Below are 122,586 nucleotides of genomic sequence, written 5' to 3'. Positions count from 1 at the left end.
AAGGTTAGCTTTGAACTGGTAAGCCCCATTTCCTCTCGGAAGAAGTGGCCTAGTTGTCCTTGACCAGTCTGTGTCTAGGAATGTCTTAGAATTTTTGCCAGGACTAACAGAACTCAGTCCTTGGTTTCCTCTCTCCGGATTAACCATTTCTCTGAACTCCAGCAAGAGGGAATGACACGGGAGGGGGAAAGTTTTAGGAGGGCCCAGGACTAGGACATCAGGTGTGAGTTCCTGCTTGATGAAGAAGCACAGGAACTAAAAGTACGAAATGATCTGTGCCGATCTGTTCTTCACTCTGTTGTGGCCATTGGGAGCTCTGTGGAGACAGCACGAGGCCAGATGGACGCATCTGGCTGTTGAGCAACCCATCGCATAGTATCTAGATCATCTTATGATTGCTCAGCCAGTGTAGTGTATGACAGAGGTTCTCAAAGCGTGGTCCTCAGACCAGACACATCAACCTTCGCTGGAAGCATGCTGGAACCACAAATTTTCTGGTGCTGCCCAGACAGGTGAAGCAGAAACCCCGGGGGTGGGGCCCAACTCTGTGTTTTAAGTAGCCCTGCAGGTGACCTAAATGCACACTCAAGTTTGAGAGCCATTGGTTTCCGAGAGTTTTGAGCTTTGAGGCCCGAGGAAGTTCCAGAGGCCCAAAGATGAGTAACACCTGTGGCCTGTCTGGCACAGAGGTCAACGTGCAGCTGCTGCCTTTGAAGCTGCTGACACCCATCTCCAGTGGTCTCCGAGTGACGGCACAGAAACAAGACACGTCGCCTTTTTCTGATACGAATCCCCTTCTTTGAAATCGTTTTCATTGATAGGAAGTGATGAAGGCATACATTTATTTTGAGACTCTGAGAGTCTAAGCGTTTTTGTGTGTCAGAAGAGAGACCCTGGACTTCTTTACAAGGGAAAAGTTGGCGGTGGTGTTTTTCCTGAGGATAAAAAGAATTCTTGCAGTGTGTTCTCTACCCCGCCACCTCTTTTTGGTGCAAGCATTGGAAAAATAATCGTCTGAGCAGCTATAAAGACAGTACAGCAGCAGGAAAGACCTTCTTCTTCGTGCTGGGAAAACGAAGGCCTGAAGGTACCAGATGGAACACCCGCCTAAGCGTCAGATGAAACCGAGAACTATCGGGATGAAATGCCTTCTGCATGTAGCCAAAGCAAAACACACCAGAATAAAAGCCAGAGACTGTATATATTTATAATTAGATTCTGTTCTAATCTATTACAAGATAACTTTTCTATGTTTAACTATGTAAAATAACCTCCATCTCAACATTGGGAGTGTGTTCTCCAATACATGTAATAATCCAAGAACATTCACTTACTACCAACCCCAAATCGGTAATAGTAATACAAATGTATTAATACAGTTATTATAAACATATTAATACATGTGAATGTATTATTTAGTAGACATGAACTACAAAATAAGCCCAATACGTATGTTTTTAAGTCTTCAGTGATTTGGAGTCATCTAAATTAATGTTATAGGATCTAAAAAGCATGTAGAAAGTGAATGATTAAAACACTGTCATTATGCATGTTTTGAGACTAGTCAATGTTTTTAATGTTCAGGAAAATTGGGGGTGGGGTACATTAACACAGAGCTTCTGAGATATTTAAAATAAATAATTATTTCCCCCAAACAGTTTCATAATGTATTTTATTACCGAGGTTACATCACAATGAGCTTTTTACAGAAAGATTGTCTAGCCCAGCGGTGTGGCTCAGTGGTTGAGCGTCGACCCATGCACCAAGAGGTCGCCAGTTCTATTCCGGTCAGGGCACATGCCCAGGTTGTGGGCCTGTTCGCCAGTGGGAGACGTGCAGGAGGCAGGCCAGTCGATGTTCACGCTCATTGATATTTCTGTCTCTCTCTCCCTTTCCCTTCCTCTCTCTCTTTAATCAATAAAGGAAACATTTTAAAAAAAAAAAAAAAGACTGTCCAACAACCTTGAAAACAGTGTCTTAATACTTGCTGTGTCTAAGACTGCCCCCTCTGAGCCTCGCTCTCCCTGCAAGGGGATTCCGGGGGAGCCTCCAGAGCTCCTGTCCGCTCCTCGCTCCCTCCCTCCCTCCTCCTCACCCACCCAGAGATTACTTGTCATTTGCACAAGGCTTTGCTTCAAGGGGTCCAGACCCAACTCTATTCCCGACATCACCACTCCTCAATCCAAATTTTCCTCTACAAAAATCTGTGCCTGCCACCTCTTCTCCTAGAATCTATAAGCTGAGGTGAACTCTCACTCCCATGGGTCTGTTTCTGCACTGGCTGGTCCCTCGCTCCTTCTCCTTGCCTCCTTCCACTCTCCCCTCTGCCTCCTTCCGCTCTCCCCTCTGCCTCCTTCCGCTCTCCCCTCTCCCTCCTTCCGCTCTCCCCTCCCCCTCCTTCCCCTCTCCCTCCTTCCGCTCCTCTCCTCCTTCCCCCTCTCCCTCCTTCCGCTCTCCCCTCTCCCTCCTTCCCCTCTCCCTCCTTCCGCTCTCCCCTCTCCCTCCTTCCCCTCTCCCCTCTCCCTCCTTCCCCTCTCCCTCCTTCCGCTCTCCCCTCTCCCTCCTTCCCCTCTCCCTCCTTCCGCTCTCCCCTCTCCCTCCTTCCCCTCTCCCTCCTTCCGCTCTCCCTCTCCCTCCTCCCCTCTCCCTCCTTCCGCTCTCCCCTCTGCCTCCTTCCCTCTCCCCTCCTTCCTCTCCCCCCTCCTCCCTTCCGCTCTCCCCCTCTCCCTCCTCCCCTCTCCCTCCTTCCGCTCTCCCCCCCTCCCTCCTTCCGCCTCTCCCTCTCCCTCCTTCCCCTCTCCCCCCTCTCCCTCCTCCCCCCTCCCTCCTTCCGCTCTTCCCTCTCCCTCCTTCCCCTCTCCCTCCTTCCGCTCTCCCCCTCCCTCCTTCCGCTCTCCCCTCTCCCTCCTTCCCCTCTCCCTCCTTCCGCTCTCCCCTCTGCCTCCTTCCGCTCTCCCCTCTCCCTCCTTCCGCTCTCCCCTCTGCCTCCTTCCGCTCTCCCCTCTGCCTCCTTCCGCTCTCCCCTCTCCCTCCTTCCGCTCTCCCCTCTGCCTCCTTCCCCTCTCCCTCCTTCCCGCCTCCCCCCTCTCCTCCTTCCGCTCTCCCCTCTGCCTCCTTCCGCTCTCCCCTCTGCCTCCTTCCGCTCTCCCCTCTCCCTCCTTCCGCTCTCCCCTCTGCCTCCTTCCGCTCTCCCCTCCCCCTCCTTCCCCTCTCCCCTCCCCCTCCTTCCCCTCTCCCTCCTTCCGCTCTCCCCTCTCCCTCCTTCCGCTCTCCCCTCTCCCTCCTTCCCCTCTCCCTCCTTCCGCTCTCCCCCCTCCCTCCTTCCGCTCTCCCCTCTCCCTCCTTCCCCTCTCCCTCCTTCCGCTCTCCCCCCTCCCTCCTTCCGCTCTTCCCTCTCCCTCCTTCCCCCCTCCCTCCTTCCACTCTCCCCTCTCCCTCCTTCCCCCCTCCCTCCTTCCGCTCTCCCCCCTCCCTCCTTCCGCTCTTCCCTCTCCCTCCTTCCCCCCTCCCTCCTTCCACTCTCCCCTCTCCCTCCTTCCGCTCTCCCCCCTCCCTCCTTCCCCTCTCCCCTCTCCCTCCTTCCCCTCTCCCCTCTCCCTCCTTCCGCTCTCCCCTCTGCCTCCTTCCGCTCTCCCCTCTCCCTCCTTCCCCTCTCCCCTCTCCCTCCTTCCGCTCTCCCCTCTCCCTCCTTCCGCTCTCCCCTCTGCCTCCTTCCGCTCTCCCCTCTGCCTCCTTCCGCTCTCCCCTCTCCTCCTTCCCCTCTCCCCTCTCCCTCCTTCCGCTCTCCCCTCTCCCTCCTTCCCCTCTCCCCTCTCCCTCCTTCCCTCCCCTCTCCTCCTTCCCCTCTCCTCCTTCCCCTCTCCCCTCTCCCCCTTCCCCTCTTCCTCCTTCCACTCTCCCCTCTCCCTCCTTCCCCTCTTCCTCCTTCCGCTCTCCCCTCTCCCTCCTTCCCCTCTTCCTCCTTCCGCTCTCCCCTCTCCCTCCTTCCGCTCTCCCCTCTTCCTCCTTGCCTCTCCACTCTCCCCTCTCCCTCCTTCCCCTTTCCCCTCTCCCCCTTCCCTCTCCCCCTCTCCCTCCTTCCCCTCTCCCTCCTCTTCCCTCCTTCCCCTCTCCCTCCGTCCTCTCCGCTCTCCGCTCCTTCCCTCCCGGCCTTCGCTCCTCACCCTCCTCCCTCCTTCCGCCTCATCCCCTCTCCCTCCTTCCCCTCTCCCCGCTCCCTCCTTCCCCTCTCCCCTCTCCCTCCTTCCCCTCTCCCCTCTCCCTCCTTCCCCTCTCCCTCACTTCGCCTCGCTTCCCTCTCCTCCTCCTTCCCCTCTCCTCACTTCCGCTCGCCTCCCTCTGCCACCTCCTTCCGCTCTCCCCCTCCCTCCTTCCCCTCTCCCCTCTCCCTCCTTCCCCTCTCCCCTCTCGCTCCTCCCCTTCCGCCCATCCCTCTCCTCATTCACGCTCTCCCTCTCCCTCCTATCCCTCTCCCCTCTCCTCTCCCTCCTTCCCCTCTCCCCTCTCCCCCCTTCACCTCTCCCTCCTTCCCCTCTCCCTCTCCCTCCTTCCCCTCTCCCCTCTCCCTCCTTCCACTCTCCCCTCTCCCTCCTTCCCCTCTCCCCTCTCCCTCCTTCCCCTCTCCCCTCTCCCTCCTTCCCCTCTCCCTCCTTCCGCTCTCCCCTCTTCCTCCTTCCGCTCTCCCCTCTTCCTCCTTGCTTGCCCTGAGTGCCATGCGTGGAACATGGTCGCTTGTTGGCAGCCAGGCCTGAAGATGTTTCGGGTCCTTGTTGGAGACAGTGAATATTGGGTCACTTCTCAGACCTTGGCAATGAGGGGCCGATTCATCAGATCCAGAGCAAGGCCTGGATTCGAAATGTTTTCCCTAATGGGATCCAGGCCGCTGAAGGAAAACCTTCCTCAGAATGAGCCTCTGTCTCCGAAAAGGCCCTCAGCCATCACCGCGTGGGACCCGACGTCCTCGGGTAAGGGTTCCGCTTTGCGGGGTCAGTGTCAGAAATCTCACAGACCTGGGAAAACAGAGCTCGTTAGAACGTGCATCTTAGAACGACGGGGCTTGGCTAAGACAGTCTCATCCAGCAGATAGAGAAAGAAAACAGTAAAGAATAAGCAAACTGAAACATTTAATGTGGTATTTTTTTAATCGTCGTTTTCAACCATTTAGGTTCTGATTTCCCCCAAGAGTGAGAATGTATAAACTGCCCTACCCCAAGGAGGGGTGGAAAAGACATCAGCAACCTTTACAGTCTGGCCGGCTGACCGCCACCCTGGACGATAAACCACTGGGATTGCCCTTGTACCTCTGGCCAAATTCCTTCATCTCTTCCTATTCTTTTCTTGTAAAATGAGGCACCAGTATCTTATCCTACCAGCTCCAAGGGATAGTGAGCCAGTTCATTTATTCAACCACCACCAGCCCTGGCCAGTTTGGCTCAGCGGTTGGAGCATCGGCCGGTGGACTGGAGAGACCCGGGTTCAGTTCCCACTAAGGGCACGTACCTCAGTTGCAGTTTGTCCCCGGCCCCAGTTGGGGTTGTGCAGGAGGCAACCAGTCAACGTGTCTCTCTCACATCGATGTTTCTCTCTCTTCCTCCCTCTCTGCCTCCCGCATTATCTGAAGATAAATGTAAAAATATCCTCGGGTGAGGATTAAAAAAAACAAAAACAAAAAACAACCACCAAAGCCAGATCTTTGTGGGGTGGGGGGAGCAATGTTAGGTACTGTGGCACAACCCCCTCCGCTCCTGACTCTTATTTCGGGGGTGGGAGAGGGTCAGTGAAGGCAAAGCTGGGCTGTCGTGCCTGCAGGGCACGGGGTGGGGAACAGCCCTGCCCCGCTGCAGGCCCAGGAAGTCCAATGCACAAAACCTTTGGCTGAGGCTTATTTAGGGTTCCTTTCCCTTTCCCCCCGCCTTGTATATCGTTTAAACTCTCCACACTAAGTCATTCAAGCCTGGAGTCACCAGCAAAAAGAAGTCGCTGTCTGGGGATGGCAGATGACCAAGAGCTCAGACAGCTGCGATGAAGGGTTAGTTGTGGGTTTTTCTCAACGCCTCGCTACAAACTGTGTTGTCGTTCCATGTGCAAACACTATTAAATGAGAATGTTTGCTCTGGCACCAATCCACCTTCTCCCCACAGTTTAAGTATTGAATTAAAAAAAAAAAAAAGCTGAAGGCGCTCAGGTTTACAGCTCACATTTAAAACTTAAAAACGTTATTTCCATAAATGTTGGCAGAAACCAGCCACTGTTTATCCCACCAGCAGTCATAATAAACCCTTCCCCACTGACAATGTAACAAATCATTTTCTGTTTGCCACCGAGTTTGGTTCAATACAATTTTTGTGCTCTCACAATTCCCTTGGTAAGAACTCCTAAAAGAACATTTCCCAAGGCAGCCTTTGTGGTCAGCGTACCCAGTGGGTCTCCGGGATCCCACAGGTGAAGACAATAGGTTTGTGGCAGTAAATAGTCTTCGGACTCAGGAAGATATTAGTATGTTGAATATGTTGGCAGGGGTGACATTTCAGACAATTAGTGCCTTTTAAACCTGAATGTACACACAAAACCTCAGTCATTTACTTCTAAAGGCTGAACATTAACAGCGGCCACAGTGGGGAGCTGTTAGACTCTACCCAGTGGGTGCCCCTGCCTGGCTCACCAGAGTGGCAAAGGGGCTGGACAGATTCCCCTGCCCCCTGGGGTGGGCAGCCTCCCTGGGTGGACCAGCCTGAGGACACCAAACGAAGCGACTGTTTGGTGGGTCAGAGGGCAAGGGAGGCACCTTAGGCGGGTCTGGAAACTCCCACAAAGCTTACAAATGTGTGTTTTTTCGAGACAGACCAGACTGATGCTGGGCCCCTGAGGTTCAATCCAGGAATCTTCTAGGCTCTTCCAAGAAACCCGTCCAGGGAGGCGCCGGATTGAGGTTGCACACTGGGGTTTCATGGTAGGTTTGGAGAAATCGGCTCACTTTTTTTTTTTTTTTTTTAAAGATTGGTTTGGTTTCCTTTGAAATAAAAAGTTTAATAACTCAGTTCTACAGCCTTCAATCAGCGGAAAAACATCCACAAAAAGCTCAGCCCAGGCTCAGCACCAAAGGCAAAGGACAGAGGAGGGCGCTGCAGGCGCAGAGGTGGAGTGTCAGACGGCACAGCCCAGCCTGGCCCTGGGCGGGCTCTGCATCTTCTCCTGGGCTGGGAAGGGCCCCTGCAGCCTGAGCTTTTGGGGAGTTACACAGCTGCGGGGTGCACCCCCCATGACTCAGGGATCCTGGGGAGGCGTCCACTCACTGGGTCCCCCTCTGCTTTGTAGTCCTGCCCCGTGACGCTCTTCCCCACTGGCTTCAAAAGGAAATTCCTCTGGGGGAGCAGAGGGCGGGACAAGGGAAGAAAGGAGAACCCAGCATTCCGTGGGCTGGGGTGCCGCCATCAACATGCCAACAACACCCGCTCCTTTGGCCACGCAGCCCCCGGGAGCAGACGGCCGACGAGGCCATCCAGCGAAGCCACGGCAGCAGGCCACCGAGCTGGGTAGCCTGGCAGACCTCAACGTGAGGACTTGGTGAAGGTAAAAGTGCTTTCAGGAGAAAGGGAGCGAGGAGCAGGAGTACCGGAGAACAGGGTACATCTGAGTTCCCAGCGGTCGGGATAGTGAGGGGGGGGGAAGGAACCCCGCAAAGCAAAAAGGTGAGTTTTCCATCGCCCGTTAGTCATCCTAACACTAAAGCCCCCAAACTGTATGTCCCTTCATTCCTCCCTGGGAGAGTCCTGCCTCTTCCTGCCTCCATCCCCGGAGGTCCCAACTGGACTGTGTGGCTTGCTGGAGGAGGGAATAAGGGTGAATCAAGGCAGTTCCCATCCCAGAACCCCCAGGCTCCAGTTTCTCTGACCTCAAAGGCGGCTCCTTCTCAGTCTCTCTGGTGGGTTTCTCATTGTCCAGAAGACCCCGGCTCTGTCCTTGGCCCTTTTCTCTTGCTTCTCAGTGTATACATACAATTTAGGCCACTGTCCAGCCTCAGGGCTTTAGTACCATTTACATGCAGATGACTCAGTAGAGGGCGCTATGATGCTCCTCCCAGATCCCCTTCAAGGGCGGGCACCCACATCCTGCCTCCTTCTCTCTGAGCCTCCTGCTGGCTGCCAGTGGTCCGCACCCCTTTTCAAGGGAGACGGGCAGACCTGCCCCCAGGGAAGTCAGTAAATGATGGAGTCTTTAACCACGTGTATTCAGACCCCTGTCTCAGGCTCTGCTGATGACCTGACCCGAGAAAACTCAAATTTTACTTGCAGCCTGAACCTCTCATCCCACCTTAGCCTGCTTGACAATACATTCCTTACCCATCCCCCATCCTCCCCAGCTCAGTGAATGGAAACTCCATCCCTCCCGTTAATCAGGCCCAAAACCTGGAGGCCGCCCTTAGCCCCTCTTTCTCTTACACTCCACAGCCAATCTGCCAGCAAACCCCTTGGCCCTGCTTCAAAATAAATGTAGTCTGGCCACGTGACATCATTTCTACCACTACCACCCAAACCCGGGCCTGTATTCCCTTTGCCTGGAATCTCACAGTAGCCTCCCAACTGATGTCCCTGTTTCCACCTGGCTCACTTTCTGGTTTTTCACACTATGATAGCTAGAATAACCCTTATAAAATATTAAGTCAAGGTACTCATCTGCTCAAACCTCCCAGGGGCTTCCATCTCATGCAGAGGACCAACAAGACCCGTAGCCAACTGTCCTCTCCCCGACCCCCTATAATTATACCTCTCGAGCCTCTTCTTCTGTTCTTCCCCTGGCCCGCCCTCTCCTTGGCCTGCTCGCTGTTCGCTGGCCACAGCAAGCATGTGCCCATGGTGAAGTGCTGCACACACACCGTCCCCTCTGCCTGCAATGCTTTGAGAGCCGCTTCCCGAAGGTCTGCTCTGCTGTCACCTTGGCGGAGCCTTCCCTGACCACCCTGCTTGACAGCCTCATCTCCAGGCTTCCGTACCCCCTTCCCTGCTTTATTTTTTGCCATAGCAATTATCACCCTCGATCTCTTGCATATATTCTTGTTTATTTGTGTCTCTCCTTGTAGAATGTACGCTCCACGAGGGCAGGGATTTCTTTTTCTCTCATTCGGTGCAGTATCTTCAGTGCCAGATCAATGCCTAGCACACAGCAGGTGCTCCATAAATATTTATTGAACGAACAAGTGAAACTAGACTCCCTCTGCTTTCTTCCATTTCCAACTCGGAGACTGATAATTGTCCTCAACTGGAATCGACTTTGGAGGTGCAAAAGTGTTGGGCCCAAGCCACATTTCAGTACTGTACACTGTTACCCAACTTCTTTTTCAATGGGCGCCAAGAATGCTGCAGGTCAGACCCTGTGCAGACCGTCATGGGATGTGGAGACGTTTAGCCTTTGTCCTCCACCAGCTTTCCTGGATCAGGGCAAGGGGATAAAAAAGACTAAAATCTGGAAGAGCAAGAAGGTCAAAGTAGGTTTTCACAATTATCATCTTTTAGCAGTATTTTTCTTATTTAAAAAATAATGTTGATTTGTCTGGGGGGAAACATTGGAAAACTGGCGACAAAGGTAGGTATGAACATGGAGAAGGCAGGTGTGAAGATGGAGAGGCAGGTGTGAACACAGAGAAAACAGGTGTGAAGATGGGGAGGCAGGTGTGAAGATGGAGAAGGTGTGAAGGTGGGGAGGCAGGTGTGAACACAGAGAAGTCAGGTGTGAAGATGGGGAGGCAGGTGTGAAGGTAGGGAGGCATGTATGAACATGGAGAAGGCAGGTGTGAAGATGGGGAGGCAGGTGTGAACACAGAGAAAGCAGGTGTGAAGATGGGGAGGCAGGTGTGAACACAGAGAAAGTAGGTGTGAATATGGGGAGGCAGGTGTGAACACAGAGAAAGTAGGTGTGAATATGGGGAGGCAGGTATGAACATGGAGAAGGCAGGTGTGAACACAGAGAAAGCAGATGTGAAGATGAGGCAGATGTGAAGGTGGGGAGGCAGGTATGAAGGTGGGGAGGTAGGTGTGAAGATGAGGAGGCAGATGTGAAGGTGGGGAGGCAGGTATGAAGGTGGGGAGGTAGGTGTGAAGATGAGGAGGCAGGTGTGAAGATAGGGAGGCAGGTGTAAGGATGGGGAGGCAGGTGTGAACACAGAAAAGGCAGGCTCACCCCTTGTTATATGTAGTGAGAGATGGGGCTTCCCTTTCACTTCATAGAGTAAAGAGAAGGCTTTGAGGTATCAACAACTTGAGCTTTGGGGGGGAAAAGACAAAGAATCTGTGTTTCCTGAACTTCGAAGGGAAATGTCTTTGGCTGCTGTGGACTAGCTGGTCTCCAGCTCCAAGAGGTCATCCACGTACTCCACAACCTCTCCCTGCAAGAGACGACAGGACGCCGCTGTTGAGTGGGCTGCGGACTGGAAAGTGCGGTGAGCAGACCGTTTCCAGGGGCGGTACCAGCCGCCCGCTTGGGACACAGCAGCCCTCCTCCCGTCCTTGGGCCCAGAGGACAAGGAGGGACCGGCTTCCACCACATGGGAACTTGGAGCCAAGTGCTCTGCAGCCCCCACAGGTGGCCTGTGTGACGTGGACAGTCCAGCCACACGACCCTGCTCAGTGCTCCTCTTTCGTCTCCCTCCCCACATTTCCACCCCTTCCCGTTATCCCACAGGAACACTCTGGACCTGTGGCTTTTTGAGAACCAGGACCCGACCTGGGTTACTTTTCTGAATTTGTTTCCTCATCAGTGACATGAGAGAGCCTTACAGAATCTTCATGACAAAGATACCCAACAAAGTAGGACTTGAAGGGGGACTTCCTCAACCTGACCAAGGACACTGCGAGATCACATTTCCTGTGAATATAGTGGCAGTTTTAGTTCCTTTTCCGTCTGGATGTCTTTTATTTATTTTTCTATACTAATTGCCCTGGCTAAAACCTCTAGCACAATGTCTGATAGAAACGGAGAGAGTGGACATCCTTGTCTTGTTCCCAATCTCAGAAGAAAACTATTCTGTTTCAGCATTTTTTTCTTTATTGATTTTAGAGAGAGAGAAAGGGAGAGGGAAAGAGAAACATCGATGAGAGAGAACATCAACTGGCCGCCTCCTGCATGCCCCCAACTGGGAATGGGGCCCACAACCTGGGCGTGTGCCATGGCCGGGAATCGAACCTGCAACCACCTGGTGCCTGGGTCGAGGCTCCACCACTGAGCCACGCCGGCCGGGCTGTCTCAGCATTCGTATGTCGTTAGCTGTGGGTTGTCTGGGGATTTTTGTGGTGCCCTTTGTCAGGATGAGCAAGTTCCCCTTCTATTCCTACTTTGTTGGGTATTTTTTATCAGGAAGACTCAGTAAAGCTCTCTCATGTCACAGATGAGGAAACAGAAAGCTAGAGTGACGTGCAGGAGTACAATATCAACACATAAAAATCTCGTGTCTCTATATACTAGCAACTAACAGTGGGAAAATAAGCATAAGAAAACAACTCCAGCCCTGGCCGGTTTGGCTCAGCGGTTAGTGTCAGCCCATGGACCGAAGTCTCAGGTTAGATTCCAATCAAGGGCATGTACCTTGGTTGTGGTTTGATCCCTGGCCCTGATCAAGGTCATGCGGGAGGCAACCAGTCGATGTGTCTCTTTCGCACTGATGTTTCTCTCTCCCCATCCCACTCTATCTGAAGATACATGGCAAAATATCCTCAGATGAGCATTAAAAAAATAATAATAAAATAAAATAAAGAAAACAACTCCAGCCCGGCCAGTGTGGCTCAGTAGTTGAGCATCAACCCATGTACCAAGAGGTCACCGATTCGATTCCTGGTCAGGGCACATGCCCAGGTTGTGGGCCTGATCCCCAATGGGGGCTTGCAGGAGGTGGCCAATCGATGTTCTCTCTCATCGATGTTTCCCTCTCTCTCTCCCTTCCTCTCTCTCTAGAATCAATAAAGAAAAATATTTTTAAAAAAGAAAACTCTATTTATTTATTTATTTAGTTATTTATTTAGTTATTTATTTTGGTTTTTGGTACGTGCCCCTAGCGGGAACCGAACCCGAGACTCTCTGGTCCGCAGCCCAAACTGGCCAGGGCACAACTCCATTTAAATAGCATCAGGAAGAACAAAATTTGCCCTGGCTGGGTAGCTCGGCTGGTCAGAGCATCATCCTGATACACCACAGTTGTGGGTTCGATCCCCAGTCAGAGTACAAACAAGAATCAACTCCTGAATGCATCAATATATAGAACCGAAAAAAAAATCAATGTTTCTCTCCCTCTCTCTCTCAAATCAATAAATTTTAAAAAAAAGAACTCACCAATTTCTCCTGAAAAACAACAACAACAGAAAAAGATGGTTGGCGGCTCCTGTGACGAATCCCCAGAGCGTCGCCCGCACGCCCCGCACTGCAGCCTGAGCTCCTAGGAAGCCGCTCGTACCCGGGCCAGTGCTGACTCCCCGCAAAACACCCATGAACTGCTTTCCTAAGGTCCCCTCTGTGTCTTCGTTCGGGGATGACTCGCCTCCCAGTGACTTCAGCACACGTGAGTGATGCTTAGACACACGTGTGCTACCCACGAAAACTTACCTCGTCATCATCCATTAGGTTTCCCTTCGCAAAGTCGTACAGCTCCTCCTGGAGGGTGGTCACGTTGAAGAACTGAACTGCTTCCTGTTCAGAGACAAACAGAACCGCGCACATGACAGGCCTTTCAACGTCAGAACCAGGGGAGGGAGGAGAGGACGGGGGTTCTGTTGGGGTGATGAAAATGTTGAAAATGAGTTGGTGGTCGTGGTTGCGTAAATTGGTGAATAGACTAAAACCCTAACTTGTGCCCTTTCGAAGTGTGAGTTTTACTGTATTTAAATTATATCTCACTTAAACAACAACAACATCAACAACAGTGGCCAACCCCCAGTGAAAGGGGGGGGGGGGATGAAGGAAGATGTGTGAATGGCAAAGCAGGACCGCCTACAGAAATCCTGATGAAAGTAAAGTTAAGAACAAAGATCACTTAGAAAAGACCTTTTGAATGGAATATATAATCCATGGAGTTTCCTAACACACATGAACCTGAGTTCGTCCATCGTGGGAATTAAATGATGGCCCATTCATAAACGAGCCTACCACGAAGCTGTTAAAAATAATAACAAACACCCTGGCCAGTTTGGCTCAGCGGTTAGAGCGTCGGCCAGCAGACCAGAGAGACCCTGCTAAGGGCACGTACCTCGGTTGCAGTTCGTCGCTGGCCCCGGCTGGGGTAGTGTGGGTGGCAACCAGTCGACGTGTCTCTCTCATATCGATGTTTCTCTCTTTCTCTTCTCCCCTCTCTCCCTCCCGCTCTATCTGAAGAAAAATGCAAAAATGTCCTTGGGTGAGGATAAAAAAAATTTAAATTTAAATAAGTAACAACAAAGCAGGAGCATGGGTGTGATGTGAAACATGTTCATAATAAATTGTTTGGAAGACAAAGCAAGATGCAAATCAGGATGCAAAGTATGAGCCTGTTTCTGTAAAAATAAATAAACACGGGCTGTGTGGATGAGTAAATGTACAGCTGAAGGCAGGGAGGGGTAAAGACAGAGTATGGAGTGAGGAGGGAATTTCATGTCTAAGTAAAATGTGTCTGTAATGTTTGAAATCTGTACGATTTTTACAGGTTTACAATCAGAATAAAGCAGTAAAACGTTAAACACAGAAATGAAGTGAGTTTCCTTTCATTTTCGAAATAACCCTCTTCCCGTGCGAAGCAGACGCTGGAAGGTGAGCGTGACGAGGTGGGAAGGAACTGTGATGCCCGGCGCACTGGCTCTTACTGGTCTGGGCTGGAAATGCTCGTCAGACAGGCCCCACTTGTCCCTGTGGAACTGGTAATACACCAGGTTCTGCTGCATGACCTTGTCGTTGGGGTCAAAGAGCAGGTAGCTGACCGCACAGGGGGCTGCGTTCTTCAGGTCGCTCACTGGGGTCGGGGAGAAAGAGGAACAGGAAATCAATGGCTCTCACCGCCACCCTTCCTTAAAGCACAGCTTCCGCCCAGCTGGTGTGGCTCAGTGGACTGAATGTCCGCCCGTGGACTGAGAGGTCCCAGTTCGATTCCCGGTCAGGGCACATGCCCAGGTTTGGGGCTCAATCCCCAGTGGGGGGGCGTGCAGGAGGCATCCAATCAATGTTCTCTCTCAAGTCAATGTTTCTCTCTCTCTCCCTTCCTCTCTAAAAAAATCAATAAAAACATATTTAAAAAAACAAAAAGTGCAGCTTCCTAAAGGAATAGGTGCGCATGAGCCCCTCTGGCAGGCAGTCCCTCCTTCCGAAAGCCTGCAGCCCACCGAGTCATCCCTGGGTGGGCAGGTCACAGACCGGTCTCTGAAACATGGAAGTTCCTTGTTAGGCAGATGCCTTTGCAGAAATGCCTCCTGTGTTCCACCTCAGCCTCTGGGGAACTGAGCTGGCCTCCCGTCTCTGGACCCGAAGTCTCGGTCCCAAGGCCAAGAAGGTCGCGGGGGTTAAGGAGGATGTGCTCAGCAAACGAGTCCCCGCACTGGGGTCCCCAAGTGCCTGGGTCCCCTTTGGATGATACCACAATCCCCAGATCCAGGTGGCCCCTCCTATAGCTACACCAAACCTAGAAAACCCGAAAGCATGGTGGACTCTCTGGGCTGGAAGAGATCTGAGAATTCACCTGGTCTTTTCACCTCTGGGAAGTGAGGTTCCCTCCAGCCTCCCTCCTTAGAGTTGCCCCACTTACGACAGCACTTTTACTAGCATAGTTTTGCAAAGGTTGGGATTTGTCTTAGGGGTAGAGGACAGGAAGAAGTGATTAGACACAAACCCCAGGGTATTTATTCTGACACATTCCACCTCAATTTACAACCCGGGAACACTACCTTTGCTAAAGGTCTGGGTATGAATAAATCATGCCGCCCAGTGGCTGTTTCTGGTAATGACAACTTTAAAACCAGGGTTTTATGGGCCACTTACTCATTCACAAGGCCTGCAGGGCTGGGAAACGGTTCGAGTGTAATTAACAACACTAACCCTCAAGAAATTAGTGCAGTAAGTAATCTAGAAGGAGCTCAAGATAGGGCAGACTTTAAGGAGGCCGACATCACGAAGTAAATTTTGCTCAAACTGTGTACCTATAACCCCAGAAAGCAGAGATTTCCTGGGGAGCAATAAGCAAAGCTAGAAGTTTTGGCTACCAGTGTTTATAAGTCTTGGCCACAGTTCCTGATAGACTGGGCAGTTCTCAGAGCATGAGAGGATTTCGAGGGACCAGGAAGAGGGAACCCAACCAAGAATAAATGTCTGCAGCGGGGAAGGAGAGTAATGGAAAGTGTCGGGTACACTTCTCGGCCCCCCGGGTTCTGGCTTCGTGCGCAGAACCAGGCCCCGCGCAGAGGCTAGCTCGGTGCAGTACCAGCACAGCTTTTCATGAAAATGAAATGAAAACACTAGCTTATGTTTTCATCCAACCGAAAATATTTAAACTGTGGACCCAATATTAGCAAAGTGTTGATAAAAGTGGAAGCTGGGTGATGGACAGACTACAGTTCGTGATACCATCCTAAGGTGCTTTAAATTTTTCATAATAAGTTGTTGCTGGGTTTGTTTTTTTTATCACGCACATGATTTTTTTTTTGTCATTCTCATTAAAACGGGCTCTTCCAAGTGTGGATGAGTGAAAGCAATTAGCTAGCACTGGGTTGGGGGAGGGGAGGGGATGGGGGATAGGTTATTTGCTTCAATGTTTCTCTGTACAGCTCCCAGATGTTTGGTTTGCTGCAACAAGCCTGGACTACAAGACTTTTTGAAAGAAAGCACTAGTCAATCACTTATATTAAAGAAAGAGGGCCCGGCTAGTGTGGCTCAGTGGTTGAATGTTGACCCATGCACCAAGAGGTCACCAGTTCGATTCCTGGTCAGGGCACACGCCCAGGTTGTGGGCCTGATCCCCAGTGGGGGGCATGCAGGAGGCGGCCAATCGATGTCCTCTCTCGTCATTTCTCTCTCTCTCTCCCTCTCCCTTCCTCTCTCTCTAAAATCAATAAAGAAAAATTATTTAAAAGGAAGAGGGCTCGTCACAAGCAAAAACACTGCCTGTCCCCTCAGTACTAGAGTGTAGTCAATACACATTTTCTTGGGACCTTCTGTGAGCTCAATGCTGCCTCATATGGAAGCAAGTTTGTAGATTATAGAGAATATGACTCTTGTCCTCTATGCTAAATAACCCTCATCCCTGCCACCCATGAATGGGGACTTCTGGGAAGGACACTGCTCTCTTGTTGATCTCGGAAATGTCCCAACTTAAAAAGCAAAACTTTTCATTGTGTCCTTAGAGGACATTCAGGCTGCTAGAAGACCAGGTTCACTATCGAGACACAAGTGACCTCACTCAGGAAGACCTGGTGTCAATGACTGTTTCAGAGGCACAACCTTGATTAGAAGCAAAAATTTTAAATTAAAAAAAAAGACATATGTATAGAATTTTTTTTTTCCTTTTAACCTTCCATAGGCAAGTCTTCCAGTGTGTCCTGAAGAGAACAGGAGACAGGATGAAAAGGTGGGGGGCCAGTGCAGGAAGAGGGAACCCAACCAAGAATGAAATGTCTGCAGCGGGGAAGGAGAGTAATGGAAGGCAAGGACCTGTCACCTTTCCCAGGACATCCTGAATGCCCAAGGCCAGCCGCTCCTGTTTGAAGGGTAGCCCAGGGGGATCTAGCCAGACACCTGCCACTGGACTGAGGCATTTCATCAGTAGAGCAAAGGAGTTCCTGCTGCAACTGTCCCTAATAATCCTCCTGTGCTTGTCACTGAACCGCCAAGGTGCCCGCTGCTCAAACCAGTGGCACTAGGCAAAGTCAGTCGCAGGGAGAGAAGGAAGAGCCAGAAAAGACAGGCTCCGAAGCCTGGGCTCTGAACTCCTTGCCCTCTGTCCACCTGGAATGTTCTGACTGGTAAATTTCAAGCTAAGGGAGGGCCAGCTGGAGTGAAACCCTAACAGTCAGGAAAGCAAGGCCCATGATGGGGACGAAGGGGAATAATGACGACAAGAACAAACACCTGTATAGAGTTAGCGACGTACCAGTGTGTGAATACCCGCAGCATTCCATGCCTATCAACTGATTTAAGCCTCACCTCAATCATATGAGGTTAGTGCTATTATGTCCACTTTACAGATGAGCAAACTGAGACACAGAGAAGTAAGTGACAAAGCTAGAATTTGAACCCAGGCAGTCTGGTTCCAGGGTCTGTGCCCTGAGTCACCACACCATGCTGCCTTTTTGTGCAAAGCATGGCACTAGGGTTAATGATGTGACCTTGATGAATTCTCTCCACACCATAGGTAAGGGTTAGTTAGTACCTCTTGTACAGCAGGGGAAGCTGAGGCTCAGAAGGATTAAGTCCCTTGCCCAAGATCTCACAGGAGAGGGTACTTACACTTATAATAAGCAAACTGCAAATAATGATACATGGTAGCCACAAATTTCTCCACTGGATAGCCTCCTATAACTGGGGTGAGGTTCTCTTCACACTGCATTTTGCATTCCAGAACTTCTATGTAATGATCTGAAAGAACACACACATGTTCAGAGCCATACACTCCTTATTTTCTTAATAGCACTTCTGCCCCACCTCCCAAAAGATAAAGGTAAAAATGATTAATGTGAAGGTGGAATGATAAATGAAAAATATCTGCAACACTTATGATAGAAGATTAAAATATTTAATATGCAAAGTTTCTCAAAAATTAACAAGAAAAAGACAAATACCCAATATAAAAATGGTCAAAAAGATGTTAAGAGAGAAGAAATGATAAAAAAGTCTAATAAACATTGTGAAAAGATGCTATATCTCATTTGTAATTAAGAAATATAATTCACTTAAAATCATTTAAACTGTTATAATAGTAATATATATATTTTTTATCCTCACCCGAGGACATTTTTCCATTCTTTGTTCAGGTAGAATGGGAGGGAGAGAGAACAGAGAGAGACAGAAACATCGACGTGAAAGGGACACATCAAGTGGCTGCCACCCGCACGACCAACCAGGGCCGGGGACAAACTGCAACCGAGGTACATGCCTCCTGCAGAACTCAGCACCTACTAGGAAGCAGTCTTGCTCCCCCAACACCACCAAAAAAAACCAAAACAAACCAAACCCAAGTCTGATTAAACCTCTACATCCACTACCAATTTATAAGAAATACAGAGGACATGCCCTGGCCAGTTTTCTCAGTGGTGAGAGCATTGGCCTGCGGACCAGAGTCCTGGGTTCGGTTCCCGGTAAGGGCACGTACCTCAGTTGCAGTTTGTCCCCGGCCCCAGTTGGGGTCGTGTGGGTGGCAACCAGTCAATGTGTCTCTCTCATATCAATGTTTCTTTCTCTCTCTTCCTCCCTCTCTCCGTCCTGCTCTATCTGAAGATAAATGCAAAAATGTCCTCAGGTGAAGATATATAAAAAAAAAAAGAAAGAAAGAAATACAGAGGACAGAGGATCATGGGGATACAATCAGCTAAATCCAGACTGTGGGAATTTCTATATGATAAATGACCCAGTTTCTTCAATAACAAGGGGAAAAGAGATACAGAGGAAGAACCAAGAGACTGAAAGCAATGTAAAAGAGAGCTAAGGTACTACAGTATAGGTGAACCTTGAGGACATTGCGCTGAGTGATATAAGCCATCACAAGAAGACCAATACCGTATGTATGATTCCGTTTATGTAAGGTATCTAGAGTAGCCAAACTCAGAGAAGCAGAAAGCAGAATGGTGGTTCCCCCGGGCTGGAGGGAGGAGGATGGGGAATTAGGGCTTGAGGGGTACAAAGTTTCCATTTGGGAAGATGAAAAGGTTCTGGAATGAATGGTGGTGATGGCTGCACAACAGTGTGAATGTGCTTATCGCCAATGGACTGTACACTTTAAAATGGTTACAATGGTAACATGTTATGTTATGTGTGTACTTAAGCACAATGAAACATTTAAAGGTAACCAAGTGCAATGCGTGGGCCTTATTTAAACCTGATTCAAACAAAGAAACTACATTAAAGGTACACACACATATTTATGACACTTCTGAGATGACTGGGACACAGGATATTGGATGATGAGATCAAGGAATTACTGTTAAAATCCTTTAGGTACTATAGTTTGGTGGTTATGTTGGAGAAAAAAAGAGCTCTTATCTTTTAGAGGTTTATACTGAAATATTATGAGTGGTGATATAGCATCTGGAATTTGCTTCCAAATAACATGAGAGAGGAGAAGTAGGTGGGAATTAGATGAAACTCAAGAGGAGATGAGTTGACAATTGTGAACCTGGGTCATGGGTACGTAGTGGTTTGTTATACTCTTCTCTCTATTTTTTGTATGTCTGAAATTTTCCACAACAAAAAGGTTTTGGTAAGACCAAAAAAAAAAGTACTCTGTGAAAAAAGAGATACCTGAGCAAAACTATGATTTCGAAAACCCTGAATTCAGTCATTGCCAAGCCCTGGCCAACGTGGCTCAGTGGACAGAGCATCACCCCATGCACCAAAGGGTCTTGGGTTTGATTCCCAGGCAAGGGCATGTACCTGGGTTGCAGGTTCAATCCCTGGCCCAGGTCAGGGCATGTGCAGGAGGCAACCAATCAATGTGTCTCTCTCACATCAATGTTTTTCTCTCTCTCCCTCCCTGCCTTCCTCTCTCTCTAAAGATCAAGGGAAAAGATATCCTCAGGTGAGGATTAACAAAAAAATAAAATAATAACTGCCACACCACAAGATTTCTATGAGCCTTTAAGCATTAAAGTGAGCAGTGATTCTCAAGAGGAGACAGTGCTCAGCTCCTTCCCAGACTCATGTGATTGACCAGGGCCCCCTTTCCACGAGGTGCAGTTCTGGGATCAGTCCCCACACCGCCTTGGGAATCTCTTGGTGGCCAGTTCCCATTTCCTGGCACGATGCTGCCCACCGGAGGTGAAAGAGAAACCTAGGGAACTCTGGGCTATGTCTGGATGGCATTTTAAATGTTCTTTCTTCACTCTTTCCTGTGTTTCCTAAACTTCCTATCATGAATATCCCTTGTTTTATAATGAGAAAATTCTTACGTTAGTGACAACTATTTAGAGCTCATTGAGCTCTTCGTTCTCCCCTTACGTGTGCTGAGCTGTTAGAGTTATGCCGGTGGCGTGACGCACGAGTCCTCGGGGCCCGTCTCTCCTTTTCCAGAAGCCTGCGGGGATCCGTCCCTGGGCAGGGCCGGCAGGGCGAACCTCCCCTGCAGGTCTGGGCTTGAACGGTCCACTCCCCACGGCTCTGGAAGCCCTGGCCAGTGTGATCTACGGAGGTGTCCGCCACGCGCAAAGGATTCTCGGGGGCCACGGGCAGCGGCCCCGTTCACGTCTGGGATCCAACCCCCACCAACCTGCTATGGACAGATAGAAATCCTTGAAGTCCTTGATCTCCCTGGAGCCCTCGCAGGCTGCGAGACACTCGTAAAAGGCCTTGAAGAAGTCGGGAAGGGCCAGCTCCATGTCCGTGATGGACGTCCTCCAGTTCTCACCGTTGTAAGCCCGCACCGCTCGGATGAACAGGCTCTGGGAAGCAAGGAGAAGCTCATGACACTCCTGACACAACGGGAGGTGGACCTGTCCCCCCAAAGGAATCAGACCATCACAGAGCTCCCTTCTCACTGATTCTGAGGAAGCCACGCTGCCTCTTAATTAAGCAGGAAGCCAGGTAGTGACTTATTTCTGGCTAGTTTTTCCTACCCTGTGTACAATGGCATGCTTTTTTAAAAGAAAATCTTCACCCGAGTATATTTTTCCATTTATTTTTTATTTTTAATCCTCACCGGAGGATATTTTTCTATTTATCTTCAGATAGAGTGGGAGGGAGGGGGAAAGAGAGAAAGAGAGAGAGAGAGAGAGAGAGAGAGAGAGAGAGAGAGACATCGACGTGAGACACATCGACTGGTTGCCTCCTGCACTACCCAGACCAGGGCCAGGGACGAACCACAAATGAGGTACATGCCCTTGACTGGAATTGAACCCAAGATTCATTGGTCCACAGGCCGATGTTCTAACCACTGAGCAAAGCCAACTAGGGCCCATTGTTTTTTTTAAATATATGTTTTTATTGATATTTTAGAGAGAGAGGAAGGGAGAGAGAGATAGAAACATCTATGTGAGAGAGAAACATGGATTGGCTGCCTCCTGCATGCCTCCTACTGGGGATGGAGCCTACAACCCAGGCATCTAACTGCTGAGCCAAACCAGCCAGGGCAACAGTACCCTTCTTATTTCATTTAACTCAAAAAGTAGCAGGCACTTAATAAAATCGAGGTTGAATCAAGGATAAAGGGGAAACTATAGTGACAGAAATCAGAGCAGTGGCCCCCAGGGGTCAGGAGTCGGGACAAAGGCTTGACTGCAAAGGGACAGGAGGGAACATTTTAGGGGAGATGAAAATACTCTATATTATGATTATGGTGGTAGTTACAGGACTGCATATATGTGTCCAAACTCATTGACTTGCACATTTAAAAATCTGTAATTACATTTTAAATAAGTTATATTTCAATAAAGCTGACCTTAAAAATTGAATCAAGGAAAAGATACGAGCTTGAGAGCAGGTGTGGGGCACCTGTCCCCTGACAGTGCCACAGTAACCAGGAAGGCCACACATCAGCCCAGTTACTCAGGAGGGCAGCCCTGGGCCAGACAGAGGGAACCTCAAGGAAATGTCTGCTGCGTGTTGACCGGACTGGGTAAGAGAAACAACGTGGGCTGAGGAAGCAACTTGGTCTCACAAGAAAATAAGTAGAGATCTTGGACACACCAAAACCTCCTAACCTGGAGGGGCCAGGACAAGCCTTGAAAGAGGCAGGGAAGTCTCCAATTGGAGTCCCTTTTCAGCTGCTCCGGAATAGGGGGATTGGAGGGACACCCTTTGGACCTGGAACTGTCACCAAGTGTAAGACCTCTGGTAGAGGGGACGGATCTCCCTAAGCCTCCTGGGTTGGCCGCAGCCCCGGGAAACAAGACAGCGGAGAACTGAAGGGGCCTGGGCGTGACACCGGGTGAAGGAGCGGCCACTCCGGGCAGCTGGCTCTGCAGAGCGACAGCAGCAGGGCCAGGCCGACAGGGAGCCCTGCGCACACCGGAGGGCCGCCCGCCACACCCAGCAGGACTCCAAAGGGGATAGAAGGGCAAGTTACTTGAGTGAAGCACAGTGCACTGACCGCGTGCACTCCGCTCTGCTCCCAAACCTGGTGCAAAATGACAGCGAAGAAAGTCAGAAGGCATAAATCCTTTTTATGGGAGAACGGGAAAGGAATAAAGAGCAGATCGGAGTTCTCAACAGCTTTTGGGAAGACAGAAAGCCAAATTATCAAAGAGGAGGGCCCTCAAGGGAAGTCAGCGACAGGCCCCATGGGTACTCGCAGGCACAGGGGACCATGGAGGCTGGTGCAGGGCACGGAATGGAGAGCAGAGCTGAAAGTCTGAACAGAGCTGGAGTCCGAGGTTCCCTCCCAGCACCCACCTGCCCAGCTAAGGGATCCAAGTTTCCAAAGCAGCTCCTCCCCAGACTGGTGAATTATTCTAGACTCTAACCTTAAAGGCTGAGGGGTCAGGGACCACGCAGAGCAGAGGCATAGGGCTGAAAACCAGGAAGCAGCTTTGAGTGGTTAGAGCATCAGCCCAGGACCAAAGAGTCAGGTTCGATTCTGATTCTGGTCAAATGCACGTACCCAGTTGCAGTTCGATCCACGCCCTCAGGCAACCAATCTATGTGTCTCTCACATCAGTGTTTCTCTCTCTCTCTCCCTCCCTCCCTCACACTCTGTCTAAAGATAAATAGAAAAATATCCTCAGGTGAGGATTTTTTTAAAAACCTGAAAACCAGCCCTGGCCAGTTTGGCTCAGTGGTTGGAGCCTCGGTCTGTGGACCAGAGAGTCCTGGGTTTGGTTCCCGCTAGGGGCATGTACAAAAAAACCCCCAAAACTGAAAACCAGGAAACAGGGGAGTCTCTGACTCAACTGTGAGACCACCATCCCTCTCCACAGACTGGCTCTCAGATACCAGCAGACAATCTCGAACATCTGCCAGCCAGGAGAATTCTCCCCTGGAAAACGAAAGGGACCCCAGAAAAGAGACTTCATACACTATGTTTGAGGGTCACCACTAGTGAAAAATTAAGCTGGCAGTAGTTAGACTTTGGGCTCTACTGGCTCCCCATGGATACTTTCAACATACCCCCCTGTTTTCAATCCTGCCCTACCTTCCACTGGTACCCATGGCCCAGTACCTGAGTTCCACAGGCCCAGGCAATAGTAGGTGCTCAGAGGGGTTGCGGTCTTCCTCTTTTCATTGCCCTCATTAATTCTCATGAGAATTCCTCTTCAGATGCATAGGTTAAGGTAGCTTCCTATCTGTCAAGTCCATCTTCCGAGCCTCTCTATTCCCTTTCCACCTTAATACATATATATATTATGTGTGTGTGTGTTTAAAAATATGTCTCCTGTCCGGAGAGACCCGGGTTCGGTTCCCGCTAAGGGCATGTACCTCGGTTGCAGTTTGTCCCCGGCCCTGGTTGGTCGTGCGGGTGGCAGCCACTCGATGTGTCCCTTCCACATCGATGTTTCCCTCTCTCTCTCTTCCTCTCTCTCCCTCCCACTCTATCTGTACAAAAAAATGGAAAAATGTACTCGGGTGAGGATAAAAAAAATATATATATATATGTCTCCTGGTTTTATCAGAAAGGGAAACTCATGATTCTGTTTCTTGTGTTCTTCGTCATTTTTTGGATGATTTCCAAGACATGTCATTATTCTACCATCATAAAACTGAACAATCAATGACCATATTTCTGAACAGAGAATGTAGTATTTTTAAAAAGGTGGCTTTAAAAGCATTATGAAATGTAAAATCTCATTTTTTTTATCCTCGCCTGAGGACATTTTCCCATTTTTTGTTCAGATAGAGTGGGAGGGAGAGAGAGGAAGAGAGAGAGAGAGAGAAACATCGATGTGAAAGGGACACATCGAGTGGCTGCCACCTGCACGACCCAACCAGGGCTGGGGACAAACTGCAACCGAGGTATGTGCCCTTAGCGGGAACCGAACTTGGGTCTCTCTGGACCGCAGGCCAACGCTCTGATCTCACTCTTAAATGGATCAAATGTGTGCGAAAAAGCCAATCATATCTATTGTCATGATATTCATCAAATGTCATGAAAAGCCACTAGAAGTCCTTAGATGTCTATAGCTGTTCACTGAGATACACTTCAACAATTCACGTTGCGACTGACCAGTGAGTGAAACTCCAAATATACCTCATACGACTTGGTTTCCAAGTCTTGAATGTAGTCCTCGGCATCAGGCAAGCTCTTGTAATAAGCCATGTTTTTCTTCATCATTTCATCATCGGGATGTTTCAGTAGAAAGGTGTGAGCAGCTGCGATGGCTTTTGGGAGATTATTTGCCTAAAGTACAAAGAATAAAAACCAAAGTTCCTCAACGAAGGGCAACAATGGATTTTGCAATACAAGGTCAGTTGGGTCCTTCAGTAACTTAGTGTTTCTACACAATGTTTCCGGCTGAAGGCTCAGGGACTTCCATGCCCCATCAAAATCTGGTCCAGCTACTCTGGATGAGTGTTGAGTCCCCAGAAAGTGATGAGATGGCCTCGGTGGGCTTTTCACGATCTATGCTCCCCCGTCTCCACCCTACGTACCCCAGGAAGCTGGCCTTTATGGACCATAACAACAAATTCCTTGGCCCCCTAGCTTCCAGTGGGGTTCATCAATGAGGAATCCCAGTAGGAAACTAAAGGAAGAGAAGAAGTTGGGTTATTTGGTCTCCTGGTTCCCCCCTGTGCCTAGTCCCCTTAGGCTACTGTTATCCCTTAATTGAAGGTCACAGCTTCTCTCAAGATGGCCCCTTCCATATAGTTTCTCTCCTTTGCCCCTGTGGCCTGTGGGTGGTCACACCCTACTGTTACCAGTCTTTGTAAATAACCACCTAATTAATAACTGTCCCTCCAGCCCAGCTGGTGTGGCTCAGTAGACTGAGTGTCGACCCATGGACCGAGAGGTCCCAGTTCAATTCCCAGTCGGGGCACATGACCAGGTTTTGGGCTCGATCCCCAGTATGGGGCATGCAGGAGGCAGCTGATTGATGTTTCCCTCTCACACAGATGTTTCTATCTCTCTCTCTCCTTTCCTCTCTCTCCCTAAAAAAAAAAAAAAAATCAATAAAAACATTTTTAAACAAATAGCCCGGTCAGTGTAGCTCAGAGGTTGAGCATCGAACCATGCACCAAGAGGTCACCAGTTTGATTCCCGGTCACAGCACAAGCCCAGGTTGTGGGCCAAATCCCCAGTAGGGATATGCAGGAGGCAGCCAATCGATATTCTCTCTCATCAATGTTTCTATCTCTCTCTCCCTTTCCCTCTAAAAATAAAGAAAAAAATTTTTTTAAATAAATAAAATGAACCTAACTGTCCCTCCAGTCATCCAAATGACTATACCATATCTTTCCTGCCATATACCATTCAAGTAAGTTCTCCCTATCTCCTAGTAACCTTGACTAAAAGCCTCTTTTTCTTTTTTTTTTAATCCTCACCGAAGAATATTTTTCTATTTATCTTCAGATAGAGTGGGAGGGAAAGAGAAACATCGACATGAGAGGGACATGTAGACTAGTTGCCTCCTACACAACCCTGACCAAGGCCGGGGACGAACAGCAACCGAGGTATGTGCCCTTGGCCGGAATCGAACCCGAGACTCATTGGTCTGCAGGCCTGTAGCTCTACCGCTGAGCCTAACCAGCCAGGGCAAGAGCCTCTCTTCTATGTTACCCATGTTGTCTTCCGCCTTCCACACCGCTCTGTGGGCTCAGCTACTGTACCCATCTCCCCTCCAGACTGTGATCCTTTTAGGACCCAGCAGTGTCATTCATGTCTGCATTTCTCGTGCCTGGCACACTTCCTGGGACAAGACAGGGCACAGGGGCAGGGATTCGGATATGACATTATGACTACACAATACTGTCATAAAATTAACCCATATTTTCCTCTCCTTTTCCCTTTCTCTTCTCCCCAGTTTGTCAGTGGCCAACTGATTCTGAGTTTTACTGTTTTGTAGGAGGTAATTTCTGGTCAAAATGCAGAAATTACTCATATGGCCAAAGCCCTGTGCTCTTGAGAGAACTTGGCAAGTGTGAGGAGAGAAGGAAATTGGGAGAGGGAGATGTGGGCAGGAGCTGGTTGGCCTGAAAGAAGAGGAGAGAGAATCCCCTAGGCTAGAGAAAAAGTTCCCCTTGGCATCTGCAGGAGAATCAAGGTCTGTGGGCCTGGGGCTGCAGTGTGCCACCCTGTGGGCAGAGCCCAGGAGGGCAGAAGTCTTCAGGGAGGAATGATGTGTTGGGGGAGGAGGCTCAAGAGGGCAGGAAGACAGGGATATGGACACCTCCCTGTGGACACATGACTAACAACCAGAGGGTCCCCCACATTGATGTCCTGGCTCTGACTCCCCTGGAATCATGGCTCAACCTGGTGGGGGCAGGGGAGGCACCCATACATGTGCACAGAGGCTCCTTCAGCCAATCCACAGGGAGACTCAGAGACAGGGATTAGGGAATTAGGTTTGGATAGAGAGAAAATAAAGGGATGGTTGGTACACTTGGATTGCTGAGAATCAATAGCACATATCTGCACGAAATTCTCCCCGAATTGGAGCCAAGTCATTTCGAGACCATGGCGCGGCTGCAACAGAGAAGTGGTGGGTGGTGATGTTTTGAGAAGGCCAGTCTGAGGCCGTAGTGGGGCTGTCTGAAAGAGTTCTACAGAGAGCTTTCCAGTCCTGGCCGGAGAAAGGCCAGCCTGGCAGCTGGAAGGAAGGGCAGAGGTATGAATGCAGCCCTTTTAGAGCGTTTACCAATGAAATTAGACTCTCTGATTCTCAGAAGGGCACTTAGAAAGGGGGCACAGAGTGGGATTTTCAAGGCCTCTTACTTGGAATCCCTTCCCGAAGAGGAAAGGGTGATTTTATTCACTTTAACTCAGGCTCTGCCAGCTAGAACATGAAGCCACATCTTGGCAGCTAAACCTCCAACAGACCCCAGCCAGGTTTTGGAGAAGGTGGGTGGGAGCCCCTCCCCTGCCATGGGTTCCTGAGAGACAGTCACCTGCATGAGAAGACCCCAGCTACCTGCCAAACGAGGCACTCCTAAGTCAGTGTGGCAGGCCCTCCGGTGTGGGAAAGAGCAGAGTCCACGTCCAGGCAAAAGGCAGTACTTGCCAGGTAGCCAGCTCTCTCTACTCAGAGTTCAAAGTCATTGAGGATTTGATAAGACACTGGAGCCCACTTTCCCTTGGCCTGTGGGGAAGATGAGCATTTCAAGGAGAGAGGAGTCACAGAGAGAGTCCACTGAGTGACAAGAACCTACACTAGGCTGGTGACATGAAATCTATAGTGGGCTTGAGGGCTATACACCAGGAGGATGGCCCCCTGTCTACAAGATCACACATCCACGCTTCCTCACCTCTCTGACAGTCTGAACTCACTCTCCCTCTCCGTGTGTTCAAGTCAGGCATTTGTCCTTAATCACTGAAACAGAGGCCTGCAAATCAGGCTGGTACAGGAGCATCTACCCAAATCCTGCCACGGCAGGCAGCACCATCCACCTCTAGCCTCTGGGTGTCAGGTGGCACGTATATGCCTGTCACCAATCGTTTTCTTTGCACCCAGAAACAAAATCTGAAAATATAAACATCATTAAGGAAAAAAAAAAAAAACACAAAAAAATATACAGTATCACCACCTAAAATCACTTTCCCAGTGATTTTCAGTTGAAGCCATGAAGATTCTTAATATATATTAATGCAATTCTTAATGTTTTTCTGCCCTATAAGAGATCTCAAAATACTAAGGCAGATGGTATTTTACTGACTTTTAAATAAGTGATTGTTACAAGATTGTTAAAGGGCTTTTGAAGAGAAGCTGTCGACTTCTTCACCTGTGAGGATGCCATGATGAAGGAGAAAGCCCAGGCCTTAGGGTCCCATTGAGTAAAATGTTCTTCCCCTCCTCCCTGTTACTTGATTCAAATTCATCTACACACTTATAAAATCAGAGCTTTTGCTATTCTCAAGTCTTAAAAATAAAGTGTTTCCCCCTTGATTATGTGATTCAGTTTTGGTTCTGACTGTATTTGCCAAAAGCTATACAAAAAAGAGAGAGAACAAGTCACTTTTAGCTTAAAAAATAGTGCTTGCATGAGCCAGCCATCATTTTTCAACGTCCTGGAAATGTATTAATCTTATCCCTGGTTCCATTTTAAACCTTTTTTTATTGCCAGGACAAACAGTCACAAAACTGATATGTTATATAAAACTGTACCCAAGCATAAAATAGCCCAGTTTTTCTTCTATTCGGGGTTTGGGTCTATTTTATTGCTCATATGAATGAAACACACACGTGGCTGTTTCAATGGAAAAACAGATTTTGCAGGCCAAAGACTCAAAGCGAAGTCAAACAAAACAACCAACTTCTACCTCCAGAGTCTGGCAACTGCCATGCAACTAATTTTGCAGTCATTAAAATAAATGCCATATATTGTTTTAAAAATCGTTTTCAATTAAAGCAGAATCTGGGCTTTGAGAGGGTTCACTTGGCAAAAGCCGGTGAAGACCTGCCAAGTTAAAGCCCGTTTATCCAGTAATAGGGAATTCAGCCCATTCTTAAAACTTGTGGGTCCCCCGAGTAAGTTCTCAGAGGATAAAGAACTGTAATTAGTGGCTATTTTTAGCCAGCAATCACAGACAGAATCAAAGCAGCCGCAAAAGGGAGGAAGGCAACTGTGTTAAATTAAATTCTAGATGAAAGACAGACAGCGGAGAGCGCCAACCCTGATGAATCAGTGCTAAATTCTGCTCCTCCAGACAGGCAGGATGTATCCTCCCCACGTGTTCCTGCCGGTTCCTGGCCTCAATTTCCTCTTTTAGAAAAGGAACTAGGCAGCTCCTCAGGTCCTCTTCGACTCTATTGAAAGTCACCACTCGAAAAAAGGGGGGGGGGGCTTTAATGGCATATACTGAAAAGAGGGGTCTGTCTTCCAATAACAGGTCACAATTATCGGGCACTTGGTTGGGTGGCAAACACCGCGCCACATGTTCTACGCACGCGTTCCTTGCTTTAGAACAACCCGTCAAGAGAAGTATTTTCATCTCTAAGATAAAGAAGGGGGACAGGATTTGGAGGCGTCGTTTGCCAGATCTGGGTATTAGACAGCGGGGTCCAGAGAAGGCGGCGGAACGCAGGCCAGAGCAAAGGGGCGGGGCCTGGGCCTGGGGCGGGGCCTGAGCCTAGGGCGGGGAAGAGGCGTGGCCTAAGCCTGGGGCGGGGAAGAGGCGTGGTCGAAGGGCGGGGAGGACTTGCCTTGAAGTAGGCGAACTGCAGAAACTTGTAAGGCTCGCGGCGCTGGAAGTCGGCCAGCACTTCACGGCTGGGCTGCGACTGGCGGAAGGCTGGCAGGCCCTGCTTGCAGCGCTTGAGGCAGTGCGCCCGGCGCAGCAGGCCTCCGAAGAGGCGCAGCTCGGGGTAGCGGGAGAGGCCGGGGGCCGGCTCGGGCTGGGGCGCCACGCTGCAGTTGCGGTGGCAGAAGGCCTCGCTGTCGCGCAGCAGGCGGTGCAGCCGCAGGCTGATCTCCAGGTAGCCCACGCTTTCCGCCCAGTGCTCGCCGCTGTACTGGTCCAGGGCGTGCCGGTAGGCCGACTCGAGCGGCATCAGCTCGTCCCGCGGGAAGCTGCGGAAGCTGTAGCGCTCGTACTGGGCGCGCCCGGGGCGCAGCGCGCAGCCGAAGCTCAGCAGCACCAGCAGCGCCGCGGCCGCCCCGCGTCCGGGCTCCATCGCGCCGGGCGGAAGGGAGAAAGGAAAGGAGCAAGAAGGAAAGGAAGGAGGACGGCACGTTGCAGCGGGCGGAATGCCTAGAAGGCGGGGACGCCAGCCTCTGGCCCGCCCCGTCCGGCCGGCCCTCCCTACCCAGACGGAGGGTCCCTGCTGCTGCCGGCGTAGGGAGGGTGCTCTGGGAAGGGCGTTCTGCCTTCTGGTTCCTACACCGTCCCACCCGTGATGGGGCGCCCTGGTTTGGGGACGGCAGTCTGCAAGCCAGGCTTTGTGCTAATGGATCATAGATAGCGCCACTTAAACTTTATAATCACTTAGAGGACTTGTGAAAATGTAGATTCCTGGGCTGTACTTCCAGTTTCTGATCCAGCAAGAGCAGGGTGGGGGGTCTGAGTGTACACACACACACACACACACACACACACAGAGTTGTGACTTAGAATGTATTCTAATGATCTTTTTATTTTATTTTTCAATTACAGTTTACATTCAATATAATTTTGTATTAGTCTTAGATGGTTAGACAATCATACTTTACAAAAGACCCCACCCCCTCCCCGTGTTTCCAGTGCCAACGTCGCACCCTTCCTAGTTATTTCAGTATCATTGACCATATTCCCTATGCTGAGATCCCTTTGACTACTTTGTAACTACCAATTTGTACTTTTTTTTTTTATCCTCACTGAGGACATTTTTGCATTTATCTTCAGATGGAGTGGGAGGGAGGAAGAGAGAGAGAAACATCGATATGAGAGAGAGAGATAAATGACTGGCTGCCACCCACACGACCCCAACCAAAGCTGGGGACAAACTGCAACCAGGTATGTGCCCTTAGTGGGAACCTGCTGGGTCTCTCTGGTCTGTGGGCTGAGGCTCTAACTGCTGAGCCAAACCAGCCAGGGCCCAATTTGCACTTTTTAATCTCTTTACCTTTTTCACCCACTTCCCCAACTCCTCCCCCTCTGGCAACCATCAATCTGTTCTCTGTATCTAGGAGTCTGTTTCAACTTTGTTTATTTTGTTTTTTAGATTCCACATATAAGTGAAATCATATGGCATTTGTCTTTCTCTGACTGACTTATTTCACTTAGCATAGTACTGAGGTTTGTATTTCCAGCCAGGAACCTGATAAGGCTGATGCTTCCGGTCCAAGGCCTACACTTTGCCTATACTACTGACCACCCTACTTTTTAGTGAGAGAGAAAGGTGACTAAAATTAATAAGGATGTCAGTGGCACTTTGTAGACTATTTAGCTAGCCAAGTTGAAGATGCAACACCTTACAGCCCTGCGGTTCCACTCTTCGAATATACTCCAGAAATGTGTACGTGTGCCTCAAAAGATGGGTGAAATGGTCAAAATCCAAATCACTGACCACACTCAATGCGGGAAAGGATGTGAAACAACTCGAACTCTCATTCATTGCTGGAAGGAATGCAAAATGGTAGAGCCACATTGGAAGACAGTTTGATGATTTCTTGCCAAACTAAACATACCCTTACTATACCATCCAGCAATCATGCTTCTTGGTATTTACTGAAATTAGTTGAACACTTATGTGCACACAAAAGCATGCACACAGATGTTTATAGTAGTTTTACTCAGAATTGCCAAAACTTGGAAGCAATCAAGATGTCCTTTAGTAGGTGAATGAATGAATGAATGAACTGTGGAATATCCAGACAATGGAATAGGATCCAGTGCTAAAAAGAAATGAGCTATCAAGCCATGAAAAGACATGGAGGCACCTCAAATGACTATGACTGAGAGAAGCCAATCTGAAAAGGCCACATCCTATACGATTCCAACTGTATGACATTCTGGACAAGGCAAAACTATGAAGACAGTAAAATGATCAGTGGTTGCCAGGTGTTGGAGGGTGGGACAGATGAGTAGGCAGGGCACAGAGAATTTTTAGGGCAGAGAAACTATTCTGTATGATACTATAATGGTGGATAAGTGTCACTATACATTTTTCAAAACCCATAGAATGTACAGCATCGAGAGTGAACCCTCAGCCCTGGCCGGTTTGGCTCAGCAGTTAGAGCCTTGGCCCGCAGATGGAGGAGTCATGGGTTTGATTCCCTGTCAAGGGCACATACCTTGGTTGGGGGTTTAATCCTCCACCACCCCCCTGAGTTGGGATTATGCGCTGGAGGCAACCAGTCGCTCTGTGTATGTGTATGTCTTTCTCTCCCTCCATCCAACTCTATCTGAAAAACATCAATGGAAAAATATCCTCAGGTGAGGATTAAAAAATAAATAAATATAAGTAAAAAAATTTTTTTAATCCTCACCCGAGGACATTTTTCTATTTTTTGTTCAGATAGAGAGGGAGGAAGAGAGAGAGAGAAACATCGATGTGAAAGGGACACATCGAGTGGCTGCCACCCGCATGACCCAACCAGGGCCGGGGACAAACTGCAACCGAGGTACGTGCCCTTAGCAGGAACTGAACCTGGGTCTCTCTGGACTGCAGGCCGACGCTCTAACTGCTAAGCCAAACCGGCCAGGGCTAAAGGTAAAATTTTAAAAAGAGCAAAACTTCATGTAAATTATGAACTTTGGGTGATTATGATGTGTCAGTGTAGGTCAATCAGTTATAACAGACGTACCCCTCTGGCGTGGGATTCTGATAGTGGGGGAGACTGTATGCAGTGGAGGGGGTGTATAGAAAATCTTTATACCTTCTGCTCAGTTTTGCTGCAAATCTAAAACTTCTCTTAAAAATAGTCTATTTAGCCTGGCTGGTGTGGCTCAATGGATTGAGCAACATCCCACTGACTGAGAGGTCCCGGTTCAATTTTCTGTCAGGGCACATGCCCAGGTTGTGGGATGGATCCCCAGTAGGGGGTGATTGATGTTTCTCTCTCACATTGATGTTTCTATCTCTCCCTTCCTCTCTCTCTAAAAAAATCAATAAAAACATATTTTTTAAAAAGTCTATTTTAAAAAAGAATACAGGTCCATTATCTTAAAAAGTTCCCTCATTTGGGGTTTCTCTGATGTTTCCTCATGGTTAGATTCAGATAAGCTCGTTTGGCTAGAATACCAACCACAGAAGCAATTTTACCTCCCACTGTTGTCACATGGGAGAAACACAGTATCTGCCCATTATCAGTGAGGTTCATGTTGATTACTTTGTTAAGGTCATAGTTTCTCCACTTAATTGTTTTCTTTTGTAATTAGTAAATGTTCTTGGTGTATAGCAGCAAGGTTCTTAATAGCAGAAAGCAAAAATAACCTGTCCTCAAACAGAAGAATGAATTGCTTTTGTTTGTTTGTTTGTTTGTTTGTTTGTTTGTTTTATTGATTTTAGAGAAAGAGAGGAAGGGAGAGGGAGAGAAAGAGAGAGAGAGAACATCAGTGTGAGAGAGAAACATAGATCGGTTGCCTCCCGCATACACCCCAACACGGAACAAACCCAAAACCTGGGTATGTGTCCTGACCAGGAATGGAATCAGCAACCTCTCCGTCCATGGGATGATGCTCAACCAACTGAGCCACACTGGCCAGGGCTGGCCATATCTAGTTGTATCCTTCAGCTGAGCTAGAAAACTCTTGTCCCATGAGAGAAGTGAGTCACAACTGCAGATGTCGCTAAGACGAGAGGGTGGGCTGAACCTAGGAGTCCAGGTGAAGAAACAGCGGGTCTAAATCAAACAGGAAGGAAGAGCAACCCTGCCGAGATGCAGCTGAGAGGCTGGGGACGCGGATGCTCTTCGCAGACTATGGTGACACAAAAAAGATAGGAGAGAAGAGTGTTGAAAACAAAGTCCTCATTTTTTCCCTTAAGGCAGGCCTCACTTGGGGCATTTTATATTTTCTGATATCTCACAAACATACCTGTTTTTAGAAACTGAAAGGGATTTTGAAAACACAGGGACAGGGACATTCTTAACCCTCATGCCTGTCATTCGACACGCTGTTCCTGGTACACAGCTGCTAACTTTTACTGAGGCTGTGGGGAGACTATTGGTCTATTAGTTCAGTTTTATATTTTTATCCTTTCATACTGATACACATTAGTTGGTTGCACAACTTAACCCCTGGACACAGGTCTCAAGATTTTCTGTGTCAGAAAACTCAAAGACGTAAAGATAAGGAAACGCTGCACAGCCAAACTGTCCACATCTGCAGGCTGAAGACTTTGATATTTTAGTTAAGTAACTTTTAATGTTGATATAAAAATTCCTGTAAAAAATGAATTCCTATATGCTTTTTACCTAATTCATCAACTGATAACATTTTGCCTTATTTGTTCCATCATTTGTTCAGTCATTATATACAAGTAGTATATGTGTGTATACTTAGATAATATATAAACATATATATATTATTACCACTTGAGACTAAGTTAAAGATATTATGACCCTCTACCTCGAAATATTTCCTAAGAACATAGGCACAGTATCATTATCAACATTAGGACAGTTAAATTAATAAAATATTATTTTCATATCCATAATCTACATTTAACTTTTGTTCAGTGTCCCATAATATCTTTTGTAGTTATTCCTTTTTCATGGTCCAAGATCCAAACAGGCATTGCAGTTTGTTGCTGTGTCTTTTTAGTGGAGGCCATTATTTTATTTTATATTATATTATATTTAATTTATTTTATTATTTGTCTATTTTTATTTTATTATTTTATTTAATTTTTTATTTTATTTCATTTCTTTCTTTTTTTTTATCCTCACCCGAGGACATTTTTCCATTTTTGTTCAGATAGAGTGGAACGGAAGAGGAGAGAGAGAGAGAAACATCCACATGAAAGGGACACATCGAGTTGTTGCCACCGACCCAACCAGGGCCAGGGACAAACTGCAACCGAGGTACGTGCCCCTAGCAGGAACCAAACCCGGGTCTCTCTGGACTGCAGTCCGACGCTCTAACCATTGACCCAAACTGGCCAGGGCTCATTTTATTTGTTGTTTTGGCTGTTGCCATTTTTATTTGTCAACCTCAGAGAAAAGAGGTCAGCGCCCCTGACTACATGGTCAGGTGCTGCATGTTTCAGAATCCTCGCTGCCCCTTCCGCAGCCAGTTGAAAGCTGCTCTTGTGGACGATGATGAAACTAGCAGGCAGTGAAGAAAGCAGCAGTATCTCTGTTCAAACTGGGAGGCCTTTTTATTATTTTTCTTTGTTGATTTTTAGAGAGAGGAAGGGAGAGAGAGAGAGAGAATCATCGATGAGAGAGAACATCGATTGGTCGCCTCCTCTATGCTCCTCACTGGGGATCGGGCCCACACCCTGGGCATGTGCCCTGACCGGGAATCGAACCGGCGACGTCCTAGAGCATGGGTCGATGTAACCACTGCGCCACGCCGGCTGGGTGGGAGGCTTTTATTTTTGCCTTTAACGTATTTAATACTTCTAAAACTTATTTCAAATTACGTTATTTTAATGGAATTTTTTTAAACACTAGATATGTAAAACTAGTTAAAATTTTACACTGAAATAGTCAGAACTAACATTGGGACTTGAAATGTGTTAACTAGGAATGCTCTGTGAGGACCATAAGGGAAAACTGATCGACCAAAGGGATTGAGATTGATTCTCAATTTGTGTGCAAAGCCTTATTAGGACAGAAAAACAAAGTGTGTTTTTTTGTTTTGTTTTGTTTTTTCCTGTGTGTTGGGCTGCATACCTCTCTTCCTTTCATTGTTCTTATGTTATTGATGAGGCCTCTGTGCTTCTCAAACTACCTTTGGTGAATTATGTTTCGTTTCTGGGGTTATCAGGGTTCTTTCTCATCTATCAAGGACTGATCCTGTTGTAAAAATATGATAAAAATAGCCCTGGCCGGTTTGGCTCAGCAGTTAGAGCGTCAGCCTGTGGTCCAGAGAGGCCCGGGTTCGGTTCCCGCTAAGGGCATGTACCTCGGTTGCAGTTTGTCCCTGGCCCTGGTTGGGTTGTGTGGGTGGCAACCACTCGATGTGTCCATTTCATGTCGATGTTTCTCTCTTCCTCTCTCTCCTTCCCACTCTATCTGAACAGAAAATGGAAAAATGTCCTCAGATGAGGATTAAAAAAAAAAATGATAAAAATAAATTACTAGAAAAAAGAAATAAAGATAGACATATGAAATACACATCCACCTTTTCATTATTAGATTTAACAAACTTTTGCAAATTGCTACAAGTTTCTAAATGCCCACTTTGAATTTCTGTACTTACCACTGCCCTTGGACCACACTTTGAGCAGCACTGGTCTACATTAGAGCATGTAGTATAATTGTATTTGTGAGCATCTGTTTCACTGAAAATAGTCCTTACAGGGCAAAAGCTTTCTCATGGTCATCCGTATTCCCTACTACCTGGAGCAGAAGGTTTTACATCCCAGCACACTACATATGCACACTTCACTTGGACAGGAACTAAAAAAGAAATTATGGGCAGAAAGAGGCATGACCTTGTAAAAATAACTCAGGCCTGGAAGTCAGACATGGTGACTTTAGATACTCCATGACTTCCTGGCTCTGTGGCTATTGGCAAGTTGTTTAACTGCACCGTGCCTCAGTTTTCTCATCTGTGCAATGGGGATAATAACACACAACTTGAGTCTTTTTTTTTTTTTTAATCCTCACCCGAGGATATTTTTCTATTTTTTGTACAGAAAGAGTGGGAGGGAGAGAGAGGAAGGGAGAGAGAGAGAGAAACATCGATGTGAAGGGACACATCGAGTGGCTGCCACTCGCACGACCAACCAGGGCCGGGGACAAACTGCAACCGAAGTATGTGAGCGGGAACTGAACCCGGGTCTCTCCGGACCGCAGGCCGACGCTCTAACCGCTGAACCAAAGTGGCCAGGGCACACAACTTGAGTCTTGAGGCAGAGTGACACACTGCTGGTAAAGCAATCAACACAATGGCCAATATTCTTACTGCGAGTTCAACTGCAATACAAAGTCAAGTACAAAAATCTAAAAAGCAAACTACAATCTGTAAGTTTTGGGGTAGGCTTTTACTGTAAAGGGCCAGATAAAAAATATTTTAGGTTTTGAGGGCCATAAATTCTCTGCTTCAGCTACTCGATCCTGCCACTGGAGTGTAAAAGCAGCCCTGTGCAACATGTAGAGAATTGAGAGAGGCTGTGTTCTAATACAACTTTATTTATAAACACTGACATTTCAACCTCACATATTTTTCAAACATCACAGAATATTATTCTTCGGAATTTTTTCAACCATTTAAAAATGTAAAAATGATTCTTAACTGACAGACCATACAAAAACAGGTATGAGACTGGATTGGGGCTGCTGGTTTCCGTTTCTTTAGCACAACCCCATGCTAAACCCTTTCTGCCTCAATTCAGTTTAAAATGCTTGCTGTGTATTGTCACCTTGGTTTAATAGGCTGGAGGGGAAGAAAAGGCAGGAAAAGTTGCATCTGCCATTTGCTAAGGCTTTTTTTTTTTTTAATTCAACTTTATTTTGCAATAATTCAGACTTAGGAAAAAGTTGAAAAAACAATAGAAAGAAGTCCTTGATTGATTTCCCTAATGTCAACATTTTACCACATTTGCTTTATGGTTCTGTGTTTGTGTATACACATTTTTTTAAACTGTTTGAGAGTCACTTGCAAAGATGATGACCTTTTGTTTTCTAAAAACATTCTCTTATAAAAACACAGTGCGGTCTGGCCGGTGTGGCTCAGTGGTTAAGCGTCGACCCATGCACCAAGAGGTTGCCAGTTAGATTCCCAGTCAGGGCACATGCCCACATTGTGGGCCTGATCCCCAGTGGGGAGCATGCAGGAGGGGGCCAGTCAATGTTCTCTCTCATCGATGTCTCTCTCTCTCATTCTCCTTCTCCTTTCCTCTCTCTCTCTCTCTCTCTCTAAAAAAAAAAAAAAATCAATAAAGGAAACAATTCTATTTAAAGAAATAAAAAATAAATAAACCAGTGCAATTATCAAAATAAATAAATTAATGTGAAACTATTATTTAATCTTTAGATCTTTTACCCTTATCAAAATCAGGAAATTTACCTGCAGGCCTAATTCTAATTTCATCAGCTGCCCCACTAACATTCTGTATGTGCCAAATGTCTTAACAGATATTGCCTTTTATAACTCCCCCAACAATCCAGTGAGTTTGATATAATCCTTATGTTACCAGTGAAGGAGCTAAGGCTCAGAGAGGTTAAATAACTTGCTCACCATAACACAGATACTGAGTGGCAGAGCTGGAATTCCAATCCAAGTGTGCCTGACTCCAAAACAAAGCCCTTGCTCCTTAGCTCTAGATGAGGACTGCTGAGTTTAGAAAGGACTTCAAAATATAAGACGAAGGAGTCTGTATTCCAGGCAAGAAAAGAACCTGTGAAAGGAAAGCCAGGGACTGTTTCTCAATCTCTCAAGGAAATGTCCAGTGGAAAAGGAGAAGAGAATGAGTAAATAGAATTGTAGCTATTTTGTTATACAATGTATACATTTTAAAAAAACACAGCTAAGGTTATTTTTTAACTTTTTAAAAGTAATAACATTGCCCTGGCCGGTTTGGCTCAGCAGTTAGAGCATCAGTCTGCGGACCAGAGTCCCGAGTTCAGTTCCAGCTAAGGGCACGTATCTCGGTTGCAGTTTATCCCCACCCAGGTTGGGGTCCTGCAGGTGGCAGCCAGTTGATGTGTCTCTCTCACATCAATGTTTCTCTCTCTCTCACCCCCCCCACCCCCCGCTCTATCTGTAAATGCAAAAATGTCCTCTGGTGAGGATAAAAAAAAAAAGTAATAACATTATAACTTATTTTAAAAATAGATACAGAAAGCAACATACAAATAAATAACTTAATGAGTTATATTATGGCTTATAACCTACTTGTAACCATCCTCTAGTTCAAGAAACAAAACTTCCGCCCTGGCCGGTTTGGCTCAGCGGTTAGAGCGTCCGCCTGCGGTCCGGAGAGACCCGGGTTCGGTTCCCGCTAAGGGCATGTACCTCGGTTGCAGTTTGTCCCCGGCCCTGGTTGGTTGTGCGGGTGGCGACCACTCGATGTGTCCCTTTCACATCGATGTTTCCCTCTCTCTCTCTTCCTCTCTCTCCCTCCCACTCTGTCTGTACAAAAAATGGAAAAACGTCCTCGGATGAGGATTAAAAAAAAAAAAAAAGAAAGAAAGAAACAAAACTTCTGACCCAAAGCTAGTGGTAACCAGTGATCCAGGACAAGTTAACTCACAGCACAGAGCCTTTGATTTTCCAAGTGTAAAAAGTGTTTGAACGAGGTGGTGCAGAGTCTCCAGAAGTGCAGGTTTATTGCGAATCAGCCTGCCGGACTACCTCTAAGGAGAGAGTAGCAACCAGCTTCTACAGACTAGGGATTTTTAAATTTAGGGCTGGGGAGGGGGGGTGCTGGTGTTCAGCTGAGGAGATGTGGTTGTCTTTGATTGGTTGGGCCTGGGGTCTCCTGAGTTCTTGATTGGTCAGGGGCTGGGGTCTCCTGAAACGTGTTTTTCTTGTTGAGGGACCGTTTGCAATTTTGGGTGGGTTAGGGTGGTTCCATCATTCTGGTCCACCTAACTGGAGTGATGGGTTTTGGTTTTATGGAATGAGAAGCTTAGGGCAGTAATATGGAAGTTAAGAGCTAACAAAAAGAGATAATACTACAGTCATACACCACATAATGACATTTAGGTCAACAATGGACCAATAGTGGTACCACAAGATTGTAACAGAGCTGAGTAAGTCCCATTACCTCGTGATGTAGCCATTGAAACGTCCTAGCACAACACATTTCTCATGTGTTTGAGGTGATGCTGCTGTAATCAAATGTACCGCACTGCCAGTTGCATCAAAAGTATAGCACAATTATGTACAGTACATTTTACCTGATAATAATAATAAGCAGCAGTGTTACTGGTTTATGTATTTACTATACTATACCTTTTATTGTTGTTTTAGAGTGTACTCTTTTACTTATAAAAAAGAGTTTGTTGTAAAATAATATGCCATGTTTACTGCGTCTCTTGGTTGCATTATTTTCTCTTGTGCTTGATTTATTCTCATACTGCTTTTCGTACAGTAATATGTTGTATAGATTTGTAATCTAGGAGCAATGGGCTATACCACATAGCCTAGGTGTGCAGTAGGCTACACCATCTAGGTTTGTGTAAATGATGTTCACACAATGACAAAAGCACCTAATGTTGCATTTCTAAGACTGTATCTCTTAAGGGGCACATGACTGTATTTTACCCTGATTTGACAGATCTGCCTACATGACATCACAGGGCTATTGAGAGGCTCAAGTGTCGAACTGAAAGGTGGGAGGTGCTGTTCTTATCTCTCAAACCCAACAATGACATAATATTTCTGCAGGTCCTGGTGCTTTGACGGTTGTCATTTGTAATGATCTTACCACAGCTGAAACATACCTCTAAATTCCTCAGTAACCTAGAACAATGGTTTTCAAACTTTAGCATGCACCAAAAAAACCTGGACAGTTTGTAAAAATACAGATTTCTGGGCCTCATCCCTAGAGTTTCTGACTGAGAGTTTCTGGGGTTGGGCCCTGGAATTTGCATTTTTAAGAAGTTCCAGGTATACAGTTGGTCCAGTGACTACAATTTGTGGACCCCTGGTTAGAGTCTTTTGGAGAATTCGGCATGTAGGGCTCGGATTCTATCTGGTCCACTCAGGTTTATCTGGTCTCAACTCCCCCCTTCTGTCCTCTGGGGAGCAAGGAGACCCTGGTTAAAGTCCAACCCTAGGGAGTGTGTGTTATCAAGCTGCTGACAGCGTGCCTCCTGATTGCCTTTGCAAAGGGTCTGGCGTAGGCGAACAAGGACCAGATAACAGTGTACGGAGTCACGCGGCTGCACGTGGCCTCCAGGCACGGCCTGCTCGGCTCCCCGCCCCCGGCTCTGCTGTCGCGGCTGCTGTCGCGGGGCGGAGCACAGGGCGGAGCGGGCTCCCGGCTGCGGCCAGGACTGGCGAGAGGCGGTGTCAGGCCGCGGGTCCTCAGTCTAGTGACGCCGAGCGGCTGGCCCCGGCGCCGACTGCGGTGGACCGAGAGGCTGGAGGATGGACCTGCCGGGGCTCGTTCGCACCCTTTCCCTGCTGCTGGCGTTGCTGCTGCTGGGCTCTGCGCGCGCCTTGCGTGTAAGTCCACAGGACCCCCAGGCGGGGGTGCGTTGATAAGGGAGATGAGGCGGCGGACCAAGCCGGGCTGCGGCCGAGAGGGAGCCTGCAGGGCGGTGGCCCGGGGCCCGGCTGCACCCCGGCGGCAGGCCGGCTGCGGAGCGCAGGCAGTGGACTGGCCTTCCCGTCGGGGGCGGGCTGGGCGGGGCGCGCGTCCTTCCCGGTCGGCTGTGGCTTGTGTGTTCCTCTCCCGCCGCTGGTTTCGCTTGGACCCACGTCCCCAAGAGTGCCAGGCGGGGGTGAGGTGAGGTGCGCCCACACCCTTCCAGCTTTGCAATTTCCCAGGAGAGGGAAGGCCACGTAGCGCGCATTGTTGGAGGAAACCTCGGGCTCCGGCTTGGGGCGCCCTCCCTTGCCCAGTGTGAGCTCTGCGGGGCGCTCCGGAAGGAGAAAGATGGGGTCAGGAGAGGTCCTCGCAATGGGATCTTTGGGGTAATTTCTTTCGAGGCGGTCACTTGTCAGCGTCTCGTGAGCTTCTGTGCACGCCCCCCTCCCCCCGCCCGCCTCCTTTTTTGGCTTGGATTTTCCTAACCTTGGGGGCTGACGGCCCAGGCCGAGGGCGGACGGGCGGGCTGCAGGAGGCGGGGCTGCAGGAGGGAGCAGCGGAGGGGTGGGGGCACGCTTGGCGGGAGAAGGACAGCAGGGAATTGAAACCGGCACCTGTCCCTCTGCACGCTCAGCGAACCAACTTTGGTACTTGCAGAGTCTGGGTGGGCTGAGTCTGGGGCACGTTTTAAGTAGAAGTGAAATTTGGGCCTGTTGACTTGTCAGTTACACCCTTTGATCAAAGGCTCTGAATAACTTGCCTGAAGCAAAGCGATGCGTTTACATAAAACCTAGAGGTTAAGGATCTTAAGTATGTGGAAAACACCTGCTGAAAATATTTTAATTTAGTGTCCTCCTTGGGAAAGGGTCACCTCAAATGGAGTCTTTGCTAAACCCCTGTCTACAGGGGTCTGTGGCTCCTCTGCCCCAGATTTTTGGCTGGGAGGCCTGGAGGAACCCCCCAGATGAAAGCTAGTGAGAACCGCTGGGAACAGTGGCAGAGACAGATGGGTGGGGGGAGACAGATCTTTATATTTAGGTAGGCTGTGGAAGGAAGGAGATGGATCTGTGGGCCGGGAGCTGGTGGACAAGGCAGTCCCTGAGCAGTGGTTGCTCATCAGTCAGCAGCGGTGCCCTCTGACTGCCAAGGCCCACGCAGAGAGGCGCCTCACCCCAGGATTCTTCAGTGTCTAGGTGTCCCTCCCGGGGCCCAGAGCTGAAGAAACTACCAGCAGACACGCTCCCAGTGATTTCCTTGTTTACATTTATTCACAGCAGCGGTTCTCAAACTTTAACTGCCCTTGAAATGAAAACTAAATTTATTTATTTTTAATATGTTTTTATTTATTTGTTTAGAGAGAGGAAGGGAGAGAGATAGAAACATCCATGTGAGAGAGAAACATGGATCAGCTGCCTCCTGCACACCCCCTACTGGGGATCAAGCCCGAAACCCGGGCATGTGCTCTGACTGGGAATGGAGCCGGGTCCTGTCCGTCCATGGGATGGCGCTCAATCCGCTGAGCCACTCCGGCTGGGCAAGACTAAATTTAAAATTATTTACTAGTTTATTTCAGAAATAATACATCTATTACATGTTAAGAATCTTATGGTTTTTTTGGGGGGGGGGTAACAGTGTTTCTCCCCGAATTTTAGGGCAAAGAGTGGTATTGGTTTTCACTTTTGTAAATCTCTTTCGTGTCTGTCTTTTTTTTTTTTTTAATTTTTTTTTTTTATCCTCATCCGAGGACATTTTTCGATTTTTTATTCAGATAGAGTGGGAGGGAGAGAGAGAGAGGAGAGAGAGAGAGAAACAACGATGTGAAAGGGACACATCGAGTGGCTGCTACCCGCACGACCCAAGCAGAGCTGGGGACAAACTGCAACCGAGGTGCATGCCCTTAGCGGGACCCGAACCCGGGTCTCTTGGGACCGCAGACCGACGCTCTAACCGCTGAGCCAAATCGGCCAGGGCTCGTGTCTGTCTTAATAGATGACAGATTCTCACGACTGCGTCAGCATTCACTGTTGCCCTAGCATACGTCATGTAGCCTCTGAAAAGCTCCTCTGTACACCCGTGAGAGAATGAGAGAGGAAAGGCAGTTATGTCCTAGTATTATTATGAAAACAATTTTAACTAAATGGACCCCCTGAAAGGGTCTCGCTGACCACGCTTTGAGAACCGCTGATTTAGAATACTGTTTTCCTTATTATGAAAGAAATTCCATACGCGTTGTGGAAAAACTAAATATTCAGAAAACTGGAAAGAAGAAAATGAAAATTGCCCATCATGTTACAATTCATTGTGTTTGTATTTTAATAATAAAGTGTCGTCACTGACTGGTGGCTTGGATTCCAGGCAGGTTGGGCAGATGTCAGTGGCCTTCAGGTTTTGAATGGGGACAAGAAAGCTCTAATATTCCACAACGCTGATGCCAGTTCCTGGTTGCAGGCGGACCTGACCTGGAACTCTCTCCTTGGCCAGTCCTTTCTAAGGAATTCACCTTCCAGAGCCCACCTGCACAGACCTGCCAGGGGACCCTCTTAGGAGCAGAGAAAATGGTGATCTTCAGGCAGCTCTCCCTGGGTGTGAAGGCTGCCCTGGCGGCTGGCACTGTCTTCGTGTCCATGATTATCTCCCGCTCCTACCTGTCTGAGAGCCTGGAGCTCAGGGCCTGGCGTTGGCTGTTCCGCCTCCAGCTTGCCCTGTTTGTCAACTCGCTCATGCTTATTGGCTCCCTCTACATCTGGCGTAGCACAGTCAGCAACCTTAGCCATTCCCCAGCCACAGAGTCAGCCTGTTTTCATCTTTGGAAGATGGCTGTTGTGACATTTCTGGCCCTGGCCCACTCTAGCTCCTTCACCATGCTCTTCTTAGTGGCCGAGGAACCCTATCTCTTTTCCTTGGCCGCCTACTCCTGCCTCGGGGCCTACATCATCATGCTCTTCTTCCTCTGTACCCTCAGCGGCATGGAGCAGGCCTACCAGCTCTTGGCTTGGCGCAGTGGTAGGGTCGTGGGCAGCCTTGACAAGACGAGGAAGCTGGCACTCAGGCCAGCCCTGGCAGTGGTGGTGACCGCCATACTCAGCATAGCCGGGCTTCTGAATGCTGCCCAGCCCCCAGTGGTGAAAACCGTGGAGGTGCCCATCCACCAGCTGCCGCCCTCGATGGACAACCTCAAGATTGTGCTCCTCTCAGACATTCACTTGGGCCCCACGGTGGGCAGGACCAAGATGGAGATGTTCGTGAGGATGGTGAACATGCTGGAGCCGGATGTCACGGTGATCGTGGGTGACCTCTGTGATTCAGAAGCCTCGGTCCTCCGGACAGCTGTCGCTCCTTTGGGCCAGCTTCGTTCACGCCTGGGCGCCTACTTCGTCACAGGGAATCATGAATACTACACGTCAGATGTCAGCAACTGGTTTGCATTGCTGGAGTCCCTGAATGTCAGGCCCCTTCACAATGAGAACGTGAAGATTTCTGCCACTCGGGCCCAACGCGGCGGTGGTGAGGATGATGACTGCATCTGCTTGGCCGGGGTGGATGACATTGAAGCAGACATCCTGCACTACTCTGGCCACGGCATGGATCTGGAGAAGGCCCTGGGGGGCTGCAACCCAGACCACGCCACCATCTTGCTCGCTCACCAGCCCCTGGCTGCCAAGAGAGCCCTTCAGGCTCGGCCGGACATTAACCTGATCCTTTCTGGGCACACGCATGCGGGGCAAATCTTCCCCTTGAACGTGGCATCCTATCTCCTGAACCCCTTCTTTGCTGGCCTCTACCAGGTGGCCCAGACCACATTTGTGTATGTCAGCCCAGGCACGGCCTACTATGGCATCCCCATGAGGTTGGGTAGCAGGGCGGAGATCACAGAGCTCATCCTGAAGCGGGCTCCCTGAGCCTGGCCCTACCCCGCAGGCATCTTTATCTTGATCACCCTTGCCCTCACTCTCCCTCCCTTGTCACAGCGGGTTGCCTGCTTCACGCCCTCCAGCCTTGCCTGCCCCGCCCCGCTGATACACCCTAGTCCAGCCTGGCTTGAACAGTGATTTGTGGTAAGGCTGCCTAGCAGGTTACTTTGTAGATGGCCAGTTGCTTCTTTATATGCATTTATGAGGCCACCAAAGTCACACATGTAAGAACAGGGCATCTATTTTCCAGATGATGTGAAGTAAACCCTCCTCCTCTGCAGCGCTCCCAGGAATAAACCGAAACTTGGGGTTGCTTGAAAGGGATGCCTCTAGAAAATAGAGCAGGGGAGGAATTCCAAGTGATTTTTAAACTCTCTTTAGGACTCAGGCAGTTCCCAGCATCACTGATGCAGAGCTTTCTGGGTACAGGGCACGTTGCTAGGTAAGCGGGGAGAGCAGGCAAGACGGAGGCCCCTCTGGCTGCTGGAGAAGAATTTTCTTCCCCTCCCCACCCCTTTGGATCAGAGTCCCCTTTATTGAGGAAACCAGCCAAACCTGCTGGAATAGAGTTCATCCTAGTCCAGACCTTGAGCGATGCTACTTCACTGTCTGTGCTCCCCTGGGCCTCGGGGTGGGGGTGGGGAGGAAAGAGCACTATTGTGCGTGATGGTAATAGCGCTGCACGGGGACTCAGAGGGTGTTCACCCCCTTTTCTACAATTCGGTGACGAGATTAGGGGCCGGCTCCTTTTCCCCATTTAGAGATGAGGAAATAGCAAAGAGCCGTAGGTAGGGCGTTGGCAACATGACAAGGTGTGTAGGACATCCTGGGCTAGGAGGTACCCAAGGCATCTGCCTCGCAGTGAAAATGTTCTTTCCACTGTCTGGTGGTTCCGGATTCAGACAGTTACCGGAAGTATGAGAATGAGGGCCTGGAACCTGATGTTCTTTCAAAGTGGTTTGCTTGAGTTCACCCAGAACTCCATGGGCCGGGGCCGGGAAGGGACCTGGTTTCAGGCCAGTGCAGGGTGTCTTTACGTTGGAGGAAGAGTCAGGAAATGAGCCCCACCCCAGACCCAGGTTTGGGTCTGGTGTGTGTGTGTGTGTGTGTGTGTGTGTGTGTGTGTGAGAGAGAGAGAGAGAGAGAGAGAGGGAGAGAGGAGGGAGGGAGAGAGAAAGGAGGGAGGGAGAGAGAAAGAGGGAGAGGGAGGGAGGGAGAAACTGAGGCTCACTCTCTACCAGTGGGGAAGTTGCATGGGGAGTGGCAGGGCCTGGAGGCCTTGCCTCCTGCTGGGTCCCCTGGTGTGCGGGGTCCTTCCCGGCCTGTCCTACCACTCTGGCCACAGAATCATAGGGCCATCTCTGGACCCATAGAAAAACAGGCAGAGGTTACTGTGTCCAGAGTGACCTCACCTCTGTTGGTCGGGCCCTTGTGCCAGAATCAAGAGACCTTTGGAAAGACCCCTCTGAGAAGACTGAAGACCTGGGCTCTGCAATTGGCATTTTTGTGACCAAGAGTCTTTCTCCCGCAGGGAAAAGTCACCACTCTGACAAGGGGTTCACCCTGCTGCTCACCATCAGGCTGTGCTGGGCAAATGATTTGACCTCACTGAGCCTTGGCTTCCCTCACCCTAAAATGGGGGTGATTATCATATCTACCTCAAGTCTGTTTCGTGGGGAGGGCACTGAGACCGGGCACCTGAGTTGCACGTGCACACTCACCATGGAAGCACTCAGTGTTGTTTGCACACGTCACAGTGGGGCTTGCCAAAGGACTGTTGGGTACAGGTGCCCCGGGAATTTATGGAGCAGACAGTCCTGGAGAATGTGAGTGGGTCCCAGCGATTTGCTGGGGGTTTGCTTTCCGGTGCCAGTGTTGCTGTGTCCTGTGCACGCCCTGCCTGTTGGATAGGCAGGAATCCCCGGGGGTCCTGAGACTACCCTTCTTATTTCCGAAGTATTGACAGCAGGCCTGTCCGTCCAGCGTAACTAGTTCTTCTCTATTAGACACAAACAGGTCCACCCTCTGTGTCCAAGGGATGGTTGGCAGCACCTTCTCGTGCTTGGCTAGTATTCCGTGATGTGGGAGTTTGCGGCAGACGCGTCTCCATTACTGCCCAGATACGGCCCTGAAGGCCGCTCTCCACGGCACCCTCTGTACCTCTGTTCTTCCCCCACTTACTTTCTTCGTTTGTTTGTGGCTGGAGGAGGTGGTGAGAAATATTTACTGAGACCTTAACAATTCTTTCCATTTCTTTTTGGTTTCATTTTAGTTTAAAAAACAACCTGTAAATGCAAGCTAAAATGAAATGTGTTTTTAGAAAATGAACAATGGCATGTGTAAAATTTTTATTACATTAATCCCACTGCTGTCCATTCCAAACATCCATCCAGCTCCCCCCCTTATTTGTTTTAAACTTTTTATTATGAAAATTTTTAAATATTCACAAGGTAGAGAGAACAACATCCTGAGTCCCCATGTACTCATCACCCAGGTCAACAATGGACTGTTCTGCTCTTTCCCATTTATTCCTGCCACACATTTTTTTCTTTTCTTTTTTCTTTTTCCTTTTTGGCTGGACTGTATTAAGGCAAATCTTAGAAAATATAATTTTACCCCAATATACTTCAGTAAGAATTCTCTCTAGAAAAGTATCTACATAATGCTGTTATAGCCAATGAAATTAACAGTAACATTCTTTAAGATCGTCTAGTACCTAGAAGGAAGCCAAGACTTCTACCTCTCAATAAAAGTGTTTTTCCCACTGTCTGAGGGGTAAATAACTGTATTTGTTACAGATTAGTAACAGGATTCAAATGCTAAAGAGTTAGTATTCAGTTTTCCCTGCTTATCTCAATTGTCTTTTTTTTTTTTTTTAAACTGGTAAAAAGCACATAAATGATACATTAAAATGTATCATCTTAATGATTTATAAGTATATAGTTCAGTAGTGTTGAGTATATTCACACTGTTGTGAAACAGATCTCCAGAGCTTTTTTATCTTGTAAATCTGAAACTCTATACCCATTAAACAACTTCTCTTTTCCCTCCCCTCACCCCTAATAATCACCATTTTATGTTCTGTTTCTATGAATTTGACTACTATGGGTACCTTACATAAGTGGAATCACACACTGTTTTTTTGTGATGGCTTATTTCATGTAGCATGATGTCCTCAGTGTTCATCCATGTTGTAGTTTGTGCCTTTCTAAGGCTGAATAATATTAATTGTATGTATATATCACATTTTGTTTATCCAGTCATCCATCAGTGGACATTTGGGTTGCTTCCACCTTTTTAAAAATATTTTTTATTGATTTTTAGAGAGAGGAAAGGAGAGGGAGAGAAACATTGATGTGAGAGTGAAACATCTATTGGCTGCCTCCTGCATGCCTCCTACTGGGGATCGAGCTGCAACCCAGGCAGCCTGGGCGTGTGCCCTGACCAGGAATCAAACCAGCAACCTTTCCATGCATGGGGTGGTGCCCAACCAACTGAGCCACACTGGCCAAGGCTGCTTCCACCTTTTTTTGTCTATTGTGAATAATGCTGCTATGAACATGGGAATGCAAATATCTCTTCAAGACTTTGCTTTCTATTTTTCTGGATGCATACCCAGAAGTCAGATTGCTGGATTATATAGTAGTTCTGTTTTTCATTTTTTGAGGAACCTCCATACTGTTTTTCACAGTAGTTGAACCATTTTACAATTCCACCAACAGTGCACAAGGGTTCTGATTTCTCTCTGTTTTCACAGAACTTGTTATCATTTTTGTTAGTAGTGTGAGGTGATAACTTGCTATGGTTTTGATTTGCATTTCTCTGATGATTAGTAATGTTGAGCATATTTTCTTATGCTTGTTGGTCATTTGTATATCATCTTTGGGGAAATGTCTAAGTCTTTTCCCCATTTTAAAATAGATTAATTGACTTTTTGTTGTTGTTGAGTTGTAAGAGTTCTTTTTATATTCTGTATATTAATTCCTTATCAGATATATGATTTGCAGATATTTTCTCCTATCCATAGACTTTGCTCTGTTGCCATTCATGGGCAAAAGTTTTTAAGGATGCCCCATTTGTCTATTTTTGCTTCTGCTGCTGGGCTTTTGGTATTATAATCAAGACATCATTGCCAAGTCCAATATCATGAAGTTTATGATCCATTTTTAGTTCATTTTAATAGATGTAAGATAAGGGTCCAACTTCATTCTTCTGCATGCGGATATCTAGTTTTCCCAACACCATGTGTTGAAGAGACTGTTCTTTTCTCATTGAATGGTCTTGACACCCTGGTCAAAGATCATTTGAGCATATATGTGAGGGTTTATTTCTGGCCTTTTTATTCTATTCCATTGGTATATTTGTCTGTCTTTATGCCAATACCACAGTGTTTGATTACTGTAGTTTTGTAATATATTTTGAAATCAGAAGTGTGAGTTTTGCAGCTTTGTTCTTCTTTTCATTATCTTAGCTATTTGGGGTTTCTTAAAATTCCATATGAATTTTAGAATGAACTTTTCTTTGATAGAGATTGCATTGAATATGTAGATCACATCACATTGGGTAGTATGAACAGTTTAACAATACTGAGTCTTCCAATTCATCAACATGAAATGTCTTTCCAAAGTATTTTATTCTTTTTGATGCTGTTGTAAGTGGAATTGTTGTCTTTAATTTTCTTTTTGGATTGTTTGTTGTCAGCATGTAGAAACACAGTGATATTTTTATGTTGATTTTGTATCCTACAACTTTGCCAAATTCATTTATTAGTCTAACAATTATGTTTTTGGTGTGTAGAATCTTCTATATATAATATCATGTCATCTGTGAACAGATAATGTTACTTCTTCCTTTCCAGTTGAATGTCTTTTATTTACTTTTCTTGCCTAGTTACTCTGGCTAAGACTTCTAATACTTTGTTGAATAGAAGTGGTGATAGCAAGCATCCTTGCCTTGTTTCTGATCATAGAAGAAAAGCTTCAGACTTTCACCATTGAGTATGTTGTTAGCTGTGGACTTTCATGTATGACCTTAATTATGCTGAGCTAATTTCCTTCTATTCCTAGCTTGCTGTTTTATCATGAAAAGGTATTGAATCTTGGAAAATCTATCTCTACCTCAATTGAGATGATCATATGGGTTTTGTCCTTAATTCTGTTAATATGGTGTATTACATTGATTGAGTTTCATATGTTGAACCATTCTTGCATTCCAAGAATAAGTCTCATATTGTCATAGCGTATAATCCTCTTAATGTGTTGTTGAATTTAGTTGCTGGTATTTTGTGGAGGATTTTTACATCCATATTCATCAGCGTATCGGTTTATACTTTTCTTATTATGTCTTGTCTGGCTTTGATATTAGGGTAATGTTGGCCTCATAGAATGAACTTAGAAGTGTTGCCTCCTGTTCACTTTTATGGGAGAGTTTCAGGAGGATTGGTGTTAATTCTTCTTTAAATATTTGATAGAATTCTCTAGCAAAGCCATCTATCTGATCCTGGGTTTTTCTTTGAGGATTTGCAGTTACTGATTCAATCTTCTACTAGTTATTGGTTTGTTTATATTAGATTGTTCAGATTTTCTCTTTCTTCGTGATTCAATCTTGGAAGTTTACGAGTTTTTAGGAATTTATCTATGTCTTCTAGGTTATCCAATTTATTGGCATATAGTTGTATATACTAGTCTCTTATAATCCTCTTTATTTCGATGATATCAGTTTAATGTTTCCTCTTTCATTTCTAATTTTAATTATTCAGGTCTTTTTTCTTAGTTAATCAAGCTAAAGATTTGTTGATCTTTTCAAAAAACAACTCTTAATTTTATTGATTTTTTTTTCCTATTGTTTTTCTGTTCTCTATTTCATTTATCTTTGCTCAAATCTTGATTATTCTCTTCCTTCAGTTAGCCTTGGATATATTTCTCCTTTGGTTTTTGTGAGGAATTATGTCTCTTTACAATTCTTTTGTTTGAATCAGGGTCCAAAAACAAGGTCTTTATATTGTTTGTGATATATTTCTTAAGTCTCTCTGAGTCTGTAAAATACCCTCCTCTCTTATTTTGTGTCATTTATTTATTCAATTTATCAGGCTATTGTATCTTAGAATTTCCAACATTTCGGATTTGTGGTGGTGTTTAATGTGTTGTCTGTTCCTCATATTTTCCGTAAACTGGTAGAGCTAGAGGCTGGATAGATTCAAGTTCAACTTTTCCTGTTTTCTGATAGGAAGACTTCATTGCTTTCAGTGATGCTAACATTGACCCATGGGTCCAGGTGTTGTTAGCTTGATCCCTCCACTAGAAAGTTCCTCATCAACTTTTCATCTAATGTTTCAGCAGTCGCTGATAATTGTTGTCTAAACTCATTATTCCACTTGCGATTGCAAAATGGTGATTTAAAAAAAAATAGTGTGATACATTTAATTCAGACTTTAGTAGGCCAGAGTATTTAATAAGCTCTCTAGGAATAGTTAGTTGGCTTTTATATACTCAAGAGACAATAGGAATTTCTTTCACCTCAGTTATGCTTTCTGAAGGGGTTTTTGTGACACTCAGAAATATAATCCTGCCATCAGCCATCAAAATGTGATTTTTAATTTTGTTATGTCTTCTGTGTTTACTACCTGTTCTTCTACAAAGAACTCTCCTTATCAGTTGGCTGCCTCCTGCATGCCCCCCACTGGGGATCGGGCCCACAACCTGGGCATGTGCCCTGACCGGGAATTGAACTGGCGACCTCTTGGTGCAGGGGTCGACGCTCAACCACTGAGCCACACCGGCTGGATGATTACAGGCTTTTTAAAAAGTAGATTTAATTTTTAGAGCAGTTTTATGTTCACAGCAGAATTCAGTGGAAGGTACAAAAATTTCCACATATCCCCGATGACAGAGTTCTTATTTAATTTTCTTTGATTTTGTTTGTTTTTCTTTTACACTGGAGTTTTGGGTTCCTAACAACCCAATGCAATGACTTAATTCCTTTATACTACTGTATACATTATAGATTCAAAACAGTAATAGAATGTTATTACTAAGATGAAGCCTTGTCTGTGTGTTTTATCCAAATGCAGGTTGTTTTGTTCTGGGGACGTGCCCTTAGCGGAAACCGAACCCGGGACTCTGGTCCACAGGCCGACGCTCCAACTGCTGAGCCAAACTGACCAGGGCCTGAATGCAGTTTAAAATGCATTTTTATCCTTAGGCAGAATACAGTCAAAATACTGCTTCAGATTCACTTGAAATGATTCTTTCTTGTGTGTGAACTTGGGTCTGTTTTTAACTTGAAAGAACTATTCTATGTATTTAAAATTTATTTTAATATGAAAACTATGCACTTTTCTCTGAGAGGAAGGGGCAGAGTTCAATCTGTAAGTGTCTGTGAGTCCTAAGGATTGGGAACTGGTCCCAGCTGAGCTGCTTTCTCCTCCATCTGTCGTGTCCCCTCCTCTCCCAGGATAACTGACGCTCTTTATCCGCAGTCTTTGGGGTGCTCAACAAAATCCTTTGCAGCATAAGACAGGCGTCAATAAATAAACAAAGTTAATGAAAATGTTATGTGTAAGCTCTAGCAGCTCACCCACAAATTTTTCAGATCCGTGTTGATTCCCACCATTCTCTGTCATGGTTTGGCTTCTCCAGCCTGTCTGATGTAATGTTGTTTCCACGATATTTCATGTTTGAAAGGTTCATAGATATGGCATAAATAAAACTCGTCTTACAGTCATCTGAAATATTCCTCTCTTTCTCTTTGTTCTGTGAACTGAGGGGTCTGGGAAGCCCATGGTGTGGAAAGACTCATCCACCCGTATCTTCTCCCCTTCCCTTAATCCTTCTCCCCTTCACCCTAGGGTGCTAGCAGCCCAGGAGGCTTAGGTCTCTGCCACCTTGGAGCCGAACAGCTCATGTCAGGAATTCTCCAGGCTTTGGGTCTCTGGGGTGAATTGAAAGGGTATGTGGAGTTAGGGGATGGAGAGCCATTGAGTAAGTGCTTCCCAGAGTTAATACGGAGGGACTTGAAGACACAGCTTCCCGTAATCAGCATGACCCATAGCCTGTGATACTCTTGAGCTCCTTTTGTTTCTTTTATAGTTGACGAATGTGCACAAGTAATGCAAATATAATTATTGTTAGTCCTAAGGATTAGGAAACTTGGGGAATGTTCACATTACTTGGTATAAATATCAGTGTTGTTTATTGTTTTTTTTAAAAAAAATGCTTATTTACCACTGAAAGAATCTAAATGGAATAAATGACTTTTAAAATGTTATGTCCATTATTAAGTCCCTGGTGTGTATTGGGTCTGAGAGTATTTTGTTTATACTGCTGTGTGTGTGTGTGTGTTTCCTCCAGTAACATAAGTATTATGTACATGGGGGACACTGGGAAGGTGTGGGCTTGGCCTTGCTTGGAATTGATTTTATTTTATGTGTTTTCTGTGACCTTCTGCATTGTAAGTACTGATGCTACCACACCCCTGCAAGTGTGAAATAAAACCGGCTCTTCAGCACTTTGTCCCAGTGCCGATTAATTTAGAAGGGGTGCAATGTGCACACAGGGTGACTTTTGCATTCTTTCATTTATGGGAAATAAACTCCGAAGGCGACCTTTCCTCCTCCCTCCGCCCTCACACTTCTCGATCTCCTGTGTTGGTGGTGCCACGGCGCAGAGATACCAAGGAAACTGGCTCCTTGAAGCTGGATCCTCTCCTGCCCGTAAATGTTGGGAGGGGTCACCTGAGCCCTGAAGTGGGTGTTCCCTGTTAGCCATGACCATGACGGTCACCAAATGGAAGCTCTTAGGTTATGTGGCTTCTGTGGCCATCCATGTGGGTCCTCTCTGGGCTGCTTTTCAAAGCTGTAGTTCCAGAGACTTGTCACTGCTCCCCGGGTCCGAACAGCACCGTGTCGTTTATGTGTCAGACCAGAGGGACAGCCCGGGGAGTGTCCTCGCTGTCAAGGTCTCTCACGGGCAGTTAGTAGGGGCGTGGGGCCGGAGAGAGCGGGTACTGCCGTCTCGCCCACTTACAAACAAGCTGCTTTGGCTCCTTTTCATGGGTCGTTTTGAAAAGATTAGGACATGAGCCAGAAACCAAACGCCAAAGGCTGTGCTGATCCGTCCTGTAATCCTGCCTACACCCACAGAGTAGCTGCTTGTTTCAGTAAGTAGGTGGCCACCACCATCCACCATGACCTGTTTTTCACTGGGACTCACGGGTCATTTGAATGGAATGGGGATGTCTTGGGAGTCTGTGTGGAGAGGGCACTAGGTCTGCCGATCCGGGAGGAATCGTGGTCTTGAGTGGAGCTGGGGCCCAGGTCCAGGACCCCTTTCCTCCATCATGACTCTTACTCAGGGTGAGGGTTCTGGGGGTTGTTGGGGAAAACCATCCCAACTTGCACCCAGGACCAGTGAAATAACCATTAGGTGGGTCCTCTGACTTGTTGGACCCACCGGGGGAAGGACCTGGGCCGAGACGCCCTCTTTCCCCTGCCCAGCTAGCATTTCGGGCCCCTGGTATCAGTGTCAGCTCAGACCACACCTCACCCTCCACAGAAGGTCTGGGGGTGCCACTTTCCTTAGGACACAGGTACCCTCAGTCCCACTGGGGGGTGATGGCGTGCACAGTACCGGGGTGGCCTCGCAGGGCCCTCCCTGAAGGGGATCCCTCCAACCTTCTCTTCACTCACTTGGCTGCTTGTCAGAGCGGCCTGAGAGCTGCCCGCCGGCGGACAGAATCGATTTCCCATTGCAGGACGGACATCAGCCTTTTTCTCCTGAGTTCTCGATTTGTTTTCTTCTTGTTAGACATGCCAAGCAACACCCTCGCTGGTTGCCCAACCGTCTCACCCTCTAGGAATGCTACGGTGTATGAGCCATGGCTTGAGACTGCTACTGGCCAGCCCACCCTGGCTGCCACTCTGGCCTTGCTGGTCGCTATGGTCATTGTAGTCACTTCTCCCGATGGTCAAATGGTCCCTCTGTGATTGTCAGAATCTCATCCTCCCCAGGGATGCCGGGGGCCCAGGGCCAGGCAGCATCTTCTGTCACCCTTCCCTACAGAGTACCACACCCTCCTTGGGCTGCTCAGGGATGCCAACTCCTCCCTGGGGCCTTCCTCACTGCTGGGAGTGTCCCGGGGAAGACCGCCGAGGGGCGGGTTGTCAGGTCACCACGTTTACATTCCCACCTCGGTGAGCCATCTCCCACCTTCCTCAGGGTGCCAACGCAGTCCTGGCAGGTCCAGCTCATTTCCTGTGGGCCTGTATCACGTCCAGGTTCAGGTGCTTTCCCACGATGCTGACCCACAGGTCACGGGAGAGTGCGCCATGTCCGCAGACTCTCTGCCTGGTCTTGTAGCGTGAGCCCTCAAGATGCACTCCCCGTGTTCCCCGTGATTAAGTCCCGAGCCTCACTTTCTGGAAGGAGACGTAGGTCTCTGGTCATTGCCACGGAAGCCTCTGGCATTCACAGAATGCTCCGAGTGGCGGCTGCATGAGCCTGTCAGCGAGTCTCATTCTTCAAAGCTCACAAGTCTGTTCCAAAGCCAGGCAACCTCAGTCCTTACAGTGACCAGTCGCACACCCCATTCCAGGGGTAGAGCTAATGCAGATGCCACCCCTCCCCTTCCGCCAGCACAGGTGAGGGCCCTAGTATTTGCATCGCATACCATGGGGTGTCCCCACCCACTTAGCACCAGCCACAGGGTTCTTGTTGCCATTTGACATCTGTGAGAAATCCGGGTGCAGACTCACATCCTGATCATCTGCTGTGGAGACCAAGCCTGGTACCAGTTTTCTTTACCTGTGCTCCTCGGGAAGCATCACATGGAGTGGGCCTGGGTGCAGGTGGTCTGAGGAGTGATTCAAGAGTGCAGACGCGACGGACAGGTGGAAAGAAGCAAAAGCCTGTCTGAGGATGTGTGTTGTGGTTCTCCCTCTGGGCGGCGGCCACGATTCTGCTGATACCTCCTGGAAAGTATGCAGACGTGTCCAGGGCCGTCTGCCAAAGGAGGAGAATGCCGTTGTTCACCCCCCTTGCTTGAGCGTCACCCCCGGGAGCACAGACTCCCAGTGTCCCTGGGCTCCTGGCGGGAAGACGCAAAGCCGGGGGTGCGAGTCTGGGTGGAGACACTCCGCGCGAGGTACCGCGCTCACGCCGGGCTGTCCGTGGAGCGGCGGCTGACACAGGCATGTGGAAAGAGCCCTCCTTCCTTTCCTCATCCTCTGTACTGCAGAGTTTCCCGCAGTGGCAAGAGGAGAGTACTTCATTACTCTTGGGAGCATATAATGTTTCTCATACATATGTGTGTGCACGCATGCATGTTTAATACACACACTATAGAAACCGTGATTTACTCATCAGTCCACTTATTTGTTATCAGCATTTTACTAGGAAAAATTTCAGGTATACAGAGACTTGAAAGAATTGTGTACCCACCATCCATATTCGAATATGAGCATATTACTGTCCACCCATCCTTCCATCTATCCACCAATCCATCTTATTTTTTAATGCATTTCAAAGTAAGTTACAGACATCAGTGCATTCTCCCCTCCCCCACACACACACTTCAGCATGTATGTCATTAACTAGAGGTCGGTATCTGTTTATAGCTTTCTCCCCCCGCCCCACCTTTTTAAAAAAATATGTTTTTAATTGACTTTCTAGAGACAGAGGAAGGGAGAGAGAGAAACATCGATGTGAGAGACACATTGATCGGCTGCCTCCCGCACGGCCCCCACTGGGGATCGACACCCCACCCTGAGCAGGACCTCTCAGTCCATGGGCCGATGCTCAGTCCACTGAGCCACACTGGCCGGGCTCTTTTTTTCTTTGAAGGTAAACTTTACATACAGGGAAACGCACAGTCCTCCTTGCACCACTCGATGAGCTCTGACAATGCATACACCTGGTAATGCAGAACCCTTGTGCAGGTAGAGAATGTGACCGTGGCCTCAGGAAGGTCCCTCGTGTTCCTTCCCAAGCAACACCTGCTTCCACTCTCCCAAAGGCAACAACTATTCTGCCGTTTTTCCACCATAGACTAGAACTTTATATAAATGGGTTCACACAGTCTGAACCCCTGTGGGCAAGACTTTTTTTCACTCAGCATAACATTTTTTTTTTAATCCCCACCTGAGGACATTTTTTGATATTTTGTTCAGATAGAGTGGGAGTTAGAGAGAAAGAGAGAAACATCGACATGAAAGGGACACTTCGAGTGGTTGCCACCCTCGCGACCCAACCAGGGCCGGGGACAAACTGCAACCAAGGTACGCGCCCTTAGCGGGAACCGAACCCAGGTCTCTCTGGACCGCAGGCCGACGCTGTAACCGCTGAGCCAAACCGGCCAGGGCAGCCTAACATTTTTGAGATTTACCCATGTTATTGCAAATACCAGTAGTCCTTTTTTTATTGCTGAGTAGTAGTATTTAATCATATGAATATACCACAGTTTGTTGCTTCAGATATGACGTCAAGGCACCTCCCGAAAGCTCTCACTGACTGTGATGCTGCTGTGAAAAGAGATTTTTTTTAAAGTTTATATTGTGACCTTTGAAAGCCTAAAAATACACAAGGAATCTTACCAACGGTGAAATGGTTTCTTGTAGCCCTGGTCCTGTTGGCAACTGTGGCCTGTTGCTGCCTTTTTCATCCACCAGGGGGCAGTATTTCCCTCTGCTATCTGTTGGCCTCCCCTTTGAGGCCTTCCCTTTCAAATCTTAGCATAGTTAGCTTCTGAAGTCACGCCCAGTGTTTCTCGAAATTCGTTTTGACTGCTAGAAGTACATCTTACATTGCAACCCTGTAGAGACATACATGCATATGCAATTCTATATATGTCTATATAACAGAAGTTTCATAGCATAATACTTGCCTTGACTACGTGCAATACACTCTTATTTCCTAGTCTCTTTCGTTAGTAAAAGGTGCCCATCATCACCTAAATTGAGTTCATGACTCACAAATTGGGTTGCAGCCCACCACGTGAAAACGACTGCTTTAGAGTTCACTTAGTCGGACATGCTGCATATTTATGGCTGAAGAGACGCAGTAGAGATGGACTTGCCTGGGTCACTGTGGGACTTAGAGCAACACCTCGAATGAGGCTCCAGGGCCTTGGACTTCTGATCTGTTGCTTTCAGCCCACTGACATTACTGCTGAGGTACCTCCAGCGCTCTGGCAGGTCACAGCCACAAGGAGAGAGGTATGCTCGTGTGTGCGTCGTATTCCCGGCACTCTGGGCTTTGCTACATGAAGAGGCGAGTCACCTCCAGCAGGGTTTTCTCTTGGGGGGCTATAACTCCTGCGTCTCAGCCACTGATGGTCAGATCGGTGCTGGACTCTGGAAGGTAAGCCCTGTGGGTCCTCCTCGGTGATGTCTGTCACCGGGGTGCCTACAGTGACTGTGGCTTAGCTGTGGTTTGTTTTGTAGCCTAGAAACCAAACATTAACTCCATCAGCAGGCACATGCTGCACATTAAAGAGGCAGGGAGTCACTCGCCGCCGTCGGGTCTGCTTCAGAAGTGCTGAAGGGGCAGGTTCTCACGTGGTCTGGTCCTTGCTCTGCAGAATGCCTCCCAGAAGACCTTCAAGATCGACTACAGCCGCAACTGCTTCCTCAAGGATGGCCAGCCGTTCCGCTACATCTCGGGCAGCATTCACTACTTCCGCGTGCCCCGCTTCTACTGGCAGGACCGGCTGCTGAAGATGAGGATGGCCGGGCTGAACGCCATCCAGGTGTAAGTCGGAGGGCCCCGGGCTCTCGCCTGGGCTGGGACCCCCACGCTGGAGAGAGGGCGCGGCTGCATCTCTCAGTGCAGCTATTTCATGGCTCAGGGTGGTGGTGTGGGAGGGGCTTGGCATGATCTTGATTGGCCCTTCTTCAGATCATTCATCGCCTCTTCCAATCTTGAGCTTCATCACCAGCAATCATAAAATGAATGTCAGCTTTAAAAGGCAAAGGGAGCCCAGCCAGTGTGGCTCAGTGATTGAGCATGGAGCCACGCAGCAAGAGGTCGCCAGTTCGATTCCTGGTCAGGGCACATGCCCAGGTTGTGGGCCCGATCCTCACTGGGGGTTATGCAGGAGGCGACCAGTCGATGTTCTCTCTCATCCATGTTTCTGTCTTCCTTCCTCTCTCTCTCGAATCAATAAAGAAAAAAAAATTTGAGGAAAAAAAAAAAGGCAAAGGGAGCCCTGGCCAGTTTAGCTCAGTGGTTAGAGCATGAGCCCGCAGACCAGAGTCCTGGATTCAGTTCTCACTAAGGGCACGTACCTTGGTTATGGTTTGTCCCCAGCCTGGTTGGAGTCGTGTGGGTGGCAGCCACAGGTGTCTCTCTCACATCGATGTTTCTCTCTCTCTCATCGATGTTTCTCTCTCTCTCATCGATGTTTCTCTCTCTCTCTTCCTCCCTTTATGCCTCCTGCTCTATCTGAAGATAAATGCAAAAATGTGTTCAAGTGAGGATAAAAAAAAAACAAAAGACAAAGAAAAGTAACAGTGATTGAGCGTTCGCCATGTGCAGGGCACTTGACATGAACGATTCCGTTCCTTCAAAGTATCACCCTTCCTGTTTACAGCTGGCAACATTGAAATTTGCCCAAGCACATATTTTTGGACAGCTAGGATGTGAAAAGTCTTTGTGAGCACTGATAGCTTCTCTCAGCTCTTAGGGGAATACTCCTTGTTAGGTAGATTCCTGAAACCCAGTCTGTCTGTGCGGTTCTTCTGGGTTCATTCTATAGCCTGGGGTTATATAGAGGGACCCCAATAGCTATGTGTCCTCTTCTCTTGTGCTGTTGCAAGGTGACTAACTGGGAAGAATTGGGGTGACTGGCTACTCAGGTTTCTATACTGCTGATGTGAATTGCTGATAACTTTGCGAAACTAAAAGGTGAGAAAAACCCAGGGGCAGATTCATGGGACAGATAATTTAGGGGGAACCCCACTTGTTATTCTGGTTCTAAGGCCACTGGGGTCTCTCTGTAGTTTTAACTCTGTGTTCAAGAGAACCCTGAAACCATAGGATCATGGAAAAAGGACGCAGCCAAGCTCATTGTGATGGCAGGGGGTGGCTTTGTATTTAAATTTATAGTCCAGGCTGCAGGTAGTCGGGGAAGCTGGTAGGGACCTTTGTCATTTTACCTCCTGCGTGGGTTTCCTGCCAAAGTCTTTTGTCAGGAGGACACAGAGTTAAAGCTTTTTCCATTTTTATTAAAAAGTACTTTTCAAAAAATAAGTACAGTCATGCATGATGACATTTCAGTGAATGACAAACCACATATATCATAGTGATCCCATAAGATATAATGGAACTTTTCTTTCATTTTCTTTCTTTCTTGTTTTCCATTTATTTATTTAATTTTTTAAATCTTTATTGTTGAAAGTATTACAGATGTTTCCCCTTTTCCCCCCATTGTCCCCCTCCTCCTTCCCCACACTGTTGTCTGTGTCCATCGGTTGTGCACATATGCATAGAAGTTCTTTGGTTCATCTCTTCCCACCTCCTCCATTCCCCTTCCCTCTGAGGTTTGTCAGTCTGGTCCCTGCTCCCATGTCTCTGGGTCTATTTTGATCATCAGCTTATTTTGGAACTCGAAATTTTCTGTCACCTAGTGATCTATGATAACATCGTCGTGCAACACATTCCTCATGTATTTGTGGAGATGCTGGTGTGAAGACACCTCGTGTGCTGTCAGTTAGAAGTACAGCATGTACAATTATGACAGTATATAATGATAACAAGTGACCATGTTACTGATTAATGTATTGACTATACTATACCTCTTATTGTTATTTTAGAGCATACTATTTCTATTTATTTTAAAAAAGAGTTTGCGCCCGGCCAGTGTGGCTCAGTGGTTGAGCATCAATCCATGCACCAAGAGGTCGCCGGTTCAATTCCTGATCAGGGCACATGCCCAGGTTGTGGGCCAAATCCTCAGGGGCAGGGCATGCAGGAGGCAGCCAGTCAATCTTCTCTCTCATCGATGTTTCTATCTCTCTCTCCCTCTTCCTTCCTCTCTCTCTAAAATCAATTTTAAAAAAAACATATTTTTAAAAAATTAGATTAAAAAAAAAAAAGAGTTTTCTGTAAAACAGTATGCTGAATTACCCTGGCATCATTGTCTCTTGTGTGTGATTTAATTACTTGTGTTACTGTGCAAGCTTGTAGCCTAGGAGCAATAAGCGGACCATTCAGGTTTATGAGCGCACCCTACGATGTTCGCACAACGACAAAATCCCCGAACGAGGACACATTTCTCAGAATGAATCCCCGTCGCTAAGTGGCGCTGACTCTATACCTCATTGCTTTAGCACAGACATTTCCATTTTTCCTAAGCTTTACACAGGCATATATGATTTTTACATAGTAATACTTTGTGTTCATGTAATTTTGCATCTTTTTTCAAGTCAAGCAGTAAACAGGAATGGACATTCTTTGTGGGTCATAAACTTGAAAATGCCCCCCCCCCAGTTTGATTCTTGTGGGTAGCTGCTGTGAAAACTCAAAACGAGGCCTGTTTCCCAAGAGGCGGCCTGAGGGAGGGGTCCTGCGTCCTCAGGTGTGCAGCTCCGCACCCAGTTCAGAAACTCACGTAGGACATCTGGATTGTTGAGCTGTGTCCAGGAAGAGGCTGTGTGTGTCTTGGCAGATATGTGCCCTGGAACTTTCATGAGCCCCAGCCAGGACAGTACCAGTTTTCTGACGACCGTGATGTGGAACATTTTATTCAGCTGGCGCATGAGCTGGGGCTGCTGGTCATCCTGAGGCCCGGACCCTACATCTGTGCAGAGTGGGAGATGGTGAGTGTGGCCAGACCGGGCTCTGCCTGCCTGCCGTGTGGCAGGGGTGGGCTGGCAGGCGGGGATCTGGGGAAAGGGAATTGAAACCATGTAAATAAGTCTCTCATTCTAGATAACAGGGCACCTGTGACTGTAGCCCTCACAGGTGTCTTTTCCCTTAGGAGGTGCCTAGGCAGCGAGGAACAGGGACAGGTCAGAGGGCTGGGTCCTCCTCTTGGTGGTCACTCACAGACTCAGTTTCCTCACCTGCAAAATGGTGTGGGCTCTGCCTGCCTCACAGCTGTGAAATTAAGTGGAATTAATCTATAGAAAAGGCTTTGATGCTCAAAACATTGCATTTATGAAGAGCGATCGTATTTTTACCATGTTTCAATTTCTGACTTCCCTGCAAGTTTCCAAATCAGAAAGCCCAACTCAAATCCCCCTTCTCCATAGAACCTTTCTTCCCGCACCGCTAGCAGTAATTTGTCTCCCCTGAGCGCCTTTCGTGGAATGGACCTTCGAATGGCTCCCTTTCTTCTTCCCTGTTGCAGGGAGGGTTACCGGCTTGGCTGTTAGAGAAGGAAGATATCGTTCTTCGTTCTTCTGATCCAGGTAGGTTGTTACAGGTGTCTAGAGAGAACTCATGACAACTTAGACAGATTCTATCAAGAGAATCAAGTTTTCATGTTTGGTTGGGGTTTTTTTTTTATTACTCCTCACCCGACTATATTTTTCCATTGATTTTTTTTTTAGATAGAGTGGAAGTGAGGGGGAGAGAGAGAGAGAGAGAGAGAGAGAGAGAGAGAGAGGAAAAAAACATGGATGTGAAAGAGACACATCAATTGGTTGCCTCCTGTACGACCCAACCAGGGCTGGGGATCAAACCTGCAACCCAGGTACGTGCCCTTGACCAGAAATCAAATTTGCTGCCCTTCGGTCTGTGAGTTGACGCACCAACCACTGAGACCAAACTGACCAGGATGCGGAGGCATTTCTGTGCAAACACTTGATTATGAAAGTGTTGATCATTGTCTACTGCAGAACACCAGACATTGAATGTGTAGGAAATCGGCTTTCTTTCTTTTTTTTTTTTTTAATCCTCACCTGAGGACATTTTTCCATTTTTTGGTTCAGATAGAGTGGGAGGGAGAGAAAGGGGGAGAGAGAGAGAGAGAGAGAAACATAGACGTGAAAGGGACACATCGAGTGACTGCCACCCGCATGATCAACCAGGGCTGAGGACAAACCGCAACCGAGGTACATGCCCTTAGCGGGAACTGAACCCGGGTCTCTCCGGACCGCAGGCCGACGCTCTAACCACTGAGCCAAAGCAGCCAGGGAGGAAATCAGCTTTCTTAAACTTGACCAGATCTTGCTGACAAACCGATGACTCTGAATTGGCAATGGGCCCTGTTTGTGGTAGACCGACAGACTCAAATGCTTTCTTCTACATGCTTGGAACATAGCAGGGCCAGGCATAGTGCCTGGCTAATCAACATGGCAGGTGTCATTTCTGAAATGGTGTCACTAGATTGCTCAGTAGCCACAGTGTTTTCTGTTCCTTGATCTACTTTTGCAGAGTGCTATGTAAATAGTAGGTCTTTTTCCCTGTCTTTTTAAACCACTAGAAATTATTTCAGCTGCAAACCCCTATTAGCTGCATTTCTATCTCCTGAAGACTTCAGTGTCTCTGGGTGGCGGTGGTGACAAAAATGGTCGTAAGAGCAGTTAACATCGATTACGTTTACTGTGTAAAAGCCTAGTGCGTTATTGTCTATGCGCATTTCCTTCTTGGTATATTCCCCTCATTTTTTGCACTCTTAGTATATTATTAGTGTTTTATCATGTATTATCTCGTTTTATCCATAAGGCAGCTTTATGAAGTACGTACTCTATTATCCCCATCGGACACTCTGAATATATCATTTATTGGAACTTAATTGTGAAGTGAGAAATACCCTACGGTGACAGAGAGGACACACCAGTCAGTCCCTCTTTCTCCACTTAACACACGCCGGCAGGGTGCCGCCGGTGCTCCAGGCTGTGTGTCCTCGCGGCAGGGACAGACCGGGCGCGCTGGCCTTGTCCACCGAGAGCCCCGCTGAGGAGATGGCTCCGTGCACGACAACTTGTACCTGACTCAGCGCATGAGCTCCCCCATTTCAGAAGGTTGTTGCTGAACCCAGTATATTCTGGTCTCTGCTAGTGGCCCCAGGGTAACAAGGCTGTGTTGTGTCTATTTGTACTAAGGTGCATGGTGATAAACCTGTCTTGTTTTCCAGATTACCTTGCAGCTGTGGACAAGTGGTTGGAAGTCATTCTGCCCAAGATGAAGCCTCTCCTCTACGAGAATGGAGGGCCGATTATAACAGTGCAGGTAACCATGGAGATGAGCATGGGCCGGTGGGGGCGGGGGCTTCCATCTATTCATCGTATATGTAGGAGTGATGCAGACCTGCGCTTCATAAGTCTGTTTCTCTAAGAGGTGATGCCACAGCGGGCACTTTGATTTAAATTGCATTTTGGGCCCTGGCTGGTTTGGCTAAGTGGTTAGAGCATCGGCCCTCGGACCAAAGAGTCTCGGGTTTGATTCCGGTCAAGAGCATGTACCTCGGTTGCAATTTAATCTCCAGCCCTTGTTGGGGTTGTGTGGGAGGCAACCAATCGCTGTGTCTCTCTCTCCTCCCTCCTCCCTCCCACTGTATCTGAAAATCAATGGAAAAATATCCTTCAGTGAGGATTTAAAAAAATAAATAAATAAATTGCATTTGGGGGGCGTATTACCATTTTTGAATGCCTGCTATGTACCAGACTCTGTCCTGGATGCCCTGCCACTGCTATTCAATTTTTCCAACCACTGTCTCTTTTAAATGAAGAATTTCAACGAGATTTAGTGACTTGACCAAGGTCACCCTGCTGACAGGTGGTAGAATCAGCAGAGCCGCCGAGGTCTGCTGAATCCGTAGTCTGTCTCTTTCTCTTGTCGCATGTTGCCTGCTGGCCTCAAGGACGTGGCGTGGACCCAACCTCTCGGTCTGCCCTGCTTGGGCAGTCAGTTCGCACTGGTAAAGAAAGACGTGCTGAATGGAGGTCATTGTGTTTTCTCTCCCACTTCCTGCCCCCTCTCCTTCTTCCCCTGGTTTATTTGCCCTGCAAAGACTGGTATTTTGTGCGGTATATCGGGTGGCAAGTATTTTCCATGTGAAAAATCAGGACACTTGACCTGCAAGGATTTTAGATGTTTGTGAACTTAAACATCAAATCGTGTTGCTTGGTCATCAACCACAGGTGCTCATATTAAGAAGCGCAGGTGTGTCCAACTAGCTGCATCCTGAAGCAGCACCCAGTGCAGTGTGGCGTCGTCTGGGGACCGTGGGCCAGAGCCTTCTTGTGAACTTGGACAGTCTGTAGGGATGGTCATTGTGGGGAGGGAGCATGGCCGAACGAGGTGATGAGAGGGCTGAGCTGGCCAGGTGTCCACTCTGACGTGCACAGTGGACAGAGGCCAGGCTGCTGCCCCCCGAGGGATGTGCCAGTAGCACTCCATGCCCTTCATCGTCCTGAGTCTGCACTGGCTACAGCTCTGGAAGCCCATTTTCCTACATGAAGATTCTAGTCTGAAGGTCGGTGTATCTGCGCAGTTGGGTCGTCTTCCTTTCCTCGACATCAGGTTTACTTTAGTTTCCCTCATTTTCAGGGAAAGTCTCTGCCTCTCCCTAAATCGCTTTTAGTTTCTGCTCACAACTTTCCTGTACCTTTGGTTCTTGAAAAGTCAAGAAAAATGTAATCCAGTGGGAACTCCGCGGAGGAGAGCGAAGCGGGCGGTCTTGGGTGCGTTTCTTCTTGTGTCCGTCCCTGGTGACCTCAGATGACTTTAACCCAGGGGCCTCGGCGTCCTTCCCCCTCCCCGCTCACATCTCCAGCCAGTTGAATCCCACCCAATCCGTGTTGCCCCTCGATCACTCCGTGAACAAGTACATAATGTCAGGAAGTACAGAAAAACATCATAAAGCAAAAACAAACCAACCAACCATAACTGTCACTTCAGCACCAGGAGCCGAGGCAGGGCTCTGTACATTTTTGGAGAGCTTCCCTTAACTTTTTTCAATGCCTTTAAAAAATTTCTTTTTACAGTCAGTTCATATTGTGTGGACAATTTCCAACCTGACTTTTTAAAAAATTTTTTTTTACTTTATTCTTATGTCATAAGCATTATTTTTTCATGTCATTCAACATTCTTTACACACTAGATTCAGTCTTGCCCTCTTGTCCTTTGAGAGTTCCCATAGGTGCCCCTCTGTCCAAAGCCTTTCTTCCCGGCTGGCTTCATTGGCGTCCTGCTGAAGTTAGAACCCCGTTAGCACCTCCGTCTGTGATGCATTTGAGGAGGTTCATCGACAGCCAGGTGTATCTCTAGTCTCTTCCGTTCCCACACCTCTGCTTGGCCGCCAGGAGGCCACGGCCCGCGTGGGTCCACATGGCACACCTCCAGGTGGGTCTGGAATTAAATAGAGGACCTGTGCTGCTAGACAAGAGAGAATCTGCTCGTGCTAGCCCGTATTTCACTGCGGACGTTTCTATAAAAGCCGATTTCTGTCTCTGTCTTAATGCAGACCAAGGGGCGTAGGGATGAGTTGACTCAGTTCACAATGCTGGTGTTTTCTCAGGGTGCCTGGAGAGTTTGAAGGGGCCACCACGGAGCTGTATCTGCAAGGAGGGCAAAAATGATTCATGCCAGAAGGCTCAGATCCCTGCCCAAAGGTCGTTAGGGCCTTAACGTTATTGTCTTACGGCTGCAGGAAGCCCAGCCTGGACCATTACTCATCCTTCTGATTACTCATCCTTCTGATTCAGCCGTAAATGCAAATACTCTTCTGGAGGGATTGTCTCAACCAGTGCCATCTGACCTGGTTTGCACACATGGACGTTTATCTCAGTTCGTACCAAGGCCACACCTACCATAAGGAAAGCCACACACACCTATTCGCAATATCCCACGTGGAAATATTTAGGAGTAGGACCTTCCCCACAACTGCCTCATCCAGTGTATGGAGTATTCATCCCGAGGTGACAGCCCTGGGTCTGTCTGTTGTTGTGGAAGGTCTGCTACTTTTTTATTTTCTTTATTGATTGTAGAGAGGGAAAAGGAGAGGGAGAGAGAGATAGAAACATCGATGAGAGAGAACATTGATTGGCCACCTCCTGCATGCCCCCCACTGGATATCGGGCCCACAACCTGGGCATGTGTCCTGACCGGAAATCAAACCGGTGACCTCTTGGTGCATGGTTCGATGCTCAACCACTGAGCCACACTGGCCAGGCAAGAAGATCAACTACTTTAAAAGTCCACAGTGCTTGTTTGCTTCACTAAGGAGCTATGGGATGAGACAGTTACTCTAGTACTAGGACCTGCAGACGCTGGCCCATGAGCCAGCTGGCCCGCTGCCTGTTTATGTAAATGAAGGTCCATGGGAACACAGCCACGCCCATTCATTCATAGCTGTCTACGGCTGCGTATGCACTCCAATAGCAGAGTTGAATATTATCTAATCTGAGACATCACTACAATCTGAAAACGAGCATGGTGGTTTTTGTTTTCTTTTTCTTAGTTTTGGGTGGGGAGGTAAGTTTTTATGCCGAGTTGCTTTTTGGAAAATGAATTTTGAGGACTGAGGGTAGGGGATACTTTTGGCATTAGAATGACTACATTGGGATCTCTGAATTTTTTTCACCCTCCTCTTTTTTAACTTGCAGGTTGAAAATGAATACGGCAGCTATTTTTCCTGTGACTATGACTACCTGCGTTTCCTGCAGAAGCGTTTCCACTACCACCTGGGGAATGACGTGGTTCTGTTCACCACCGATGGCGAAAACGAGAAACTTATGCACTGCGGGGCCCTGCAGGGGCTGTATGCCACTGTGGACTTTGGACCAGGTTGGTGTTTGTAGCAACAGAAAACCTTGCTGGCTTGAGCTTTTTACTCAGCCGATTGCTCTGGGCTGGTAAGTGGCACGGACCTACTGAATGAGATTCCTCACATTCTCCTTTATCAAGTTGCTCAGATTCTTTTCTTTCAGTTGATTTGGTCGTTAGGACAAAGCTCCATTTTCAGTGCTGGCAGACCTGGCTGGGAACCTGGAGCGCTGTTCTGCTAGGGAAGGGCTGTTCCAGCCATGAGAGGCTCCACCGGGAGGCAGCTCTGGCTGGGACATACCGCTCTTCTCTGTTCTCCGTGTCCTCCCAGTCGTGGCTGGAAGCTCGGGCTCTGTCACGGCCATCGTGAGCTCTGAGGTCAGCCGCTGGCCGGTGGTGTTGGCCTGTCAGCCCCGCTGTCCTTCCATCTGAGGAATAAGACACTCCATGCATATTGCACGTAGAACACTTGCCTTCTCCTGAGAAGATGTAATTGCATTTTATTCTTTTATTTCTTTTTCTTTTTTTCCTTTATTGATTTTAGAGAGAGAGGAAGGAAGAGGGAGAGAGACAGAAACATCGAGAGAGAATATTGACTGGCTGCCTCTGCATGCCCCCCACTGGGAATTTGGCCCACAACCTGGGCATGTGCCCTGACTGGGAATTGAACCAGCGACCTCTTGGTGCATGGGTCAACGTCCAGCCACTGAGCCACACTGGCTGGGCTGTAATTGCATTTTTTTTTTTTTTATCCTCACCTGAGGACATTTTTTTTTTTTTTTTTGCATTTGCATTTATCTTCAGATAGAGCGGGAGGGAGAGAGGGAGAAAAAGAGAGAGAGAAACATCCATGCGAGAGAGACACATAGACAGGCACATCAACTGGTTGCCACCCCAAACAGGGCCGGCGACAAACTGCAACAAAGGTACGTGCCCTTAGCAGGAACCGAACCTGGGACTCTGGTCTGCGGGCCAACGCTCTAACCACTGAGCAAACTGGCCAGGGCTGTCATTGCCTTTTAAAAGAGATCTGTCTACATTACCAAAAAGGAAAAGAATGGGCTTTGAGCGAGTTGCGTGTTTCTAGAAGTCGGGCACGCGCTCGGAGCGTCTGGTGGTGAGATAGCGCACCTACAAAGAGCCGCACAGGAAGTGGCATGCCGGCTTCCTCCTGCTTGGCACGTCGCCATCACGGTGGGGAAAAGGCACCGCGTTTGCTGTTGGGAGGAGCAAGTGGAGTGTGTTGTAAGTGTTATTTGTAGGTGGGGTGACAGCACGACTGCTTCCTGTGGGTGGAAGGACAGACCACTGCAAGGCCGGTGCACCTGGGGCAGGTGGGCTCACGGAGCCTCATTCATTCGTGAGGGAGTGAGGCATCGGCTGAGGGGCAGATCATGGGAGGAGGCTCATGAGAAGAGAAACCAAAGATCTGAATGCCACGTAATACTTAATAGTGAGAAATTGAGCCCTGGTCATTTTGGCTCAGCGGTTAGAGCGTCGGCCTGCGGTCCAGAGAGACCCGGGTTCGGTTCCCGCTAAGGGCACGTACCTCGGTTGCAGTTTGTCCCCGGCCCTGGTTGGGTCGTGCGGAAGGCAGCCACTCGATGTGTCCCTTTCACGTCGGTGTTTCTCTCTCTCTCTCTCTCTCTTCCTCTCTCTCCCTCCCACTCTATCTGAACAAAAAATGGAAAAATGTCCTTGGGTGAGGATAAAGAAACAAATAGAAAAAATAGTGAGAAATTTACAGCCATAAGGTAAATGAATGTATACTCCTTCTTGATCAGCACATTCTCTCACGAAACCTGGCCTTCCAGAGAAGCCAAGGCCCATGTGGGAGCAAGGGGCACCTGGGAGGGCTTGGCTGGTATCACTTCCACTCTGGGATACCTGCTGTGGGACCTGGATCATGAATCTGGGACCAGGGTGTCCTCTGCTCTGGTTGAGGAGACACTATTGATGCTTATTCTTTCACTCATGTAAGACAGCCATGACCTCTCCGTGGAGAAATTGTTTCTCTTTTCAGAGGAGGAAGGGAGAAGAGAAGACATGGGAAGAGAAGGCACAGGTACCCCAAGGCATGCTTTAGAAGGAAATGGGGAGCAAGTAGCTGATGATGTACAAATTAAAATTCAGAGGAGACTCCAGTATTTAGGGATAGATACAGTTGTTCCAGTTCATCCCTTCGATCTGTTAATTAATTGGCAAGTATTTGTGGCACTGTCATTTTGTGTGGCCCGATTATTGTATGTGGCACAATGGAGGCGACAAGTATCTTCAGAGCAGGCCCGTCCTGTGCGGAGCGTCCGAGGCAACCAGATGTCCATGTGAAGAAAGAACCATGTGTCCAGGCTGTGGAGAGACACAGGTGAACAAGACAAGCCTGTGAAGTGAAGTTCCGGGCAGTGCAGCCAGGAAAGGCCTCGGGGACTTGTTCAGAGAAGAAGCAGTGTTTTGTGGTCCCCACACACCCATTGGCCTAACGCTAGCTTGGAGGCGTTGCAGGCCCGTGCGATTGTGGGGAAGTGCTGGGGTCTCAGGTTCAAGTCCCACAAAGGGCTACTTTTGTTTAACTTCCTGTCATTCCCATGACTGACCTTTCTTCTCCCTCTGATCATGTTCAGGTGCCAACATCACAAATGCCTTCCTAATCCAGAGGAAGTATGAGCCCAAAGGACCCTTGGTAAGAATTGGGAGGGACTGTGGGGAGACTATTTGAACCACCTTCATTACAGTTGTTGGGAGGGAGAATACAGGCTGTAAATGGGTGGGAGGAGATCGTGGCTTTTCTGGCTCTGGGATTGTGGGGACATAGCCCTCTGGACAATTGAGTGACAGCAGCAGCAATGCTCCTGCTTGCAAATGAAGCCCTGCCCTGGAGGGGACCAGAATGGGGACTGATGCGAACGCCCTGCCATGCCCCAGGCTCCCTGCTCCTGCCTGCCTCATCTCCTCTGGTCCTCAGGGCACCTCATAGGTAGGAGTATTGTCTCCATTTCATTGAGGCTCAGGGAACGTGTCACTTGCCCAGGGTTGTATAGCTGGAGAGTGGCAGGGCCAGAAGCTGAGTTCAGGTCTGTGTTTCTATCTTTAATGTGCATAGGAATCATGTAGGAATCTTGTTAAAATGCAGACTTTGATCTACTGGGCCCGGGGTGGGGCCTGAGATTCTGCATTTCTGACAGGCAGCCAGGTGCCATTGGGATGCAGGTTTGCAGAGCACACTTGGAGTGGCAGCTAGAAGGAGGAGGAGATGGTGGCCGGGTCCGGGCAGGTATATATAGTCCATCAACCCGGCGCTCTGCTCTTTCCTTCTGCACACTATTTGTTGTGACTTGGCCCGGTTTAAGGGCTTATGTCCTGTGCCTTCTCTGCCGCAGGTCAGGCTGCCCCACCTGTGTACAGACCTCTGTACAAGCAGCCATTTCTTTTTCGGGCCTCCGCCTCGTGGGCAGTGCAGAGCCCACACTCACAGACTCCGTGTGGAGCGATTTCCTGAGATGGGGAGGCCCCAGAACATGTCCCGATTTCTTTTTCCTTCTCTAGACCAAGGGTAATACACAGGAGAAGCATGAGGGCTGGGCCTGCTTTGCAGAATGTTTGGATAAGCTGATTCACTTAAGTCAACCTGATTTCTGAAACTAATGGGTCAATTGGAGTTGATTATATTATAGCAATGTTTTGCCATCGGATTGTAACAAACGTTTCTACCGTATTTAAACTGGGGATTGGTTAACAACATTTTGATGCAGGCATGACTTTTCAGGAATACCGTGTTACCAGCCCCTGAGTACTGAGCTTGGGCGATGCTGTTACTGGAAGTTCTCATTGTCCCCCTGCCCCCCAGCTCTGGGTTAAGCAACGCATATCATCTCCCCTTTCTACCTGCCCTTCAGTGGGGAACCTGGGGCCATAGGTATGGGGTGACAGCCCCAGCAATTAAAGGTCATGACTCTAAAACTCCACATCCCTTTCTCTTTTTAGATCAACTCTGAATTCTATACTGGCTGGTTAGACCACTGGGGCCAACCTCACTCCACTGTCAAGACCAAAGCAGTAGTGTCCTCCCTCCAGGATATACTTGCCCGAGGCGCGAATGTGAACTTGTAAGTACTCCTTCCTGGAGGGGAGGGCACCCCCCAGCGGCTGTCGAATCACAAAGTACAGTCTGTTCTCCTGTTTCCTTATAGGTACATGTTTATAGGCGGGACCAATTTTGCCTATTGGAATGGTAAGAGCAATTTAACATCTGTTTGTAGAAGCTTAGGCTAAAATGTTTCTGGTGCTTGATTTGGTGGGGGGGGTGTTGCCTACAGGCAATTTTTTTTTCCTATTTGTCTTTGTCTTCTATATTTTCTAATATATAAGAATTACCTGGCCTGGCTAATGTGGCTCAGTGGTTGAGCATCGAGAAGTCACCAGGTCAATTCCGGTCAGGGCACATGCCCAGGTTGTGGACCCGATCCCCAGTGGGGGGCCTGCAGGAGGCAGCCAGTTGATGTTCTCTCTCATGGATGTTTCTGTATCTCTCTCCCTCTCTCTTCCTCTCTATCTAAAATGAATAAAGAAAAATAATTTTTTTTTTCTTTTTTTATCCTCATTCGAGGACATTTTTCCATTTTTTGTGTTCAAGTAGAGTGGGAGGGAGAGAGAGGAACAGAGAGAGAGAGAGAAACATCGACGTGAAAGGGACACATTGAGTGGCTGCCACCCGCACAACCGACCAGGGCCGGGGACAAACTGCAACTGAGGTACGCGCCCCTCGTGGGAACCGAACCCGGGTCCCTCAGGACCGCAGGCCGATGCTCTAACCGCTGAGCCAAACCGGCCAGGGCAAGAAAAAAAATTTTTTCTGGTACTTGATTTGGTGGCAGGTGCCTACAGGCAATTTTTTTTTTCCTATTTGTGTTTGTTTTCTATATTTTCTAATATATAAGAATTACCTAGCCTGGCCAGTTTGGCCCAGCAGTTAGAGCGTCGGTTTGCGGGCCGAAGGGTCTCGGGTTTGATTTTGGTCAAGGACACATACCTGGTTTGCAGGTTTGACCCCCGGCCCTGGTTGGGGTCGTTCAGGAGGCAACTAATTGATGTGTCTCTCTCACATTGAGGTTGGTTTTTTTCTCTCTTTCTCTTCCCCCTTCCCTTTCACTCTCTCTAACAACAACAACAACAACAAAATCAATGGAAAAGTATCCTCGGGTGAGGATTAAAAGAAAAAACTGCTCATATAACTTTAAAAATCATGTTTTATTAATTTTTAATACTTTTTTTTTCTTTATTGATTTTAGAGATAGAGAAGGTGAGAGGGAGAGAGAGATAGAAACATCGATGAGAGAGAACATCGATTGGCCACCATCTGCCTGCCCCACACTGGGGATTGGGCCCACAACCTGGGCATGTGTCCTAACCAGGAATTGAACCGGCGACCTCTTGGTATATGGGTTGATACTCATCCACTGAGCCATACTGGCTGGACAAAATCATTTTTCTTTTTTAAAAAAGTGTAAGGGTCATAAAACGTGCATTTAGGAATCTTACTGTTTTAAACCAGCCTGGCTGGGCAGGCCTCAGTCACAATCTCTGGCTATAGCTCACTTGTGCATATATGTTCTGCTGTGGTCTTTTGTTTATTTTTAACATTATGTTTTGTGGAGATATAATTCACCTGCCATAAATTGCATGATTTTATTTTATTTATTTTTTTATCCTCACCCAAGGACATTTTCTCATTTTTTGTTCAGAGTGGGAGGGAGAGAGAGGAAGAGAGAGAGAGAGAAACATTGACGTGAAAGGGACTCATCGAGTGGCCGCCACCCACACAATCAACCAGGGCCGGAGACAAACTGCAACCGAGGCACGTGCCTTCAGCGGGAACCGAACCCAGGTCTCTCTGGACCGCAGGCCGATGCTCTAACCCCTAAGCCAAACTGGCCAGGGCAAATTACATGATTTTAAAGTATACAGTTCAGTGGTATTTAGTATATCACGAAGTTGCACAACCATTACCACCATCTGATTCCAGAACACTTTCATCAGTTGACAAAGAAACCCCATACCCAGGAAATTCCCTACTCTCCCTCCTCCCAGCCCCTGGCAACCACTAGTTTACTCCCTCTCTATGGGTTTGTCTATTCTGGACATTCCATATAAGTAAAACCATACAGCTTGTGGTTTTTTGTGTTTGACTTCTTTCATTTACCATAATCTTTTCAAGGTTCATTCATATGATAGCATATATCAGTACTTCATTCTTTTTCATTGCTGAGTAATACTCCATTGTATGGATGTTCAACATATTGTTTATTCACTCATCAACTGATGGATATTTGTGTTGTTTCCACTTTTTAGTTATTCTGAACAACTTATGAATATTAACATCTAAGTGTTTTTTGGAATTCATTTCAATTTTGGGGGTGTTTACCTAGGAGTGGAATTCCTGAGTCACCTTATAACTATCTTGTGGGAACTGCCATAGTGTTTTCCAAAGTGGCTGAACCATTTTACATTTCTACATGGTCTTTATGGTTATTATTTTTGGTAGGAAAAATTATGACAAAATTCTCTTCATTGCCATTAACTTTTGCAGAGACATACCATGCTGTATTGGCCTCTCTGTAAGCCTCATTCTCCACCTCTCTTTACATCTGTATTTTTCTCTTTGAATCATTAAGGATGCCCTGTTGTTGAGTTTTGAAGGGTTAGCTTGGACCTAGATCTCCTCAGATTGTATACTGTCTGCTCTTAATGAATTCTCTCCTCACAACAGTTGTCTTTTGTGCAAGGTGGGTTGGACCAGGAGAAGGCTTGGCTTCCAAGTATTATTAGTGTTATTATTGTTGTTAGAGCCAAGAAATGGAGACAAAATTCGAATGTCGCTGGTTGAGAGAAAATAATGTGCAAGATTGGCCATTGGAGTGTTACATCATCTTCTCGTTAGATACAGTTAAGACTTTGGGGTGCCTTTTCCATTCAGTAGCTGGGAATTCCACCGGGCTTCCATGCATGGAATTCAGACCAATCATCCAGTCAGGAATGAAGACTGATATATTTGGGAACTTGACTGTTCATGATATAATTTTTAAATATCTTACAATTCTACTTAAAACAATACAGTTTTTTAAGGTTAGATGATAAGAAAAAGACCACTGAGAAAAATAGAACTTGTCTTTAATTTTCTCCCTTGCTCCTCACCCTGCCATCATTAATCAGAGCCTCTTTGCCACCTGTTTTCCCAGTTGGTCCTCACAGCGGGCTCAGCGGGGCTGCGGTTACCAGCCCACTTTACAGATGAGAAAAGCAGGAGACCAAACCAGCCCACTTGTCTCCCACTCAGCCTGCAGGGGCTGGAGGCCGAACTCAAACTCAGGTCTTCGAAAGCTGGTCACTGCCCTTGGGATAACCCCTGTGCCAGCCCCAAACCAGCCCTACGTGTGAAGGCCAGGCTTCTCTGACCTGCCATGTGGCCTGGTCTCTTTGGGGACGTGAGGGACAGCCTGTCTGCCTCTCGGCGGCTGTTCTTCAGGTCAGCTTTCCAGAGGAGGCCTGTGAGAGATCGCATCATGAGCTCATTGCCCACCCTACCCAAGGTAGGTGCACATGCTCGCTAAGTGTGTGTACCACCCTCGGTGCCCGTGTGTACCACCCCCGGTGCCTGTGTACGTACCACCCCCGGTGCCCGTGTGCGTACCACCCTCGGTGCCCGTGTGTGCACCATCTGTGGGAGGGCTCCGGTGGGGCCAGGCTGTCCTGTACGTCTCACACCACATGAGAGGTGAGGACTGGTAAGTCTACGTCTCACACCACATGAGAGGTGAGGACTGGTAAGTCTTGCTGTTTCTTTGCCTTCCTGCCTCACACTCCCCGCTGTGGAGGAGAGACTTGAGTTGGCAGTTTCTCTGTGACACACAGTGGTGTGACAACATCCAGAGAGAGATTCTGTGGGTGGAAACAGAGCAGAGACTTCATTTGCCAGCTCGTCCGTCGAGCCAGTGGCCCGCTTCCCAGCCTGGGTTCCCTTGGCCTGTAAAGTTTGCTTCCGGAAGGCACACTTGTTCAACTCAGCTTGGCAACTGATAGACTCCTGTTCGGTCTGGGAGGGGGGGGGGGCATGGGGCCACGCCTCCCTCTCAGGTGCACACATTGTCTGGTGTGCAGCAGAGCTATAAGGAACACGGGCAGCACAGTCCCTGCTGCGCTAGAACTAGAAAAGGGACCACAAAAGAGAAGGTGAGCTCCTTGCAAAAAGGGATGTGGTTTTATTTTCATTGCTTCTCACGTCAAAGGATGTGTTTTATCATTTGTGTCCCCAGAGGTGGTGGACCTGTTGGCAGGCAGCTGTCTCTGGTTAATAAGAAATGAGGGGAAAGTAATAAGACGGGATCGATTCAGTTGGCTTAGGTATTTCCAAATGTAGATTCTGTGCAGAGAACTAGTGAAAAAGAGTATGGGGATGACCTGACCCTTGGCCTGGCTCGTGTCAACTCCCCCGCCAGTAGGATCACTTAGGGTGGACCCACCATGTGTGAGCTGTGGGACCATTTGAAGAACTTTGTTATTACATCATGCCCTGGCCAGTTTGGCTTAGCGGTTAGAGGGTCGGCCTGCGGTCCTGAGAGACCCGGGTTCGGTTCCCGCTGGGGGCGCGTGCCTTGGTTGCAGTTTGTCCCGGCCCTGGTTTGCTTGTGCTGATGGCAACCACTCGAAGTGTCCCTCAGGTGAGGATTAAAAAAATAATAATAACAACTTTGTTTCTAAATCATACGTGAATGCTCAGATTTGGGGCCTCATTCACTTAACACTTAGGTGGATATAAGATTATTCTAAAATAAGTTTATTTTCACACACTTACATTGCAAAATGCTCTCTGGAGCAGACGAGAAAGGGGAGGCATAACATCACTGTCACCTGGGAGCCTGTTAGAAATGCTGAGTCTTGGGTCCCACCCCAGACCTGCTGATTCAGAATCTGGGGCAGGGTTTAGGACCCTGTTTTAACAAGCTCTCCATGGGCCCTGGCCAGTTTGGCTCAGCGTTTGAGCATTGGCCTGTGGACCAGAGAGTCCTGGGTTCGGTTCCTGCTAGGGGCACATACCACAAAAAACAAACAAACAAACAAAAAAAACAAGCTCTCCATGGGACTCTGGGCTTGTGTGGATTTTCTAAGTCCTGGCATATGGTCACGGCCCAGTTTGCACGCAGTCCCCTACCTGTGAATATCACGTGTGCCCAGGTTGGGGGCCTCCGTTCTGGACTCTGTCCCCTTGGCAATAACTGCAAGACCCTTTGCTTCTCCAGTCTTGTGCACACACCGTGTTGGCGTCATTTGTGGCTGTCTGTTGCAGGTTATGTTCCCTGGGGACAGACTCGGAGACTGCCCAGCAGAAAGGTTACTGGGTCGCTCTCAGGAGCATGCAGACACCTAGGGGAGGGTGTGGGGGGCCGGACTGAGCAGAGGGCGACCCAGGCTGTGAGGCGCTTTCACAGGTGGCTCAGCTGATTCTAGAGGGAGCTCTGGATGGAGCTAGGGTGGCCCTTTGATGCAAAAGGACTGAGTTTTTACATCCCTACCTTGGTGCGTTGTTGGCTATGGGCTCTCCAGGGAGGGTTGTAATGTAAGCAGGGCAGCCCAGCAGAGGCAGGGGCCAGAGAGGGACACATCTGGGAGCTGTCAGCAGCTGGGGAGACAAGTGAGTGCCTTAGTTCTGAGGGGGATGGGAGAGGCTCACACAGCATGCTCTGTAGTCTTGCAAAGGCCCTAAGGTTACCTTCGAATCTCTGTGGGGTTCATCTGTGTGCAGTCATCTCCCACGTTGTTTGGCCTGGTCCTTGGCCAAGTCACCTATGTCTCCGCCACTGACCTTTTCTCATCCACACAGTTCCTGGTCATGAGAGAATCGCAGGGTAAACAGTCAGAGACGCGGGTCATGCCATACGCCCTGCCATGGCTGGTTGTGCTGAGCAAGTTTTGTAGAGAGTTTCAGATCCTCTGCTTGTCACTGAGATCTGCTGGGGCCACAGCTGTGAGTTCTGCTGAGCGTGGGTGGGAAAGTGCCCTGTGGACTCCGAGGTGCTTGGGAAGGTCCTCCTGTTGGAAGAAACTAATTTCTCTAAACTCTGCATCCAGAAGGCCACCTCTGTGTCGCTAACAGTGGTTCAAACGTGTCTTTTATGTTCCCCGTCCATAAGGCTGAGCCCATGCGTCCTAAAGGACTTGTCCCGGGCAAGGGCCTTCGGTAGTAACTAGTGGCACGTTCTTGTCTTCTAGGGGCCAACCTGCCCTACCAAGCCCAGCCCACCAGCTACGACTACGACGCCCCACTGAGTGAGGCAGGGGACCTCACCGAGAAGTACTTTGCTGTGCGAGATGTTATTCGGAAGGTGGGTGCATTGTACGGGCTGCAGTGGGCTGGTCTTGGACAGAGCCTGCTTTGGACTCCCTGTGCTCTGCAGCCGACCTGGACGAAGGGAGGCCTGGGATAGACCGGGCCTTGAGTCTCGGCGCCAGTCTGGTGAAGAGTCAGCCTGCGAACAAGTTATTCCATTAGTCTATTCATTTGTAAAACAGGACCAACAGCACCCGGTTGTGTTGTAAGGATGAAAAGGCACCTAGGTAAGGCTCATGCTGTCCAGTAAGTGGAGCCATTACTATTATTCATGCTCAAGGTAGGCAACGCGTGTCCATACAAACAGCGACATGTGCAGGAGAGAACCTCTGTGGGCAGTGGAAACAAGGTGCAAACATGAGCTGTCAGCGGTGTCTGGCCAGTCCCTGCCGCTCCTCCTGGCCTGCCACCTGAACTGCTTAGTCCTGCTACCGTGGTGACCTTTTGAAGCATCTAGAGCACCCAGGTGGGGTTTCCTGTCTCTGCTGTGGGTTGAAAAAAAAACCCACAGTTTTTCTGCTCAGTCACCTGAGATTTGAAGTTAAAAAAACACAGGTTTTCTGCCTATAAATGGTATGGACTATTTTTTGTTTGTTTGTTTGTTTAAGTATGCTGTCTCAATGTAAGCCTGTTAAAATCTATATTATGAAATGTGTTGAACGTATTGAAAAAAAGATGATCTATACTTATCTAAGAATTTGTTTATTTCGTCTAAACTTTCAACTGTATGGTTAAAAGGTTACTCATGTTATTTTTATTCTTTTTAATTTTTTTTTTTTTTTTGATATTTTGTTCAGATAGAGTGGGAGGGAGAGAGAGAGAGAGAAACATCGATGTGAAAGGGACACATCGAGTGGCCGCCACCCGCACAACCCAACCAGGGCCGGGGACAAACTGCAACCGAGGTACATGCCCTTAGCGGGAACCAAACCTGGGTCTCTCAGACCACAGGCCAACGCTCTAACCGCTGAGCCAAACCGGCCAGGGCTAACTTTTTTTTTCTTTACTGATTTTAGAGAAAGAGGAAGGGAGAGGGAGAGAGAGATAGAAACAGCAATGAGAGAGAACATCGATTGGCCGCCTCCTGCATGCCCCCCAGTGGGGATCCGACCCACAACCTGGGCATGTGCCCTGATCGGGAATCGAACCTGCGACCTCTTGGTGCATGGTCACTGCAGAATTTGTAATGGTGACTCCAAGCTCTCTGTCATATGTCTGTTCTCTTGCAGCTCTCTGTTCCTGTCTTTATTATTTCCTTCCTTTATATGAAGCTTAGCTTTTAAAATCCAGCCTCTCTTCTTTTCCAGTATAAATATTCAAGGTTACACATTTCCTTCAGGTACTTCTATAGCTCCATCTCATAAGGTTTAATATGTAATATATTTATTATAGTTTGCTGATAAACATGCTTATTTTGATTTCTCTTTGAACCTTAAAATGTTCAGAAGTGGGTTTTTCTTTTTCTTTTTTAATCCTCACCAGAAGATATTTTTCCATTGATTTTTTTAAGATAGAGTGGGAGGGAGGGGGGAGAGAGAGAGAGAAACACCAGTGTGACAGGAACACATCAATTGGTTGCCTCCCACACAAACGCAGCCAGACTGGGGAATGAACCCAAAACCAAGGTACGTGCCCTTGACTGGGAATTGAGCCCTGCGACACTTTGGTCTGCAGGCCAAAGCTCTAACCACTGAGAAAACCGGCCAGGGCCAGAAGTGGGTCTTTAAATTTTTTTTTTAATCCTTACTCGAGGACATTTCTGCATTTATCCTCAGATAGAGCAGGAGGGAGTGAGGGAGGAAGAGAGAGAAAAAAAAATCAATGTGAGAGAGACATATCAAGTGATCGCCACCCACACAACCCCAATGGGGCCGGGGACAAACTGCAACCGAGGGACGTGCCCTTAGCGGGAACCGAACCCAGGACTCTCTGGTCTGCAGGCTGACGCTCTAACCACTGAGCAAAACCGGCCAGGGCAGGGCTTTTCAATTATTAAACATAAGTATTTGTCTTGTTTGTTGATTTCTAACGTATTTGCATCTATTTAGAGAATATCGTCTGTATGATATCAATCCCTTAAATTTGTTGAACCTAATTTTAGGTAAATACAGGATGGGGCGAAAGTAAGTGTACAGTTGTCAGTATGAAAAAATAATATAATAATTAATAAATAATAATACAAGAATAAACTGCCCTGGCTGGTTTGGCTCAGCGGTTAGAGTGTCAGCCTGCGGTCCACAGAGACCCGGGTTCGGTTCCTGCTAAGGGCATGTACCTTGGCTGCAGTTTGTCCCCGGCCCTGGTTGGTCGTGTGGGTGGCGGCTACTAGATGTGTCCCTTTCACATCAATGTTTCTCTCTCTTCCTCTCTCTCCTTCCCGCTCTGCCCGAGTAAAAAATGGAAAAATGTCCTCGGATGAGGATAAAAAAAAGAATAAACTGTGTTTCACACACACACAACTATAAACCTACTTTTGCCCCACCCTGAACCAATTGGAACAAATACTCCAGGTGTTCTTGAAAAGACTGTAGGTTTTATACATGTTCATTCAATTAAGCTTATCAGTGGGGCTGTTGACATTTTTGTCTCCTTCCTAATGTTTTGCCAGTTTATTCCATTAGTCATTGAGAGAGTTGTTAGGTAGTTCTCTTTGTCATCCTGCCCCCTTTTTGAGGTCACAGTGTTAGGTGTGCAGATTGAGAATTAAAGCTTTCGCATCCTTACGGCTCCAGTAATTACCTCCAGTAATGCTTTTTGCCCTAAAGTCTTGTTTGTCTGATTCAATATAGTTTGCCTGCATTCTTTTGGTTATTATTACCTGGTTTATCTTCCGCAGTGTTTTAATTTCAACCTTTTTAGATCCTTTTTTTTTTTCAATTTGTATTTTTTTTAAATCTAGTTTGAACATTTTTGTCTTTTAACTGGTACATTTATTCATTCTAATTCTGGATATAGATCGGTTAATTTCAACCATCTTATCTTATAATAATCAATGTGTCCACCTTTTCTGTGTTGTTTTCCCTTTATTACTTTCTTTGAATTGTTTGAGTTATTTTTTTTCCTTATTGTACCTTCCCCCATCCCCAGTTTGGAAGTTATTCACTATATTTTTATCCCCTTAGTGGTTATCTATTGAAGTATAAAATATGTACCCCCAAAAAGTGCAACTTGTAAGTATATAGCTCAGTGAATTTATACAGAGCGACCACAGCCCTGTAACTAGCACACAGCACCCAGAAGCCCCCTCACGCTCCTTTCTGGTCATTGACCTTCCATTCCCAGAGTTGACCACTACCCTGGCCTCTGTTACCATAGGTGAGTTTTCCTTATTTTTTAACTTTATATAAATGGGTCCACACAGTGTGTACTCCCATATGTCCAGCTCTCAAAAAAACTTGAACATTCAGTTTTAACTTCTCACAGTTTAAAACTAATCAATATCTTTACTCTCTCCATACTACTGGAATTTTATCTCACATTAACTCAGTTACATCCCTCTTGACTTATATGAGATTGTGTCATGTGTTCTTGTTCTCTGGGACTTAGATTTCTAAATGCATTCTATTCCCCTCTTTCAAAAACAGCCTGGAAGGGATTCTTATTGTTGTTTCAGACATTGTTTGACTGGACTCACACTGTCCTTGTATTCACAAATAGTTCCGCAAATACTTAGCAAGTTCCTTCGACATAATGCCAGGTGCCTTTTGGCTGCTTGGTATATATAGGCCTCCTTGAGAATCAGGTGAAGCGGCCACAAAGATTTTTAAGGCGATGAGAAAGCCATGTAGGATATCCGCGGCCAGAGCAGGCCACGCACAATGCAGCCTGTGAAAAGGTGGGAAGGTGCAGGGCATCTTTAAGGACCAGCAAGGAGGCCAGTGTGGCTAGGGCTCAGGGAGTGAAGGGCAGAGTAGTAGGAGGTGAAGTCGGAGAGATAACGAGGAACTGACCCCATAGGGCGTTAGAGGCCATTGTAAAACTTCGGCCTTTTCTCTGAATGAAACGGGGATTCATTGTAGAGCTGAGCGGAACAGTGGAAGATTACTCCGGTTGCAGTGTTGAGACTGGACTCTGTGAGGCAGGGCAAAGGTAGAAAGAGAAAACCAACGAGAAGGCTGTTGCAGCCATTAGGTCAGAGGGGATGGTGTCTTGTGAAGGTGATGGGGACTGGTTTTAATCAGACTGTCTGATGGCTGCTTCCCCACCCTAGTCGTATACATAAACTCTCGTGGAGTGCTATAAGTCTTTGATTTCATATTTTACATTTAAACGTCGATGTACATGGGGTTTTTGTAGTTGTTAAGACTGAGGTAGAGATTTAACCTGATTCACTTTGTAAGTGACTAGCCTGTTAATCCCATCACCTTTCACTGACTTGTCCAACACTTTGCCACTGATCTGACGTGTGCATTTTGTGACCTACTTAATTTCCTCAAGTATTTAAGCCCTATTTTTGAAGTCTCTTTTATGTCATTGATTTTTCTTTCCTCCTTTTCCTTTATCTTTTTTAATTTTTTTTCTGTATTGATCTGAGAGAGAGAGAAAGGGAGAGGGAGAGAGAGATAGAAACATCAATGAGAGAGAACATCAATTGGCTGCCGCCTGCATGCTCCCCGCTGGGGATCGGGGCTACAACCTGGGCCTGGGCCCTGACCGGGAATCGAGCCAGCGACCTCTTGGTACAAGGGGCGATGCTCAACCAGTGAGCCACACCAGCCGGGCTCTTTGCCCCTTTTCCAATACCAAACTGATTTAATAGTTACCCTTACTTTCTCTTAATGTACAGATAACAGTATCTCCTATTTCACTGTGAACATTAATGCTATGGAACATGCCATGCTAAGGAGCTTGAAGAAAGTGATATAATCAGATATGCCTTTCAGAAAGGGTATGGAGTGAGGCAACCAAAATGAATGTATTTAAATGGGTAAATCCGACCCATGTGGCTCAGTGGTTGAGCGTCGACCCATGCACCAAGAGGTCGCCAGTTCGATTCCCGGTCAGGGCACATGCCAGGTTGTGGGCCCAATCCCCAGTGGGGGAATGCAGAAGGCAGCCAGCCAGTCGATGTTCTCTCTCATCTATGTTTCTTTCTCTCTCTCTCTCCTCCCCTCTCTCTAAAATTAATAAAGAAAAAAAGTATTTTTTAAGAATGAAATAAAAAATGTGAGTAAATAAATGAGTAAAAAAAATTATTACAGTTACAAAACTTTTAAAGATTAAAGTCATCACAAACATCACAAAGCTTAGTAACATGTTTTGGATGTATTAACTGTTTGAAACACCTCTGCCACCCTTTCCTTGCGATTGGCTGCAGGCTGTTCCATGGTGTCTTCGGGTGACAGCCGTGTTTGTGATCTCCTCCAGAGAAAATGGAAATCTGTCCCTTTAGGGTGGCTGATTGAGATTTATGTGTTTATGTTGAACATTTAGAAAAACAGAAAGCTGCTCATTTAGTGACGGATAATGTTATATAACTATTTAGGATTGTTATCACAATCAGGGGAATCTCTCTCAAGTTCTGTAATGTTTAGAAGAAATGTCTACAGGCAGGTTCTGGCCCCATACATTTCAAACCTTGTTTCTCCTCCACCGCTCACACACCTCTGGGGCTGGCTGCCTTGGAGCATGGTCGTACTGCAAGTGAGTCAGCATCTCGGGTGCAGGAATAATCTGTAGGCGATAATGTACCTACTCATGGAAGTGACAGGGAACCATGTAAATAGATTCTATATTCAAATTAAACAAATCCCTTCCTCAACCCCCCTTTGGTTGGATCCCAAAGATGCCTATAGTCACACTGAAGCCTCCTGAAGGAAGAGGGTGAGTGACACAGGAAAGCTGGTGCAGAAAGAGGCAAGGGCCTTAGCCTGCTGTGGTTAAATTATATTGATTTTGCAGATTTTACAAAAACCTATAATCACGAGGACACTGGTAGGACCCTGCCTTGGGGCATTTCTGGATGCAGAGGGTGCGTTAGCAGGCTGCAGGGACATCAGGGAGTCCCTGCTGGAGAGGAAGCAGCAGATTTAAAAAATATTTAGGAAGTAAAATCGATAGGGTTTGGCAATTGACTTAATGCAGATGAGAAGGAATGAGGAGTTATTGATTTGTCCAGGTTACCACCTTCATTGGATAACTGAATGGGTATCGGGCCCAGCAACTAAGATAGAGGATTTCAGAGAGAGCACAGGCTGGGAATGGGGTGGGGGAAGCAAATTCAGTCTGGGGCTCGTTCAATTCAAGATGCCTCTGGTGACATCCTGGGGAGGTGTCTCTCCAGAAGGCACCTCACTTAAGAGTGAAAAGCTCCAGAAAAAAGTCATTAGGACAGGCTCAGATTCTGGGGTCAGCAGTAGAAGTGGAGGCTCAAGTCCAGGGAAGGTTGAGATTGAGCGAGAAGGGCGGTGGGCCATGGAGAACTGAGCAAGAAGGGCAGTGGGCCAAGCAAAAGACAAACCCGGGGATCCCGAGCGTAGAACAAGGGGTCACAGCAAAATAAGTCCACGAAGGACACAGAGTCTTCAGAAATGAATGTAGTTCAATAGCTTATGATAGATTGTAGCTTCACCTCTAGTCATCTTTTCCCCCTTTTCTTTTTGATATTTAAGCTTAGAAGAGAGAACTAAACTACTTTAGAAGTGAGCTCTTCTGAGACTCTGTAGATGGTCAGTTAGCTGGTGTGTTAAATGGTATTCAAACTATTTGCTTGCATCAAGAGAAACAGTGGGATTGTACATACCCCCCATTTATAGCTCTTCCTGCCTCTTTTCTTCCCCAAAGACTTACAAAGTGGAATGCATCTCCTCCTTACTCCATTTATCCATTTCCGGAGCCAGTTGGGGGGTGGGCACTATCTTTCACGGGCGGTGCCTCCCAGGGTGATGATCTCCCGCCGTGAACAAGCCTGTGCTCAGTGGGGAAGCTCCAGGCGGCCCTTCGCTTATGACTCTCGATGGCATGAAAAAGCTGGTGACATTTGCATTTTCTACGGTATTCTCTTTGGTGTGGGTAAACTCAACCAGAAATGGTTAACACTTTGACCTCGAGGATGAACCATGAGACTGTCGGGCACCACCCCTCCTCCACCCCACCCAGTCCTAAAGGGGCAGTGGCGAGTTGATTTTTGTATGCTTTTTTTTTTTTTATCATCACCAGAGGACATTTTTGCATTTATCTTCAGATAGAGCGAGAAGGGAGAGGGGGGAAGAGAGAGAGAGAGAGAGAAACATCGACGTGAAAGGGACACATTGACTGGTTGCCACCCGCATGACCCCAACTGGGGCCGGGAACAAACCACAACCAAGGTACATGCCCCTAGCGGGAACCGAACCCAGGACTCCCTGGTCCGCAGGCTGACGCTCTAACCACTGAGCCAAATCGGCCAGGGCTGATTTTTTTTGTATGCTTTTGAATCAATATAAGACCTAATTTTTAAGAGATATCCATCAAAGATAAGAATCCAAGTGGCTTTTTGGAAGTGGGTTATTCTACAGATATTAATCACGTTATAGTTGAGGACCTTGATCATTGGAGTCGATCTTGGGATTCCTTGAGGTAGTTACTGGGGCTGGGATGGAGGAGACTGGAGTTTTGAGAATGCCGTGGAGATTTTCACTACTTCAAAAGCTTAATGAAGTTTGAAACTTGACTCAAGACCATTCTAGCCCTGGCCGGTTTGGCTCAGCGGTTAGAGTGTCGGCCTGCGGTCCAGAGAGACCCGGGTTCGGTTCCCGCTAAAGGCATGTATCTCGGTTGCAGTTGGTCCCCGGCCCTGGTTGGGTCGTGCGGGTGGCAGCCACTCGATGTGTCCCTTTCACGTTGATGTTTCTCCCTCTCTCTCTCTCTTCCTCTCTCTCCCTCCCACTCTATCTGAACAAAAAAATGAAAAAAGGTCCTTGGGTGAGAATAAAAAAAAAAGACCTTTCTACACTGGCTGACTTTTTTCTTAAGCTGGAATGACATTAGCCCAGTGGATAGACACACGCTCTCTTGCAATCCCTGGTACTGGTGGAAACACAGTGTTTTGTGTTTGATAATTAAGGATAATAAAGTGAATATATTTAATGAATGTTGGTCTTTTAAAGCATTGACTCTGTCCTTGTGGCACTGGTCATCTTCGGTCCACAGACTTGGCTTTTCTAGTCTGTCTTCCAGAGTGATTTGTCTGAAGTGCTGATCTGGTCAGGAAGCTTTCTCTGGCTTGGCCCCCCGTTTTCCTCACGCCTCATCTTTCAGTTCTCCCTTCTTGTTAGTGACTCTCTGGCCTTAAAACGGAGGTACACCAGATTCCTGGACGGGCCGTGCTGTTTCTGCCTCCTGGCTTCTGCACGTGCTGTTCCCTCTGCCTTCATCCATCTAGGAAATGGGAACACCTCAGTTACCTTCGTCTTGGAGCCGTCTCTCTGCAGTTAGTCCATTTGGCTTTTGGTCACCACCTTATAGGGTAGAAATCTTGAATATACTCCTCATAGTGAGTTAATTAACTTGCCTACACACATGTCTCCCTCTCTGTTAGAGGCTGTTCATATCCCCAATGCCAAGCATAGAACCTCACACAAATATGTTTTTAATAAGACTTCGTTACATAATGAATGAAAACATTAGAGATCTTGGGACAAGAAAAGTGGGTCACCGTTGAATCTATGGGATTCCATTAGGAAAAGAGCAACTTCCTAGTGAATTTGTCCAGCTAACTAAGTAGGATAAGAAGCAATATATATATTTTTTAATAAGTTTTTATTGACTTTTTAGAGAGAAACATCGATGTGAGAGAGAGACATGGATCGGCTGCCTCCTGCACGCCCCCTACCGGAGATGGAGCCTGCAACCCAGGCATGTGCTCTGACAGGGAATCAAACCAGGACCTCTCAGTCCATGGGACGACACTCAATCCACTGAGCCACACCAGCTGGGCAAGAAGCAATATTTATGATTAGTCTGAAAATTATGGTGAAAGCACAAATTATTATGGAGAAATAAAGGGTCAGAAGTATAGTGTTTTGGTATACTGTATTTGTCTATTTCTTTTCTGAGACTTTAATTAGTTGGATAGAAGATGCGGATTTTGCTATATGATAATCAGTGAAAAATAACTAAAATTATTAGAAGAAAATGGAAGAGATTGTGGCAAATGGGGTAGAGAGATGGAGACTTAATATTGATATTATAATGAGTTCATGCCACTGATTTAAAAATGAAGATCCGAAAAGCAAGCTAACCAGTAGAGAAACCGAAAATGGTGATATAAGCATGTTGGCAAGAAAGGGAGATACCCAGAATAGTGCAACTGAGCTAAGCTCTCAGGGATTGAAGAAATCAATGATAATATCTTAAATGGATCTAACAAGGTATAACAGATAAGCATATTATTTAGAGACCAAAGGATGCAAAAAATAGGGACAATTAAATGATTTTTAAATGGTTTCCTCTGAAAAATATAAGAAAGTAGTGAGTCAGAAGACTACTGCTTTTCCTTATACTACTCTTTTATCTCTTCTTTTTGAAAAATCACTTTTAAAAAGGTAAGCAAAAAGAAAGGAAAAGAAGGGAAGGAGGGAGAGAGAAAGGAAGGAAGGAAAGATGGAAAAAGGAAGGAAGGAAAGGAGGTTAGGATCCTGAAAGATCTCAGTGCAATCTACTTGGAGAAACCTGATAGACATAGACCTAGGACTTACACCCATATCTCCTGATGCTAATATGTGTGTGTATATACACATATTTAATAGGGTTTTATTTATTTATTTATTTTTAAATCCTCACTTGAGGATATTTTTCCATTTATCTTCGGTTAGAGTGGGAGCAGGGTAGGGGGGAGAGGGAGAGAAACATCAATGTGAGAGAGACACATCGATGGTTGCCTCCCTCACAAACCCAGCCAGGGTTGGGCATCAAACTGCAACCGAAGTACATGCCCTTGACTGGAATCGAATCCGAGACCCTTCAGCCCACAGGCCGACACTCTAACCACTGAGCAAAACCGGCCAGGGCTATTTTATTTTTTAACTTTTCATTTAAGAATAATTTCATAAAAATTTTAAAACTTACATAAAGCTTTCAAGAATAAAAATTGTACAAAGAACACCTGTGTATATTCCTTACCCAGATTCACCGTGTCAACATTTCACTCAATTCACTTCATCATTTATCTTCCTCTTGCCCCCCATTCTGATTTCCAAACTGCTGAAGGATTGCATTTGTCATGACCCTGTATCCCTAAATACTTCAGTATATGTTTCATAAGAATAGGCAGGAATATGCTCTTATATAACCATGGCAATTTAACATCGACACACAGCTTTAATCTACCAGTAAGATTTCTTGTGCAGCCCAGCCAGTGTGGCTCAGTGGTCGAGCATCAATCCATGCACTATAGAGGTGACCAGTTCGATTCCCAGTCAGGGCACATGCCCAGGTTGTGGGCCCAGTCCCCAGTGGGGGGCATGCAGGAGGCAGCCAATCGATGTTTCTATCTCTCTCTCCCTCTCCCCTTTTCTCTCTCTAAAATCGATAAAGAAAAGAAAAAGATTTAATCTACAAATAATATTTGTCCTACTCTAGGCTACCTCCCGTCAGAGGTTGTACCTTTTGTCCCTCTGCCTTTCCAAGACCTCGCTGGCACTGTTTCATCTTTCTTTGACCGTCCTTCGGAAAAATGAATCGTATAGATGTTGCAGAGGGTTTAACAGCTGTTTTTGTTTTCTGTGTTTTTTCACTCTGGTTTCTAGTTTGAAAAAGTACCAGAAGGTCCTGTTCCTCCGTCCACACCGAAGTTTGCATATGGAAAAGTTGCTCTGAAAAAGGTAAGAAAAAAAGTAACAGAATCATTGAAAGTGAGGGAGGGGAATTTAGCAATCATGAGTGAAAGTGTTATGCTGGGGCATCGGTTCGTTATTTTTCTGCGAATTTGTTTTCTGCGAAACCAATGGGGAAGATGATGTTTCTGGGGAAGTGGGGACATGGGAGGTGAGAGGGCGTGTCTGTGTGTCCCAGGGGCCTTCGTGGGAATAACATGCCACCTTGTTGTTATGGCTGGTGAGGTTCTTTTTTTATAATTCACCTTTATCTTAGGGGGTTCTCCAAAGCCACAGACATTTTGATAGGTTGTGGCCCTATATTATCTCAAAATCATGTCCTAATTTTTATGGTCTGTAGTTTATATGGTAAATGAGACATGGGAGCGGGGGAGCTAGAAATCAATCATAAATAAGAGTTACGGACATTTTATTCTAGGGAAAGAGAAAAAGAAGAGAGATTACGTTTAATGGTCAGGGAGTGATGTAAGCCAAAGTCAGTTTGTTTTGATCATCTCTGTCTTCAGGTTTTCCCCTTTTATAATCCCTAACTCCCACATGTGTTAACTCACAAGAAAGAGAAAAAGAAAAGAAAAGAACGATTGCATATTTCTTAAGAATCTTGATATTCTAAAATAGCATCATGAGTTTTTATCTTTAAGCAAAATGCCAAACATGACTGTATGATTTTTCCATTCATGAAGCCCTTCGATATTACGGTTGGTTGAGTTCTTGTCACTTTTTCCGCTGTGTCAGATACGTGTGCTACATTCTGCAGAGATCGCAGCTGGTCTCTCTGCCTGATAGGCATCTTTCTTTAGATTAATCAAACTTTAGTCACACTTGCAAAGGGAGAGTCTTCGACTCCTTCACTGTTATTGCTACTTGAGGAAAAGTTGGTTTGTTGGGGTTCGAGTGGCGAAGACTTGATACAACAGAAAACGACTGCACATGTTTAATGCAGCATTGCTCAAACAAACCTAGCTTACCACCCAAAAGCAGGTTCTGTTTACTGTGAAAGAGAATGGTGTGAGCAGAAACGGCTTTTCCTTGTGAACTAATGCAGTGGAAGGGAGCGAACCAGCATCTAATTGAATGACAGTTATATGGAACGCGGTTGCATAGGCTGAAACCTTTCACCGTGAGTTGAGATGTCCAAGTGGGAAAGCGTCCATGTGAGTAGCTGAATGGACAGAATTGTACTTAAGACTTTTTCCTCGTTGCTCACATCAGGAAGGTAACCATGGAAAGTGCTTATAACATTCCTAACCAGTGTCGCGTCATGGAAAGCCCAGGGTTTGGAGCCAAACCTAACGGCGAATCCTGGCTCTGCCACTGCCCAAGCGAGCTTGTCCGGGTCCCTGACTTGGGGACAGCGATGCCTGCCTCACTGGGTAATTGTGAGGATTCGATGAGGGGTATGTGTAAAGCTCTGTCTTCCCTGCAAGTTGCTAGGCAGCCAGTGTTGGGTAGCGGTTATTGTTGTTACTGCACCAGAATAAGCCAGAGTAAGCATCCTGTGTTGCAGGAATACACCATCGTTTGGATTGAATGTGTGTATTTGTTGAATGGTTCCTAGGTCCTGGGCATTGGGGGTGAGCACGGCACAGACCCAGCCCTTACGGAGCTGACAGTCTGGCAGAGGAACACAACTGGCAAATGGTATAGGCGTGGGAGATGTCTGTGGACAAATTCAGAGGGCGTAGTCACAGTTACTTCATTCGGGGGTGTGGGGGAAGGCTGGGGAGGAGGCAGCCTCTGGGCCTTGGTTTCCCTTTATTTTAAGGGTCTTTTCTATACAGGAGGTTGTATTTGCAAGCAGGCGTGTTTGAAACTCCTTACCACAAATTATTTTTCATCAAAAGTTAGGGAACTGCTAGAGGTGATTGAAGGTGGCTGGAGAGCAGGATTGAGTGGAATTTGAACCATTTGGGTTTATTTAGGGGTTTGGTCAGCTCCATTACTAACTCTGATAATTTGCAAATGATGTTCTTGACTCCGAGGACCAAGGAGGGGGGACCGTGAGTGATGGTGCTTTTGTTTCTTTTCAGTTAAAGACAGTGGAGGAATCTCTGAATGTTCTGTGTCCCACGGGGCCTATAAAAAGCCTTTATCCCTTGACATTTATCCAGGTGAAACAGGTAGGCCTTCAAAGGTAATGCTTCACCTTTGTTCTACTTGCAAAAATGTGCTTTTTGTCCTTTTTTGTCCTATCTTGCAGTGTCTGTTCTGAACACAGGGACCAAAATAGTAAGCAGACAAATCAGACCCCAGCTAACCTAGTGGTGGATTTCCAGGCGCTCTGTAGCTTTAATATTGCACATTTAGGCTGATCTTTCCTGTTGTCCCCCCATTTCTTATCTCTCAAATAAGTTGTAGCTTAACCTGTTTCCATATGATTCTGTACAAGCTATAAATTGAGTACACATCTGATTTCATTGATCTTTATTACTAGGTCCCAGTGGAAAAAAACACTATTTTTGTACTCAAAAATGACGATTTAGTTATTTGTCCTTAAGTTAGCTCAAGGGTAGAAGGACTGTGTTCCTACTAGATTAGGTTCTTAGAGATTCTTTTTCCTGCTTTTGAAGAAGAGAGAAAACAGGCACATCGTGTGTGTGTGTGTGTGTGTGTGTGTGTGTGTGTGTGTCTGATTTCTAGGTGCTTCCCCATCTTTAATTTAAGAGCTTTCCCAACATTTTTATTTTGGAAAATTTTAAATGTAAGAGTTGCAAGAATAGTACAACCAACACTCATAATGTGGCTTCCACCGAGACTCGCCAAGTGTTAACATTTGTTTACTTGCTCCATGTTCCTGTGTGTGTATCAATTGCTGTGGTTTTGGTTTTGGTTTTTTTTTTTACCATTTGAATTAGTTGTCAGCATCTATCTTTTAAGAAGAAGCAGAGTATCCTGCATGACACAATAGCATGGTCACACTTAGGCCATTTGACGTTGATGCAATCCAGTTATCTAATATCCATTCCGTAGCCGGATATCCCAGTGCTTGGTTATTCCAGTAACGTCCTTTGTAGCTTGACTCTTTCAATCCAGTTTCCAGTCCGTGATCATACATCACATTTAATGACAATGTCTCTTTCCTCTGAAGCTGTTCCTGAGTCTTTTCTCTCTCTCTCGTGACATGAACACTTCCGAAGAGTTCGGACCAGCTGTTTGGCAGACTGCCCCTCACTGATTAGATTCAGTAAAACATTTTGGCACAAACAAGACAAAGGTGATGTGTCCTCGGGGTCCTGTGAGGTCAGCCATGTTAAGTTGGATCAGTCAGTCAGGATTTCAGCCCCATTTTTGAATGGGCTCCTCCTCTCTGCCTTTCTGTAGAGACTGCCTTCTGGGAGGCGTCCCAACAATCAGGTGATAGAGTAGTCGCACATCTGATCTTAGTTTAGTGTGTTTTGCCTCCACTTACTATTCCTACACTTATAACATTTCACAAGTTTCACAGGGATGTTCTCTTTTTGTTAATTTATTTTTTTATCCTCACCTTAGGACATTTTTGCATTTATTTTCAGATATAGCAGGAGGGAGAGAGGGAGGAAGAGAGAGAGAGAAACATCAACGTGAGAGAGACACACTGAGTGGCCACCACCCACACAACCCCAACCAGAGCTGGGGACATACTGCAACCAAGGTACATGCCCTTAATGGGAATTGAAGCCGGGCCTCTCTGGTCCACGGGCCAACGCTCTAACCGCTGAGCCAAACTGGCCAGGGCCACAAGGATGTTTTACAAGGGACTGTTTTTACACTTGGGAAATTTTACAAGAATGTTTTAGTCCAACAACTCTGGTGTATGATAAATAAGATGAATGAGTCCCCCCACTCCCTACTGTTTCATGAGCACCGAGCAGAGTTATTTCTGTCGTCGGAGCATGCACTGGCTGAATGTGACGTCTTCAGCTATGAAATGGGACATGCCTTCTCCCGCGGGCGGGGTCGTGGAGCGCATCAGAGAGGTCACAGCCACTAGAGCAGCCGGAGCCTGGGAACTGAATTCCAGGTTCATGTACAGACGCTCACAGTCTTTGCTCTCTCTCAGGCCCCTCTGCTTTCTGATCCTTGACCAAGGCAGGGCTCTTGGGTTGGATGTGGTTCCCTGAGCCCCGGTTGTTTCGAGTCTGGGGCAAACCCACAAGATGTTTATTTTCAATGAAACCCATGGAGGACACACCTGCAGGGAGTGGGGTGCAGCCCTGGTACACCCCTGCCCCCAACCTCGGAGGCCTCAACTACACCCTTGCAGGGAGCATCACAGCCTTTCTCAAAGTTTTCCTCAGCCTCTGAGTTAAGACTTACCATTTGGCCCTGGCCGGTTTGGCTCAGCGGTTAAAGCATCAGCCTGAGGTCCAGAGAGACCTGGGTTTGGTTCCTGCTAAGGGCATGTACCTCAGTGGCAGTTTGTCCCTGGCTTTGGTTGGTCGTGCGGGTGGCAGCCACTCGATGTGTCCCTTTCACATTGATGTTTCTCTCTTTTCCTCTCTCTCCTTCCCGCTCTATCTGAACAAAAAATGAAAAAATATCCTCGGGTAAGGATAAAAAAAGGACTTACCATTTGGGTTACTTTCAAAAGAACCAAACAAAACAAGAGGCAGATGGAGACTTGGGGTCGGGGAGGAAGCCATCCCGAGCTTGAAGGCTCAGTGGCGACACCAGTGTCATTTCTTGAGCTCAGCCCTTTCCTGCAGCACAGGGACATGGGTTAACATTCTTTCCGGCTCCTCTAAATCCCCTTTCCACTTGCCTTCCTTGCTTTCCGGGCCCCAGCAGGGAGGAACGTTTTCTCTGGTCCATGAAGGATTCAGAGCTGGATTCTTTCCACTGACTTAGGTTTCGGTCCAGCTCACCCTGGCTGACGTCCACAGCAGGAGGGCCACTCGAGGCTGTGGATGCTGGTGCTGCCCAGGCTGGCTGCCCGGAGCCCCCTTTCGCAGCAGGGACACCGGCACCTAAAAGTCTTTTCTGACTTAGCAGCAGGTTACACCCCCGCCCTCGCTGGCTCCGCTTCCCCCACTCCTCCACCTGAAACAGTTTCTGGTTGACTCTTGTTTTGCATGTTCGAGCCGATCGAGCCCAAGGCCAGGGAGAATGTTTTACCGAACATTCTGGGCTTTGTTTTCCGTGTTTGTCTTTTTTGTTTGTTTCCTTGTTTTGTTTGTTGAGGTGACATAAACAACCTTTGATACATGCGATTAGATCCCCTTTGGTGATTCAGGGCCCCATTTCCTCCCATGGGAAAAGGATGTTTGACAGAACGCCCTTCGGGGTTATGGTAGTTATTCCACGATCGAGAACCTGAAGCCAGTTCCCCTCTTTCAGACTGAATTTTTCCCAGAGGCCGAGGGAGCATTTCATTCCTTACGGTTTCAGAAACATCACTTCCACCCAGATCGAGGGTGACCAAGTTCTCTTAACACAAAGGGCAAAAGGAATGACTTCTTCTTGCATCCTTTTCTAACCAGTATTTTGGGTTTGTGCTGTACCGAACAACACTTCCTGAAGACTGCAGCGACCCAACGCCCCTCTCTGCACCCTTCGGTGGGGTCCACGACCGGGCCTACGTCTCCGTGGATGGGGTAAGAATCGTCTCTGACTGTAGCTCTGCACTTGGTAACATGGTGTTCGAGACCTCGGCCCACCCTTCTGACCTCAGACTCTGCCCCTCCTATGGTCCCTTAGCTGTACCCCTCATTTGCTAACATGGCCTCGCTCATGCTCCATCCGCCTGGAATCACCCTCTCATCTTAACCTGCTCAAGGCCCCGCCTTCTCCAAAAACTTTCTGGTCTCCCCATTCTGAGGCCATCCTTTCTGACTGATCACCACATGTCACCCATGTCGTCTTGGCTCTTTGAGGACAGGGTCCCTTTTGTACATGCCAGAGCAGTGACTCATTTATGAAAAATTATATTCTGAAGGATCGTTCATGATAATTATAGCTAAAATCCACAAAGAACTTTGTTTCAGAACAAAGTAAGGATACGTGTTAGGATTTCCATTCTCTCAATGAAATATACATGTGAAAGAATACCTAAGGAGATGTTCCTAACCAAGAAAATTTGTTCAGAAATTTTTAATTAAAATATTTTCATTCTATTATCATTAGTGGTTCTTTCCCCCCAGTGGGAACAAGTTTCTAAGATACTATGTGTATACTGATGGCAATGGTGTCTTGGATTTCAAATTAGGAGTTGAGTTAGTGAATTATGGTCAGTAGCATTAATTTTTTTCTTTAAATCTCATCTTTTAAAATATTAAGAATATATTGCTGCTAAAAGGCCTGTTGTTTTTGTTCATCCTATTTTGTCATTTTATTGGTTAATGCATTATATCAGGTGTTTTGAGATGAGAATACTCCACCTCATTTGCTGATTTTTATCTCGTTTATCTGATTTTGTCTCAGCTCACGGTGTTGTTTAGAAGCTACTTTTTTATGACTACCTTTTGCACCGCGAGAACACAAGGAGGTTCCTGGGATAGGAATCCTCCCCTGGCATTTTTTGCCTCCACTCCCCTCCTATTAAAAATAGACACGAAGCAAAACATTCCAGAGCAGAGGAAACTGGTCTAGACCTTTCCTTGCACACCACTGCCTGGCAACTTTCTTGTTTGGAAAGCAATGATTAGAGGAAGTTGGCCACCTGGCCGGTGACATGGACGTAGGGGCCATCAAAACATTTCCTCCCAAGCCTGGTGACACTTCAAGGCAGTAAAATGAGTGCTGAATTTCCAGAGCGAGCTGCCTCTCTGCTGGGCTTCTCGCCTTCGGTAACTCTCACTTGGCATTGAACCCACAGGTCCCCCAGGGAGTCCTTGACCGAAGCTTTTTGACCACTCTGAACATAACCGGGAGAGCTGGAGCCACTCTGGACCTTCTGGTGGAGAACATGGGACGTGTGAACTATGGCCATTATATCAAGGATTATAAGGTAGGCCCAGCCTCGCTGTCACGAGTGAGGTCGAAGGTTGGCAGGACTGTGCCCAAGCCACCCGAGAAAGTTTCTGTAAATCTATTTAAAAACGTTCATGCGTAATCTTTCCCTCCAGCTCTGTTAACAAGGAAGCAATTCTTAAAATGTAAGCACACACACTTTGGCCCTGGCAGGTGTGGCTCAGTTGGTTGGGCATTGTCCTGTGCACCGAAAGGTCACCGGTTTGATTCCCGGTCAGGGCACACGCCCGGGTTGTGGGCTCAATCCCTGGTAGGGGGCGTGCAGGAGGCAGCGGATCTGTGCTTCATCTCACATCGATGTTTCTCGCAAAAAAAAAAAAAAAAAATCAATTCCAAGTCCTTTTTTTACCAAAAAACGCGCTCACCCTTTGTCAAACTGGATGAGTGAACCTACCTTGATTTGTTTTGCAACTTAGAAGTTGGGTTATTTTGAAGACCTGTTTTCCTCTGCAGGTGATGAGCTTTGCAGACAGAACCCTTCCCTTGCGTTTGAGTTCAGTCGAACTGTAGAAAGAAACAGAAGAAGGAAACCACTCCACTGTGCTTTTCCTTTGCTTACAAAACCCACCTAATTCTCGAAAGGCACTCCCTTGCCAACAAAGCCAGCTTAGCGCTGGGTTTGCTCTGTTTCCTGGGTGTGGGCAGTCCATGACACTCTTGACCCGTGCGAAGCCTTGGTGCATGGCCTCTCGCCCCTGTTGGTTCCTCTGTGCCCAGGCGTGTCGTCCAAATATGTTTTTCTCACACGCATATTTTTAGATCATGACTCTACAAACGTTTGTTAATCTCATACTCTGAAGTGCTTCAGGGGGTGCAAAGATGTTGAGGTAGATTCTGTGCTACCTCACTGTCTGCAAGAGGAGAGAAGGCCTGCACCCAGGGAATTACAGCACCACGCAGGCTAGGACAGGACAGGTGTCTGGGGCTCCCTCCTGTCCCTCTGCGTGGCAGCTCGCAGGGAAGGCAATTATAGCCTTCGGAATGCCCATGCTGGGGCCACCTTTGTCTCCAACAGAAATGTCCCTGTTACAGGCTGTTATTGGTGGCCCTCCTGCCTGGCTCTCATCAGCCACGCTGACACGTGGAGGGACCCGGATGCCTATGTAGTCTCTGGGTCCCCAGTACCCAATGGAGAGCCTGGCACACAGGTGCCTAGTTAATATTCATTGAATTACTAGATGAGCCATTGAGCCTTGCTATTGAGTGATGTCTGAGACAAACTTGGGGTCTCACGAGGAATGAAGGTGTTCTCCCGCATGAAAGGCCACGAAGGGGACGTTAGAGGACCTGTGAGCAGAGGCTTCAATGCGGTGTCCGGTGCCATGGACACCCGCCCCCTGCCCCGGCTGGGCACATAGAGCAACGTCAGCGTACACATCCGAGGTTCACCAGCACCATCACTTTGTATGTCTTTACGATTCAGTGGCCACCTTACCCAGAGTCAACCATGGTCCAAAAACATTAAACAGAAAATTCCAGAAACAATTTCAGGTTTAAATTGCATACTGTTCTGAGTAGTGTGATGAAATCTCGTGCTGTCTTGCTCCATCCTGCCGGAAAGTGGGTCATCCCTTTGTCCAGCATCTCCACACTGTGTAGCCCGCAGCTCCTTAGCCATGGAGTAGCTGTCTCGGTCACCAGATCCACTATGGTAGTACTGCAGTGCTTTCGTTCCAGTAACCCTCATTTTACTTAATAATGGCCCCGAAGCACCAAAGTACTGATGCTGGCGATTCAGATGTGCCAAAGGCTCTAAAGTGCTTCCTTTAAGTGAAAAGGAGAAAACACAGTATATGCAGGGTTCAGTGCTACCCGCGGTCTCAGGCATCCACTGGGGATCTTGGAACAGATGCCCCACAGATAAGAGAGAAAGACTGTGTCGAAGTATTCTCGTGTATATTGTCTCAGTTCGTCCTTACAACGGGTGAGTGGACTCGGGTGTGATCACCCTTGTGTGTGACGCTGAGGAGCGCAAGGTGAAGACTTGCCTGCTCGGGGTTACGTGTCAGGGGCAGAGTCTGTCCCTCCCTCCTCTCCGGAGGGCTGCGCCTTCTGTTGCGTTCCTCAGATTCCCCCTTGTCTTCCATTCTAGCAATGACTCTGAAGCCAACACTGAAAATTGGGAATTTGAGGTTAAAAGCGCTAGTAGCTCAACCCCCTTTCTGCAGAGGCAGAACTCTGGGCTCTGTGGGGACATCCTGGCCTGCAGAGGAGAGAGAAAGCTGTGGTTTGGGAAATGTACCTCTTCCCAAGGAGAGGTGATTCCTCCTAAGCCAGATCTGTGTCACATACTGTTCGAGGCTCATTTACTCTTTTTTTTAAATATGTTTTTTCATTGATTTTGTTTTAGAGAGAAAGGAAGAGAGAGAGATAGAAACATAGATGTGAGAGAGAAACAGCAATTGGCTGACCCTTGCACGCTGCCCCCTGGGGATCGAGCCCGCAGCTCAGGCACGTGCTCTGACTGGGAATCGAACCAGAACCTCTCGGTCTGTGGGACCACGCTCAAACCACTGAGGCTGGGCAAGGCTCATTCATTCTTGTGTTTCACATCCCAGTTTGCTCTCCCAGGAATTCAGGGCTGGAATGCAGACACACTTAAAACCGCTTCCTTCCCACCCCAGCTCATTGCCCTGTTTATCCTTTGCAGGGTCTGATTTCTAACCTGACCCTGAACTCCAGTATCCTCACCAACTGGATGATCTTCCCCCTGGACACTGAGAATGCAGTGTGCCACCTGGAGGGCTGGCAGGCCAATCCCAGAAGCTGCCGTCGGGAAGCCTGTGCCCACAGCTCGTCTAACTATACACTCCCGGCCTTTTATGTGGGAAACTTCTCCATTCCCAGTGGAATCCCAGACTTGCCCCAGGACACCTTTATTCAGTTTCCTGGATGGACCAAGGTATGTGTCTTCGTAGAAAGTGTTTGAACTCAAGCCTCAAACACCTGGTTTTTAGTGTTTGCAAAGAAAGCAAAAACTGCTCGTGAGATGCCACGTGGCGGTTGGGGGAGCGGAGGACTCTCTGTGTTAGCTGACCCTTTCCTCGGGAGCGGGACCATAGCAGATCTGCAGGGGTTCAATGGCCAGCTTGAGGTGGCACCTTCTACCCCATTTTCATTGGCTGACAACTTCCTTTAGTGAATGACAGCTGTTCTGCTTCCTCTAAGAAAACTTGTGCCCCTTTGGGTACTGATCATGAGGGGTACTTCCTCTTTATTCTGAAGAAAATCTGGCCCGGGCAAGGGGGTGAATCTCTGGGAGAGTTCTTTTGTCCGTGCCTAACTTTGTGCCCCCAGAACACCCCACCTTCACGCAGCCGCATGCCCTGGGGCATCGACCTTCGTCTGCAGGATCCTCGACCCTTTCTTGGCCTTTCTACCACCCAGTCACTCTCCTTTATTCTTGGAAGACAGTAGTACGTCTTCACTGGCGTTTTCTCCACTTCAGGTTCTGTTTTCGTCTTCGGTAACTTTGCCATCACTCAGTTACTCATTCAACAGAGTCTTTTTCAGTGGCTCCTCTATGTGAAGCTCTGTGGGGCACTGGGCATATAACAACAGGGTGGGACAGACGTCGGTTTACTATTGTGAGTATGTGAAACTGAGTTTTTCTTTGTGTATTATTGTGTATTCGTTATTGTATCATTTTCCATACACACAACTGTGAACCTACTTTCACCCCACCCTGTATGTAAAACCAGATATGGCCCTGCCCTCATGGAGCGTACAGTCCATTCGAGGAGGACAACCGGATTATACAATAACCCAAATTCAGTGGTAAAACCGTAGCTGCAGTAGGTGCTAAGAAGAGATCAGGGGCCCTGGCCAGTTTGGCTCAGTGGTTGAGCATCGGCCTGCGGACCAGAGTCCCGGGTTCGGTTCCCGCTAGGGGTACGTACCACCAAAGAAAAAAAAAAAAGAAAGAAGAGACCAGGGGATTTGATAATAACTGGGGCATTTGACCTTGTCAGGGAGGTCGGGAAAGCCTTACCTGCGGAAGTGATGCTCGAGAGAGATGAAGGAGAAGTAACAATTAACGTGGCAAAAGGGGAAGGGGAGCGTGTTCCAGGCAGAGGGGGTAACATGTGCAAAGGCTTAGCGGGAGAGTGGCGAGTGTGAGGAAGGACCCCACTGTATGAAACACGGGGAAAAGGGAGGGTGGTTCAGAGAAGAGTCTAGAAAGAGGGTAGAGACCAGGTTGGAATAGGCCAATTAAGTCACACTGAAGTTTTGTCTTTATGTTGAGAGCCACTGAAGCGGGAGAGTGACATGACATGACTGTGATGTAACAAGCCTCTCTGCCCCCAGTCTGCAGAACGGCTTGGGTGGTGTGTGTGAGTCCAGGGAAACTCTAGGAGGTTCGTAGTCTCCCTGAGAGAATGGCATGGTAGGAGCCAAGAGGGAGATGACATCAGCTATTCAAGAAATGTCTGAGGTTAAATCAGTAAGATGTAATGAAGGGTTGGATGTGGGGGTTTAAAGATGACTCTTAGGTTCCAGACTTGCAGCTGGACAGATGGTACCATTTACCGAAAGGAGAAATTTCAGAAGAGGACCTGGACTGGGTCGGTGAGATGAGTTTGGATGTGGACACACTGTGTTTGAGAAGCTCTGGGAAGATCCTGGAGGAGAGCTATTGGATCCAAAGGCTAGAAATTCAGAGGAGGGATCTGGGCTGGACACATACAAACAAGGTCATTTGTGTATGGGTGGTCATTGAAAATGTGGGATGGATGAGGTCCTCTAAAAAGAGAGGTGTGGCTCAGTGGTTGAGCATCGACCCATGCACCAACAGGTCACCGGTTTGACTCCCGATCAGGGCACATGCCCAGGTTGTGGGCCCGATCCCCAGTGGGGGGCATGCAGGAGGCAGCCAATCGATGTTCTCTCTCATCAATGTTTCTATCTCTCTCTCTCTCTCTCTCCCTTCCTCTCTCTAAAATCAATAAAGAAAAAAAATTTTTTTCTTAAAAAGAGGATGCAGAAGGAGAAAAGAGGATCTGAGACTGATCTTTGAGAGGCACAAACATGACAGAGAGTTAGGGGGGAGACCAGAGAAGTAGGGGGAACATCGGCATCTATGATGCCGAGAGGACAAGTGGAATTGCTGGCTGAGCAACAGGAGGCCCCTGGGACCTTCAGTCAGTGCTGTGCCAATGGACGGGAGCATCTGCAAGCCGACTGCATTCTCTTGAGGGTGTAGGCCAAGGAAATGAACGCACGAACAGGAGTATGGGTACTTCTTTCTGAAAAGTTGGACTGAAAAAGAAAAATTAAAAAATATGTTAGTAGCTGGGAGAGAAGAGGGCAAAAGGTGTGCATAGAGTGTATTTAGTAAACGCCTTTTTATATTTTTTGCTTTTTACATATTTATAGAAATATTTTTTATTACCCTTCTGTTTCAGTATTTTCTAATTTCCCTCTTATTTCTTCTTGACCTATAGATTATTTAGAAATGTGTTGTTTAATTTTTGTATATTGCTGGGTTTTGTTCTTTTTAACATCTTGGCTATAATAATAGAAGTTAGCCCATAACAAATGTTGGCAAGGAAGTAGAGAAATGGGAACTACACTTTGGAACACGATTTGAAAGTTTCTTCAGGTGTTAAATATAGAATTACCGCCCGGCCGGTGTGGCTCAATGGTTGAGTATCGACCCACGCACCAAGAGGTCACCAGTTGGATTCCCGGTCAGGGCACATGCCCAGGTTGTGGGCTCAATCCCCAGTGGGGGGCATGCAGGAGGCGGCCAGTTGATGTTCTCTCTCATCGATGTTTCCATCTCTCTCTCCCTCTCCCTCCCTCTCTCTAAAATCAATAAAGAAAAAAATTTTTTTAAACAAACATATATACACACACACACACACACACATATATATATGTGTGTGTGTATAATTTTCATTGGACTCAGCAATTCCACTCCTAGGTATATACTCAAGAGAAATGAAAACATCCACCCAAAGACTTAAATGTGAATATTCACAGTGGCATTATTCATAATAACCAAAAACTAGAAATAATTCAAATGTCCATCAACTAATAAATGGATAAATAATGTATTCCGTAGAATGAAATAGTATTTCACCATAAAAAGAAACAGGCTACGGATAAATCTGAAAGCCATTATGCTAAATAAAAGAAGCCAGGTATAAAAGACCACATGATTCCATTGACATGACCTGTTCGGAATAGGCAGACCTGTAGACAGAAGTAGATTGATGGTTGCCAGGAGCTGATGATGGGAATGGGAGTAACTGCATGGGTGTGGGGTTTCTTTTTTTGAGGTGATGGAAATATTCCAGAATTAAATTGTGGTGATAATTTCACAATCTTCTCACATGTATTGAGCCCTGTTTTATGGCCCAGCACATGGTCTACTTGGCGAGCATAGCTCTGGGATTTTAAGCTCTCGTATCCTCTCTCTGGCCACATGTTTCTATCCTCCAAACTCTCATGCCTCCCAAGCCTGCTCTTGGATTTTACTGATGACCCGAAACTTTCTTCCGTTAGGCTGCAGTTTCCTTCTACCCAGCCCAGACAGCACCGCTATCCTGTTTTAAGAGCCATCAGTCCACTGGCCCCTTGTCTCCTTGTTCATCCTCCATCTTGAGTGAGTCTACCATTGGCCTTTGCTGGTCCACCAGTAATGGGTACTGTTGGGGGACCTCTCCAGCGCATTCATCAGGGCTTCTGGAAGCTCTCAACTTGGCCAGAAGTCCTGGCTGTCGTCTTCCCCGTCCTCAGCTGGCCTTTCTGACCTTCACCGCTGTTCTTGGGCCACCTTGTTCTCCCTCCCACCTCCTCTGCTGAGGACTCACCCCGACTGCTATCAGGTGTAACTCCTTTGTTCCCTCAGCTTCCTGTCAGACTTATCTCTCTGCCTCCACCCTCACTTCCTGCCTACTGGCCTCTAGGAGGAAGTCTAGGTCTGAATCCCCTCCCCACCTTCTTCCTCCAGGCCGAGACCCCCTTCTCAAACTTCCTCCTGCATGTGTCCGCCTTCCGTCTTCTCTGCCAAGTCCTGTGCTGCAGCCAAGAAGTGATCTCTGGGCTCTCTGGGACCTGAAAACAAACTAGAGCCCTCCCTGGATGTTCCCACTCTAGCTAGCGGGCTTGTCCTTTTCCCTTGCTCCTTCTTTTCCTCCCTCCCTTCCTTTTCCCCGTCTCCCTCTTGGTCTTCTGCTGTGTCTTATTCTTCCCTTGTTCGTGCTTTTTCATTCCCTCACTCTGCCCACCTGGCCATCACATATTTATCTGTCAAGACTGGCATTAACTCCTCTGTGAAACCTCCTAGACCCTTAGTCCAGGAAAGGACTGGCCCCATCCTTTGAGGTCATCTGTGCCCCACCTGGACTCCATCGTGATGCTTCATGATACTTAGATCAAAACCTTGGTTTCACCCACTGAGTCATGAGCTCCTTGAGGGGCGTTATTTCAAGTGCCCAGCTTATTCACCGTCCTGCCCTCCTCCTGGGCCTGGGTGCTTTGTAAATGCTTTTAGATGAACAGGTGCACAAATGCCTATGTTGCTGAACCCTGGGAAGAAAGCACATGGTAGTGATGAGGGGCTTTGCTGGGTGCTATGGATACAGGGCCAAGGCAAATGAGAAGACCTAAATGCAAATCATTGCTCACCAAATGGTGACAAGTTAGTGCCCTGAGAGAAAGAACTTCCCAGAGATGCAAAACAGAAAGAGAGTATGTCTGTTCCAGGGATCATCAGAAGGGCTGGGTGGCCCCGATAGAGTTTGAAACAGACCTGAGGGATGGAAGGCCCTTTATCAGAATGTGTCAGGGAATGAATTTTAGGTGGGAGAATAGTAGAAGCAAAGGTACAGAAATGGAAAAGCAGGGGATGTTTTGTAGGTCAGAGAGGGTTAACTTTGGTCAGGTCATAAGGGTAGCATACCCAAGAGTGACGGAGCCAGGCGTTCTCAGAACTTCAGAGATACTATCTCCGTAATGATCAAGAGTGGCTCATGTGGTAGGATGTTGTATCATTATCTTCAGTGAGCAGATAGAGGCTCAGAGAGCTAGGTATCTAGTATGAGGTACGGAAGTAGGTGCTGGAACAGCTCCCTGAGCCCCAGGCCTGATTCGAAGGCCCATGTGGAAGGGCAGAAGGGCAGGCAGCATTGAACAAGGCCTGAGAGGCCACCAAGAGCCCGTGCTAGTTATCTAGGTGGGAGCTCTTGACTTAGTTCATCAGTCTGGTGAACGGTCTGCACCTTCATGCTTGGAAAGTACATATACACGCAATATTTGTGAATGTGTTAGAGGGTTCAGAACCCCAAGAGTCCACCTAATCCATCTGTCCACTCAAAAACTGGTACATAGCCCGGCCGGTGTGGCTCAGTGGTTGAGCATCGAGCCATGCACCAAGAGGTCGCCGGTTCGATTCCCAGTCAGGGCACATGCCCAGGTTGTGGGCCTGATCCCCAGTGAGAAGCATGCAGGAGGCAGCCATTCGATGTTCTGTCTCATCGATGTTTCGATCTCTCTACCTCTCCCTTTAAAAATCAATAAAGAAAAGAAAAATTTAAAAAATAAAATGAACAACAACAACAAAAAACTGGTACATAGATGTTCACACCAGTCGTATCCAAAAGTGCCAAAAGCTGGAAAAACCCAAATGTCCATCAACTGAGGAATGAATAGACAAAATGTGGTATATCTGTATAATGGAATATCATTTGGCAATAAAAAGAAATGAAGTGGCCCTGGCCGGTTTGGCTCAGAGTTTGGAGCATCGGCCTGCGGACCAGAGAGTTCTGGGTTCGGTTCCCGCTAGGGGTACATACCAAAAAAGAAAGAAATGAAGTACTAATCATGATACAACATGGATGAATCTTGAAAACACGTTCCATGAAAGAAGCCAGTCACAAATCATACATATGGTCTGATTCCACTTATATGACATGTCCAGAATTGCCTAATCTATTGATACGGGAAGATTAGTGGTTGCCGAGCAGGGAAAGGGGGGAAGGGGAGCGTTGGGGTGGGGGCTGGGGAATCACTGTAAAGGGTGCAGGGTTTCTTTCTGGAGTTATGAAATATTCCAGAATTCAGCTGGCGACAGTTGCATAGCTCTGTAGTATAGCGAAAAACAGTTTAAATGAGTGAAATGCTGGATGTGAGCTATATCTCAGTAAAGCTTGACACACACACACACACACACACACACACACACACGATCCATGGACCTGGGTTGCATAGGTCTGAAGATGAGAAGACATACATACAGCACACATAAAACAGAGCGTGTGTTTTTGTTTTTTCTGGTGAGCAGTGGCCCTTGGTGCTAAGGACTCTCCTGGCAGCTCCTGAGGTTCTGAATGAGCAGCACACCCAGAACAGACAGCTCCCACTGTGCCCAGGGCGCTGAGCTCTGACCTTTGGGGGAACGAGCACTTTGGCAGCTGTGGAGGTTGGGGTGAGGACGGACCGAATGACCATTTCTAAGCCTCTGTCTCCAGGCACACTAACCCTCCTCCATCAGGGCAGCCTGGTCAAGGCCCTTGCCTCCAGCCTCTTGGCTTATGCTATTCAGTTGCTGTAAAGAAACAGCCTTGATTTAGTGAATGAAGCCACTGGTAAGAGTGATTCATGAGATAAGAAATCACTTCTGATTACTTTGGCTTCACTTGAATCAGATGTGGCTTTCTGGTTACATGCCTGAACGTCAGCTGGGATTTCAGTGGGAAGCGATCAGGCATGTTTTGCTGTTTCCAGAAGACACCGGCCAGCGTGTGTGTACACAGACCTGCCTGACCACAGACTCCCTGAGACAGGCCATGCTTCGACTGCATTCTGCCAGTGCCATGACACTGTTTCGCTCTCCTTCGGATGGGTAAACCCCCTGCCGATGTCCTCTGCAGACGTCCTGCGTGTTTAGCCCCTTGTTGTAGGTCTGGGTGTAAACAGCATGTCCCACTTTTCCTCAGCCAGAATTATGCTTTGAAAAGCTAAGCATCAAAATAGAATAATGACTAAAAGCAGTTTTATTTTTTAAAAGCAGACGCTACCTCTTTCAAGATGTAAAAAATAATAATCATAAAAATCACGAAATAAAAGAATGCACAAGAAAAAGCTGACAAAAGTCCCTTTTGTCATCAGCCCTGGTTACCTGAAAGACCAAGTGATTAGAGGGTTGGAACTTTCAGCCCCACCCCCCAACTTCTGGGTCAGGGTTGGGATGGGAGTCTGGAGATGGAGCTCTACGGCGACTCTGAACAGGAAGATTTGGAGAGCTTCGGGGGGGTGAGTACATCCAGGTGTTGGGAGGTGCACCTGAAGAGGATTGGAAGTGCCACACCCCACCCGCATACCTTGCCCTATGCCTCTCCTCCATCTGGCCATCCCTGAGTTGTCTCCTTTATCGTAAGCCCATAAATGTAAGTGAAATATTTTCCTGAGTCCGTGAGCCGTTCTAGCAAGTTATTAAACCTAAGGAAGGGGTTTGTTCTATGGCTTGCTGTTCAGAAGCGTGGGTGGCTTGAGATTTGTGACTGGTGTCTGAATGGGGGCAGTCTTGGGGGACTGAGCCCTTTAACTTGTGGGATCTGACTTCAACTCTAGGTAGATGATGTCAGAACTGAGGTGTGTCCACCCAGTTAATGTCAAAGAACTGGAGAATGGTGAAAGTTAAAGAAAGCACCTCGGAAAGAATGAGGAGCAGAGCAGCAGATAGTGCAGTTGAAAAGGTGATTGTGTAGCCTCACATACCAAGGAAGCTGGACATGATCTTGAGAACTCTCTGTAGAAGTAGAAGAGGTTTTAAGCATCAAAGTTACGAATGGATATGGCAACAGTGTATCGAATGTACTGGAGAGGAGAGGTGCTTGATGACTGGCTGTTGGGCATGTCAACATGATAGACAAGGACATTGCTAGTAGGCAAACCACATTTATATTCTTCCTAATTGTCACTATAGTAACCCTGTAAGAAACTGTGGACTGGGGTGGTAGCAAGTGGAGAGAATTACCAGATCTGCGTAGGAGGAAAAGACAAGATTTGCTGAAGGAGGGGGTGTGGTGTTGAAGGAAAAGAGAGTCAAGGAGGACTCCCGAGGTGGGGCCAAGTACCTGGAGGGAGGGAGCTGCTATGTCCGAGGCAGGGAAGACTGCAGAGAGCAGGCGTAGGCCTGGGAGCTCTGTTTTGGACATTTTCAGTCTCAGGTACTTACTAATCGAAGCTATTTATAATTAGCCAGCAATCCGTGAGGTGGCCATAAAATCTGGAACCATAGCCAAAAATAAATAAATGAAGCGGCATTCAATACAATGAAATAAGATCATCTATGTTTTCAGACCGTCTGGCCATCCTGTGTCTTTATAAGTCTGTATAAACCTGAGGTGGGTTTAATGTAAGTTGAAGGCAGGTATTCAGTGCTTTTTGTGGGACTGCAGAGGTGAGACACCTGTCCCAGGTTTGGAGCTCTTAGGAACAGGTCGCAACCAGCAGACCTAACTCCGAGTGGAGGGTGATGGGTCGCAAGGACTCTTCTGTCCCCACACCCCTCTGAAGCTGTTCCCGCCAAGGCCACCAGCACCCGTGTGGTGGTATGTTCCCCGGACATGTCTCAGGCCTTGTCGTCTTGACCTCTCGGCATGTGACCACTCCCTCCCTTGAAACTCTTCGGACTCTGTGACCAAACTTCTCCCCGTTTCTCTTCCCCCCGTTTGTTCCTTCTCGGGCTTCTCTTTCGGTTTGTAAGCTTCAGATCGCAGAGCTCGATTCTGGGTCCCCTTCTTATACCTTCAAGGAATGTCATTCCCATAAGTGCGATGATAACACCCAACTCAGCATTTTTGAGGACCCTGAGCACCACCAGCACCTACCACGGGGGGTCTCATAGGCACCTTCGACCTGATAGAGAACCGTTCCTCCTCATGACCCTGAACCCTGCTTTTCTGCTGGAGAGGGGTCCAGGGAGAAAGAATGAAGCTGGGACTTTAGTGGTGCAGTAGAGATGGAGGGCAGGGTCCCACTGAGGAAAACAGTAGTAACAGCCGTCACTGAGAGCTTACAGCGTGAGTGCCCACACGTGTCCTCTCCCTCCGTCATTCACAAGTGGGGTAACCCCGACAAGTCTGGGTGACTGATCAGTGAAAGAGTAACTGATTCGTAGAGGATGACCCTATTATTTTTAAATTGGGTTTATAAATATTACTTACTTTACTGAAAAGTAACAGGCTAATGCGTATTGGTGACCTTTTGCTGCGTAACAAACCACCCCATTTTAGTGGTTTAAAGCAACGACCATTTATTCAGCTCACCTTTTTGAGTATTGTCAGAACAGATCATTCTTCTGCTGGTTTCACTGGGCGTGTCCTTCTAGTCGATGAGGGGACTCTGCTCCTGGGTGTCAGCTGCTGAGGTTACAGAGACTGGACCATCTGCGTCCAAGGGCTGGAGAAGCAGGTTCGACCTCCTGATCGGGGGAGCTGCAAAGAATTGTGGTCATTTTTGCAATCTGCCATGGGTTTCGTCCTGTTTGAAGCTACTTTCATTCTGAATTTGATAGGCTTTTTAAACTTTTCTGATTTACAGTTATTCTTACCCCGTGCCCCTTCCATCTAATTTGTGGTTGCTCGTCACAAGTCCTGTGAACTTGGAACCTGGATACTCAGGTTGCTTTCTATAAATATATATTAATTTGGTAAGTGAAACTTGTGAAAATTGTGCACGCGCAGGAGTAAGGAGGCTCTGGGTGGAGGAACGTCTCCTGCAGTGTGTACTGTGTGGACATGAGAACAGATATTACACGGAGGCAGTTTCGCTCCCCAGTTCTTAGCTTGCTCTGGATACGTGAGGTGGTATGATGACTGTGTTAGGCAGAGTCCTCCATAAAAGGGTCAAAAAATGGCAGGTCTTTGGGGACTTGCGAAGGAAAGGGATTTATATTTGGGGTTTGATGAGGAGAGGAAGTGATGCATCTTTTATGCTAATGTTTTAGGTTTCCATGACTGCCTTTCTATTCGGGTCTAAAATACGGAGAAACCGTAACATTTTTTAACTTTTATACTGTAAGATCGAGGAGGAAGCGACGGAGTGTGGTTGCATGAGCTTCAGATTGCTTTGTGCCGGAGGGAAGAGCTCATTTTCCCGAGTGCTGCAGTGATGTAGTTAACGTCTTACCTAAGCAAACCCTTCTCTGTTGTGCCTTTCTGAAAGAAATTCTATTTTTCTTTTCTTTCTCCTGTTAGCGTCACCATTGCCCATGAATTGTGTGTGGTGGGAGCCCTTTGACCCTGAGAAATGGACCTCTGTCTTTTCCATGTGGGGTTCTCCATGTGTCCAAATGTCTTCTTTCAGAGTGTGGTCAAGTCAGCAGGCAATCCAAGCTTGGCGTTTTTGAATGAACCCGTAGCCAAATTTAAAACTTTTTAAACTGTGACTTAAAACAGCTTTGGAACTTTTGCTTTAAATTCTCATGAGAGGATTGATTTATCTAGCAGAATTTAAAACAGACAGACACATATCTGTCTGATTAATGAAGTAGGTCAAGCATTTCCTGGAACCTAACATTTATACTATTATCACCTTAGCAATAATGGCAAAGAGGGTGAAGTCTGCCAAGGGTCAAGCCGGGGTCAGAGAAAGGCAGACATTGTCGTGGAAATAGTAGCTGGGACAGCCCAGGGGAAGCCCCAGGGGACACTGGTGTTCACCCTACAAATGTCTGGTCTATGGTGCTCACTATATTCATACAGAGTGTGTCTACTTGCATTTATTTATTTATTTATTTATTTATTTATTTATTTATTTATTTATTTTTAATCCTCACCTGAGGATATTTTTCCATTTATTTTAAAATGTGTGAAGGAGAGAGAGAGGGAGAAAGACATCGATGTGAGAGGGACACATCGACTGGTTGCCTCCTGCACAACCCCAACCAGGGCCGGGACTGAACTGCAACCGAGGCCTGTGCCCTTGACCGGAATCGAACCCACGATTCTTTGGTCCGAAGCTCTAACCGCTGAGCCAAACCGGCCAGGGCGACTGTGTCTACTTTTAAATGACATTTACCAGCATGTGACACCTCCCCTTCCACCAGTCACGTCAGCATAATTTTTTAAAGAGAAACAAAAGTCAGAGTATCTATATATATTTTTAAATAACAGTGCCAATCAAGGAGTGCAGATATTTTCTTTTTCTTTCATAAGCACCGTTCTCTGAAGCTCTTGAGCCAGGAGCAGAGGACACAAGGTGTCCTTTCAGCAGGGCTCCGCGTGTCCTCGCGGGCGGGCGTTTCCTCAGGCAGAGTGGTCGGTCCAGAGCCCAGGCCGGAAATAGCTGATAAGCAAGTAATCACACGGCTTTGCTCGGTGGCAGTATTGTAGCCAAGTGAGGTTTCTCCGAGGCGCGGTTATTGCTCATTGAAAACTTTTCCCAACACTCCCCGTGACGACTTGACATATAGCCGGCCTTGGCGATTTCTGACAGTCTCTGCGGAGACCGAATTTAAAAAAAACAAGTAATCAAACAAATGACAAGTAATATCAAACAACGACAATAACCGGAAAGGGGGGGAGGTAAAGAGGTGGTAAGGAACTCGGAATGGGAGGCCCAGTGCTAAGGATGTGACCATGGCCTTCTCTCTGACGGGGGAGGACTGCTTGAGGCCTGGCTGATCAGAAGGCTTCAGGTCTGGGGAACAGTCGTGGAGAATAGTTGGCGTGTTAAAGGAATGGGGGCAAGTGCCATGGGGAGCTGGGTGGGCGGGGGTAGAGTGGCAGAGACGGGTGGGTCTGTGGGCCAGCGTAAGGTGGCAGGGAGCAGGAACGCGTGAAATCGCCTGCTTCTCCTTCGGCTGCTGTGTGGGGCCTGGGTCCCAGCGGGAACAGGGGCGGTCAGGAGGCCTGGGAGAAGCCACGTCGTGTGAGAGCTTCGGTTATGACTTGTTCTCGAAGGCTGGCAGTGAGGGTGGAGGGAAGCGGAGAGATTGTGATCTGATCGTGAAATCACGTACATTTCACTGTGCCTCAGCCGCACGGTAGCCACTAGCTGCACGTGGCTATTTACGTTTAAATTTAAATGAACTGAAAGGGAAAATTCAGTCCCTCCTTTGCACAAGCCACACCTCGAGTGCGCATTAGTCATATCAGGCACGTGGCTGCGCCGCGGGGCAGCTCAGAGCATCCCATCATTGCCCAAGGCGCTGTGGATCGGTGATGGCTCCAGGCTGTGTGCCTGCGACCTGTTCTTTCTAATTCTTCGTTCCTCTCTCTCGGAAGGGCGCCCAAACTGCCATACACGTCACTGAATGCACGTTCTGTTAACAGCTGAGAGTGGTGTCCAGCCGGTGTGGCTCAGTGGCTGAGCGTCAGCCATGCACCAAGAGGTCCCTGGTTCGATTCCCTGTCAGGGCACATGCCCAGGTTGTGGGCCTGATCCCCAGTGGGGGCATGCAGGAGGCGGCCAGTCGATGTTCTCTCTCATCGATGTTTCTGTCTATCTCTTCCTCTCCCTTCCTCTCTCTCAAAAATAAAGAAAAAATATTTAAGAGCTGAAAGTGGAGGGAAGTTTTGCCCTGAAGAAGTTCATAGGTTTGGAGAATTAACCGAGGCCCAAGATGTAGCCCTGCGTTTGGGGACAGTTAGAGGTAAGGTGAGAGGCATGATGCCTACATACTGGAGAGCCACTGGGTAGATCAGGAGGCAGAGTCCATGCAGCAGCCACAGGCTCAAAATGGGCCGCAGGTGACCATTTTGGGAAAGAAAAGAATAACTAGAACAGATTGCACAGTATTCAGAATTAACGAAGCGATTAGGAGAAAGACCATATTAACCTTGATGACTAGCTAGGGGCGGCAGTTTGGGGTGACATGGGTTGGTCACGGCACCTGGGAAGTGGGGCCACAAGGAGATAGACCTTACACCCATGTGGGAGGGGTTGGGAAAGCGGAATTTGGAAGACGTGTCAGAAGCAACGGAGGAAACACAAAGTCCTGCGCTGGTCAGGGCAGCACCTCAGGGGCACCTCAGGGGCATCTCAGGAACAGGGAGGCCTTGGGGTCTGTTGCCTTGGTGCTGCTGGCCAGCAGGGCTGCCTTCAGGAAGACGAGCCGGACATGGAGCAGAGGAGGCCAAGGACACTGGCAGCCTGCGGGTGCCCTGGTCCTGTCAGTCCTGGGTGTAGCCGTGATAACCCCGAGAGCACGGGCTGCTGCTTCCCTTCCGCCTTCGCGATCGTAAGGTCCTCCTTTGGTCAACTCTGACCCAGAACCCTCTGGTGGTGGGGATTTAGGGAGATGGTGTCCAACTCTCCAGAGGGACATGGCTGATTCAGCTCCAGAGCTGTGAGGGCCGTCCCCTGGACCGTGTGGAATGGAGTTCTAGGTGTGGGAAGGAACCAGACCTCGGCGTCTGCCACCTCACTCTCTGGTCCGGAGTTGGCCCTTGGGAACCACGCGTAGAGCCAGCGTCAGCCCTCAGGTGCCGCCCCGGAGCCCTCGCTCTCGTCCGCCTCTGAACACAGGTCCCCTCTCGACCACAAAAGGGAAGTGGTACTGTTCGTTAATACCGTGAAACAAGGCACCGCAGGTGTCAAACAGATAAAAACCTGGTGAAGCTGTCGTTGTACCTACCTTTCAGAATGGATCAAGATCGCATATCCATGGTAAAAAAAACCAACAACAACAATAAAAAAAAAACAAGAGTAAAATGGTTCTGCGTATTGTGAAACTGTCACCCTTTTTCTAAATGACTTCATCCAACCGACAGGTGGTTGATTAATCATTGGCTTCCTGCTGTGGGCACCGAATGCCCAGACCTTTTCGTTCTAGTTGTGTGAGGACTGCTGCCACCCCCTGAACACCGCCCCCAGGCTGGCGCAGTGCCGACCCTGCTGAGGGGCACTGTGTGCGCCTGTCCTCAGTGTCCCCAGTTATGGGTATGAGTTGGGACCTGGCCTAGGTCAGACGACAGTAAGTGGCGAGACTGAGATTTGAACCCAGCCAGGAAATTCAGAGGGAACCGGAACAAAGGGGACACCTGGAGGCTGAAAAAATAGCCGAAGCTGAGCAGCGGAGTGGCCCTAAGGAGAGTGGCTGTAGCTGCGGCTCGGAGCGTGCTAGGGATCGGGGCTCAGCGGCGACAGCCGTGGCCTGGCCTTCTCCAGGGTTTCTCCCCCAATGTACAGATGCTCCTCGACTCACAATGGGGTTCTGCCCCAATAAACCCCTTGTAAGTTGGAAACATTATAAGTTGAAAATGCACTTAATACACCTACCTACCGAACATCATAGCTTAGCTTAACCTACCTTACATGGGCTCAGAACACTTCCGTTAGCCTACAGTTGGGCAAAGTCATCCAACACCAAGCCTATGTTATAATCGTATCTTATGTCCTTTATTATACATACTGCTTTTGCACAGACTGTAAAGTTGAAGAGTCGTAAGTTGAACCATCCTAAGCTGGAGACCATCTGTATTTGGGTCACTGTGGGGAGCAATGCCTTTACTCCTTCCTCCCTTCCTTCTCCCTTTATTCCTTCTCTCCTCTCCCACGTATTCTGTCTTCCTCTCTCTGCCTCCTGTGTGATCCCCCCTCCTTTGCTTTCTCTGTGATAGAATGTTCCAGCCAAGCCCTCTCCTAAGACACGCGCAGAGCGGCTGTGCGGCCACGCCCAAACAGCGCCCCTGGGCTGCAGGAGGCTCTCTGCTCTCGGTTTGTAGCGGAAGCAGCTTCTCCCACTCACAGAAGTTTCTTTGCAGCTTGTAGGGTCCCCTGTGCTCCACGAAGCAAGCATGCCACCCTGGCCTTGATGCTGGTGTGAAAACCATTAAAACACTACAGTAATATAGACACCCACCTGGGCAGGCCCCTGTCTCTCCCTCCCCCAACCCGCACATCCTTCTCGAGGGGTTGTTTGGGACGGCTCCGGGGACCGTTCCCAGGCTGTAGGCCCTGTGCTCACCTTGTGCATGAAGACAGTGTGGTCAGGACCTGCTTCTAGGAGCAGAGGACAGAGAAGGAACACTCACCTCCGTGAGGAGGCCTCTGGGCAGTTCTGTGCCCAGGAGACTCGGGGAGAGGCCGGCATAGAGGGATAGGCAGTCCTCCAGGACCCAGGATGAAATTCAGAAACCTGGCAAAACTGCCACAGTGTGGGCCAGCGTGGCCGTGTGGCTGCTGAAGCCAGTCAGAGGGACCACACTATTTTCCTGAAGCAGGGGTGGCTATGTGGGGCAACTTGTTATTTCTCCCACCCAGCCCCTGCCCCACTTGGCCAGTCACCCCAGCAGAGTGCTGGTACCCGGACTGGTCCAGGCCTGGTCAGGCCTTGACTGAGGTGGGCGAGTACCTGTGTGGGGCGTTTCCTGCCTCCGCCCGCCGCGGGCTGGCCCACGTGCTCCGGGCTCATCAAGGTTTTCCTGCTCCTCAGGATTCGTGCAGCGGGGCTGATGATTTCTCTTTCTCTCTCTCTCCAGGGTCAGGTCTGGATTAATGGCTTTAACCTTGGTCGCTACTGGCCGGCACGGGGCCCCCAGATGACCTTGTTTGTGCCACAGCACATCCTGGTGACATCAGCCCCGAACACCATCGTAGTGTTGGAACTGGAGCGGGCACCCTGCAGTGACGATCTCCCAAAACTGTGCATGGTGGAGTTCGTGGACAAGCCGGTTATCAGTGCAACGATGACCTACAGCCGTCTCCTGCGACACCTGCCTGAGCAAAACTCATGACAGGACCCTGTGATGGCTAAAGCCTGGGACCCTTGGAGCGCTAGGCTCTCACATACCTCACACACCCCCTGGCAGCGGCAGCATTCGCTGGAGAGTGCAATTAGAAAACAGATTTTGCTTGTGCATTTCACCCGAGGTTTTCCTGCAGCTCTGCAGCGCTGACCCACCCCTGGCAAGGGCCACCGTGGCCGCGTGATGGGGGTGGTAGCACAGCCGAACACAGGTGTCTCTGCAGAGTCAGCACAGAAGCTTTCGAGGTGTGTCTGATTTTTACTTTGGAAGAATCGTGTTGTCTTTTTGTCAAATGAAACTTGCATTTATGATTTTACTGGTTTTGACGTTGAGAAGACATTAAATTAAAGGTTCTGATTTAAATTGTAACTAGATTGAGTGGGCTGAAGAAGCCACTTCACTCACGGTTCAAAGACTTGGAAAATCATCTTGGTTTGATTTGGTGGACTGCTGCTTTTCTGCAACTTGTTTAAAGTTCCATCTCACCAGGCCGGTGTGGCTCAGTGGCTGAGTGTCAGCGCATGCACCAAGGGGGTGGCTGGTTCGATTCCTGGTCAGGCACATGCCCAGGTTATCAGCCCAATCCCCAGTGGGGGGCATGCAGGAGGCAGCCAATCAGATGGTCTCTCCCATGGATATTTCTATCTCTCTCTCCTTCTCCCTTCCTCTCTCTCTAAAATCAATAAAGAAAACAAATTTTTTAAAATAAAAATAACGTTTGATCTCATTTTATGTGTTTAGATGTAGCAATTGCAGCTATCCACACCCTAACACAGGCCTGTACACATGTCCGTAGACACGCATACACACAGGTGCATGTGCTGGGTACATACACAGATATGCAGGGACAAGGTGTTGCATAATCTGCGTGTCCTGACCAGGGCAGTAGCTCTCTGTTGTTGAGCACTATCCTATAGCACGTCCACTTCTGGGCATATTATATATTGAATTCACTTGCCCCTCGCAAGAACTCTGAGGAATGTACTGTCCTTTCCCCCAATTTACCAGGACACAGCTGTCAGTGGGAGAGACGGTTTGAACCCAGGTTGGCTGGCTCCAGTGTCCTGGCACACACTGCGTGCACACATATCAGTACATGCCTATGTTCCCACAGGAAAGGGCTGTGCCGACATGAACAAAATGTTCACATGATCCTATCTGGGTGCTCTTCCAGAGATTGCCCACTTTTTCTTTTCTGCTTACCTGTTTTGAATCCTTTACAGAGAAGATGTAAATTTTGTTTTAAGGCAAGGAGAAATAAAAGATTTTGCTGCTAATCTACAACATATTTTCACAAGAGTGTATTTTTCCCCGTCTCATAGACATCGACAATGAATATCTGGGCGTCAACAGGGACTTTGGAGACTGGTTGCACCAGCTCAGGAGCTGAGACAAACTGAGAGTGGAACTCTATGTAGGACTTTTTTTTTTTAATATTTTTTTATTTTTTATCCTTACCTGAGAACATTTTTGCATTTATCTTCAGATAGAGCGGGAGGGAGACAGGGGGAAGAGAGAGAAACATCGACATGAGAGAGACACATCGACTGGCTGCCACCCACACGACCCCAACCGGGGCCGGGGACAAACTGCAACCGAGGTACATGCCCCTAGCGGGAACCGAACCCGGGACTCTCTGGTCTGCAGGCCGACGCTCTAACCGCTGAGCCAAACTGGCCAGGGCTGTGTAAGACTATTTTTCATAGCATCTTTTTCTCAGTGTTCTGTATCCCACAGGAGGTGCTGCATGGAGCCAGGCCTCATTTCATTACTCTTCCTTCCACGGCTAAGTTACTAAAAATGTTTTGCTCAAGAACTGTGTACAGCAATAAGCTTTGGAAAGATATGTGAGATGATTCCTTTTAAAGCATTAAGTACGCAGGTGGCCGGCACCTCCCCTGTCTCAGGCCAGCACGGAGTCTCCAGAAGGCTTGGGCAATAGAGCAGATCTCGTCTGATCTGCAGAACCACACTGTGAGGGAGGCAGCAGTAAACCCATGTTACAGATGAAAACATTTAAAGGTTCAGTGAGAGGCGGACTTGGATTCTAATCTGGTCTTGCCTCACCCAAAGCTGGAGTGTTTTGTCTTGTCAGCGTGAAGCCACCTTCCGGTTTCCTTCCTTTACTACAGCAGAATGACTTCCCTCGTTCAGGATGTCACGTTCTGAAAAACAGGACCTTAAGGCATGAATAGTTCCACCCTGGACTCTGCTCCTAACCCGTCCACTATCTATACTCCCTCTGAGGGGCCTACATGTACCTTCCACAGTGTCGTTCTCAAAATGCGATGTGCCTTTAGTCCGCCTGATTTCTCAACTCTATGGATGCTGCCTTCGGAAATAATAAGGGCAGTCTCACTAGTGCCTGCCATGCAAATCTTCTGTGTGAACCTCACCTCCAGGCTGATTTTAATACTCTAGGACTTTCTGAGCAGGCTTGTGCTAACCAACCGTAACACTGAGGATCTCGGAATATTGCCATATTCTCAGTCACCCTTGCGATGAGCATCGTGGCCTTTTCCTTCGTACCGTTGGGTGTATGTATCCCAGATTTCTATGACCTGAAGAACACCTCGCTTCAAAATAGCTTTATTAAAGTTTCAATTCCATTTGACTCAGTGATCCCGCTTCTAGGAATATACTCTAAGAAGCCTGAAACACCAATCAGAAAGAATATATGTACCCCCATGTTCATAGCAGCACTATTTACAATAGCTAAGATCTGGAAACAGCCCAAGTGTCCATCAGTAGACGAATGGATAAAAAAGCTGTGGTACATATACACAACGGAGTACTATGCAGCTATAAGAAAAAAAGATCTCTTATCCTTTGAGACTACATGGAGGGACCTGGAAAGTATTATCCTAAGTGAAAGAAGCCAAGCAGAAAAAGACAAATACCACATGATCTCACTTATATACGGAATATAATGAACATAACAGTCTGAGGAATACGGTAGACCCAGAAACATGGAAGTAGGGCACAGACTGACATCCCTCAGAAGAGGGGGTGGGGGGGTGGGAAGAGATAAACCACAGAACTTATATGTATGTATGCATAACCAATGGACATGGACAACAAAGCCTGGGACGGGGTGCAGGGGGGAGGATGGGGAGGAGGGTATCAATGGGGTAAAAAAGGAGAAACATCTGTAACAAAAATAAAATTAAATAAAAATAAAATAAAATGTCAGTTCCAGCCCTGGCCAGGTAATTCAGTTGGTTAGAGCGTCACCCTGATGGAACAAGGTTGCAGGTTCCATCCCCGGTCAGGGCACATACAAGAAGCAACCAATGAATGCATGGATAAGTGGAACAGCAAATCGATGTCTCTCTCTCAAATTAATAATTTTTTAAAAATTTAAGTATAATTGTTATACCATAAAATTCACCCATACTAAATTTATACAGTGGTGCAGCCATCTCCACAGTCCAGTTTTTAAACACTTCCTTCACCCCAGAAAGTTCTCTGGTGCAGATGTGTTCCTTCCCACCCCCACACCAGGCAAACACCAATCTGGTTTCTCTCTCTCTAGTTTGCCTTTTACAGGAACTTCCTGTAACCGGGTAGTCTGCTGTGTCAGAGTTCTCTCACTTAGCACAGTGTGTTTGAATGCACTCCTTTTTTGTTGCTGAGGAGTATTCTGTTACGTGGACATACCACATTTTGTCTGTCTTTTTGTCAGTTGGTGAGCATTTGAATTGTTTCCAGTTCTGAGTTATTACAAATAATGCTGGTCTGAACATCCATGTACAATTCTTCATGTGGTCATTTATTTTCATTTCCCTTAGGTAGATACCTCGCAGCGGCACTGTTCAGTCATATGGTAAATATATGTTTAACTTTTGAAGAAACTGCCAGACAATTTGCAAACATTTCTTCTGAGGCTCGTGAGGAATGCAATAAGGCGGCGTGGCCCTGGCAGAGCCTGGTCCTTTTCTCTCTCTTCCCTGCTCTGCCTCCAGCTGTTCATTTTCTTTCTCTTTTTGTCTCTGTCCACCTGTCAATCTTTGTTTCTCAGCAAATCCAGTTTATTCAGAATGAAATTGTTTACCATTAATCTGAGTTTGGGTTTTTTTCATTGTTTCCCCAACAAGCAATATTTCTCTTGTCAGATGACACCAGTAGGAAATGATCTTGTATAGTCTTTGTTTCTTGCCTTATGAGATAAAAAGTCATTTTCTGAAATCACTGTTTTAGTCAGTGTGAGGGGCAGTCAGTGTTTTAGTCACTGTTTTAGTCAGTTAGTCTGTCTGGTCTGTGGTAGAATACACAGCCACAGAGACCACTAGCTCGTGGGCTGGGAGGGAAGTTCGGTCAGTGTCCAGATCATTGGAGTGGGTGCTTCTGGGTTTAAGCCTGGCCCCTGCTCTTGGTCTGACTGAGCATTGCTTTCTGGGTTGTCCCTTGCCTTCCAAACCTCTGGCCCCAAGGCCTGTTAACTGGACATCCAGCAGCCATCTGGCTGTCTGTAAATGCCCAGTGAAGATTCTGTACTGATTACCCACCAGACAGTTGCTCTACTTACACTTCAAGGGGATTTCCCATGGGTGAGGAAGCCTCCCAGAAGCTTCATCCTCTGAACTCACAAGCCACCAGCACTGTGTCCCCAGGTGAAACAGGACAGACTCGAGGACAGAAGCAGGTTCATACCACTGCTCCATCACTTACCATTACCATGACCTCAAGTAACTGGTTTACTTAACACCTCACAGGGGTTTTTGTTTGTTTTTGTTTGCTTTTTTGTGTTCCTTTTTTGTTTTTATGTTTTTTTGCATTTATCTTCAGATAGAGCGGGAGGGAGAGAGGGATGAAGAGAGAGAGAGAAACATCAACGTGAGAGACACATCGACTGGTTGCCACCCACTGGACCCCAACCAGGGCCGGGAACAAACTGCAACCAAGGTACGTGCCCTTAGTGGGAACTGAACCCGGGACTCACCGGTCCGCAGGCTGACGCTCTAACCGCTGAGCAAAACTATCCAGGGCTCATGGAGTTTTTAAATCAAATACAGTAATCATGAAAGCACCTCACCTAGCCCTCCAGTAGGTGCTCACTGAATGCTAGTGTGATTCTTTCCTATCACATTCCTCCATAAAAGCGGTCAGTGACTGTGGCGGAACCTGAGGGTCAAGGGGAGAAGAAATACCACCCAGGACATCACCATCCTTGACCTGCATCCCTTTCTGTTTGGTTCAACAACTTGGTTCTTCTCCTGACCAGCCACAGTGCTAGACTAAGGATGCTAAGGTGAAGGAGACTGTCTACTCTAAAACATGGACAGAGACCAGATGATGGAGGAGGAGGTTCCCCGGAAAAGGGGCAGATGCATCATCCATCAAGGCCCCGGCATTGCTGGGGGCAGCCTGAGCCTACGGGAAACACTGAAGATGGAGCTGGGACTTCAGAGACCTCAGCGTGGACTACAGTGCTCCACTTCCTGACTCTTGTTCACTTGTCCTCCACATTTTGACTGTCCGGCAAACTGACTTCCCAGCCCAAGGGCTTTTCTCATCATTGTGTGCTGTTTGGGTTGCTGTTTCTTGCTGCTGTCAAACCACTCCAACAAATTTGCGTAAGTGAAATAGAACAACTATTGTGTGATGGGCATGATTCTGCGGCTCTGGGTTGGAATTCCACAGGCACAGGTGGTTCGTCTTTGTTCTGGGCTGTCTGGGGCCTCTGCTAGGATGGGGTATCAGCTGGAGGTTCTTTGACCCATGTGTCTGGCATTTGGGCTGGACTGACTTGAAGTCTGAGCTCAGACTGAGCCTGTCAACTGAAGCATCTCCGTGTGGCCTTTTCCTGTGATGATGCTAACAAAAAAATAATAAAAAAAATAACATTCGGCCCTGGCCGGTTTGGCTCAGCAGTTAGAGCGTCAGCCTGCGGTCCAGAGAGACCCGGGTTCAGTTCCCGCTAAGGGCACGTATCTTGGTTGCAGTTTGTCCCCGGCCCTGGTTGGGTCATGCGGGTGGCAGCCACTCGATGTGTCCCTTTCATGTCGATGTTTCTCTCTCTCTCTCTCTCTCTCTCTCTCTGACTCTCTCTCCCTCCCACTCTAACTGAACAAAAACAAAACGAAAAAAATGTCCTCAGGTGAGGATTAAAAAAAAAAATTTGTAAAATACTTTTAATGTTTAGTTTTGAATGCAGTCGCTCACTGAGTCTTTGTAAGAACCTTTTGAAGAAATGGGGCAGGTGATGTGCAGTCCAATTTGCGGGTTAGGAGAACAAGAGGCAGGAAGGATTGTGATTTGTCTCAAACTGGGGGGGGGGGGGGGCGAAACTGAGACTCTTGCCCCCAAAGCCCACACTCTCACCACATGCAGGTTACCTTGATTGACTGGACTGCAAGGAACGAGTTTGTATTCCATTTGAGGAAACAGAAAATGGTTTTTCGGCGAAGCTGCCTGGCTTCCATCATGCCAGCTGCGCGCTGTGGTTTTGGTGAATGACCCGTGAGTCGTGGGCCATGGCGGGGCGTGTTGAACAGAACGGCCTCTGTGGGTGGGACCCCAGTGGACACAGGTCAGGAAGCAAGGACTCCTTGACACTGGGAAATGGCTTGCTCCCAAGCCTGGGCCTCCCTCTCTAACAAAACCCACCCTTGTAAAACCCACCCTCTTCTGCTTTAATTTGTCCCTCAACACTCAGCAAATTCCCCCAGGAACTTAGCTGAAAAGTTCCAGTTCCTCTGAAAGCAGTGATTAGAGAGCTTTAGGTGGAACTGCAGGTAGAAGGCTAATGGTGACTCTTAGGTTCTCTCTGGAAGGACTCTCCCTGGAGGTGAGACGGGCCTGGGGACTCTGGACTCTGGGAGTGGACAGAGAGGCACTGCGACTGAATCAACTCGGGCCCTTGGGATGGTAAGAACCTCACAACGTTCCTCTGGGTGACTGGGCTTATCTGTCCAATCTCCGCCATGCTTGGTAGACACCAACAGACAGTTGCAAAAATAAATACAGTAAAGTACTTGAGAAACCACACCAAAGAGTTCATTTGTAGTGGATCAGATGTCCTTGGACCATTTCCAAAGCCTTGCATGAGTCTTTCATGGTTTTGTACTCTAAAATTGAGATTGCTGAGAACCTAAATGCCAACCCTTCCACGAGATGGGATTTTTACCATACAGTAAGCCCTCACTTAACGTTGTAGGTGGGTTCTGGGAAGTGTGGCGAGACAACATATAATGAAACCAATTTTACCACAGGCTAAAGGACATAAACAGGAGTTAAGTTCCTACGGCATCCTAGCAACATTATAATGAAATAATAATGTTCAACAAAATGGCATTATTGAAGGACCTGCTATACTAAATATCTATAAGAAAGAAGAGCTAGATGGAAAACACTTGGGTGGAAAACTGGTTCTATCTTTCTATTAAAACATTCTGGCCCTCCCGACCGGTGTGACTCAGTGGTTGAGCATCAACCCATGCACCAAGAGGGTCACTGGTTCGATTCCTGGTCGAGCACATGCCGAGGTTGTGAGCCCAATCCCCAGTGGGGGGCATGCAGGAGGCAGCTCATCGATGTTTCTATCTCTCTCCCCCTCTTTCTTCCTCTCTCTCAAATCAATAAAGAAAAAAATTTTTTAACCATTCTGGCCCTGGCCAGTTTGGCTCAGCAGTTAGAGCATTGGCCCTCAGACCAAGGGATCGCAGATTCAATTCCCATCAAAGACACGTGCCTTGGTTTTGGTTTGATTCCAGGCCCTGGTTGGGGTCATGTGGGAGGCAGCCAATTGATGTGTCTCTCTCATGTCAATATTTCTCTCTCTCGCTCGCTCGCTCTCTCTCTCTCCCTCTCTCTCTCCCCTCCCCCCATTCTGAAGAGAAATGGAAATATATATCCTTGGGTGAGGATTTTAAAAAAAAGAAACCACTCTGTGACTGCCTGATAAACTGATAATAGGCAGGATTTATTGGAATACATCTTTCATTCTCATTACAAATTCTTCAAAGGCCAATCTGGTTCAATATGGAATTCTGATTGTTCAGGACAGAGGTTGAAGACCGGAAGAAAGGAGATGGAGATAATC

At 47.6% G+C, this 122,586-nt stretch overlaps 3 protein-coding genes and 1 non-coding gene across 5 annotated transcripts; 3 read left to right on the top strand and 1 right to left on the bottom strand.

Annotated features, from left to right (window-relative positions):
- Nucleotides 1-10,183: 10,183 nt before the first annotated feature.
- Nucleotides 10,184-29,971, bottom strand: LOC118633187 (cartilage associated protein). Its single transcript, XM_036266865.1, has 7 exons — nucleotides 29,430-29,971; nucleotides 24,323-24,472; nucleotides 20,411-20,582; nucleotides 17,440-17,568; nucleotides 13,815-13,960; nucleotides 12,586-12,669; nucleotides 10,184-10,378 (listed from the first exon to the last, which is right to left on the bottom strand). Exons 1-7 carry the CDS (start codon nucleotides 29,898-29,900, stop codon nucleotides 10,328-10,330), a joined length of 1,203 nt encoding a protein of 400 aa, XP_036122758.1. The 5' UTR covers nucleotides 29,901-29,971; the 3' UTR covers nucleotides 10,184-10,327.
- Nucleotides 29,972-40,868: 10,897 nt separating this feature from the next.
- On the top strand, nucleotides 40,869-115,061 carry GLB1 (galactosidase beta 1). Of its 2 annotated transcripts, XM_036266419.1 has the most exons (16): nucleotides 40,869-40,996; nucleotides 58,565-58,734; nucleotides 61,652-61,802; nucleotides 62,336-62,396; nucleotides 64,067-64,161; nucleotides 67,539-67,719; nucleotides 70,320-70,378; nucleotides 71,680-71,801; nucleotides 71,886-71,926; nucleotides 77,959-78,071; nucleotides 88,804-88,878; nucleotides 90,921-91,010; nucleotides 94,350-94,463; nucleotides 95,684-95,815; nucleotides 98,489-98,740; nucleotides 114,276-115,061. In XM_036266419.1, the coding sequence occupies exons 1-16, from the start codon at nucleotides 40,919-40,921 to the stop codon at nucleotides 114,528-114,530; spliced, it is 1,989 nt and encodes a 662-aa protein (XP_036122312.1). In that variant the 5' UTR covers nucleotides 40,869-40,918; the 3' UTR covers nucleotides 114,531-115,061. The 2 variants fall into 2 exon arrangements, with proteins under 2 accessions (XP_036122312.1, XP_036122313.1); XM_036266420.1 differs by lacking the exons at nucleotides 40,869-40,996; nucleotides 58,565-58,734 and adding an exon at nucleotides 59,730-59,889.
- TMPPE (transmembrane protein with metallophosphoesterase domain) lies at nucleotides 43,019-46,116 on the top strand. Its single transcript, XM_036266421.1, has one exon. It carries the CDS (start codon nucleotides 43,637-43,639, stop codon nucleotides 44,978-44,980), a length of 1,344 nt encoding a protein of 447 aa, XP_036122314.1. The 5' UTR covers nucleotides 43,019-43,636; the 3' UTR covers nucleotides 44,981-46,116.
- On the top strand, nucleotides 110,158-110,298 carry LOC118633674. The gene has a single exon (XR_004960223.1). It is a non-coding gene; the product is annotated as a U4 spliceosomal RNA (small nuclear RNA).
- Nucleotides 115,062-122,586: the final 7,525 nt, after the last annotated feature.

This window comes from Molossus molossus, unplaced genomic scaffold (genome assembly GCF_014108415.1).
Source record: "Molossus molossus isolate mMolMol1 unplaced genomic scaffold, mMolMol1.p scaffold_m16_p_18, whole genome shotgun sequence".
NCBI classification, from domain to species: domain Eukaryota; kingdom Metazoa; phylum Chordata; class Mammalia; order Chiroptera; family Molossidae; genus Molossus; species Molossus molossus.
The sequence above is the reverse complement of the archived record's forward strand: the minus strand, read 5'-3'. Positions and strand labels throughout refer to the sequence as shown.

Coding starts and splice junctions, on each gene's coding strand:
- GLB1 (XM_036266419.1), top strand. CDS start 40,919: ATGGACCTGCCGGGGCTCGTTCGCACCCTTTCCCTGCTGCTGGCGTTG. Junction 40,997..58,564: donor GCTCTGCGCGCGCCTTGCGT/GTAAGTCCACAG, acceptor CTTGCTCTGCAG/AATGCCTCCCAGAAGACCTT. Junction 94,464..95,683: donor CCTACGTCTCCGTGGATGGG/GTAAGAATCGTC, acceptor TTGAACCCACAG/GTCCCCCAGGGAGTCCTTGA.
- TMPPE (XM_036266421.1), top strand. CDS start 43,637: ATGGTGATCTTCAGGCAGCTCTCCCTGGGTGTGAAGGCTGCCCTGGCG.
- LOC118633187 (XM_036266865.1), bottom strand. CDS start 29,900: ATGGAGCCCGGACGCGGGGCGGCCGCGGCGCTGCTGGTGCTGCTGAGC. Junction 20,583..24,322: donor TGGAAACCAAGTCGTATGAG/GTATATTTGGAG, acceptor CTTGCTTCCCAG/AGCCTGTTCATCCGAGCGGT. Junction 10,379..12,585: donor ACCTAATGGATGATGACGAG/GTAAGTTTTCGT, acceptor CGTCTCTTGCAG/GGAGAGGTTGTGGAGTACGT.